At 49.3% G+C, this 136,074-nt stretch overlaps 2 protein-coding genes across 20 annotated transcripts; both read right to left on the minus strand.

Moving 5' to 3' along the window:
* Window positions 1-3,919: 3,919 nt before the first annotated feature.
* Window positions 3,920-90,290, minus strand: TNFRSF8 (TNF receptor superfamily member 8). Of its 3 annotated transcripts, none has more exons than XM_019976947.2 (15): window positions 89,874-90,290; window positions 71,120-71,207; window positions 63,328-63,444; window positions 54,300-54,449; window positions 50,882-50,975; window positions 50,356-50,513; window positions 48,487-48,603; window positions 45,570-45,722; window positions 36,018-36,111; window positions 35,603-35,748; window positions 33,667-33,768; window positions 33,480-33,533; window positions 26,126-26,151; window positions 21,846-22,029; window positions 3,920-17,918 (listed from the first exon to the last, which is right to left on the minus strand). In XM_019976947.2, the coding sequence occupies exons 1-15, from the start codon at window positions 89,934-89,936 to the stop codon at window positions 17,674-17,676; spliced, it is 1,791 nt and encodes a 596-aa protein (XP_019832506.1). In that variant the 5' UTR covers window positions 89,937-90,290; the 3' UTR covers window positions 3,920-17,673. The 3 variants fall into 3 exon arrangements, with proteins under 3 accessions (XP_019832506.1, XP_070624300.1, XP_070624301.1); XM_070768199.1 differs by lacking the exon at window positions 89,874-90,290 and adding an exon at window positions 72,413-73,272; XM_070768200.1 differs by lacking the exon at window positions 89,874-90,290 and adding an exon at window positions 71,901-71,929.
* Window positions 90,291-108,427: 18,137 nt separating this feature from the next.
* On the minus strand, window positions 108,428-125,554 carry MIIP (migration and invasion inhibitory protein). Of its 17 annotated transcripts, XR_011560802.1 has the most exons (13): window positions 125,413-125,554; window positions 123,189-123,372; window positions 122,640-122,975; window positions 122,300-122,464; window positions 122,120-122,201; window positions 118,780-118,888; window positions 118,640-118,692; window positions 117,804-117,933; window positions 117,556-117,652; window positions 116,318-116,452; window positions 115,914-116,020; window positions 115,201-115,312; window positions 108,428-109,714 (listed from the first exon to the last, which is right to left on the minus strand). XR_011560802.1 is itself a non-coding variant. In XM_070768203.1 (12 exons), exons 2-11 carry the CDS (start codon window positions 123,300-123,302, stop codon window positions 115,931-115,933), a joined length of 1,311 nt encoding a protein of 436 aa, XP_070624304.1. In that variant the 5' UTR covers window positions 123,303-123,372; window positions 125,413-125,554; the 3' UTR covers window positions 108,428-109,714; window positions 115,914-115,930. The 17 variants fall into 17 exon arrangements, 15 of the variants coding, with proteins under 15 accessions (XP_070624304.1, XP_070624305.1, XP_019832271.2 ...); XR_011560803.1 differs by lacking the exon at window positions 117,556-117,652; XM_070768203.1 differs by lacking the exon at window positions 115,201-115,312.
* Window positions 125,555-136,074: the final 10,520 nt, after the last annotated feature.

Genomic DNA, 136,074 nt, shown 5'->3' on the forward strand with positions numbered 1-136,074 from the left:
ACTGGAGTGGGGTGCCACATGCCACAACAAAGATCAGAGACCCTGTGTGCTTCAACTAAGACCCAGCACAGCCAAATAAACAAATAAACACTTTTAAAAATATGATGCCTTCCTGCTCCTGATATAAGCCATCCTTCCTGGCTTCACTTCAACTCTATCTCCTTCTTGAACCCCTCCAGGATCTCTCCAGTTCACAGAGATCTCTTGCCTTCTCCACATGGAGTCTGACATTGAAGAAAAAGCACTGGAATGGGCTAAACCAGAGGTTCTCAAAGATTTTTTTGGTCATAAAACTCTGTTCAGATGGAATCTTAGAAGAAAAGACAACTTAGCAATCTCAGAATGCTTGGCCATTCCAACTCTGCCGCTCACTGGCTGTGTGACCTTGGACAGATAACTACACCTCTCTGAGCCCTTTGTTTCTTGATCTGTAATATGACAATAATAACTATAGCTGCCTCCCAAGGTTGATATTGAAAAGTAAATGCTATGATACATGATGGTTAGATAGCATCACTGACTCAATGGACATGGATTTGAGCAAACTCTGGGAGATAGTGAAGGGCAGGGGAGCCTGGTGTGCTGCAGCCCATGGGGTCACAAAGAGTCGGACACGACTTAGCAACTGAACAACAACAACCATAGTAAGCTCTCAATAATGATGACCATTAGGATGGAAATCCAGTTTATAAAACAAATCAAAGAGTTGCTTCTTTGACTGAAGGTGGCTGGGGCAAGATTGCTCTCCACTGGCTTGACTAAGTTGGGCTTCCCAAGTGGCTCAGTGGTAAAGAATCCACCCGCCAATGCAGGAGACACAGGTTCGATCTCTGGGTTAGGAAGATCCCCTGGAAAAGGAAATGGCAACCCACTCCATATTCTTGCCTGGAGAATTCCATGGACAGAGGAACCTAGTGGGCTATAGTCCATGGGGTCACAAAGACTTTTTAGTGATTAAACAACAACAATAAGCACAGATGCTGAGAAAGAGCAGGTCTTGTAGATCAAATAAGAGGACAAGAACCAAAAGCAGGAGGCCTCTAGGCATTTCATTCATAACCACCAGAAGCAAATCCCCTCAGTGGGGCCTCCAGGGAGATGGGGTTCAGGCTGACAGTCTAAGCTATGGATTTCTTGTAATTGTAGGGTGAAAATGGTTTTACCAATGTGAGTTAAGCTATGAACTAACATCCATTACAATTATAACCATAAGTTGGGAGGTTTTATTTTAATAATAATTAGCTGAAGATGATTTTTAAAAATTATTTAGGAGAAGGCAAGAAGCAAAAATATTTGAAGTGGTTATAATGGGTGTTGGGATCATGCATAATTTTTGTTACTTTCCTTATACTTTTTTATATTTTTATAAGCTTTATTTTTCAAAAATTGCAGTTACCTCTCTATTTATAAGGAGCTTTCTCCTTATTTCTCAGTGTCTCAGTGGTAAAGAATCTGCCTGCAATGCAGGAGATGCGGGTTCAATCTCTGGGTCAGGAGGATCTCCTGGAGAAGAAAATGGCAACCCAGGGCTCTTGCCTGGAAAATCCCATGGACAGAGGAGCCTGGTGAGTTTTAGTCCATGGGGTCTCAAAAGAGTCAGGTACAACTTAGTGACTCAACAGCAACAACAACTCTGAGAGGGAGGGAATAAGATCTGGGGGTCACAAATTCCTCCTGCACATCAGCGCATCACATCAGCCATCTGCACATCCCACCTGGACCTGCCCACCCAGATGCCGTCAGACACATGAATGAGAACATTTTTTTCTCATTAGGGAGAACTTGGCTGAAAACAGGAATGGCCAAGAGCCAGGAGGGAGTGACAGGGCTGGGGGCCTGCCAGGCTGGACATAGGATGGTTCTGGGTCCATTTCCCTGACCCGATACCCAGCCCTCCCTTTGGGAGATGCAGTGCAGGAGACCCTGCTCATCAGCAATGCCCAAGTCACTGACCTCATTTCCCCGGCAAGTTTTCCCTTGCTCAATTCAAAAAGAGGAAGAAATAAGTAATTTTTCCCCTGCTACAATTTCTCAATCTTCACTCACTTGGATATTTACGAGTATATGTCTACTGACCAGAGCCAAGCAGGGCTGGGCATGGGTGACTCAGTGTGGGCTCCACCCCTGCAGGAACTTGGGAGGGTGGAGGCCAAGCACTTGGAGAAAGATGGAGGGGCCTGAGGGGCTTCTTGAAGTAAGTGGCCCCCTCTAATTCATCTCTGATGTGAAATATGTCTGTAAGACCTCACTCCTGGGGAACCAGAGCCCCACATTCCCCTGCCCCAGGCCAGTCCTCCCTGTCCTGCAGACACCACATGTAAGCATTGAGCACCTACTGTGTTCCAGGCAGCATTCTCCTGCCCCTGAACCCACAGGTCATGGTGACCCTGCTCCAGCTGTGCACCCAAAGGAGGATCCTAGGACCCTTTACTTCCTAGGGATGAATGGTGGCATTTCAAGCACCAAGAGGGCATCACCTTTGCCACTCCCTAGACCTGGGTTCCAGTCCTAGCTCAGACCACTTACAGCATGTGATTTTGTCCTTGGACAAATCACTTCATGTCCTTGAGCCTCCATTTCTTCTATTAGAATGGGGGCTTCCCCTATGGCTCAGCAGGTAAAGAATCCATCTGCAGTGCAGGAGATGTAAGAGACACGGGTTCGATCCCTGGCTTGGGAAGACCGCCTGGAGGAGGAATTGGTAACCCACTCTGGTATTCTTGCCTGGGAAATCCCGGACAGCTGACAAAGGAGCCTGGTGGGTTATAGTCCAAAGGATTGCAAAGAGTTGGACACGACTGAGTGACTAGGGACACACATACAATGATGGGGGGAGTAAGTCCCCTGTAGGGATCTTGTAAGGACCCAGGTGTGGGAGTCCACCACATAGTTGGTGCTCAGTAAATGTAGACTCAGAACTTAATGCCTCCCCAGATTGGAGTCCTGGGTCTCCCGCACTGTGCAGGGGAAGGTGTCCCTGTGAAGTTCCCAAAGTACTCACCCTCCCTCTTCCCTTTGACACCCAAAGGAAACCTCTGGGGGCCCCCAGTTCCACCACAGTTTCCAAACCCTCTCGAGGCTTTTGCAACTTCCCACTGACCACCCAGTCCAGCCCTTCAACTTTCCCATCCAGCTCTTGCATAATAATTTCTGCCTATGAAAGCATCTTCATCACTTCACCTCTTTCTTCCTCAGAGACCTAGTAATCCGGATGCAGGGGTAGAGCAGTCTCCCTCGCAGACTCACAAACACCCTCGTTTCTGACACCCCAGTCACACCTACTCACTTGCATGCCCCTAATTTCTCCAACCTTCTAGACTTTTGTCCGACTTCTACCAAGCCCCCCAGCTCTGACTGCACACTTGGCCCACAGGGATCCCACGTATCACTGAGCTTTTGGTCTTTCTAGCGGTTACCACTGACTAACGTATCTTATACACTTTTTAAATTTAAATATATTTATTTTTGGATGCACTGGGTCTTTGTCGCTCTGCACAGGCTTTCTCAAGGTGCGGGAGTGGGGGCTACTTTCTAGTTGGCAGTGTGCAGGCTTCTCACCGCAGTGGCTTCTCTTGAATCTGCTAGCAATTCAGGGATTGGATTTGATCCCTGGGTTGAGAAGATCCCCTGGAGAAGGGAATGGCAACCCACTCCACTATTCTGGCCTGGAGAATTCCATGGACAGAGAAGCCTGGCAGGCTACAGTCCATGGGGTCGCAGAGAGCTGGACACAACTGAGTGACTTTCACTATGGGCTTAGTTGCCCGGTGGCATGTGGAGTCTTCTCAGACCAGGGATCGAACCCGTGACCCTGGTGGATTCTTAACCATGAACCACCAGGGAAGTCCTCTCATATGCTTTTTATTGTCCTTCTCCATGAGGGCAGGGTTTGGTCCCCACGTAACAGCAGCGCATACAGTTTGAGCTCAATAAATATTTATTTAACAAACTAATGAATAAATTTAATCCTTGCAACTTCTCTTTGGGATAGGTGCTTATCCAATCCAATTTACAGAGGAGGAAGTGGAGACCCACCATCTGGGTTAGAGGCCACAGCAGGTACTAGAGCCCTGGGTTTACCTCCGTCACAGCAAGGACCACACCCACAGCCATCACCTGACCTCAGACCTGTCTCCCCAGTCAGGTTTTGACTCCTTGAGAGCAGTTCCCTGGATCCCCATCCCCTCCCAGCCGCACTGTATTCCTCAGCACGGCTCCTGATGCCCAGTAGGTGCCCTGCACAGATCTGTTGCTTGAGTGAGTAAATGAGGGGCTGAGTGAACGAATCCACGAACAAACTCATCTTTTCATACAGAAATTTCTTAAAATTTTCAGTACTTTGAAAAACTTTTATTTATCTATTTATTCATTTTTGGCTACAAGCAGGCTTTCTCTAGTTGCACCGAGTGCAGGCAACTCTGGTTGCAGCGCATGGGCTTCTTATCGTAGTGGCTTCTCTTTCTGCAGAGCACAGGCTCTAGGGTGGGTGGGCATCAGTAGCTGTGGTTCGCGGGCTTAGTTGCCCCAAGGCATGTGGAATCTTCCCGGATCAGAGACGGAACCCTTGCTCCCCATATTGGCAGGTGGTCCCTCATCACTGGACCACCAGGGAAGTCCTGGAAATATTTCGTGTGTGCCCTCTGGAACTAGCCCTCCAACCCTCTTCATAGTCAGTGCTGGGGGAACGTGAGGGACACAGACGTCCCTGTCCTGGGTGGTCTTGGAAGGCTTTCTGAAGGAAGAAGAGAAAGTTGAGGATGGAGGTTTGGGAGTTGGGACACTGAGAAGAGACTGCTTGGTGGGGATGTGACCTCCATATTTGGTGACTTGGGAGGAACACAGTTGGGTTTCAGAGGAGTTTTGGATACAGGAGTTGTGACAGGCAGCAGGACATGCCTTGGAGGGCCAGACTGGCAGACGTTGGCCTGTAGGTACTGGGGAATTATCGAAGGCTCTGTGAGAGAATGACCTGGTTGGAGCTGGGCTTTGAAAAGGAAAGGTGGACAGAAGCCAGGAGGCAAACTCCATTCTCTGTACGTTTACTGAGCCCTAAAGATACTATGACAAATGTAGACAGCATATTAAAAAGCAAAAACATAACTTAGCTGACAAAGATTCATCTAGTCAAAGCTATGGTTTTTCCAGTAGTTATGTACAGATGTGGGAGTTGGACCATAAAAAAGACTGAGCACTGAAGAATTGATGCTTTTGAACTGTGGTGCTGGAGAAGAAGATTGTTGAGAGTCCCTCAGACTGCAAGGAGATCCAACCAGTCAACTGTAAAGGAATTCAACCCTGAATATTCATTGAAAGGACTGATGCTGAAGCTGAAGCTCCAATACTTTGGCCAGCTGATGTGAAGAGCTGACTCATTGGAAAAGACCCTGATGCTGGGAAAGATTGAGGGCAGGAGGAGAAGGGGGTGGCAGAGGATGAGCTGTTTACATAGCATCACCGACTCAATGGACATGAATTTGAGCAAACTCCGGGAGACAGTGAAGGACAGGGAAGCCTGGCGGGCTGCAGTCCATGGGGTCACAAAGAGTCAGACACGACTTAGTGACTGAACAACAAAGATGTCTAAACAGAGTTCTGTAGTGCCTGGGACTCGGGGTTGGGGCCCCAGCACAGTGGTGACGCTAGTCTGAGCTACAATGGAACAGCATGGCCCAGTGGTTGAAAACTCAGACTCTAACCATAGCCCTTGTTTGACCTTGGGCAAGTGACTTAAGTACTCTATGCCTTGGTTTTCTCACCTGTAAAATAGGGATAATAATAGTTACCACTTCCTAGAGTATTGTGAGGTTTAAATGAGATAGCCCCAGAAACCTCAATAATTAAGTTATCTAACAAATGTGCAACTTCCTGGATGGCAAGGATGGGGCATCTTAAATCTCTTTTGTCTGAGCCCAGCTCACAGGGACTCAGAGCAGCTCTCAGGGAACTTCTGATGAATGCAACTGGCCCAGGGGACCCGGTCCACCTAGAGAGTCCCCGCACCCGCCGTGTTCGTTCACTGGGGGTCTTCCACCACGAGTGAGGAACCCTCCCTCGACACCTGCCAAGGCTGTGGGTATTTCCTGAGTGAAGTGTCATCTCAGTGAAAAACAATGTCCCTGCGACAGCCTGTTATTGCATAATCTGCCCACAGCCCTCTGTGACTTCCTGACCAGGCTCTGTGCAGCCCCAGGAGGCCCCTTCCTGCCCTAGAAGGTGCCATACCCCACACCCACCCTGAGGGCGAGGCCCAGTAAGACCTCTTGCAGCCTTGGCTTTCCCATCTGGGGAACCATTATTTCAAAAGCCTTAAATGTTCTGGAGTCAGACAGTTTCTGGCCCTGATACATTCTGATTGCATGGATCCTGAATGCACAGGTCAGCCCCACAGTCCAGACAAACTTGGATTTGGTTATTTAGCTTCCTTGAGGCAATGCTGGGAACAGTAATGATCAAATTTAGCCCAGTACCTAGCACATGGGGCTTCCCTGGTTGCTCTGTGGTAAAGAATTTGCCCCGCCAATGCAGAAGATGCAGGTTCGATCCCTGGTTCTGGAAGATCCCCTGGAGGAGGAAATGGCAACCCACTCCAGTATTCTTGCCTGCAGAATCCCACAGACAGAGGAGCCTGGCAGGCTACAGTCCATGGGTCACAAAGAGTCAGACATAACTGAGTGACTAAATAGCAGCAGCAACAGCCTGGCACATAGTAAGATCCCTGAACTCCTATCAGGGTGTAGGAGTTGACATTCCCTCCCTTTGAATCTGGTCTCTGTGACTGCTTGACCAATAGTATGTGATGTGAATTCCCTGGTGGTCCAGTGGTTAAGACTTCATGTTCCAGTGCAGGGGATGTGGGTTTGATCCCTGGTCTGGGAACTAAGATAGCACATGCCTCCTTGCAAAAAAAAACAGAAAAAAATATAGAAACAACAGAAGCAACATTGTAACAAGTTTGATAAAGGCTTTTAAAAAAATATTATGTGGCAAAAGTGATGCTATACCCATTTCTGGACCCAGATTTTATGAACATGTCAGTTTTCCACTTGCTACTGGCAGTTGTTTGCTGTAGGAACCCAGCCACCATGCTGTGAGGAAGTTCAAGCAGCTCCAGGTGAGGCCCATGGAGAAAAAACCCCAGGCAGCACCAGCCTCCAGCCGTCTCAGAAGTGTGTTCCCCGTGCCAGCTAGTGTTGTCGTGAGTAGGGCTGAGCTGCCCCTGCCAAGCCCAGGTCAAACTGCAGACTTATGAGCAAGATAAACAACAGGTGGTATTTTAAGCCACTAAGTTTCAAAGTGGTTCATGATGTAGTAAGAGATAACCAGGACAATTAAGGTCAGTTACTAGCCTGTCAACACTTTTGAGAAATGGGGATCAGCCAGCTCATCTATAAGAACAGTCACTGTGAGGTTAAGTGGTAATGTATATAAAACGTTTTGGCATAGAGTCAATTCCTAACAGACAGTTTCCCTGCCCCTTAGGTAGGATCAGCTATGGAATTTGGGGGACCCAGAGAAAAGTGAAAACACTGGGCCCCTTTTCAAAAATTATTAATTTTTCAGACAGGGATAGCAGAGCATTAAAGCAAGCGTAGGGTTGTGCACAGTCCAGATACCCTCAAAGCTGCAAAGCCCTTTGCCTATAATATTCTTGTCTGATTATGAGGAATATTTTGGCTCCTGCAAACCTGTCTTATAAATAAGAACCTAAGTCATTTACCACAGTTACTTTCATTTTAACACTAATTTTTTAAAAAAAGAAAGAAAGAAAGGGAGGGAGGGAAGGAGGGACTGATGGATGGAGAAAGGAAAAGAAAGAAAGAAATAAAAAGAATGAAAATCATCAAATGATCTTTACTGTTCATTTGGATTAAGATCCTGCACCAAGTCCCAATGAACAGCTAAAGTTGTCTCCACCAAAAAGTACCAAGCTGGGCCGTAGGTAGGTTGTTTACCTCTATGGGGCTCAGTTTTCCCATCTGTAAAATGGGAAGGCTTGCTCTTGATCTGCCTCCCTTCCAGGGATCCTGAGATGGGGCAGAGTGTGGATACAAGGGGTTACTGTTCAAGTACACAGCTCTCCAGCACAGGTTCTCTGTTCTGCCTGTCCTCCCAGCCTTCTGTCCCAACCTTAGGTCAACCCTGACCTCAGAATCAGACCACCCTTAAAGACAGCATCTTCAAGAAACAAGACTCCAACTAGGTCAGCTCTGTTTCCCTTCTGCCTGGTCAGAAGCATCAGAAAGCCACTTAATCTCAGGAAGGTTTACCCAGTCTTTTGCAACTGTCCCTGTGTGTGTCAGTCGCTCAGTCATGTCCAACTCTTTGCAATCCCATGGACTGTAGCCCTCCAGGCTCCTCTGTCCATGGGATTTCCCAAGCAAGAATACTGGAGTGAGTTGCCATTTCCTCCTTCAAGGGCTCTTTCCAACCCAGGGATTGAACCCGGGTCTCTGGCATTGCAGGCAGATTCTTTACTGTCTGAGCCACCAGGGAAGTGCAATTGTTTCTGCCTCCCCATAAAAGAGGAATAAAATTGACCTTTCTAAAGGAAACTCGTCCAGAGGACGTATTGCCAGATGGTAACTGTAATGTGAACATAGCCCCAACCATAGAGGCAGCCAGAGTTGAAGTGTTGAATTCCAGCTCTGGCACTTCCCAGCTGTGACAGTGGGTTGGTGGCTTAACCTCTCTGAGCCTCAATTCATAAAACAGAGTGCTGATACTCAGCCAATTTTTATCTTTCAGTCATCACTACAAAGCCCATATGTAAAGAATGTAGAGTCTTGGGTAATCTCTAAAGCTCATACAATGCTGCATATGATGAATATCATTTGTTGAACAGGAAGTATGCCCAGCACCACACCAAGCTCTTTACCTGTGTTACTGGTGAAGCTCACAACCATCTTGAGGGTGTGTGTTAGTCACTCAGTCACGTCTGACTCTTTGCAACCTCATGGATTATAGCCCACCAAGCTCCTCTGTCCATGGAATTCTCCAGGCAAAAATACTGGAGTGGGTAGCCATTCCTTCCCTAGGGGAATCTTCCCAATCCAGGGACTGAAGCTGGGTCTCCCACATTGCAAGCAGATTCTTTACCATCTAAGCCACTTGGAAAATAATTATTATGCCCATTTTGCAGGTTAGGAAACTGAAGCTGAAAGCCCTTGAGAGATTTCCCAGAGGCCAAGGAGCTGGGAACTGCTTTGGGCTGGAGGCTGAAGGCTGATGGGCCCCTCCCCTCTGCCGCATCAGCAGCCAGGGTAATGAAATGAGACAGAGGCAAGTGCTGAAGGGCTAGGGAGGAAAGGGTGGGCCTCATGCTAAGATGACCATGCCCCACACCAAAACACAAATGCCTCTAGCCTCCCCAGGGTCTTTTGGTTTGGTTTTTCCTCTCCTGGAAGACACCCAGAGAAAGGGGAACCTGGACAGACTCCTTACCTCCCCCTCACCCTCCCCCCGCGGTGACATCAGCCGAGGGTGCACGGCTGCTGTGAAGTTAACCGGGAATGTGGTCTCAGCTCTCTGCTCCTTCTGAGAAAACACATCCAATTGCTTCCTGGCTACCAGCTACTGCTGCCTCCTTCCCCGACTTCCCTCTGAAGTAGGTCAAAACAACCTTTGAGGCCCCTCGTTTGCCTTTCATGCCTGTGGCTGAGATAATACCAGGATGTTTATTGTTCTAATAGGAGGAAAACAGAAAGAAATGCAGACTGTGTTCTTAACCATATTGGTGATAAAATCTAAGGGCTTTACAATGGCCCACCAGACCCTCCAGGATCTGGCCCAGTTGGCTGCCCTGTTACCTCCCTTTCCTCTCTGCCCTGATCACTAAGCTTCTACCAGGGAGTGTGCTTCCTGAACCCTGGGGCCAGGATTCCCACCTCAGGACCTTGGCATTTGCCATCCCCCGTCTGCCTCTTTGGGATATTTGCAGGTCACATTCAGGGAGAACTTAAAAGGCACTTCCTCCAAGAAGCCCTCCCAGACCACCTGGCTTGAGGTGGCCATGCCCTCCGGACTTTCTACCAGTCCCCAGATTAGGGGTTAGGGTTAGGTAGCACAGAGCATGATCTGACTCAAGAATGACTTTGTTCACTGACCTGGTTATGGGATTCCCAGAGGGGTGGGGTGCAGGAACCCAAGGTGGGCTCGGCCAGCTTCTCCCTAGGGTCCAAGAAGCTTCCCTTGGAGCTTTCAATATGCTCACTTCGGCTTCCAGTCAAGGGTGCATGTTCAGTCATGTCCGACTCTTTGTGACCCCATGGACTGCAGCCCGACATGCTCCTCTGTCCATGGGATTCTCCAGGCAAGAATACTGCAGTGGGTTGTCATTTCCTACTCCAGGGGATCTTCCTGACCCAGGGATCAAACCTGCATCTCTTTCATCTCCTGCATTGGCAGGCAGGTTCCTTACCACTGAGTCACTTGGGAAGCCCAGTCGAGGGTACTGACACATTATAGCTTTTCTCTCAGGCCCTGACTGTGAATCCCTTCCCCCACTCATCCTGGCCCCAGCACCTCCTACCTTGCACTTCCCCCACTGCTATATGTTAGAGGACAGGGAGGGTCAAGGAAGGGGTGGAAGAGAGAAGGCACCCAAGGAACTCTGGTCGGAGCCTCCACTCATCTCTGCATAGATTATTATTCAAAATCAGGTAGTAGTGACCACGGACAGAGAGGACGCCTAAGACACCTCCTTTAGGCTCTTGTGGCTGGAGCGATGCTCTAGAGATTCAGTCCCTTATTCTCTCTTAGGGACTGACCCTGGCCCTAGAGATTCTAAGAACCTTATAGTAGCTTGCAGCCTATAGGACCGCCTTGGGAAACAACGGATCTTCTTTGATGCAACAGTTTCCGCAATACACATCACTTACTGTCACTCCCTGACTACAACTGTTCAGGAAGAGGGGTGAGCACGTGTGGGCTGACTCCTCAGAGCCTGGGAATTGCAACTCTAGGCAGCAGGGGCCTTGTCCATCTGCCCACCTGGACATCAGAATGACCAGAAGTGAAGGCGGGGTCCCTCATCGCTGGGCAATCAGGGCAGGGAAATGCTCTCTGGCTCTCGGATGGACCACGTGACAGGCAGTGGCTGGTTCAGTGGCCAGGCTGATTGTGAGAGCTGGGTGTGGGCTGGAGTCCTGGAGGTGGGGTGGGCGAGGTCGCCTTCCTCCAGCCCCCAGGGAAAACATGGTCAGACGGGGGCTTCTGGCTGGCTGCCTGTGGTGGAGAGGAGGCCCCAGACTGCCCCTGAGTGTGACAAGCTGTGAAATAAAATTCATCTTTTATGGCAAGGCAAGAGAAATTTAAACATAAGAATTCTTCTCTGCCATTTGGCTTCCTCTCTCCTCCCCCAGTTTCAGCCAGGTTAAATCTGAGTCACCACACCATAGATGTCAGCCACCACCATTTTGGACTCCTTTTCCCTATTCTAACTACCTAATACCCCATGCCCGAGGAGTGGTGGCTGCGCGGGTCAGGAGGGGCGGCAGTGAGGAGATACCCCTCGTCCAAGGTAAGGAGCAGCGGCTGCACTTTGCTGGAGCAGCCATGAAGAGATACCCCACGTCCAAGGTAAGAGAAACCCAAGTAAGATGGTAGGTGTTACTAGAGGGCATTAGAGGGCAGACACTGAAGCCATAATCACAGAAAACTAGTCAATCTAATCACACTAGGACCACAGCCTTGTCTGACTCAATGAAACTAAGCCATGCTCTGTGGGGCCACCCAAGATGGGCAGGTCATGGTGGAGAGGTCTGACAGAATGTGGTCCACTGGAGAAGGGAATGGCAAACCACTTCAGTATTCTTGCCTTGAGAACCCCACGAACAGTATGAAAAGGCAAAATGATAGGATACTGAAAGAGGATCTCCCCAGGTCGGTAGATGCCCAATATGCTACTGGAGATCAGTGGGGAAATAACTCCAGAAAGAATGAAGGGATGGAGCCAAAGCAAAAACAATACCCAGTTGTGGATGTGACTGGTGATAGAAGCAAGGTCCGGTGCTGTAAAGAGCAATATTACAGAGGAACCTGGAATGTCAGGTCCATGAATCAAGGCAAATTGGAAGTGGTTAAACAAGAGATGGCAAGAGTGAATGTCGACATTCTAGGAATCAGCGAACTAAAATGGACTGGAATGGGTGAATTTAACTCAGATGACCATTATATCTACTACTGCAGGCAGGAATCCCTCAGAATAAATGGAGTAGCCATCATGGTCAACAAAAGAGTCCGAAATGCAGTACTTGGATGCAATCTCAAAAATGACAGAATGATCTCTGTTCGTTTCCAAGGCAAACCATTCAATATCACAGTAATCCAAGTCTATGCCCCAACCAGTAACACTGAAGAAGCTGAAGTTGAATGGTTCTATGAAGACCTACAAGACCTTTTAGAACTAACACCCAAAAAAGATGTCCTTTTCATTATAGGGGACTGGAATGCAAAAGTAGGAAGTCAAGAAATACCTGGAGTAACAGGCAAATTTGGCCTTGGAATACGGAATGAAGCAGGGCAAAGACTAATAGAGTTTTGCCAAGAGAACGCACTGGTCATAGCAAACACCCTCTTCCAGCAACACAAGAGAAGATTCTACACATGGACATCACCAGATGGTCAACATCAAAATCAGATTGATTATATTCTTTGCAGCCAAAGATGGAGAAGCTCTATACAGTCAGCAAAAACAAGACGGGGAGCTGACTGTGGCTCAGATCATGAACTCCTTATTGCCAAATTCAGACTTAAATTTAAGAAAGTAGGGAAAACCACTAGACCATTCAGGTATGACCTAAATCAAATCCCTTATGATTATACAGTGGAAGTAAGAAATAGATTTAAGGGACTAGATCTGATAGATAGAGTGCCTGATGAACTATGGACTGAGGTTAGTGACACTGTACAGGAGACAGGGATCAAGACCATCCCCATGGAAAAGAAATGCAAAAAAGCAAAATGGCTGTCTGGGGAGGCCTTACAAATAGCTGTGAAAAGAAGAGAAGTGAAAGGCAAAGGAGAAAAGGAAAGATAGAAGCATCTGAATGCAGAGTTCCAAAGAATAGCAAGAAGAGATAAAAAAGCGTTCTTCAGCGATCAATGCAAAGAAATAGAAGAAAACAACAGAATGGGAAAGACTAGAGATCTCTTCAAGAAAATTAGAGATACCAAGGGAACATTTCATGCAAAGATGGGCTCGATAAAGGACAGAAATGGTATGGACCTAACAGAAGCAGAAGATATTAAGAAGAGATGGCAAGAATACACAGAAGAACTGTACAAAGAAGATCTTCACGACCCAGATAATCACGATGGTGTGATCACTCACCTTGAGTCAGACATCCTGGAATGTGAAGTCAAGTGGGCCTTAGAAAGCATCACTACGAACAAAGCTAGTGGAGGTGATGGAATTCCAGTTGAGCTATTTCAAATCCTGAAAGATGATGCTGTGAAAGTGCTGCGCTCAATATGCCAGCAAATTTGGAAAACTCAGCAGTGCCCACAGGACTGGAAAAGGTCAGTTTTCATTCTAATCTCAAAGAAAGGCAATGCCAAGAATGCTCAAACTACCACACAATTGCATTCATCTCACACGCTAGTAAAGTAATGCTCAAAATTCTCCAAGCCAGGCTTCAGCAATGCGTGAACTGTGAACTTCCAGATGTTCAAGCTGGTTTTAGAAAAGGCAGAGGAACCAGAGATCAAATTGCCAACATCTGCTGGATCGTGGAAAAAGCAAGAGAGTTCCAGAAAAACATCTATTTCTGCTTTATTGACTATGCCAAAGCCTTTGACTGTATGGATCACAATAAACTGTGGAAAATTCTGAAAGAGATGGGAATACCAGACCACCTGACCTGCCTCTTGAGAAACCTATGTACAGGTCAGGAAGCAACAGTTAGAACTGAACATGGAACAACAGACTGGTTCCAAATAGGGAAAGGAGTATGTCAAAGCTGTATATTGTCACCGTGCTTATTTAACTTATATGCAGAGTACATCATGAGAAATGCTGGGCTGGAAGAAGCACAAGCTGGAATCAAGATTGCCAGGAGAAATATCAATAACCTCAGATATGCAGATAACACCACCCTTATGGCAGAAAGTGAAGAGGAACTAAAAAGCCTCTTGATGAAACTGAAAGAGGAGAGTGAAAAAGTTGGCTTAAAACTCAACATTCAGAAAACTAAGATCATGGCATCTGGTCCTATCATTTCATGGGAAATAGATGGGGAAACAGTGTCAGACTTTATTTTGGGGGGCTCCAAAATCACCGCAGATGGTGATTGCAGCCATGAAATTAAAAGACGCTTACTCCTTGGAAGGAAAGTTATGACCAACCTAGATAGCATATTGAAAAGCAGAGACATTACTTTGCCAACAAAGGTCCATCTAGTCAAGGCTATGGTTTTTCCAGTAGTCATGTATGGATGTGAGAGTTGGACTGTGAAGAAAGCTGAGCGCCGAAGAATTGATGCTTTTGAACTGTGGTGTTGGAGAAGACTCTTGAGAGTCCCTTGGACTGCAAGGAGATCCAACCAGTCCATCCTAAAGGAGATCAGTCCTGGGTGTTCTTGCAAGATCCAACCAGTCCATTCTAAAGGAGATCAGTCCTGGGTGTTCTTTGGAAGGAATGATGCTAAAGCCGAAACTCCAGTACTTTGGCCACCTCATGCGAAGAGTTGACTCATTGGAAAAGACTCTGATGCTGGGAGGGACTGGTGGCAGGAGGAAAAGGGGATGACAGAGGATGAGGTGGCTGGATGGCATACCGACTCGATGGATGTGAATTTGAGTGAACTCCGGGAGTTGGTGATGGACAGGGAGGTCTGGCGTGCTGCAGTTTATGGCGTTGCAAAGAGTCGAACACAACTGAGCAACTGAACTGAACTGAACAAACTCCTCCCCCTGCACTGTGTATCTGTTATTATGCATCAAACCAGACTTCTATCAGCAGGAACACCGGCTCAACCAGTCACGTACTCATAGCATCAACAAGACAATTCATTAAAACACGGCATTTCTTCTTGGTCTTATAAGGGGTCACATGACCCACCACGATGGCACTTAGATCTGGATGATGTAAACCGGTCAATAATATGTCATTTAATGTACAGCCCTCTGTCTCAAAAAAAACTTAAACTGTGTCTTGACTTCTAATGGGTGGAATAGTCCTCAGAGCTTTCTGAGACGCTCTTTCCAGGTTATAATCCTAACATTTGGCTCAAATGAAGTCTTCCAATTCTTTCTTAGATGAATTTTTGTTGACACCAGGGAGGCAGACTGACTTCCTAGCTCTGACTCTAAGCCCAAGGCTTACATTCACTCCTGGTCCTCTCTGGGTTCCCCAAGGCTGGGGCATTCATGCTGCTACTAAGTGACTCCCTTTCCCAAGCTGGAGTGCTGCTGGGTTCAGCCCAGAGGGAAGAAGGATCGTGGGGAAACCATGCATCTCTCCTACCCAAAGGGAACCTTAGGACTTGAGGGCTTTATTCTGAGTATCCTCAAAGGCTGGGCCTTGGACTGACCAGGGAGTGGGTGTTACACAAGGAATAGTCTGCCTCCATCCACAGGGAAAAACCTCCAGCAGTGGGAATGGCTGTCCCAGCAGACAGGGGGCTCCTTGTCCCCAGAGGCTGACAGCCTAGGTGTCTGGGGGCAGAGAGAAAGGGGGAACCCCTGTCCTGACTGGAGAGAGATCGCTCAGACCCTTCTACTCAGACATACTCAAATCTCAGGGAGAATTTCCTGAGCCTTGTGATTGCTTTCTAAGGGAACTTATGAATTTTTAAAGGATCAAAGTTTTGTGACAGGCCCTCCAGCGAGGGAGCCTGTCATTCCATGAAGCATATGTCAATATCCTCAAGTCATAGCTACAGAGCCCTTCGGGGTTGGGGGGTGGGGAGAGTGGCAGGAGGTTGCAGAGCACCCATACTGTCCTTGCAAAGGGCATTTTGGCAGCTGTCCAGCCCATATAAACATCAGGTTCTGATGTAAACTGTCTCTCACAGCGTCCAGCGTCTCTCCAACTTTCCCCAAAACATCTGAGTGGTTTCAGAAACTACCCTTGTGATGCCTGACCCAGCCTCAACTTCCTCCAGAGACTGAGTGGGCTGGTGAGTAAACAGCAGCTTTCCCCGGCCTGCCTTCCAGCGGGTAATTCCAACAGCCTCCAGGCTGCCTGGACTGTGTGTCCTGGGGCCACAGCAGACTTAGCATCTGCCCATACTCCTTTTCCAAGGCCGCTTGTTTGCTGACTTGAGTCTGAGAGCCCCAAGGACAGCAGGACACCGCAGGCCCAAATCAGGCCACTTGATCTTTACTGTGAAATGCAAAACTCCTGAAGTCCAGACTGAACCACAAAATGTTCTTTGTTTTCCAGCAGAATGGGAGACCAGGGAGCTTTTTGACACCCACAGGAGCACAAACATCCAAATCGCCTTCTGGGCTTCCCAGGTGGCTCAGTGGTAAAGAATCCACCTGCTAAGGCCGGAGCTGTAGGAAATGAGGGTTCAGTCCCTGGGTGGGGAAGATCCCCTGGGGGAGGAAATGGCAACCCACTCCAGTAGTCTTGCCCGGAGAATCCCATAGACAGAGGAGCCTGGTGGGGTCGCACCTTGTGGGGTCCATGGGATGGCAAAGACTCGGACACGACTGAGCACAATCACCCAGTCTCATGGGCGCTGAGCAGCTGGAGCCAGAGGCTGGGCCTGGGACCATCAGGATCTATGTACGTGGCAGATCTGGGAAGGATGCATCTTCGTGACCCAGGACAGAGACCATGGTGTCCACAGAGCAGGCGAGAACCCAAGAAGGGCCCACAGTTCCCCTTCTCCATTTAGCAAGGAAGCCGCCTGGGTGAAGCAGAGCAGGCTCTTCTCCAGGCAGCAGCTGGTGGGCAGAGCCTCCATCTGGGCAAGGGCACCATGGCTGCTGAGAATCTTCAGGTGGCTGGGTCCCGGAGGCCTCTTGCTTCGGGAACGGTGACATGCGCTGGGCCCTGGGCCCACTGTGGAGCAGGCTACAGGACACTGACAGACTGGCAAGGCTAGGAGGGCCCCAGTGGCCCAGGCAGGGCTGGAGGCCAGACTGGGGACTCACGTCCGCAGAGTGCAGTGCTGTGGCTGCGGCCAAAACGGGGCAGGCAGACAACACCCCATTTCTTGACTTCCCTTCTGATTCAGGAGAAACAAACAGAGGCATTGGCTCCATGCCCACAGGGCCACTCACAGTAACTAGGGGTGGCTCGCACAGCAGTGAGGCCTGGAGGGCATCACTCCTGAGGCCAGGGTGATGGAGAAAGCGGGGTCTGCGGGGATGCGCCTCGTGGCCTCAGCCTCTGCTTGGGGTGTGTGTTTGACACCCAGGACTCTGGGCATCTTCTTGGCAGCAGCAGAAGGCAAGGGGCCCAGGCCCTCCTGGTCATTCAGATCCAGCCCCTTGTCTGTCTCTGCCGCACAGGCCTGGGCTCCCCAAGGTCCGGATTGGGAGGCGCTGAGTGGGGATACGAGTATAGAACAGCGGGACCTCCCATATTGACAGGCTGGGCCCACCGCTGGATGCTGGAACCTCAGTTCAAGCCAGACGGGCCTCTGCCACCGGTGTGGTGCCACCAGGGCCACCATGGCCTTCCAGAGGCACCCAGCTGCCCTCTCAGCCCCAGTCCAGCCCTCATTTATCAGAGACAGTCGTGGGCAAGGGGTCCTCCTTCCCTTCCTCCTCCACCGAGAACATAACGTCCCCACAGCTGCCCAGCGGTGGCTCCGTCTCCTGCTCCGGGTAGTGGGAGGCATAGTCCGTCTCCAGCTCCTCCTCGAGCTCGGGCCCGGCTGGCCCCACTGGGCCTTGGCCCTCAGGCACCTCGGCTTTCACGGTCCCCACAATCACGGTGTCGGCTTTCATGATGTAGATGTTCTCTGCAAGGCAAAAGGGTGGGGGAGGTGAGGAGACCAGGGCCCCAGCTGTACAGAAGCCAGGAGGCAGAGGAGGGTCCCTATACCAGCTCTGCCACTCCTGCTGTGTGGCCTCAGGGAGAACGCACAGCCACTCTGATCCACAATAAACCCTGCTGACTTCACAGGTGTCTTGGGGCTTCAAAGGAGATAAAACAGCTAGCAGTTGCCTGCAGAGGGGTTAAGGACTGGAGGTGCTCCTGATTTTCTCGACATTTCTGCAGGGATGGGGCAGGAAAGGAGAGGACAGGGTTAGGAGAGAAAGCAAGAAGTGGGGGGAAATCAGGGAACAACGATGTTGATATCAAGAGCACCACTGAACACTGGCAGAGCTTAGCCTGCCGCCTTGGATGTTTTCCACACATTAGCTTCCGAATCTTTGCATCACTTCCACAAGATAGATGGCCGATTATTATACGATCCCCATTTACAGATGGAGCTCAGGGATGTTAAATGACCTGCCCAAGGTCACCAGGTAGTCAGTAGAAATCCCCAAAGAAACTCCACCATGCCCAGCTTCCCTTTCAGCACCTATTCACGTGCCTAAAGCAGAAATCTGGGGACTGCGCGGGCGGGAGGAGGGGAAGCGGGCGGCGGCAACATGTCCTGGTTTTCCTGAGATGCCACCAGTTTTCAAAGTTCTGCGTCCCAGGAACCTCTTCAGTCCAGCCTAACCCAGACCACATCCTACAGAAACCTCAACCCTGTTAATAATTGCCAAGAGCCTGAGATCTGGACAGCTTTGCAGGGGCCCGTATATCTTGGTGTTTATTTCTTATTGCTGTGTGCCTGCCTTGCAAACAGGAGGGCTGCCTGTGTGAATTGTATGGATGAATAACCAGCCCAGCCTGTTAGCTGCATTACCCGCGCCCCACCGCCCCCCCAACTGACCTCCTGCTTCCAGGGCTTTGGAGTCTCAGGGGAGCTAAGTAAGCTGCCAGAGAAGCTGGGAAGTAGGGAGCCTGGCTTTCACCCAGATCAGCTAACTGCAAACTCCAGTAGCCCAGCTTCTGATGGCCTTGAGCTCAGGGCAGGGTGCCAGCTCCCAGCCCCTCGGCCCTAGAACTCTCTCTCTGGAGTCTGAATGGGGAAGCTATCAAGAGGGAACTTGAGAGCTAGGGTGGGGTTCAGGATGCCTGCCTTGCTGGGAAACCCAGTTACACCCCTCTGATTCAGGAGCCCCCCAAAGATTCTTGGGGCCCCTGCACCCTCAACCCATTGCATAATCCAGTTTTTCTGTTTTGGTCTTTGATACCTCTAGGAGAGAGAGAAGGTTACAAGAATGAAATAAGCTGTAGGCTGGGAGCCCCCTACCCCCCAAAAGAGAGAGCATGGCCTCAAGTCACACACCGTCCACTAAAGCCTGCAGAACCTGACCAGAAGGGCTGGCAAAAGATAGAAGCCAGTGATAGTGAGGTGAGGGAGAACACAGAAGAAACTAGGCAGGGCCAGAGATGAGAGAGACAGACAGACAGACATAGAGGAGGAGGGGTGTGAATGAAGCGGGGTATGTTTGTCCAGGTAGAAGCAGCCAAAGCTGGGGGGCCAGGCTGTCACCCCCTCACGTTCCCCGGGTCCTGATTCCCTGGGCTCTGTCTACCGACCACCACAGGGCTGCCTGCGGGAGAGGGTCTTCCAGAAGCTGCTTGGATTTCCTGCCCCATTCAGGGCTCCAGCATCCAAAGTTGTGTTGGTTGGGGGTGAGTGGGTGGTGGTGGTGAAGGTGAAAGGACAGGGTTCCCTGTGCCTGGTGCCCAGGGGTAGAGGGGTAACCAGAGTGTGGTCCCCTTGGGACTGGACCAGGGGTTACTCCTCTCAGGAGATGTCAGAAGAACAGAGGGCTCACCATCTCTTGAATGTTCCAGGAAGACCTCCTCCAAGCTTACAGACCAGGCTTATAGACCAGGCTGCCCATGGCCCAGCCCTGCTGGGAGCCTGGTACCTCCCTCTACCCACCCCTGCCAAACACTCCCAGAGCCCCAGCCCTGTGGCTCCAGGCACTGTGCTCAGCAAGGACTCAAACATTCAAACTAGGACTTCTTAGGAAATTTGCAAAAAATGTCTTCAGCAGTATTTCCCAAAATACATCCTTTTCCAATAAAACTTGCTACTGCTGCTGCTAAATCGCTTCAATCTTGTCCAACTCTGTATGACACCATAGATGGCAGCCCACCAGGCTCCCCTGGGATTCTCCAGGCAAGAACACTGGAGTGGGTTGCCATTTCCTTCTCCAATGCATGAAAGTGAAAAGTGAAAGTGAAGTTGCTCAGTTGTGTCCGACCCTCAGCGACCCCATGGACTGCAGCCTTCCAGGCTCCTCCATCCATGGGATTTCCCAGGCAAGAGTACTGGAGTGGGGTGCCATTGCCTTCTCCGAATAAAATTTGCTGAAAGCTGCAATTCCAAAAGTTTCAGTTTGGCGCTAACGGTTCTGCCCTCAGAGTTCCATCCACCAACCCCTGCTACAGAAATATGTAGGATGATCACAAATGCCTCTTCGGAATGATCTCAGTGATGGTTAACTCTCCAGAGAAGACAGAGATGGAGCCCATTAAGACCCTGCCTCTTGGGGAGCTTAAAGCCAGGTGGGGCGGGGAGGAAGCTGCAATCACAGTCATACTGCTGGGAGCTGAGGACACAAGGTGGAGAGGCCTGGGTTCTGGGGGTACCCAGAGGGTGTCTCCTAGACAGGAGAGTAGAGAGGGCGGGGAAGGCTTCCTGGAGAGGAGGCAAATACGCAAGGTCCTGGGACATCAGGAATTTATTCAAGACTTCCCCTGGTGGTCCAACGGTTAAGACTCCTCACTTACCCTGCAAAGGGCATGAGTTCGATCCCTGGTGCCCCAAACTGCAGCCTAAGATCTCACAGGCTATGTGGTGCAGCCAAAGAAGAAAAGAATTGACTAGATTCAAGGAGGTGGAGCTGACTATTGCAGGTGAGGAAGAAGCTCCCACGGAGAAGCTCAGATGTGAGAGAGGGCTCCAAAAACTAGAACACTGCCACTGAGAAGGGGGAGCAGACCTGCAGGGTTGGGAGGCAGGCGAGCCTGGTGGGAAGGAGAAGCAGCAGCCTGGAATTCACACTGCAGGGAGCAGGGACTCCCTGGAGGCCTTCAAGCAGGGGTATAAGATGGGCAAGTATGCGTTTTGGTAGAAGCGCTCTTGATGTACCGGGGTGAGGGGAGGAGGAGGAAGAAGACTGGAGAGTGGAAGGTTCGCCTTGGCTGGAGGGAGGCTGCAGTTTGGGGCACCAGGGAAATCACTTCATCCTGAACCGATGTTTCTCCAATTGTAAAACGGAGGGACTGACTCGAGCCTCAGAAGGAGAGGTGACCAGCGCACAGTGCCCAAATGTGAGCGCATCAGCCAAGAGGCAGCTCTTGGCTGATGTCTCTCCTGACATCTCCCTCCACCCGTCTTAGAGGCCCTGTGCTGGGGGCTGGATGGTGTTTACTTCCCCTCTAATAAGAGCAGGCACCAGGCAGAGGGAGCCCCGCAGCCACCAGGGCAACTTTGCGAGCATCATTTCACAAGTTCCCACAATGACCCCGGGAAGTCAGAAGTATTGACTACTCTTAGTTTGGTGGTGGTGGTTTAGTCGCTAAGTCATATCTGAATGTTGCAACCCCATGGGCTGTATCCCGCCAGGCTCCTCTAGTTTACAGAAATTTAAATTGGGATGAAGAGGCGGAGCAAGCTGTAGATACCCCTGAGAATGGCTTAACTCCTTCATGAAAAGCATCTCCTACTTATAAAAGCCGGTTGGGGAGCCCCTGTCTCTTCCTTGCTGAGCTTTCCATCCCCAGGGTCTCTGGTCCCTCGTTAGGGGCTCAGGGTCCATCTCCCACTGTCCCCTAAGCACTCCAGGACCCCCCAAACAGGCCGACTCACCAATCCTGTTGTTGGTATGCTCCATGGTCCCTCGGGGCTCAGGTAGGTCTGTGGGGGACGGGGGGCTGCTGACTGGGCTGGCCTCCAGCAGCCGCAGGCTCTCCAGGCAGGTCTCCATGGCCGGGCGGCTCAGTAAGCCCTGCTCCTCATTGCCTGGGTCTGCCACTGATACACTCTTGGTCAGCTGCAGTGGGCAGAGGAAATGGTGCTGAGGCAGGGTACCCCAACCTCCCCCAGTCTCTGCGCTGGGGAATGCATTTCTTCATCTCCATAGACCCCCAGCAAGTCTCCTTCTCTGCTTTAAAGCCACCATGCGCTCACCCTGGGCTTCTCAGCATGGATGACCTGATGTTCCTGCATATGGGACCCTGTGAAGGCACATCGTTTTTAACTGGCACTAAATAAGGATAGTGGAGCATCGCATACAATGCTTACTGTGTATGTGGCCCTCAACACGTGCTAATCATTAACAACCACTCTGCGTGAGTGCATGCTAAGTCGCTTCAGTCATGTCTGACTCTGCGACCCTAAGGACTGTAGCCCGCCAGGCTCTTCTATCCATAGGATTCTCCAGGCAAGAATACTGGAATGAGTTGCCAAGCCCTCCTCCAGGGGATCTTCCTGACCTAGGGATGGAACCCGAGTCTCTTATTGTCTCCTGCATTGACAGGTGGTTCTTTACCACTAGTGCCCCCTGGGAAGCCCAACTAGTCTACAAGGCGGTTAATATCTCCCCATTTTACAGATCAGGAAACTGAGGCACAGAAGAGTCAAGTAACTTGCTCAGGGTTAGTTAGTAAGTGTCCGGCCAATACTAGAACCCAGTGTCTCCCTTTGGAATCCATACATGTTTGCTCAGTCTACAAGTGTCAGCTCTAGGCCCACCCCAACTCCCCTGCTCCTGGGACAGCAGTCTTTTATGATCACAGTAATGTACTAAAAACAGATATGTTTCAGGAAAATGTTGGTTTCAGTTTTGACCTTTCCATAAGTGCCAAGGAGAAGTGGTCTCATGAAATGTTCTAATGTAAATACCATTTACCTTCAAGCTTCAAAAGGGAATGAGTTTGAAAAATTCCAAAAATACAGTTACATAATCCTTCCTATTCTTTTAAAATAATTTGAAGTTTAAAAGATGGTAGTCTTAAAGAAGTTACTATTTATGCACTGGTCCATGTGGTCAAAATATATTTGATTATCTTTGCTGTTGTTATTGTTCAGTTGCTCAGTTGTATGTGACTCTTTGCGACCCCATGGACTGCAGCACGCCAGGCTTCCCTCTCCTTCATCATGTCCCAGAGCTTGCTCAAACTCATGTCTATTGAATCGGTGATGTCATCCAATCATCTCACCCTCTGTTGTCCCCTTCTCCTCCTGCCTTCAATCTTTCCCAGCATCAGGATCTTTGCTAATGAGTCGGCTCTTTGCATTAGGTGGCCAAAGTATTGCAGCTTCAGCATCAGTCCTTCCAATGAATATTCAAGATTGATTTTCTTTAGGATGGACTGGTTTGATCTCCTTGCAGTCCAAGGGACTCTCAAGAGTCTTCTCCAACACCACAGCTCAAAAGCATCAATTCTTTAGTGATTAGCCTTCTTTATGGCCCAACTCTCCCATTCATACATGACTACTGGAAAAACCATAGCTTTGAGTAGAGGGACCTTTGTCAGCAAAGTAATGTCTCTGCTTTTTAATATGCTATCTAGGTTTGTCATAGGCTTCCAAGAAGCAAGCGTCTTTTAATTTCATGGCTGCAGCCACCATCTACAGTGATTCTGGAGCCTAAGAAAATAAAAGTCTGTCACTGTTTCCATTGTTTCCCCATCTATTTGCCATGAAGTGATGGGACCGTATGCCATGATCTTAGTTTTCTGAATGTTGAGTTTTAAGTCAACTTTTTCACTCTCCTCTTTCATCTTCATCAAGAGGCTCTTCAGTTTTTCTTCACTTTCTGCCATAAGGGTGGTATCATCTGCATATCTGGGGTTATTGATATTTCTTCCGGCAATCTTCATTCCTGCTTGTGCTTCATCTAGCCCGGCATTTCACATGATGTACTCTGCACATTAAGTTAAATAAGCAGGGTGACAATATACAGCCTTGGTGTACTCCTTTCCCAATTTGGAACCAGTCCGTTGTTCCATGTCTGGTTCTAATTGTTGCTTCTTGACCTGCATAACGTTTCTCAAGAGACAAGTAAGGTGGTCTGGTATTCCCATCTTTAAGAATTTTCCAGTTTGTTGTGATCCTCACAGTCAAAGGCTTTGGCATAGTCAATAAAGCAGAAGTAGATGGTTTTCAGGAATTGTCTTGCTTTTTCTATGATCCAATGGATGTTGGCAATTTGATCTCTGGTTTCTCTGCCTTTTCTAAATCCAATGGAAGTTCTTGGTTCACGTACTGTTGAAATCTAGCTTGGAGAATTTTGAGCATTACTTTGTTACCGTGTGAGATGAGTACAATTGTGTGGTAGTTTGAACATTCTTTGGGATTGGAATGAAAATTGACCTTTTCCAATCCTGTGGCCACTGCTGAGTTTTCCAAATTTGCTGGAATATTAAATGGAGCACTTTGACAGCATCATCTTTTAGGATTTGAAACAGCTCAACTGGAATCCCATCACCTCCACTAGCTTTGTTCGTATCTTACAAATCATTAAATACTTTTTTCATGAAACTTCTTGATATCGTAACAGCAGCTTATCTGACTCAAGCATGTTTGACTGTGATCTCTCATGATTTGAAATTGAACCTGTATTGTGGTTCCATCTATTATGTTTGAAAATAGAGAATGGAGGCTTCCCTGGTGATATGGTAAAAAATCCACCTGCCAACGCAGGGGACACAGGTTCAATCCCTGGTCCGGGAATATTCCCCATGCCACAGAGCAACTAAGTCCAGGCACCACAACTACTTAAGCCTGCGTGCTCTAGAGCCTGTACTCGGAAACAAGAGAAGCCACTGCAATGAGAAGCCTGTGCACCACAGCTAGAGAGGAGCCCTTGCTCACCACAACTCGAAAAAGCCCATAATAGCAACAAAGACCCAGGGCAGCCAAATAAATAAAACTTAAAAATACTATTTAAAAAAAAGAAAGGAATGGAAGAACTGATAAGTGTGGGGGGAAGTGGGCAAACCATACACATCTGAGACCTGGTCATATGGTATGTTTCGTCCTGCCCCTCTCAGCTGTGGAAAGCAGGGCCGCTCCTCTCCCCACGCCCCCTCACTGGTCCCTGCGCTGCCCCTGAGAGGCCGGCACAGAGCAGGGCCCAAGCGAAGCCTGGAGAGGACCTGGCGCGCACGGCCCACGCAGGATGCCCGCAGGCTCGGCGGTAACATGTGCAAAGCCCCCAGCCCAGCGCCTGGCACAGCGAGAGCGTCATAAAAGGCGGGTGAAGATAGCCTTGCTAGGAGGCAGCTCAGGGTAACAGCCCAGAGCACTGGCTTTGGAGTCACGCACACCAGCCCTCAAATCCCAGCTGATCTATTTTCCAACTGCGGAATCACCTTTCCTGTCTGGGCCTCTGTTTCCTCTCCTATACAACAGGACAACAGTACCAACCTCAGTGTGTTGCCAGGACAAACGGGAACAACTTGGAGAAAGCCAGAAGCCTAGCTCGCGGGAAGTGCTCCCTGCATGCACATGTGCTCAGTCACGTCTGACTCTTTACGACCCCATGTAGCCCGCCAGGCTCCTCTGTCCATGGGATTCTCCAGGCATGAGTACTAGAGTAGGTTGCCATTTCCTCCTCCAGGGGATCTTCTCGACCCAGGGATCAAACCTGCATCTCTTGCATTGCAGGCGAATTCTTTACCACTCCGCCACCTGGGAGCACCAGGTGCTCCATATATGCTAGCTAAAGTTTCAAAAGTTTGTGCTACTGACTTGACATCCCAGCTTTGAGACTCACAGAGGATTGAAGGACAAAGGGGAAAATGAACCCAGCCTTCTCTCAGACCACACCTGGCACCCAAATGGTCAAAATCAGACCTGCTGTCTGGCAGGCCCTTCTGGAAGTCCCCAGTGGGATAAGCCAGGAGCCGAGGCTGCCGTGGGGGTGGAGCTGCGCATCCCTGGCCAGGGCCTGGCTGAGGCCCCACCGCGCTCAGAGCTCCCTGCGTGGGGCAGCCCCAGCCTGAACTTGCAGGGGAACCTGCATCTGGGCCGTGGGAGGGAAAGGACCCACCCAGTCACTGTCAGAACCAGCAGCTCTGATGGAGGAGGAGTCACATGTAGGGGCACAAAGCTGGGGTGGGGGCAAGGGAGAGGCTACTTACTATCGGGTTCCTCCCCGGCTTGGAATCTGCAAGGAGACAAAGAGCAGTTACTTCACCAAGGGGCATCTGGCAGCTGCCTGGCCCTGCCCCACCCCACTGCAGGCAAGTGCCTCCTCCACTGCCCCCAGGGTGGAAGTTGGTCCTTCCTCAGACCTCACTCTGGAGAACAGTGGATGGGTTTCAGGCCCGGGGCACAGGGCCTCACTTCCCAGGGGCAGCCAGAGAACAGGGCAGTCATCTCTCTCCCAGCCACCAAGCCCCTCAGCACACCGGACCCCTCCCCATCCACCCACTCCTACACACGCACAGGAGTGGTTCAAGACCAGTGTGCACCCAGCTGGAGCTGAAGAGGCTCTGGCAGGGTCAGAAGCTGGAGCCGAAGAGGCTCTGGCAGGGTCAGAAGCTGGTCTGTGGCTGTTGCCATCGCCTGGTGGCCTCCAGGGGCAGAAGAGGCCAGAGCCCCCCGGAGCAACATGTGAAACTCAACCCACACAGGAGGACCTCATGGTGATAGAGAGAGGGTGGCAGGTCCTGAGGATCCTTTCTGAGCCCCTGAGTCAGGCATGCCTAAAGCCAGATGGCCACAGAGCCCTTTAGGCTCCGGCCAGCATGAATTCAGCCTTCTATCACGTGTGCCCGAAACAGTCCACGTGACCAGTCTCACTGGTCATCACACTTCCGATAGTGTGGGCTCAGGCCACAGTGATCCTCAGGGGACAACCTTCAACTTCTCACCCTAAACTCCACCCTCCTCTCCAACTTTTCTCTCGATTTAAACAGGGCATCAGGTCACGGCCAAGTATATGTTGACCCTTAACCACAACCAGATGTCCAACTGGAAAAGCTAGAGATGGTACCGAGACGTGTCTACACTGGGGTGAGTCAGCTCCCAGGCGCTGAGTCCTCTGGGAGCGCACGGCCCCTTATACTCCCAAGGGGACCACCTACAGGGTCTTAACTTTTGTTGCCTTTAGGTGTGGACATCTGACCAGAGAACTCGCATATAAGGAGGCCAGCCAGCTGAGTCACCTCGGGAACTCTGTCTGACCTCAGCTGCTCTGGGGAACCAGCCTTCTGAAATCCTAGCGGAAATGCACACTGGGGGCCAACCAGCCATGATAAAACAACATGATGGGCAATTTGAACCTGCTGTGTAGACACCAGGTCACTTTGGGGGACAATCTTCCATGTCCATTTTAAATGACCGTCCGCAGGTAAAGTGTCTAAAGGGGAAATGGATCAGAATCATGGTCAAAAGAACACATGTGTAAAATGACACAATGGTTGATTACTGAGTTAACAAACAAATCTGGGAACTGCTATTCCCAGCAAAGCAGTCACCTTAGGAGGCTCGTGGCTCTCTCCCACAAGGTAGCCACTGTCCAGAGCCCGAGCCAGCATTTTGAGAAATGTTGTCCGGCCTGAGGCACATTCTTTTAAATGAAGTCAGAGAAGCCAAATCTTTATCCTTTGAGAGTGATGTCTGAGTTCTGCAAACAGCCAACTGTCATTTGGCAGAGAGTCATTGAGGGGAGAAAATATGTGACAAAGTAAAAAGACAGAATAAACAAAATTGGTAAGACACAGTCCTGGAGAGGATGTGGGTAAACAGGAACACAGCTGCTCATGCCCTGTGAACTGGTTCCCTCTTTCTCATTTCTCAAGAACCATCTGGCAGTGAAAACTTCACACACTTTGACTTAGTAATCCCTCTTTGGGGACACACCCTCAGGAAATAACTTGAAGGAAAGTAACCAGGCTGTGCACAGCAGTGGAGCCTATAATAAGCAAAAAAACTGAAAACAAGCCAGATGCCAAACAAAGAAGCAGCTTAGTGGTCCTGCATCGGAGGCCTGCCTAGCCGCGCATCCCCAGCACAGTCCTTCACCTCTCCCGGTCTTAGTTCTCTCGTTTGGAAAAGGGGCAAGATCATGCCCCTTCAGAGGGTTTTTATGAAGATTAAATGAGACCTCAGAAGAGAAGGTGCCCAGGAAGCAATCATGTTGAGAGCATATTCTCTCTTTCTTATGTTTTTGAGTTTCTGTAGGCTTTATTGGGATAAGTTAACAAAAATCAAGATTCCATCAACCATCATTTCTTAATGTATAAACTCAGCAGAGACTCTGGTCCATATATGAAAGCGTGAAAATATCAGTCGCTCAGTCATGTCCGACTCTTTGTGACTATACAGCCCAGTCCACCAGGCTCCTCTGTCCATGGAATTCTGCAGGCAAGAATATGGAGTGGGTAGACATTCCCTTCTCCAGGGGATCTTCCCGACCCAGGGGTGGAACCCAGGTCTCCCGCATTGCAGGCAGGTTCTTTACCATCTTAGCCCCCTGGTCCGTATATGTGCACATACAAAACATAACACATTTTAACATAAACAGAGTCCCACTAGAACATTTTGCCAGTTAACAGAAAGCCAATTTTCCCTTTCCCCAAATGTCTTCAAAATTGAGGCCCCACTGTTTACTTCACAGTGGAACTAGTCCCTTGTGGCTAGGGACACTGGAGTTCTATCCTGTCTACTAAACCAAAAAATAATTGTTTTCAAATTTTAATTTGAGAGCACATACTCTTGATACGTTGTGATGAAAATGGCACTGAACTCATATGGTCTTCCTCCTCCAAATCCTTGACTTCAATCTAATCAGGACAAAAACACTAGACCAATTCCAACAGAGGATCATCCTATAACTTAACTGACCAGCACTCCTCAAAACTGCCACGGTCACCAAAAGCTAGGGAGGCCAGAAACTGTCAGAGGCCAAGGGAGCCTAAGGCACAAAGGCAAAGCAGTGTCCTGGGCGGGATCCTGGAGCAGCAGAAGCATGCTAGCAGAGTCAAGCAGATCTGAGCAGAGTATGGGCTGCAGAGAACAGCAGTGTATCGGTATTGCTTTTATTGTGACAAACGTACTGCAGTAGAATAAGATGTTTATAATAGAGGAAATTGGGTGTGGGCTATATTTCCACTAACTTCTCAAATTTTCTGTAAGTCTAAAACTTTTCTTTAAAATGAAGTCTGTTTAGATTTTTTAAATTACAACATTAAAAAGGGAAGGAGACAAACAAAAAGGAAGGTGGCTAAAATGCTCCCTAGCACCAGGGGAGCCCCGGGATATTCCCGTGGCTTGACACTCCATCACACCGAAAAGAAAACCAGATTTCAATACTGTCTCTCAGAAACCAGCATAAAATAATGTCAAGGTGAAAAGGCAGAATCCAGATGGTATCAACCTCGGCCTATAGCCGTGTTACAACCTGCCTGTGTTCTTTAATAAAGACCTAGAACGAACGGTGCCAAGTGCAGAGGTCAGATTTCGTAAGGGCTTTTTCCCTCAAAAATTTTGCTTCAGTTCCCTGTCTTCATTCACTGGTAATCTTGCTTTTTTGGAATAAGCGCAATCTTCTCACAAATGTGTCCAGCGTCCCAGGACACAAATCCAAGAACAAACTGGGCATCAGCGGCCCCCTTCATCCCCATAGATAAGTGCTTGGCTTCCCAGAGCTGCTCTGAGGGCTGCTCAAGCCAAGCACATGGGTTCTGACAAGTTATCCATCCTTTCCATCCCTGTTGCTCTCTGCTGTCAGTTCCATCCCCTGTCTGGCCTGGGGTTCTGGCTGCTATGGGAAGTGGAACAGACTCAAGGAAGGAGTTTGGCAACAGGCAGCCTTAGATTCCAGTCCAGGAAGGGGCAGGGAATTATTACAAGCTAAGCTGGGAACATGGTAATGGAGTGCTCCAGGGAACTCCCTGGCGGTCCAGTGGTTGGGACTCAGCACTCTGACTGCCAAGGGCTGGGGTTTGATCTTTGGTCAGAGAACTAAGATCCCACAGACCGCATGGCCCAGCCAAAAAAAAAAAAGGAAAAGAAAAATTTTTTTTCCTTCAATTGAAAAATAAATTAAAAAAAAAACACACACAGATTTTAAAAAGAGATGAGCCCCAAACACAGAAAGATGGAATCAAAAAGACACAGGAGCCAGCTTGAAGGGGCCCTCACTGGCCTCACCCGGGACAATTTGAACATCAAATTAAGTAACAACGACAGCAGACTAAGAAAGGAATCACACATCCAGACAGACAAACATACAGAAACAGAGGAAAGGCTGATGATGCACTGGTTATTCACAGAGCCTCAAAGTACCTCCCCTCCCCTTAGCGATGACCACAGAGGAAATAGGACTGCATGGTGGAGAAGGCTGGCAGACACCCGCTCATCCAGGGCTTGTGGTGAACATGCAGGGGAAGGGACAAAGGGAAACCTGGCGGGAGTGAGGATGGGGCAGATACCTCACTCCAGAGTCAGGCAAACCCGGGCTGAGGGGCAGCCACAGAATCACTGGTACAGTCTTCCAAAATGGCAAGGTCATGACCAGGAGGGAGAAACTCAGACTAGAGGGGACAAAGACACCGTGGCCAAATGCAACAGGAGAGGCTGGACTGCATTCAAGGTATTATTATCAATGTTCGAAGAAACCAGACTGGGGTCTGAGACCTAGCTGGTGGAGATACAGCAAAGCGAATTCTCTGATGTTGATTTCCCTGCGGCTGTATGAAATACACACTCAGGTATTCAGGGGTAAAAACGCATGAAGTCAGTAACTTACTCTCAAATAGTTCAGGAAAAATACGTTCACCGTACCTTTCTGTATGTTTGAAGTTGTTTCAAAACAAAGCAATGTTTCCAACTTAAAACTGCCTGAAGTAACAGATAAAGTAATGATGACAGTGTTTTTTTAAATGAAGGGTTAAGAGACTTTCAGCCAGTGTTTTTCAACCAGTAGAGACGTTTCCCCTCCAGGGCACATGTGGCAGTACCTGGAGACACTGCTGGCTGTCACAGATGGAGGTGCTGCTAGTATCTGGTGGGTCTACAGACCAGGACTGCCTGGCATCCTGTAACACACAAGACAATCCCCACAGCAAAGGAAGATCCCGGGCAGGTGTCAACAGTGCCAGGGTACCCTTTAAGCAAAAATCTAGCCAGCACCACCAACAAAATCCTGGTCGGTCGTACTGCTCATTAACCAAGTGGCCTTAGACAAGCTTCTTCATCTTCCCGTGCCTCAGCTTTCTCATCTGAGAAATGGGTATAACAGGCCTCTGGGAGGAATAAGATGAGAACACACGTGTACTTATGGAGATGCCTGCCCCCGAGGACACACGCCACCAAGTCAGATCCACCTGCTAAATCCACAAGTCCGGATCACTGCTAACCACACCTGGGCTCCCTGAGCCCTGGAGTTCTGAGACCAGGGGGACTGAGGCCAGATTATTCCCACTCTGCTTGAGCTGGTCAGAAAGCTTGGGAGGGCCACTTGCCGGACCCAGCACAGGGCCACTAGGAAGTGCAGGGCGGATACACAAAGGAACGGACAAGTGCAGAAAGACTCCTGCACCCCTCCAGCTCCCACTGCACCCACCCTGCTCAGTCCACCCACATTTTGCATCCTTCGTCACCTCCTTCCCTGGGAACCAGACCCCCAAGGACCCATCGGAAGCCAGCGCGCCAGAAATGGCACCAAACAGGGTGGACACCACTGAGCCCCAGGCTCAGTTCCTGGTAAGTCTGACTTTTTAAGAGAAGGTGCTTTTTGTCTTTTCTCTCTTTCTCTCTCTCTCTCTTTTTTTTTTTTTTTTTGTATGTGTGTGACAAAACTGCTATCATGGAGGTTTGAAGAAAAAAATAAACTGACAGCAATGGAAACTCTAATACTAGAAAAATGTCAAGAAAGCAAACGCAGGTTTCAATGAGACACTGAGCCTGACAGCTCATGGAAAAAGGCTTGAAACTGTCAAAACACAAAAAGCCCCCTTGCGAAGAGAACACAAGCACCTGCTTGTGAAACTCACCAAACCCAAAACACGCCTCACACACTGTGTTCAGGGGCCCAAGTCAGAAGCCAGGCTAGGGCAAAGGTTTCCGTGGGGTCTGGGGACGTGGGGGGCGAGGAGGTCTGAGTTGACCGCTGGGTGTCAGGCTGGGCACTGGGTGGTGGACAGCCCATGGCGGGGGGTGGGGTGGGGAGGAAGAGGGTAAAGGACTGAGACCTCTGCCAATGAGGCCTGCCGGCTCCAGGACCAGTTCCTGAGTCTGGCTATGGCAACTACAGACAGCGTGGCCCTGGGTCTCATCTCTTCATTACGAAATGAAGAGCATCACCCATTTACCGTGGGGCTTCTGGGTCTGTGAGACCGTCATAGGACACTGCCTTGAAACCAGAAAGGAAGCTCAAACCGTTTGTGTTTGCTCCTTCCCCTGTGGTCAGGGCCCATACACAGCAGGTGCTCAATCAATGCTTGTGGCATGTTGAGGAGGACCTTGTCCTGCCTTGAAAGATGTAACCCAGGGGAGAAGAGATACTTGGCACACGATGGCTGGCGTCGCCCCTCCAGCCCCCTGCCAGGTGAGAGCTGAGTCTGCTGCCTGGAATGGGTGGGGCATGGAAGGCTGCCTAGAAGAGGTGGTCTGGAGGCTGGCCAGGGATCAGAGAGAAGAGTTCAGATCAACCGAGAACTCAGGAAGGCCTGGACTCCTGGTGAGAAAAAAGGCCCCAGACACAGGGGAGCTGTCAGCAAACAGCAGCCACAGTCTGTGAATGCTGACTGCGCGCAGGCTCTGCACACAGCGCTCAACAGGCCCCGCCACAATGGACCCACACACCCACTCTCTGAATTAGACCCCACCTCCCAGGCAGCGCTAAAGAACCCAGCTGCCAATGCAGGAGATAGAAGAGACATGGGTTCAATCCCTGGGTCAGGAAGACCTCCTGGAGGGAGGGTATGGCAATCCACTCCAGCATTCTTTTCTGGAGAAGCCCATGGACAGAGGAGCCTGGCAGTTCATAGGATCACAAAGAGTCGGACACGACGGAGTGACTTGGTACAGATGAGGAAACTGAGACACAGAGGAATTAAGTAATTCACCCAGTCATGTAGCTCATAGTGCAGAATCAGACTCTAGCCCTGTTAGCCTGCTCCCTCTACCCCAACCCCTACACCCTGGGCACCAGCAGGAGGGAAAGGGCAGGGGAAATGACAAGGAGGCTGGGAAGGAGGGACAGAGAGAAGAGAGGAAGGGAAGGCCTCTCCTGAGGGCACGGCCAAGGAGAGAACGAAGGACAAGGTGAGTTTTTGAAGCTTTGGGCCCAGACCACATCCGACGCTGAAGGGAACATGTCACAGTTTCCACCCACATTATATTCCCATCACATACGAGGTTGCACAGAAAGGAGGAACAGCTTGTGGGAACCCCCACACAGAGGGAGCCCCAAGGGAGTTCTGGCCCACCGTGCAGAGCTGCGGTGTAGCCACGCACAGCCCTTTTGGACCCCTGGACACTCACCCACAGGCTCCAGCGTGGGCCGGAAGGTCTGGACTGGGTAGCACAGATGCAGCTCTGAAATGACAGCAGCGGGAGGACTGGGGTGCCAGCCTCAGAGGGTATCAGCGGGCAGGACGGGAAAAGGACCCAGGCCAGGCTAGCACAGGGCCCCCTGCCCTCCCAGGGCCCCAAGGATACAGGCACTTACTCTGTCCAATCCACTTCCTGCAGGCCCTCCGGTGGCACAGGACGAAGGAGCTGAAGCTGACGACTACCACCAGCATCAGAATCACCCAGAAGAGCACAGGTCCTGGAACACAGAGGTGCCCTGCGTTCACACCCTGACATCCTGGCAGGGAGCCAGGGGCCCTACAGCAACCACACAGCACAGCCCTCACCCCGGCCTGCTTCCTCCTTCTGGACACAGACTCCACTGTTGCTGACAGGACCTGGTCCTTTCCCAAGCCAGAAGAGAAACCCAGATCCTATCTGTAGCTATCTGGTCCAGCCCTCACCCACCTGTCCTTTCTTGTCTGGCTCTGGGAAGCCCATGGGGGAGCTAAAGAGTTGAAGAATGCACAAACCCTTGCTAGTGGGGGAGAAATGGAGAGTCAAGGAGGCAGAATGAAGAGGGAATTGAGGTCCAGTAGGATGACATCAGGGGACTGGGGAGGAAGGCGTGTGTGAGGCCCAGTCCCGGGCGGCTGGCAGGCAGAGCAACCGAGAGGGTGAAGTTAGGAGTCTGGCACAACTCCCAGCCGCTCCTCTAGACTGGAAACTCCACAAGGGTAGGCACATCTACTCTGCACATAAGCACGCTCAGCAAGTGCTCCTTGAATGAGGAGTCAACAGCCCTATGCCATGGGCACCATGACCATCTCCATTTTACAATGGAGGGAAGCTGATGTTTGCAAAGATTAACAGGCCCAAGGTCACCCAGAGGGTAGGAATCATAGCTCAGGCCAGGCCAGCGCAACTCCAGAGCCCACGCTGTTAACCACTATCTGGATGTATTTCATTATCTCTTAGTACTTGCCTCTTTTTTTTTTTTGTCCCTTTGTCACTTATGAAAAGCAACATATAGTTATTATTTTTTAAAATCCATGTTTAGGTGCTAAAAAAGTAGCATGTACCCAATAGCTTCCCTGGTGGCTCGATGGTAAAGAATCCACCTGCCAATGCAGGAGACACTGATTCTGTCCCTGGGTCAGGGAAGATCCTTTGGAGAAGGAAATGGCTACCCACTCCAGGATCCTTGCCTGCTAAGAATGATTTAGCGAACGAACAGTAACAACACGTACGAGATAAGTGCTTCTCAGACATTCCTGTGCCTATGAATCTCCGGGGGACCATGTTAAAATGCAGAGTCTGATTCAGTTGGCTGGGGGAGACATGTAATTTATTTTTCTAACAAGTTGCTAAACTGCCAAATCCAGGACCTCGCGGAGGGCTGCTGGCTGAGAACTACCGCCGCCTAGTGTCCAACACTAGAACTGCAAGTCCTTAAAATCGCATGCCGGGAGCCGGTAATGCCCCTGTATATCACTCTCTGCTTACTGCCCTTTGCGGTATACGCTGTTACAACGTTAAAAGGTGAGTAAGCTGAAGCTCAAAGGAAGTAAGAAACTAGTCAAGATCATGAGGTAGTGGTGGTTTAGTCACTCAGTCGTGTCCGACTCTTGTGGCCCCATGGACTGTATGTAGCCCGCCAGGCTCTTCTGTCCATGGAATTTTCCAGGCAAGAATACTGGAGTGGGTTGCCATTTCCTTTTCCAGGGCATCTTCCTGACCCAAGGATTGAACCTGCATCTCCTGCACTGCAGGCGGATTCTTTACCACTGAGCCACCAGGGAAGCCCAGTCAAGGTCATGAGATTAGTCGCCAAATATTTCGTGAGTAGCAATTACGGGCCGTGGAGAAGAAGCTGAGAATAAAATCCCTGCTCAGAAGAATCAAGGAATAATCTGTAGCAAGTGACAGAGCCACAGCTCCAGATCAAGAAGCCAAAGACCTGGGGTCAACTTTGTTCCCAGGACTTCCCAAGCCCCACCTTCCCCCACCAAGTGACGCTGTTGCCCAGTGAGAAGCCTCCCTCTTTGTGGTCCCCAGGGAGGAAGGCCCTGCTTCATGGGGGTGATCATTACCTGAAACCAGAGCCGGCTTTCCCGTGGAGGAGAAGGAGATGGGAGCGCTGGTTGAGCCTGGGGTGTCCTCCCAGGCGTGGGTGACACCCCCTCCATGCTCCTTTCCAGTCAAGGAGTCAGCCAGGGAGACCAAGGAGGGGGTGGGGCTGCAGAGAGAGAGGCCAGAGGTAAGATGGATGGCTGAGATGGAAACAGAGGTCTGAGACCCCAGCTCCTCTGCCAACAGTGTCCGCCAGGCACTTCGAGGGCAGGGCCTGGGTTTCTAGGCCTTCTGGCCTTCCACGGTGCCAGCACAGACATAGACTCACATTCTCCAAAATGACCTGCGGGCATGGCCTAAAGGTCCAGCCCAAGCCCCACTGCCATCCCTAGCCGGCTGCCCCCACCCCCAGGCCCAAGGGGCCCAAGGAGTCACCTGGCAGGCGCCTCACGGTCCTCCGGGCTGGTGCTGCAGTCAGGAGGGCTCCCTGGTGGAAGTGGCTCATAGGTGGTGCCTGTCTCAGCCATACCTGCAGGGAGTGGGTTAGAAACAGTGGCAAGGATGGTTACCAAAGGGAAAAGCGGGGAGGGAGGGATAAACTGGGAAATGGGATTAACAGATATACACACTATTATATATAAAAGAGATAAATAACAGGGACCTACTGTATAGCAAGGAGCTATATTTAATATCTTGTAAATCAACCATACTTCAAATTTTTAAATTAAATTAAAAAAAAAAAAAAAATCAGTGCCAAAGAGCCTGACGCATCAGGACTGGTGACTTCCAGGGAGGCAGCACCGTGGGGCCGGAAGGACACGGCAGCTGGGCAGACCCAAGTCTGTGTCCTGGCTGTCTCCTTGCTTCCTCCCTCTCTGCTCCCTTCCCTCCATGCAACAACTCTTTACTGAGCACCTGCTGCGTGCTGGGAATTGGGACAGAGCTGTGAGAAAAACAGAAAAGATTTGCACCCTTGGGGGCCAATCGGCTGGTGGGGTTCATAGACTCGGTGTCACATGAAGGCAGGTGGGGTCCCTGTAATGGCAGGCTCGATCTCGTCTCACTAGGGAGGCTTCCCTGAGGAGGGAGGTGCTAGGATGTGAGTGGGATCGGGAGTTTCTAAGCAGAGGAAACAAAAGGTGGGGAAGCCCCGGAGATGGGAGGGAGGAGATGGAGTCATCAAAGAAGCAGAAATGACCCCAGTGCCCATCGGATGGTGAAATGTAGTATCTCTGAATGCTGGAATACTGTATGGCAATAAAAGAAATGAAGTACTAACACAGCTGGGAGCTTCCCTGGTAGCTCAGACGATGAAGAATCTGCCTGCAATGCAGGAGACCCAGGTTCGATCTCTGGGTCGGGAAGATCCCCTGGAGAAGAGAGTGACTACCCACTCCAGTATTCTTCCCTAGAGAATCCCATGGACAGAGGAGTCTGGCAAGCTACAGTCCATGGGGTGGCAAAGAGTCGGACACCACGGAGTGCCTAAGCGTGTTAATACAGCTAGAACATGGATGAACTTCAAAAGCTCAGTGAAAGAAGCCAGACACAGAAGAATACATTTTACGGAAATATCCCCAAAAACTTAATCTAGAGTAACAGAAAGTAATTTCCAGGCCAGAATACTGGAGTGGGTTGCCATTCCTTTCTACAAGGGATCTTCCTGACCCAGGGATCGAACCCGCATCTCTCAAGCTTCCTGCATTGGCAGGCGGGTTTTTTTTTACCACTAGCACCACCTGGGTAGCTATGAGTATTTGTGTACAAGCCTTTGCAAAAACATAATTTCACTTCACTTGAGTACATAGGAAGGGGAAGGCTGTGTCACTGTGCTGACAGAATGCATCTGAGGAGCAGTTCAAGCACAGTCATTTCTGATGTGACCCAGCCACCCCTTCTCACAGACGGAGAGAACCACAGAGCCCGAACTCAAACCAGAAATCAGGGCTCCCGAGTCCCAGCCTTGAGCACTTTTCATGGGACCACATTGCTTCCTACTGGGGACTGAGCATTTTCTTACAAGTTTATGATTAACTACTTTACTAGGGCAGAAGGAAATGGCCCATATTTGAAGTAGGTCCAGCCCGGCTACTAGCCCCCTCCACGCCTACGTTCCTGACGGGGGGGTGGGGGGCACCCCTTCCCTTAAGTGATACAAAGCAAACCCCCCACCTACCCATGCTTCTCTTATAAAAAGCTCTCATTATGCCTCTCAGGTTTTTTCTGATTTTAACATTTTGAAGAGAAAGTAAGGCCAGGATTAATTTTCTTCTTGGATTAGTAGGGTCCTGAGGACCTGCCTCTTAAGAAACCTATATGCAGGTCAGGAAGCAACAGTTAGAACTGGACATGGAACAACAGACTGGTTCCAAATAGGAAAAGGAGTACGTCAAGGCTGCATATTGTCACCCTGCTTATTTAACTTCTATGCAGAGTACATCATGAGAAACGCTGGACTGGAAGAAGCACAAACTGGAATCAAGATTGCCTGGAGAAATATCAATAACCTCAGATATGCAGATGACACCACCTTTATGGCAGAAAGTGAAGAACTAAAGAGCTTCTTGATGAGAGTGAAAGAGGAGAGTGAAAAAGTTGGCTTAAAACTCAACATTCAGAAAACTAAGATCATGGCATATGGTCCTATCATTTCATGGGAAATAGATGGGGAAACAGTGGAAACAGTGGCAGACTTTATTTTTTGGGGCTCCAAAATCACTGCAGATGGTGACTGCAGCCATGAAATTAAAAGACGCTTACTCCTTGGAAGGAAAGTTATGACCAACCTAGATAGCGTATTGAAAAGCAGAGACGTTACTTTGCCAACAAAGGTCCATCTAGTCAAGGCTATGGTTTTTCCAGTGGTCATATATGGATGTGAGAGTTGGACTGTGAAGAAAGTTGAGCACTGAAGAATTGATGCTTTTTAACTGTGGTGTTGGAGAAGGCTCTTGAGAGTCCCTTGGACTGCAAGGAAATCCAACCAATCCATCCTAAAGGAGATCAGTCCTGGGTGTTCATTGGAAGGACAGATGTTGAAGCTGGAGCTCCAGTACTTTGGCCACCTCATGCAAAGAGTTGACTCATTGGAAAAGACCCTGATGCTGGGAGGGATTGGGGGCAGGAGGAGAAGGGGACGACAGAGGATGAGATAGCTGGATGGCATCACCGATTCGATGGACATAGTTTGGGTAAACTCCGGGAGTTGGTGATGGACATGGAGGCCTGGCGTGCTGCGATTCATGGGGTCACAAAGAGTCGGACACGACTGAGCGACTGAACTGAACTGAGGAACCCTCCGCTTTTTGGAGGTTTTCACATAGACAGTAGGAGGTGGCAGGGAGGTTCAAGAGGGAGGGGGCGTACCTATATGACCAATTCATGTTGATACAGGGCAGAAACTTCCCTGGTAGCTCAGACGGAAAAGCATCCACCTGCAATGCAGGAGACCCAGGTTCGATCCCTGGGTCAGGAACATCCACTGGAGAAGGAAATGGCAACCCACTCCAGTATCCTTGCCTGGAAAATCCCATGGACAGAGAAGCCTGGCGGGCCACAGTCTGTGGGGCTGCAAAGAGTCGGACACGACTGAGTGACTGACACACGCACACACATACACACACACGGCAGAAACCAACACAATATTGTAAAGCGATTAAAAATCAGCAAATTGGGACTTGCCTAGTAGCTCAGTGGTAAAGAATCTGCCTGCCAATGCGGAGACACGGGTTGGATCCCTGATCCGGGAGGATTCCACATGCTGCGAAGCAAATAAGCCCATGCACCATAACTATTGAGCCTGTGCTATACAGCCCACGAGTCACAACTACTGAAGCCCACGCACCATAGTGCCGGTGCTCTGCAACAAGAGAAGCCACTGCAGTAAGCCCACATGCCGCAACTAGAGAGTAGCCCCCACTCACCGCAGCTAGAGGAAAAGCCCTTGCAGCGACAAAGACCCAGCACAGCCAAAAATAAATAAACAGAATTATTTCTTTTTAAAAAAGTAAATTAAAAAACATTGGAAAAAAAAAAGACACTGTGTCTTTCCATGCGGTCACCAGACTATTTCCTGAATTAGTTGAAGCCCGGAGACCTTGGGCTATGAGGCAAATAATGCAATTGTTATGATAATTTCTACTTGTATCTGAGATGTCCTGGGGATTCAGTGAGAGTTGACTTGGAGAGGACTGGAGGAGCTCTTTTGCTCAAGAACACTAACTGTAGCTACACCCAGGAAACAATGGAAACAGCGACAGCCTTTATTTTCTTGGGTTTCAAAATCACTGCAACTGGTGACTGCAGCCATGAAATTAAAAGACGCTTGCTACTTGGAAGAAAAGCTACAACAAACCTAGACAGCATGTTAAAAAGCAGAGATATCACTTTGCCAATAAAGCTCCATCTAGTCAAAGCTATGGTTTCTCCAGTAGCAGTCATGTATGGATGGGAGAGTTGGACCATAAAGAAGCCTGAGTGCTGAAGAATTGATGCTTTTGAACTGTGCTGTTGGAGAAGACTCTTGAGAGTCCCTTGGACTTCAAGGAGATCCAACCAGTCAACCCTTAAGGAAGTCAGTCCTGAATATTCATTGTAAGGACTGATGCTAAAGCTGAAGCTCCAATACTTTGGCCACCTGATGCAAAGAGTTGACTCATTGGAAAAGACCCTGATGCTGGGAAAGATTGAAGGCAGGAGGAGAAGGGAGAGACAGAGGCTGAGATGGTTGGATGGCATCACCAACTCAAAGGACATGAGTTTGAGCAAACTCTGGGAGATGGTGATGGAAAGCCTGGTGTGCTGCAGTCCATGGGGTTGCATAGACTTGGACACGACTTGAGTGACTGACTGAACAACACCACCACCCAGTTAGCACCCTCTGACCTCCCTTCAAGGCAGCCTCCCTTCTAAGGCAACCTGCAACAGAACCCAGAAATAGAAATGCTGTCCTTCCTCTAAGCAGAGAAATTGGGCCCAGCACTCCTGGGTGCCTCTCATCCCTTCTCTGTATGTATTTACCATAACCTCGCCGTAACCTTCCTCCTTCCTCCATGAGTTAGTTACTGATTCTCCCCTTTTTTCCTCCTTTGGATCTGAAGGTCAACAGAAGACATCATTTAGCCCCTACTTAATCTGCCTGTGTTCTCTGGAAAAGGCTCACTGGAAAGTGGGGCTGGGGCTAGGGAGAAGGAGCAGGAAGGAACATGCCTGCTCTTAGACCCATTTAGAAACTTAAAAAAAAGATATTGTTGGGGTACTCTTTCTGCCCCCTTCTGATGCCTATGTCAGAAGCTTTCTCTATCTCCTTTATACTTTAATAAAACTTTATTACACAAAAGCTCTGAGCGATCAAGCCTTGGCTCTGGCCCCGGGTTGAATTCTTCTCCTCCGGGGGCCAAGAATCCCGGTGTATTCATGTGATTGAACAACAACCTTTCATCCTGGGGGCTCGTCCAGGATCCTTCAGGACAAGATGAGAGCTAACAATTCCAACCTCACTCCTTTGAACTGTATCCTGAAAAACTGGGATAGATTTGATCCCCAGGGCTTAAAGAAGACACACCTGGTCCTCCTATGTGATACTGCATGGCCACGCTCGGGAGGATCTAAAGGATAAACTGCTGGGTCTGCGGAGTGCTCCCCTCTTCATCAGTGGAAGGCTTCCCGTGGTGGACATCCCCATTTCAAGGAAAAGACTTTCTCCAAGTCTGTGAATACCTTCGACAACAATCACATGCAATGCCTCTTCTTCATCTGATGACATCTACCAACCCTAAAATGGACTGGTGCAACACTTTGTACTTTAACTATGGACATAATGTGACTTTTAATTTTGATTCTGATTGTTTTGTTCTTGCTGTTTGCTCCCTGCATCTGTAACTATATAACTGGATTTGTTTCTAGCCGCATGAAAGCTTTTAAGTTACAAATGGTTGCTCAAACTCCTGCTACTGCTGTAGCTTCCTCCAGCTACTATTTGGGGCCCCTGGATCAGATATCCTCAATATGAGGATTAGGAGAATATGTTGCCTCACCAATTTAGGGACAACGCCCCTTGTCAGCTCGGAAGTAGTTATGGACTGAGAACGACGCCTCTTTTCCCTAGGCAACATAATTCTCCTAAAAGAAAAGGGGGGAATGAGAGAGTCCGTTCCTAGGTAGGTTGATAGGGAGTCTAGGGGTCCCCAAGGAGAGAGGGGTCTGGAATTCTCAAGGAGGAAGAAAGGACAAACTTTTTTTCTTTCTCCACATTCCTTAGGATTATATAACAATAATGTATCCTGCCTAAGGACAGTCTTTGGATTCAACCTTCTGTTATTTTAAAATGTTAATTATGGGAGTAGACCTGGTCTTTACAAGGATGTATCTTGCCTGAGGACAGTGTTATCTTAAAACGTAAATTATGGGAGTAGGTCTGATGAGGCCTTTACAACCTCCAGACATTCTTTGGATTATATAACCTCATTGTTAACACTAGCAAGCGGGTACTCTTTCTGCCCCCTTCTGATGCCTATGTCAGAAGCTTTCTCTATCTCCTTTATACTTTAATAAAACTTTATTACACAAACACACACAAAAAAAGATATTGTTTATCAGACTTAAATACTTCTCTTTAAATCCAAACCTGATCCTTGGGCCATTTAAAGGAGAACAGTCTTAGCATCAAGGTCAAATGGAATCTGTCCCCATACACCCAGAAACGGCTTAAAATTAGATGAAATTTTCATCTTCATACTTGAGCTGCACATTTTTTGTCAGCTTTTTACTTTCCCTAGAGTTTTCAATTGCCTTTTTTCTTTTCTGTTGATGAAAGAATAATGTGCCTTTACCATATCCTCAAGTTGTTCAACTACTCATGAAATTGACCGCCATTCTAACTTCTATTCCTGCAGACGATTCACTGCCACCCCTCACTTTCCTGCTCTGATGAGGCTCAATCAGATGCTGTCATGTCTTTAGCACCGGTGTTATTCTGGGACTTCCCTTCTTTGCTCTCCTGGGATGCAGCCACTGTTTTCTAGATTTCATGGCTTTTCTTTTTGCCCCTCATTTAACCGGATTACATCTTTAAGTAGCTTTCTAAGAAAGGATACATGGGGTTGTGGGGAAGCAGACTGCCCTTTTCTGTCTGAAAATGCCTCTCTTGTTTTTGCCATGCTGTGTGGCTTGCAGAATCTTAATTCCCTGACCAGGGATTGAACTTGGGCTCCTTCAGTGAAAGCTTTGAGTCCAAAGCACTGAACCACCAGGGAATTCCATGAAAATATTTTTAATCTGCTTTCAAACATAATTGCATTTAAGCTAAAAAATTCTCTGGTCAACTAGGAAGGAGCTGGTGTGGTCCAGTGGAGAGTACTTGGGGGTAACTCAGGATCTCTGTGTCCCAGCTCTACCTCTGGCTCTACCCATGGTTCCCTCCACCCGTAAAAAGAGGTGGCTGGGTCAGATCACAGGTGGCCAGCTTTGATCTGACCCGCAAAAACATTCTGTGTAAGCCAGCACAATGACCCAGGCATCCCTCTCCTAGGTATTTACCCATGAAATGAAAATGCATGTCCACACAAAAACCCATACATGAACATTTGTAGCTGCTTTATTCATAGTAGCCCTAAACTGGAAACAAGCAAAATGTCCATCAGCTGGTGGATGGATAAATAAATGGTGGTACATCTTTAGGTCAGGCTTCCCAGGTGGTGCTGGTGGTAAAGCATCTGCCTGCCAATGCAGGAAGACACAAGAGACACAGCTTTTATCTCTGAGTTGGGAAGATCCCCTGGAGAAGGAAATGACAACCCACTCCAGTATTCTTGCCTATAAAATCTCATGGATAAAGGAGTCTGGCAGGCTACAGTCCATGGACTCGCAGAGTCGGATGTAACTAGGCATGCACATGTGTGTATCCATTATGTCTAGGTGTGGTACTCTTCATTCATCCTGCTTTGCTCTTGGTAGGTCATTTCAATCTAAGTCCCATCGTGAGGTTGCCAAGAGACTGCCTACTCTGGAAGGATGACCGGGTCAGGGCACCACCACATGTCCCCATCCACAGGCCCTGGAAATAGACTCTCTAGCAAGAACAAGAGAAAGCAAAGGCAGTCAAGAAACACCTCGTTTCTTCTGCAGTGGTCCTCTTGTGCCCTCTACTGTCGTATACTAGAATCACATGCACAAGGAGAAAATGTGTGAAGAGACTAATCTCTTATTGCATAGCAAGGTTCATAGGTGAATTGGGGCCTGAGAGGCAAGATTGGTAACACTTTCTAAAAGTCATTTCTTGTCTTCTACTTTCTTACTGTTCCTTCTTCATTGCCTTCTGTTTCTGTGGACACTAATTATTTTCTCTTCCATTCCTGGGTTCATCATTGCTTCATTGGTAGTAAGTTTTTCTGTTTGTGTATCCTGTTATTTTCCTTCACACTGCTGTTTTTCCTTATAAGTCGGAAGATCTATACTTCTCATTCATATTATAAAAAGAATAGCGCTGAACATTCCAGCAGCAGGTGGGGTTTCTTCTACTCTGCTATTAGTATGTCCTTTTCACCACGGGTCTCTTCTCTCAGCAGGAGGCCTGCCTGGGAACTCTGGGATCATGGGTGGGGAGTGTGAGTTGCAAGGCTTTCACTCAGGGTGACTGGGCAGGAATAGCCTACTGACAGGGTGTACTTCCAAAGACACAAGCAGAGAGGGCTTAGCACCAGAGTGGCCAATACCCAGTTATCGCCAGATAGTCCTTCAGTGTTGTTAGACAAAAATTTGACCATTTTCACCAGGATATAAAGACTCAGGCACCATCTCTCAGACCGGTCAGAGCCCATGGTATATCATTGCTGCGTGTTTTGTCACTGTTGTTACATTCATTTATTTTTTAGATTGCACTTTGGCTGGTTGGTTTTGCATTGTTGGTGGTTTAGTTGCTGCTGCTGCTAAGTCGCTTCAGTCGTGTCCGACTCTGTGCGATCCCATAGACAGCAGCCCACCAGGCTCCGCCATCCCTGGGATTCTCCAGGCAAGAACACCGGAGTGGGTTGCCATTTCCTTCTCCAATGCATGAAAGTGAAAAGTGAAAGTGAAGTCGCTCAGTCGTGTCCGACTCTTAGTGACCCCATGGACTGCAGCCCCACCAGGCTCCTCCATCCATGGGATTTTCTTATCCAACTCTTGTCACCCCATGGGCTTAGCCTGCCAGGGTCCTCTGTCCATGGAATTCTCCAGGCAAGAACACTGGAGTTGGTTGCCAGTTTATTCTCCAGGGGATCTTCCCGACCCAAGAATCATAGCTGGGTCTCCTGCTTTGCAGGCAGATTGTTACACATTTTTAATTTTTATGTTGGAGATGAAGTTGCAGCTTACTGCACTTTCTAATTCTCCGCTCCACCCCTATCCTTCATTTTACTTACCTGGTCTGAGCCCAGAGCCTCCCTGGGGGGTCTTATGAGCAGGTTACCCTCACTTTTCTGCCAGCCTCAAGGAGTGAATTCTGGGGTGGGTTTTCCTCTACTTGGGTTACATTTGTTACCACCCTGCCATCTGTTTTCCACCTTCTAAAAAGTCCTTGAACTCTCTCATCTGCTGATGAACTCTTTTTTGTTTGTTATTTTGTCTGCTGTCGAGGGTTTATACTTTTTCTCACTTTGGCAAATGTCCACCATTTGAATTGGAAGCTTCCTCATAAGCTTTATATTGATCTATCTTGAGTCAATAAAACAACCTTGCAAGCAAGTCAAGATTTTACCAGCCCAATAATTTCAAGGAGAAGAATAACAAAATTTTTAAATAATTTAAAACAATGATTAGAAACTCTTGCCAAAATGCCAAGTTTGGATTCTTTACCATTTCCTGGATCTAACTATTCAAAGAGAAACCATAGCCCAAATCTGACCTAGTTAATAGCTAGAAATGAAGGTCCTTTGTTGGTTGGAGGAGGGGAGAGGCACAGCTGTAGGGAAACAGAGCTCAGCCCCTTGGTTGGGGATGTGAACCGCTTACCCTGGAGCTTGGTGACCATCCCTGGTGGGCAGTTGGGGCGGGTGACGCAGCGGGCACAGGAATTGGTGACTGGTGTGGCGCAGAACATGCCAGGTTGACACTCACAGACTCGGGAAGAGTTCCATGTGCAAGGTGTCTTCTCCACGAGGCCATCTGGGGGACAGAGAAGGGTCCTGAGGAAGAACTGGAATGAAGAGGGCAGGAATCCAGAGAACCCCCGGAGGGCAGAGACGGATTTGCCCAGGAACACATGCTTATTCGATTATTCTGTTGAGCAGATCTTTTGGTGCAGAAAGTAACTATGCTGAATGAAAGAAGTTGGACCAAAAAAAGGTGTATATAAGGACTCCCCTGGCAGTCTAATGGTTAGGACTCCGTGCTTCCACTGCAGGGGGCACAGGTTCGATCCCTGCTCAGAGAACTGAGATCCTGCATGCCGTTCAGTGCAGCCAAAAAAAAAAAAAAAAAAAAAGAGTCTATGCTCTATAATTCTGTTTCTAGAAAAAGCCAGAAAATGCAAACTCTTTCATAGTGACAGCATACCAAATGCCTGGGAATGGGAGTAGGGGCAGGGAATGGGGGGAGGGATGGTAAGGAGCTTAAGGAACCTTTTGGGAGGTGGACAGACAGTTCATTATCTTGATTGTGGTGATGGTTTCACAGCCACACACATCTCAAGATTTATCAAACTGCACACTTTAAACATGTGACTGTTATTGTATGTCAACTGTATCTATCTATCTGTATCTAGTATGTCAACTGTATTTATTGTATGTATCTGTATCTAGCAATTTACTACAAAGGTGAATCAAGACTGGCCATGACTTGATAATTCTTTAAAATTGGGTGATAGTTCATAACCACTTCTGATTCTCTCTACTTCTGAGGATGTTTGAAAATTCTAATGATGAAAAGTGGGGTTTTCTCCAAAATAAAAAGAAATCATTAGTGGTTTTATAAAATACAAATGTTATAATGCATTTATACATGTTTAGGGATATTCTGCATGCTTTATTAACGGGTGAAAATAGAATTACTGTATCAGTGGATTAGATAAGTGCAATTTGCTCAATAAAGACACTGGTGGGATACTTAGAGGTTTAGAAGCCCTGCATGATAAAGACAAGGGACTGCACTGTTGATTATAACATTGTATTAACACAACCAAGCCTGTTCGAGGCAGTGTTTCTAGCACTTTATCCAGATTAACTCAGTTAACCTATTTAACTCTCAGAACACCTCTCTGAAAGAGGTCTCTTATAATGCCCATTTTACCGATGAGGAAAGAGGCCCAGAGAGGTTAAGAAACTTGCTTGAGTTTATAAGCTCCCAAGCACTAGAGCCAAGATTTGACCCCAGGCACTTGGGCTCTACTCCACGGCCTCGCAGGGCTTCATTTACGCAATTTGAAGGAATTCTGGGGCCCAGAGTCATCTCTTTATTTCCTCATCTGACACAGCAGCTGTGATAGATTATATTTTTTCCAGGAATGGCCACAGCAATAGCTCGCAGTCTGTCTGCTCTTCCAGAGCTTGGCCACTTACTCATCCAAAAACTCGACTTTTTTCCCCTTCCATGACTCCAGGGGGAACCTGTCCCCCTGCCTTCAGAGGCAGAATGCAGTGGAAGTTACGCCATGTAATTTCTGAAAGTCTGTTAATTGCTCAGTTGTGTCTGACTCTCTGCAACTCCATGGACTCTAGCTTGCCAGGCTTCTTTGTCCATGGGATACTCCAGGCAAGAATACTGGAGTGGGTTGCCATTCCTTCTCTGGGGGATCTTCCCAACCCAGAGAGGAACCCGGGTCTCCTGCATTGCAGGTAGATTCTCTACCTTCTGAGTAACTTCTGAAGCTGGGTCATAAAAATGAGTATGGTATCTATTCTACTACCAACTCATCTTTGGGTTCAGCACCCAAAGGAAGCCCAAATAGCAGCCAACATGGAAAGAATCTGAGGGCGTCGACCCCAGACCCATGAACGAAGAAGGTGCAGATGATTCCAGCTCTCAAGCTTCAGCTTTTCCAACTGAAACCTCAGACCTCATGGAGCAGACACCAGCTGGCCCTCTGGTGTCACATCTGAATTCTGACCCACAGACTCCACGACTACAATGAATGGTTTGCTTTTTGCCACTCAGTTTGAGAAAATTTGCTCTGTGGCCTTAGTAAACAGAACAGTGACCTCCAATGACCACAAACAGAATGTCCTTTCCCCCACATGGCCTCCCCTGACTCCAGTCCATGTTGCTGCAGAGACAGAATCACACCTCCCCCTGGTGGTGGAGGCTGTCTTGGGCTGGGGCTACAGCCATGGCAGTCTGGGACCTGGGCAGCTGCATGGACTTCACAGGGCGGCTGGAGGTGCTGCAGGCAGCTGGCCGCAGGGAGAACACCAGCAGTCAGTCTCTAAGGGCTTGTACAGTGGTGCTCTGAGAGGCAGTGGAGAGGCAGTGGAGTGAGTGATGAGCCCAGAACCTGGTAGCAGGTGCCCTAGGTTCAAATCCTGGCCCTGCCATTTGTGAGGGCTTGTGGCCCTGGAAGTCCCCTGACTTCCCCAAGCCCCAGTTTCCTCTTCTGTAAAATGGGGGCAATCTCAATCCGGGCGTCATAGGATAGGTACAAAAAATAATGAGACAAGCTTGAAACAGGTAGCTGATTAACAAATGCTTCCTTGCAAGACAGAGTGAGTGAATGGAAACTCTCTGAAAGGGGGTCACGGCTATCAAAACCCACAATCATCAGTGGGAGTCACTAGAAGCCAATTGCTCAAAAAATGCCAGTGAAGTGAACCAGGCTCCCGAGGACGGAGCATCCAAGATCCAACTCAGGGCTCCCACCCCCTGATTCTTGGCCTCTCCTTCCAAGACCATCCCTGCTCTCTGGAAGAGGCCCCAGGAGGAGAGACACGGCCCTTACCTCCTGAACACGTCACACAGGCCTTGCAGCGACCGTCCCTGTCCAGGTAGTAGTCGTGGTTACACTGCTTCCTGCAGTCAGCAGACCCCCGAGGGCACGGGGGCTGCAGGGTCAGCCCTGGGAAAAGAAGCAAAGAAGCTCCAGGCCAAGTCTTGTTGGCAGAGGCCTCACCCTCACCCTATCCCACCCTCCATCACTGAAGCCCCCCAACTCCATGACCAGCTCCCAAACTCTGCACATGTCAAGTAGTCCTCCAGAGGGAGTCCTCAGGCTCAGAGAGGGAAGGGATGTGTCTAACGCCACACAGGAAAAGAGCACTAACTGCCCCCAAAGTGACCCTTCTACTTCTGGCCCCTCCCCTTTGCCAGAGTCCTCTCCCCAGTCTCATTGCTCTGTCACTGTCCAGCTCAAAACTTTGGTAGCCACTCTCTCTTTGAGTTCAACAAGGATACAAGGACGCCTACCATCACAACTTCTATTCAGTTTGGTCGCATAGATCATAGGCAGTGCAATGAGGCAAGAAAAAGAATCAAAAGGAGCAAGGTTAGAAAGGAAGACATCAAGCACTTACGGACAGATGATACCACGGACTGCACAGAGCATCCGAAGAGTTTGTAGATGCATTATTAGAAGGAATAAGTGATTTTAGCAAGATAGTTGGATATAACGTCACTATATCAAAATCAATGGAATGTTTATATATTTGCACTGAACCACAGAAATTGCTGTTTAGATAGGACAGAAATAATCAAATATTGGCATTTCACACAATTCAAACTAGTACTAACAATAAAAAAGTTAGCGCATGAAGTATTGAAAAAAGATATCATTTGTATTATCAACAAAAATACCAAAGATGTAGAAATCTAACAAAAAGATGTAAATATCTCTACACAAATCATAATAAAACATTATTGGGAGAATTTAAAGAAGACCCAAATGGGTAGAGGGATAAATTAGGCTATTGGGATTAACGTACACACATGACTACATATAAAACAGATAATCCTACCCATACAAATATGGACCCTTGATTTACAACAAAGATGGCATGTAAAACAGTGAGGAAAGGACAACTGATTTGATAAATGGTGTGGATTCAACTGGATATTCATAGGGACACTTTAAACAAAGTCAAAACAGTAATGACCTTAGGAAATAAATGTAGGATGATGTTGAGACCTCAGTGGAGGAAAAGCCTTGCGGAGCAGAACATGAGAAGCACTAGTCATAAAGGAAAAGATGGATCAATTTGACTACACTGAAATTAAAAACACCTCTTCATCAAAAGACACCATAAAGAGGATGAGAAGGCAAGCCCCAGCGTGGGAGAAGAGATTTCAAACACAACTATAAGACAAAGGGCTCAAACCCAGAATTATAAGAAGTCCTAGAGATCAATTCAAAAAAGCAAAGAGAAATGAAAACATATTCATCAAAGACTTGTTTTTCATTATTCACTACAGCCAAAAAGGAGAAACCACCCAAATATCCAAAAACTGTTAAACAAAGTGTAATATTCTTATACATTCACGTACAATGGAAGACTATTGGGTAATAAGCAGGAGTGAATGGGGACCCTAATCTGTTGCCATGGGAACTAGAGGCGGGCATCATATTGATACCTGCAGAGACGGGCCTGCTCTGCTGCCCCAGCATGCCTCAGTGTCTGGTACCCAAACCAGGAAACAAGTGAGTCCTTCCATTCTCTACTCTGGCCCCTGAAGGTCTCAGTCCCAGAAGGCCTTGAGATCTTCTTCTCCCCATACTGGCTCAGTGACTGTTTGCCCCGACCACCCCACACACCGTACTCCACCCATTGGACACCACTGCTCTGGAGACTGCCCCTGGCTCCTCTGGAGAGCTTACCTGGATCTGGATTGAGTTTCACCACGAAGGAGCTGGAGTTGGGAGTCATTTTAGAAGCATCTTCTGGGGCGAGGGGGATGTCCCCTCCAAGAAGCATGGTCCTGGCACCAGGGCTTGCTGGGGAGGTCAGGGTGGGCTTGGCCTGGGGGATGGTGCCACTGGGAAGGAAGCCAGAGATGGGACTGGCAATTCTTCTGATGGTGCAGGGGGAATCTGTGCTTAGGGATGGCCGTTTCTATAGAGAAGGGGCCCCCAGACTCTGCCCACAGCCTCTGGCAGGCCCTCTGTCAGATCCTGGGAGCAAGAGCTGTGTTTTCTTGTCCTTCTGGGTCTCCTGTGTGCTCAGGGCAGGCTGGGCACACAATAGGGCCTCAATGACCTTTCTGCTCAGCAAAGAGGCCCCTTGGATTCCTGACACCCTGGACTGACCCCCACCCACATCCCCAGCCCACAATGCCCTGGGTCTCCTATCAGGTGGGACAGCCCCACACAAGGGTCAGCTGGATAGCGCGGGGCTGAGAGTCACCTGGTGGGGCCCTTGCAGTCCTGCGGGCTGGCGCTGCAGTTGGGGCTGGCCCCTGGGGGAGCCGGCTCACAGACGGTGTCCCTCTGTGCTGTGCCTGCAGGGAGGACAGCGATGCCTTCAGCTTTGGTGCTGAGGAGCCAGAGACTCCAGGAGCAGACCTCTTGCCACCACAACCCAGGGAAACACAGCGGCCATCTGATCTTTGTGCCTGCCCAGCATCCATTCACCTTTGGGGTAAAGTAGCCCAGTTTTCCCGGGAGAATTACACTTCCCAATTTCAGTGTCTGTGGTAAGGAGCTGGGACAGACTGACCACGCCACTCCCACTTCCAGGAACAGCCATGGGACAGGCTGCACCAATCAATCCATCCCACTCCTGTGGCCATGATGGGCTGGGTCAGGGGTGGGCACATGACCCAAGCCATGTCTATGAGAAGCAACATCAAGGTTTTGTTTCTGTTGCTGAGAATATGGGAAGGAGAAGCAGATTTTCCACTGGAGTTGAGTAGAGAGCAAATTTGGAGCTGCTGCTAGATATTTTACAGGAAAAACAACACACAGAGGGGTAGAGATAAGAGACGGAGAAAAGACAGAGCTCCTGGATCCAGCCATACCTGAAGTTCCGCAAAGAAAAATTTCAATTACATGAACCAAATAATTTGTGACTTGCAAACCGAAGAGTTCTGAAGAATACTGGGTGGAAGCACAGCGGAGAAGAAAACAGAGTGCTTTCAATCAAGTGGACCTGAGTTTGAGCGTTTTGGTGGCAGTGGCTATGAGCGAGGCTGACTCATCTCATCTACCTGCACTGTGGTGGGGTGACAAGACTTGAGCGTTCAACGTTGAACTAGATATTCCCTGCTCTGTGATCGTAAGCAATTACCGGCCATCTCTGAACCTCAATTTCCTCACTTGTAAAATGGGGCTAATACAGCCTTATGGAGTCTGGAGAATTTCAGAGGAGAAAGTCAGTATAAGGTCTTAGGGTAAGACTGAGCTATAAGCTCCACCTGAGGCAGAAATTACTTTCCATTCTATAGCTGGAGAGACTGAGGCCCTGAGAGTTACTCGGTGGGAACTCTCACAGAGGAATCGAGCCAGGGTTTGGCAGCCAAAGGATGGAGTGCTTTACAAGCAGTGCTATTCAATAAAATATGTGGATCACAAGTCACCATTTTAAATTTTCCAGTAGCCACATTTTGGATAGTAAAGAACAAACAAGTGAAATTAAGCAATACATTTAACCCAATATATCTAAAATATGAACTTTCCCAATGGCTTGGCAGATAAAGAATCTGCCTGCCAATACAGGAGATGCAGGTTTGATCCCTGGCTCAGGAAGATCCCCTGGAGGAGGAAATGGCAACCTGTTGCAGTATTCTTGCTTGAAAAATCCCATGGATGGAGGAGCCTGGAGGGCTGCGGTCCAAAGGGTCACAAAGAGTCGGACACAAATTATGCCAATAGATAATCAACATAAATTGCTTCTGCTGCTAAGTCACTTCAGTCGTGTCCGACTCTGTGTGACCCCATAGACGGCAGCCCACCAGGCTCCCCCGTCCCTGGGATTCTCCAGGCAAGAACACTGGAGTGGGTTGCCATTTCCTTCTCCAATGCATGAAAGTGGAAAGTGAAAGTGAAGTCGCTCAGTCGTGTCCGACCCTCAGCGACCCCATGGACTGCAGCCTTCCAGGTTCCTCCAGCCATGGGATTTTCCAGGCAAGAGTACGTTAATCCTAAAGGAAATCAACCCTGAATATTCATTGGAAGGACTGATGCTGAAGCTGAAGCTCTAATACTTTGGCCACCCGATGTGAGGAGCCAACTCATTGGAAAAGACCTTGATGCTGGGAAAGACTGAGGGCAGGAGAAGAGGGCAGATGATATGGTTGGATGGCATCATCGACACAATGGACATGTGTTTGAGCAGACTCCGGAAGATAGTGAAGGACAGGGAAGCCTGGCGTGCTGCAGTTTATGGGGTTGCAGAGTCGGACACGACTGAGAGACTGAACAAAAATCAACATAAGAAATAACGAAATGTATACTTTCTGTGTACTAAGTATTTGAAATCCAGCGCATATTCTATACTGACAGCCAATCTCAAGTGACTGGCCACATTTTAAGTGCTCAGTGACCACAGATGGCCAGTGGTACGGCTTTGGGCAGCGGTCTGCGGGGGCAGGAAAGAGAGGCCTCTGGCGCCACCGTGTGGCAGATGTAGGAATGCCGTCGAGAGAGCCAGAGCTGGTCCACAGGCAGCTGCAACAGAACTCACAGCAGCTTTTCTTAGGGAAGAGCTCTAAGCAACAAAAGCCTCCATGCGAGGCCTTCCAGTTACACTTCCTCATTTACAGAAGGTGAGACCGAGGCCCAGAGAGGGCTGGGAATACACCCCACAGATGCAAAGCTGTACAAAATCCCAGGTATCTGATGCCCAGTTCAGAACCCTTTCCCAGGTGGCACTAGTTGCCATTGCAGAAGACACAGGAGATGCGGGTTCGATCCCTGGGTTGGGAAGATCCCCTGGAGAAGGGAACAGCTCCCCACTCTAGTATTCTTGCCTGAAGAATCCCATGGACAGAGGAGCCTGGGAGGCTACGGTCCATAGGGTCGCACAGAGTCAGACAGGACTGAAGTGACTTGGCATGCATACCTGCACCTCTCCTACCTGCACGTGGCAGGCTTCTGAGGATCTGTCTACTGAGGGTTCTGCATGAGCAGGGTGAATCCAACCAGATTTGAACTCCACCCACCCCCAGCTCTGATCTCCCCGTCACATCAGTCGACAGACATCTCTGAAGAGCAGATGCCGCGCCTCATGGGGAGATGACTGTGAATGTGCTGGGCATGGTCCTGGCCCTCACGAAGCTACTGGGAGAGAGGGAGAAGAGCACTGACCACACTGAGACAGAGGCCAGTGTTCGCATCTGTGTTGGGAAGGAGACGTGATCTGTGAGAGGTCAGGAGGTGATGTCTGGACGGACACCTGAAGGCAGAGTTGAGTTCACTGGGTGAACAGGGAAGGAAGGGTGTCCCACCCTTCGCATGTGCGAAGGCCTGGTAGAGGAAGAAGCATGGCACATCCATGGACCAAAACGGGGAAACCAGCTCTGATCTTCTGGGAAACGCCAGGACAGAAACTTCAGGTTTCTTTCTTGCTTATCAAGCATCAGAGAATTTCTGCCCCGAGCCTCAAGCCAACCCAAGACCTCCTCCAGCCAGGGCAGTGCCTGGAACTCTTTCTGAGCCTGGCACCTGAGGTGCAGGGAAAGGACCACATGGGCCTCTGGGTGCATCCTCGGCATCATAATGATAGGAGATGTCTTCTGTCCCTCAGGAAGGAGGAGGTGGGAGGTCGGGGTGGAGAGGGTGTGGCATCAGCACAGATAGTGGTCCTGGGAGGTGGGGATACTCACCCTGCAACTTGACAACCATCCCTTCTGGGCAGACAGAGTGGCGGATGCAGCGGGCACAGGAGTTGACCACTGATGTGCCACAGAACATGCCAGCCCGGCACTCACAGACACGGGAGGAGTTTCTTGAGCATGGCTTCTTCTCCACGAGGTCTAAGGGACACAGAGAAAAGTCACTGGGGACTCAAAGAGGGTGAGGGAAGGGACCCAGAAAGCACCATGGACAGTCCAGCACATGAGGGAAGACACTGCTGTGGTCTTTCGTTGGGCAGGGCAGCTGGCATGCCCCGCTCTTCCTTCCAGACTGTTCCTGAGATGAGGGCAAGAAGGCTGCATGAGGTAGCCTCCACCTCCTAGCCCACATCCCTGGAGATCACAAAAATGATATTAAAAATAAATGAATATCCCAATATTAAAATAGGTAAAAAAGACAGGGCGGGATATTACATGCATATTTCAAAGTGAAAGCAGCCAATTGGAAAGGCTACCTACTGTGACTCTAACTACATGACATTTGGGAAAAGACAAAACTAGGGAGACAGTAAAAAGATCAGTGGTTGTCAGTGTTTGGTCGGGGTGGGAGAGGGGAAGATGAATGGGCAGAGCACCAAGGATTTTTAGGGCAGTGAAACTATTTTGTATGCTACTGCAACCATGGATAGATGACATTATAAGTTTGTCAAAAATTAGAATCTACAATGCAAAGAGTGAACCTCAATGTAAGCTATGAACTTCAGTTAATAATGCACCAACATTGGTGCATCAGTTGTAACGATGTACCACACTAATGCAAGGTGTTAATAACACTGGGGAGTAGTGGGAAATCTCTGTACTTCTTGTTCAGTTTTTCTATAAATTGAAAACTAAAAAAAAAAAACAAACAAGTCTATTAAATTTTTTTCAATGGGCAAAGGAATGGAGAATACCCTTCCCCTAGAAGATACACAAGTGGCCAGAAAGCGCATGAGAAGATGCTCAACATCACGAGTCATCAGATCCATCCATTAGTCATCAAACCAAAACCACAAGGACAGACCACACTGTATCCACCAGGACAACAGAATATACATGTCAGACAGTGACACTAGTGGGTAAGGATATGGAGAAATTGGAATCCTTTTAGAATACTAGTGGGAATATAAAGTAGGACAGAGCTGTGGAAAGGAGTCTGGCAATTCCTCAAGAAGTTAAATATAGATTTATCATATGATCCAGCAATTCTACTCCTAGATACATACCAAAGACAACTGAAAACATATGTCCATTCAAAAACTTGTCTGTGGATGTTCATACTAACATTATTCATACTAGCCAAGAAGTAGAAACAACTCGATATTCATCAACTGATACACAGATAAAGAAAATGTGCTATAGCCATATAATAAAATATTATTCAGTCATAAAAAAGGAATGGTGTACTGATACACACTACAAATGGATAAACCTTGAAAACACTACATAAAGTGAAAGAAGCTAGACACTAAAAGCCACAAACCGCATGATTCCAGTTACATGGAATGTCTAGAGTAGGCAAATCCATCGAGACAGACAGTTGATTAGTGATTGCCAGGAGATGGAAGGAGGGGAGAATTAGGAGCTAAGGGGTTTCTTTTTTTATTTAAATAAAGCTGATATACAATATTATATGTTTTAGGGATACAACATAGTGATTCACAATTTTGAAAAGATATAATCCATTTATGGTTATCACAAAGGAATTCTCTGGGGGGAGGGAATGTTCTGGAAATAGTGGTAGTGGTTGCACATTGTGAATATAAAACCACAGCACCATACACTTTAAATAATGAGTTTTATCTTTTAAAAAAAAATCACTGGTAAAAATAATAATAAATGCAAATATCCCTGAGAAAACAAGAAGGGGCATCCCCGGTCAACCAGAAATGATGAGGACTTCCTGGAACAAGGAAGGCAGATGGGGTTGGATGGAAAAAGGAGACCACAGCCCAAAATATACCCAAGAGGATTATGCTGGAAAAGGCTCTGGTGCTTGTCTCCAAGTGGGTGCATGGCCGGGGCAATAGGGAAGGAATCTGACAAGCAATGCGACAGCATTACCCAGCTAGGTCCCTCACCCCACACTCCTCATCCATTCATGCCACAGAGCTAAGAAGCCAAGCATCTCCCCAAGGAGACTCAGGTGAGGTGAGCTGATCAGCCCTGGTGGGAGGAAAGGACCCTGCAGACCCAGAGGAGCAGCCTCTGGCAGACCCTGCCCAGCACCTCGCTCACCTTCACTGCCTTTGGAGGCAGGTTTCACCCTCCACCACCACCCCACCTTCTCCACCTCCCATCCCTATCCAGGTCATCAGATAACAGGTGCAGAGTTTGAAGTCAACAAAAATCAAAGAAAACCAGCACCAAGAAAAAAGAGCCCCACTCAAACAGAACTAACACTCAAGAAAACAGATAAAAGAGAAAACAGAACACGCCTTTGGAATAGATACACTTAATATCCTCTGAGAGACAAAAGGAAATTATAGCTATGACAAGGAATCCTCTTAGGGCACAATGACTGTGTTCCCAATTTCTGTTTCAAATGGGCTTGGAGAAAGACTACATTTCTCAGCTTCCCTTGAGGCTGGATGGGTGGTCATGTGACTTCATTCTGGCCAATTGGATGTGGGCAACAATGACAAAAAAATCCCCTCCCCTACACCTGGCCCCTAAAACCATTTCAGGACACTTTCCTTTCTCTTCCTTGTTGCAATGATGCGGGTATAGCCCCTCATTCTCACTTGAACCCCAGAAGCTTTACTGAGGAGAGAATAAAATCCTGACAATTTTCAAAAATCTGGAGAAGCCAACTAAAGGCAGTGAGTAGACATCCATGGAAAACTAAAGAAAAAACAAAACTATTTGAGTAGCTGCCTGCCCGTTAATGTCACAGGTCTGGGCAGAGGCGGAAAAGACTGCCTAGACTTGCCAATTCCAGGAACCAGGCCAAGTGGGAAGAATGAGCAGAAGCCCTAGGAGTGGATACACCCCTTTCTATGCAGCAGGAGCCTGATAAAGACTCTGACAAAAGAGAAGGCAGACCCCCTGCCTGTCTAGCAGACAATACCTATCTCTGGCTGCTCTCTGACCCCCCACCAAGGTCCTTGGAGCTCCTAAAATGAGTTTCAAAAGTAACACTCAAGATTCCTCAAGAAATTAAACATACAATTCCCACATGATTCAGCAATTTCACTGCTGAATGTAGACCCCAAAGAACTGAGAGCAGGGACTTGAACAGATATTTGTACAAATCATAGCAACAATATTCACAATAGCTAAAAGGCAGAAACAGCCCAAATGTCCGTGGACATCAACAGTTAAACAAAATGTGGTAGATATGTCCAATGGAATATCATTCAGCCTTAGGAAGGAAGGGAACTCTGACATATCATAATGTGGATGCACCTTGAAGACATTACGCTAAGTGAAATAAGTCACAAAGGATAAATATTGTATGATTCCACATCTATGAGCAGCCTAGAGTAGTCAAATTCATAGAGACAGGGAATAGGATGGTAGTTGCCAAAGGCTTGTGGTTGGGGGGTGATGTGGTATTTAATGGGGACAGAGTTTCAGTTGCAGAAGATGAAACATTTTTGGAGCTAGGTGATGATGATGGCCACCCAAAAATATAAATGTACTTCATGCTGCTGAAGAGTACACTTTTCTTTTCCTTTTAAACTTTTTTTTTTGTATTGGGGTATAGCGGATTAACAATGTTATGATAGCTTCAGGTGAACAGCTAAGGGATTCAGCCATACATATACATGTATCCATTCTCCCCAAAACCCCCCTCCCATTCAGACTGCCATATAACATTGAGCAGAGTTCCAGGTGCTATACAATAGGTCCTTGTTAGTTATCCATTTTAAATACAGCAGTGTTCAACAGTATACTTTTAAATGGTTAAACTAAGAAGTTTTATGTATATTTTACCATGATTATTTTTAGGTAACCCTCAGGAATTCCCTAGTGGTCAGTGGTTAGGACTCAGTGCTTTCACTGCAATGGCCTGGGTTCAATCCCTGGTTGGGGAGCTAAGATCCTGCAAGTCACAGAGTGCAGCCAAAAAAAGCCAGAATTAACTCCCAGTCTTCCCCGATAGCTCAGAGGGTAAAGAATCCACCTGTGATGCAGGAGATGCGGGTTTGATCCCAGGGTCAGGAAGATCCCCTGAGAAGGAAATGGTAACCTACTCCAACACTCTTGCCTATAAAACTCCATGGACAGAGGAGCCTGGCAAGCTACAGTCCATGGGGTCGTAAAGAGTCAGAGAAGACTGAGCAACTAAGCACACACAGCTCAGCTGAAGCTCTGAGCTGGGAGGACACACGAGCCCAGTGAGGTGGGGCAGGTGTGCAGGAGAGATCCCTCACACTGTGTCAGGGACAGAGTTGCTGCCATGGCTAAGCTTGAGCAAGAAGGAAAAATATAACATGGCAACTATGTGAATGTGCTATAGCAGGAAAGACGACAGAAGGGAGGGAGGAGAGAAGACAAGAAAGAGAGGAAGTGCTAAAAAAGATAGGAATATAGTTTGCAAGGACAAAGAACCCAGTTACAACAAATAAGCAATCCCAGGAGTGCGTCACACTATCAAGGAACTTGATAAGAATATAGCTTCTCTGGTGGCTCAGACAGTAAGAATCTTCCTGCAATGCAGGAGACCCGGGTTTGACCCCTGGGTCAGGAAGATCCCCTGGAGAAGGAAATAGCAACCCACGCCAGTATTCTTTTCTGGCAAATTCCACGGACAGAGGAGCCTGGTAGGCTATAGTCCTTGGGGTCACAAACAGTCGGACATGACTGAGCAACTAACACACAATAAGAATATAAATTCAAGAAAGGAAGAGCTTTTAAAAAAAAAAAAAAGATGATTTTTTTAAAAGGATGAGATAAGAAGGAAGACTGCAGTGCAAAAGAAAATAAACTGAGGTGCACAGCACCATCATTAGAAATTCAGTAAGTGGACTACCAGTATCCTGGGGGCCCTATGATACCTGGGCAGCAAGAAATAAAAAAGATCAGGTGGATAATTGAGTTAATGGCATAGAGAAAAGATGGAAAAAACACCAATGAATGCAAGGTAAAAAGGCAGACATTAATGCAATGGATGAAGATGATGGACAAGGAGGAATAGCAAAACAATCAAACATAAGAACAACTGGCATCCGTCAAGTTAACATTGAGATGTATCTCTTGAGCAGAAATAAAAAATCTATGTAAATTCCCCTGAAATGAAGAACTAAATCTGCAGATAGAAAAGACATACCAGATACCAGGAAGAATTGTTTGCAAACAATTAATATCACGGCATATTCTGGCTAAGTTTTTGATCCTTAAGAGTAAAGAAAGAATGATTCTCGGAGTCACCTACAAAGGTGGGAGGAAAAAGCTGACTGCAGAATCTTTCACCGGCAATATTTTTTTTACATTGTGTTTCAAAGAGTCTTTGTCTTTTATATAGTTCCACTATATATTATAAATACTTTTTAAGTAGATTTTAATTAAGATTTTTAGGAGTTTCAATATCAAACTCTCAAAAATTAATAGAATGACTATACAGAGAAATAGAAGGATATAGTAGACCTGAAAAGCACCATGAACCACTTCAAACATAATTAAGATTTATACAATTTTCACACAACAGTAGGATATAAATTCTATTCGAGCTCCCATAGACTATAAACTAGGAGGCACTGAAATATATCCAGAGACATAAAACAAGGTGCAAAAATTTCATGGTCTAAAGGTGTCTGTTCTCTTATCTCTATGGAATTATATCAGAAATCAATATCAAAAGATAATTGAAAATAGCTCACATATTTTTAAGGGCAGTGCCTCCATAGCACTATTTACCACAAGAAGACACCTATCCTACCTATCCTACCAAGTTCTAGAGAAAATATATCCCAGGATAATATTATACCTGTCCAGGTGGTCATTCCAGTTTAGAGACAGATATTTTCAAACATGAAAGAAGTCAAGGAAGGTGCAAAAGAATCCCTGAAAAGTCCACATGCCAGTGAAACCTAACCGATCAAGTGATACATCAAAATGAAAAATTCAGGAATGAGAAGCTGTGATAAATGGACTCATCGTGCACAATGGATAAATTTAAATAACAAAGTAAAGCTAGCGTGGACTTAGGGCTACAGAAAAGAAGATCAACATCATAGACTATGCAGAGCAAAAATAATGTGAGCTATAAAAGTCAGGAAGAGGATGCGGAGGCCAACAAGTCATTCATTTTCACTACAGGGAGTCAAGCAACTCTCTGCTACCCCAAAATTGAAACAAGTAGAATATGACTTTACCACAAGAGACAGTCATTCCTTCAATGATTCCTAACCGCTTATTGATTTTCATAACCTCTTCTGTTAATTTCAGAGGGTTTTTTTTTAAACCCTTGTAATATCTCTTGTGATAGTCTAGTTTCTTCCCTTTCCTTCCTCCTCTGAAATATTTGAATAAAGTTAAAGGTAATCATTTTCATTCCATAAGCAGTAAGATCTCATCCTCTTGAAGATTCCTTCTTTCTGTGTTTGTATAATTTGGCTACGAACCAACCCATTCTCTCTATAGAGAGGGAGAGAGGTGTCAGTCACCCGCTGACTGGCTTTCTTCCTTGCTCTTGTGTACTGCTTGAATTTTTATGTTGTTTCCTGTTTTGGGGGGAGTTTTTGTTTGTTTATTGGTCACACCCATGGCATGAAGGATATTAGTTTCCTAACCAAGGATGGAAACCATGACCTTGTACTGGAAGTGCAGTCATAACTCCTGACCGCCAGGGAAGTTCCTGCTTGAATTTTTATGGTGGATGCATATAACTGTTGTTTAATAAAATGAGGTCAATAATTTTAAAAACTGTAAAGCTATATCAGAGAAATGGTAACATAAACGAAGAATGGCAATCTTAATATCAAACAGAGATTAAGGCAAACACATTATAAGAAACAGAGAGGTGTATTTCATGTTGATAAAGGGTCCAACCCACGAGGATAATATGATACTCATGCACACTGTACCTAATAACATAGCTTTGACACTTATGAAGCAAAAACAGACAGAGCACTATGAAAATCTGATGAAAAACAAGCATTTTGGGAGGCAGATTGTAACACATCTGTCTCAGAAACCAACCTTTGTGAAAGTGACAAAATAAATGAGGACGCGTCTTATTAAAAGAACATAAGTATTAAGAAGCTTGATCAGACAGGTACACGTGGACTTCTGTACACAACAAACAGAATACGCGTTTCTCCCCAAACACACTAAACGTACTAAACAGTATGAAAACTTATTTGTTGTTGTTCAGTTGCTCAGTCGTGTCCTACTCTTTACGACCCCAAGGACTGTAGCCCACCAGGCTCCTCTGTCCATGGGATTTCCCAGGCAAGAATACTGGAATGGGTTGCCATTTCCTTCTCCAGGGGATCTTTCTGACGCAGAGACTGAACCCGCGTCTTCTGCATTGGCAGATGGATTCTTTACTGCTGAGCCACGAGGGAAGCCCACAAAAATGTATTAGGCCAGAAGAAATCTCAACAAATTTCCCCATCCTCCCCCCCCCAAAAAAAAAACCCAACAAACAAATATGAGATAGCACACAAACCACACTCACTACCCTTAATAAGAAACTAACAACAAAAGCACTTATTGAAAATGTTCTCCTGGAAGCGCTGTCGTCTTGGGAAAGAACACAGCCCTTGGTGTCAAACCAGTAGCTGAAACTCTAGCGCTCCCATTAACCAGAGCATTGTAATTTTGGAAAGGCCCTTAACCTCCTTAAACTTTGGTTTCCTCACTGTAAAGCTGAGATAAGAAAAGAATATTCCCCTGGGGTTTAGCAGAGTCAACACAATATGTAACTGTACATCCCTCCATTGAGGAAACATGGTATCAATAATTAAGTCTCTAAAAAGCATGGATGCAGGAGGGCAGGAGGGAGGCTCTAGAGGGAGGGGATATGTATAGACTTATGGCTGATTTGCACTGCTGTCTGGCAGAAACCACCCTAATGGCAGAAAATGAAGAGGAACTAAAGAGCCTCTTGATGAGGGAGCAAAAAAGCTGGCTTGAAACCCAACATTCAAAAAACTAAGATCATGGCATCTGGTCCTATCACTTCATGGCAAATAGAAGGGGAAAAAGTGGAAGCAGTGAAGATTTTCCCTTCTTATGCTCCAAATTCATTGTAGATGGTGACTGAGGCCATGAAATTCAAAGACCTTTGCTCCTTAGAAGGAAAGCTATGATAAACCTAGGTGGCGTATTAAAAAGCAGAGAGATCACTTTGCCAACAAAGGTCCATAGAGTCAAAGATATGATCTTTCCAGTAGTCATGTATGGATTTGAGAGTTAGACATTAAGAAGACTGAGCACTGAAGAACTGATGCTTTTGAATTGTGGCCGTAGAGAACTCTTGAGAGTCCCTTAGACTGCAAGGAGATCAAACCAGTCAATCCTAAAGGAAATCAACCCTGAACATTCATTGGAAGGACCGATGCTGAAGCTTAAGCTCCAATACTTTGGCCACCCATGCAAAGAACTGACTCGTTGGAAAAGACCCTGATGCTTGGAAAGATTGAAGGCAGGAGGAGAAGGGGACGACAGAGGATGAGATGGTAGGATGGCATCACCGACTCGATGGACATGAGTTTGAGCAAACTCCAGGAGATGGTGAAAGCCAGATCTGCCTGGCATGCTACAGTCTGTGGGGTCAAGAAGAGTGAATGACTGAAGAACAGCAATGGCAGAAAACAACACAACATTGTAAAGCAATTATCCTCCAATTAAAAAAAAAGTATGGATGCAAAATATCACAGCTGATATCAATTCATAGATGCAGAGAGGTAAACTGAAGCACCAGGGGGCTGATTCAAAGGACAAGCACCAAATCTTGTTTCTTGCCACCTCCCACCTTCCAGGTCCTCCGCCTCCCCTGCCTCCCTCCCACCCCCAAGGCCCCCCAGCCTCCCTGGAAGGAGCCAGGGAGGAGAGGTGCAGCCCTTACCTCCAGAACAGCTCACACAAGCCGTGCAGCGGTCATTGCTGTCCAAGTAGTAATCGTGCAGACACTGCCTCTCGCAGTGGTGGGACCCCTCTGGGCACAGCTGCTTTGGGGAATACCCTGGGGAAGAGAAGCAGAGATGCTCCTGGTCAGGTCACCTTGGAGGGTCATTGCTGCTGGGGTACGGGCAGGGCCTGCCTCAGAAGGAGGTGAGTAAGAGGTGACATCGACAGAGAGAAAAGGACTCCTGAGGTCATCATTCAGACCTGAATTATGGCACCACAGACCCCTCTGTTATTGAATCAATTATTTCTCTTTTCTCTTGTTTGGGCTTAAGTGAGTTAGGCTGCTGTTTGTTACAACCAAAAGAGTCTAGACTAGGGACTTCCCTGGTGGTCCAGTGGCTAAGAATCTGCCTTGTAATGCAGGGGATATGGGTTTGATCCCTGGTCTGGGAATATCCCACATGCCATGGGGCAACTGAGGCCGTGTGCCACAACTACTGAAGCCCAAGCACCTAGAGGCCTTGCATCACAAGAGAAGCCACCGCAATAAGAAGCCCCCGCACCGCAACGAGAGAGTAGCCCTTCCTCCCTGCAACTAGAGAAAGCCCGAGTGTAGCAACGAAAACCTAGGGCAGCCAAAAAATAATAAAAAAATTTTTTAATTAAAGAAAGTGGGTTTCCAATGTGGAGACAGCCTTGGAAGAACATAGAACAGGAGCTCCAAGAGAGGAAGGCAGTGGGGAAGGAGTGATAGCATGAGACAGCAGGAGGGGCCCCACTGAGTCCCAGAGGACTGAAGGAGGCGGGGGTGGGGGTGGGGGGGTGCGCAGCATTCCAGGCAGAGGGAGCCGCCAGGGCAGAGGCCCTACGGGGGGCACAGACGCGGCTGGTACAGAGATCAGAAAGGCCGCGGGGGCTGAAGAAATGATGCTGGAGCTTCTGGAGCTCAGGCAGCAGAAGGATGATGCGTGTTTATTCACTTTGTTTCTTCTTCTCCCATATTCCACTTAGATCTTCTCCCCTGAGCACCACTTTTAGAATACAAAATCAAACGGTTAAGAAAGCAGCACTGATATAGATACCCTGCGTGTGTGTGCACACTCAGTCGCTCAGTCGTGTCCGACTCTTTGCGACCTTCTGGACTGTAGCCTGCCAGGCTTCTCTGTCCATGGAATTTTCCAGATAGGAATACTGGAGCAGTTTGCCATTTACTACTCGAGGGGATCTTCCTGACTCAGGGATCGAACCTGTGTCTCTTGCGTCTCCTGCACTGGCAGGTGGATTCTTTATCACTGAGCCACCAGGGAAGCTATCATGTGTAAAACAGCTAGTGGGATGCTGCTGTGTACCTCAGGAAGATCAGCCTGTGCTCTGAGGATCTAGAGGGGCGGGATGGGGCTAGGCGGCAGGGAGGTTCAAGAGGGAGGGGACATATATATATATGCTGATGGCTGATTTACACTGCTGTATGGCAGAAACCTACTCTTGCCTGGGAAATCCCATGGACAGAGGAGCCTGGTGGGCTGCAGTCCATGGGGTCGCTAAGAGTCGGACACAACTGAGCGACTTCACTTTGACTTTTCACTTTCATGCATTGGACAAGGAAATGGCAACCCACTCCAGTGTTCTTGCCTGGAGAATCCCAGGGACAGGGGAGCCTGGTGGGCTGCCGTCTTTGGGGTCGCACAGAGTCGGACACGACTGAAGCAACTTAGCAGCAGCAGCAGCATGGCAGAAACCAACATAAGGCTTCCGAGGTGGTGCTGTGGTAAAGAACACGCCTGCCAATGCAGGAAACGTAAGAGATGTGGGTTTGATCCCTGGGTCAGGAAGATCCCCTGGAGGAGAAAATGCCAACTCACTCCAGTATTCTTGCCTGGAGAACCCCATGGACAGAGGAGCCTGGCCGGCTACAGTCCAGGAGGCTGCAAACAGTCGGACACGACTGAGTGACCGAGCAGGCACACGCACGGTGTATGTATGCCAGGGCTATTTTCTCAACCATTTGGTTTCTAATGGTGTCACAAAGAGTCAGACATGACCGAAGCGACTTAGCACGCATGCACACAGCACAGCATTGCAAAGCAATTTTCCTCCGACTAAAAAATAAGTTGAAAAAAAGAAACCAAATGGTTAAGAAAGCGTCTGGCGTTGTTCTGGCTCTTAGAACTGGTTCCCAAGTGTCCCTCTGTGCTGACGCTCCCAGTCTCTGAACGGCGCTTTTCTGACTCCAGATGTTCTCAGTGTTTGTCCTCCCTTTCCCGTCACCGCCTCTCACTTCTGGCTCAGCGTCAGGCAACCCCGGCCGCAGCTGCTTTGGCCCCAGAAACTCCCACACAGAGAACCGCTTTTCGCTGAGTCTGGGCTGCCAGTCCCTCCGCCCTCCCCTCCCCCAGCCCCCTTCACACTCTTGTTGTTTAGTCACTAAGTCACGTCAGGCTCCGTGACCCCATGGACTGTGGCCCACCAGCCTCCTCTGTCCATGAGATTTCCCAGGCAAGAATACTGGAGTGGGGTGCCATTTCCTACTCCAGGGTAATCTTCTCAACCCAGGGATCGAATGCACGTCTCCCACATTGCAGGTGAATTCTTTACCACTGAGCTACTACACCCTTGACAAGCTAAATGGAGCCCCTCCCAGATCTTGAATGCCCATCCCTGCCCACTCCAGGCCTTGGCATATTCTCTGTCCTTTAATCAGAGCATACCCACTCCCCACCTTGGTCGACTCCTGCTCATCCTCAGGACCCCTCCTCCAGGAAGTACCCCCTGCATGTTCCAACCAAGTCAGGTCCCCTGGAATGTGTTCTCAGGGCTCCCAGATGCTAACTGCCTGGTGCAGCAGAGACACATTTCGGATGACTTTTCAGCCCACAGATTGCCTTTCTTGGAGAACCGCCCCCATTCCCCCACTCCCTGCCCTGCTAGCAGTGGTCCAAGGCAGTTCTGTCGCTGGGGAACCAGAGCAGAGGTGGACTCTGGCCTTATCTGAGCCATCAGATGCTTTTTTCTTGTGCTTTGGAACTGGAGCAGGAAGATGTTTGTCGGGCATCCCCCCATTGCCCTGAAGGAGAAGCCCAAATGGGGAGGGGACTGAGGGCCAGCCAAGCTCAGCCAGAGCAGGGAGGGCAGGCTGCCTCCTCCTTGAAGAGATCCTCAGCTCCCCCAGGACAAGACGGGGTTCACCCACCCAGCCCCAAACAAACCTTGCTCTGTGCCTAACACCAGGCCTGGCTTCACATCGTCCCCGCTCCCCCAAGCCTAGGGAGGCGCCTCCTATGAAGAGGTTAGCCTGGGCACAAAAGGGGAGAGATCCAGAAAGCAAGATGCAGAATAGGAAGCGGGTAGCCCCCACGTGGGCTCTTCAGTTTTTCAGCCCCTCCAAGTTGTTTTTTTAATGATTTTATTTATTTATTTTCGTGCTGTGTTGGTTCTTGTTGCTGCTCAGGCTTTTCTCTAGTTGCAGCAAGCGGGAACTAGGCTCGAGTTGCGGTGCATGGGCCTCTCATTGCAGTGGCTTCTCTTGTGGAGCATGGGCTTTAGAGCATTCAGGCTTCAGTTGCTGCAGCTCCCGGGCTCTAGAGCACAAGCTCAGTATTTGTGGTGCAGGGGTTTAGTTGCTCCATGGCCTGTGGGATCTTCCTGGATCAGGGATGGAACCTGTGTCTCCTGCACTGGCAGGTGGATTCTTTACAACTGAGCCACCAGGGAAGCCCCCCTCCCAGTTCCTGAATGCCCATTCTCGCTCACTCCAGGATTTGGCATATTCTCTGTCCTCTAACCAGAGCACACCCTCTCCCCACCTTGGCCTTGGCCTTGGCCAACTCCTACGCTGCCTCCTCCCCTCAGTGAATGCCTCAGGGTCAGTGCCAAATAGGAGGGAAGAGCTCAGGGTTCTAGTTAGTCAGCTATATGACCCCGCCTGAGCCAGTTACCAGCATGTGACCATGGGCAAATCCCTGAACCCTGCCTCCCCCGCCACGTGCAAGTTTCCTCTTTGGGTTTCCTATCGGGGCTCAGTGAGCTCAGATGGTTACCGGGCTCAGCACTGGCACAGAACATGCTTCACCAGTGATAACTGTGGCTGTTATTATGAATCAAGTGAATAACCTCCCTGCCACTGGGGAGTGTGTAAGCAGAGGGCTGGGGATCAACTGTCGAGGATGCTAAAAAGAGCATAACAGGCCTGGGTGGGAGGAGAGACCTGACAACATCGTTTCTCAGTCTCAAAGGTCTCCCTGCTTCCTTCCTCCACCAAGCTGCCCCCATACACAGCTGAGTGCAGACTGCAGGCGGCGGGCAAAATGTCAGAAATTTCCCCGAGAGACAGAGGAAGGGGTTTTTGTGGGTTTTTCATTTTTCCTCTCTTGCATGCCCGGAAGCACAAGGTCAATAAAACTCCAGCAAAATGCCCCGCCCACCACACCAGCATCAGGTGCTCAGTCACCCCAGTCACTGGGCCTCAGAGAGGGAATATGTGGGGAGAGGGAGCACCCCTCTTCCCTCCACAGCATCTAAGTAGAGGGAGCCAGGGACTGGGATATCACCCGCTCTTTCCACTCACTCCTCATCAAAGCCCAGCCAGGCTGGTGCCAAAGGGAATGAAGGGCATGGAAAGGAAGTGTCTGTCTTTCTCCCTGCAGCTGGGATTGTGGGTCTTATGGAAAATCAGAGCCCTGTGGGCCACACCACCCTGGAACGTTGACCTCTGCTCCCCTGGGAAGATGTGGTGTACAGCCAGCCACATAACCTGGGCTGGTGGGGAAGGCTTTGTGGAGGGAAGGGTGCCAGGAGGGCAGACTAGAGGTAGCGGGGAGGGCGTCCTGGGTGCAGACAGGCATGTACAATGGCCCAGAACTTGAAAGCATACAGTAGGTTCAGAGGACACCAAGCAGAGCAGTTCCTGTAGAAAGGCCAAGAGAGAAAAAGCTGGAAAGGTGATAAGTGACATCAGTGTAAGAACGAACAATAAATAACTGTTGGATGGATGTGGGTGCAAGAGTGGATAAAAGGGGGATGGGAGAAGGTGGGGAGATAGATCAGGGATGGATGCAGAGGGGGTCCAGTGCTATGGACTGAACTGTGTACTCCCCCAATCCATATCTGAATCTCTAACCCCCCAATCCATATCTGAATCTCTAACCCCCCAATCCATATCTGAGTCTCTAACCCCCCAATCCATATCTGAATCTCTAACCCCCCAATCCATATCTGAGTCTCTAACCCCCCAATCCATATCTGAATCTCTAACCCCCCAATCCATATCTGAGTCTCTAACCCCCCAATCCATATCTGAGTCTCTAACCCCCCAATTCATATCTGAGTCTCTAACCCCCCAATCCATATCTGAATCTCTAACCCCCCAATCCATATCTGAGTCTCTAACCCCCCAATCCATATCTGAATCTCTAACCCCCCAATCCATATCTGAGTCTCTAACCCCCCAATCCATATCTGAGTCTCTAACCCCCCAATCCATATCTGAATCTCTAACCCCCCAATCCATATCTGAATCTCTAACCCCCCAATCCATATCTGAATCTCTAACCCCCCAATCCATATCTGAATCTCTAACCCCCCAATGTACTGAGTTGGCCAAAAAGGTCATTTGGGTTTTTCTGACAATGTTGTGGAAAAACCCAAATGAACTTTTTGGCCAACTCAATATTTAGAGATTGGGTTTTTAGGAGGTAATGAAGGTTAAATGAGGTCAACACGGTGGGGCCCTGATCAGATAGGATTGGTGGCCTTGTAAGAAGGGGAAGAGATCTCCCTCCCTCCCTCTCTGCCATGAGATAGTATCTGTCTGCAAGCAAAGAAGAGATTTCTCACCAGAAACAAAACCGAACCCTGCTGGAACCTTGATCTTGGACTTAAGAACCTCCAGAACTATGAGAAAATATGTCTGTTGTTAAGTCCCCAGTCTGCAGTATTTTGTTATGGCAGCCTGAGCAGACTGAGACAGATGGGTAGATGTATGTGGGATAGGTGGCAGCAAAAATAGGAAGGGGGAGGATAGGAGGAAGGAGACAAGAAGAGGAAGGGATGGACAGGTTAGTGAGTGGGTGAAAGGATAGCATGTACATGGGTGGGTGGCTGTGTGGCTGACCGGCCATATGCGACCCCTCATCTGTGGCTATGTGGATGAAGTTCCAAGTACTAAAAAGCAAGGGGCCCCACTTGTTATGTATGTTCCAAAACAACACTGAACCATAAAATAAAGGCAAGAAAGTCCAATTGAGTTCTACTTTTCTGCTACAATGATTTCTTACAATCATTTTTTAGAAATAAAAAATATCAGATTCTTTCCCACAACGTTTCTCTCTGTCCTTGGGTGGCCTGAGCACAGGTTGAGTCTGCCCTCTTGGTGCGGCAAAGAGCCCACAGGGAACAGACTGAGCATGGTTACTGCCAGCTCAGGGCACACAGCCTTGGTGATCTTGGGCACCATGGCCTGTCACCATCCTCCAGACAGCAATGCTGGCCCCTCTACCTGTCCCGCAGACCCCTGCCCACTTCCTGTCCTGCACTGGGTGGAGTGTAAGCCTGCTGTCCTCAGAGTGTAGGTGCAGTTGCCCCTCATGCCCTCTGCTGACATAACAATGAATATCTTTCCTCCCCCATGAGTCCCTGTTCCCAGATATCAGAGACCATGGCTGAACTTCATCTCATGACTCCACCTAGCTCAGGCCACTGGATATGCTTTGGGACTTGTGATAACCACAGAGGATGGGAATGTTTTATGACCTTGTGACCTTTAGACTTATCTGCAGAGTGGGGCAAACAGGCTCATCTCTGTTCCAGAAGGATTTCCTGATGGTGCCTGTCATCTACCTTTTATGCCCATCACTGTGCTGGGGATAGGGTGTTGAGGGGGGGGCATGGTGCAAGCCTTCCAGGAAGTGAGCTCTGGGCAGGGAGATTTGCCCCCAAGACAGCTGTAGTCCTGGCAGCCCTGGACAAACGTGCTCCCAGAGCAGGAAAGATGAGGCCTGCAAAGGGCTTGTAGGCCTGGAAATGAGGGGTGGTCAGGGGGTGTTGATGGCCCAGGCTTTGGGGTTCACGAAACCCTGGGATCTGGCCGCAGTCAGCTCCCTTGTTTTCTATCTCTGTGACCTTGGGCAACTTGCTTAACCTTCCAGCATCCCCACCCTCATTTGCAAAATGGCAACAGTAAAGGATAACCATGAGGAGCTGATAAGATGATGCAACACACCTGAGGCCCCAGACCAGTACACGTGCAGCGAGCGTCTAAGTGTTGTTGTTTAGTTGCGCAGTCATGTCTGACTCTTTGCCACCCCCTGGACTGTAAGCTGCCAGGCTCCTCTGTCCGTGGGATTTCCCAGGCAAGAATACTGGAGTGGGTAGGAGATTCTCCAGGGAATCTTCTTGACCCAGGAACAGAACCCACGTCTCTTGCATTGGCAGGTGGATTCTTTACCACTGAGACACCAGGGAAGCCAGAATGTTCAATAAAGAGTAGTAATTAAGAGACCTCCTGGAGGAAGGCATGGCAACCTACTCCAGTATTCTTTCCTGGAGAATCCCATGGACAGAGGAAGTTGGTGGGCGATAGTCCATGGGGTCCCCAGGAGTCGGACAACACTGAAGTGACTTAGCATGCACACAGTCATTAAAAACAAAAACTTACAAAGGGACGGCCTTCAGAAACCCACAGTCAATGACAATGACGATGTTGACTCTGGTAGTTCCCACTTACCAGTCTCCCCAGAGAGTTGTAACTTGAGGACAAAATTCCCCTCGTCCCCACCAAAGCAACCCCCACTCACCCTCACGACAGCGGTGACAGCACTTCCTGGCAGCCTTGTCATAGTAGCGGCTGAGGTCTCCAAGACAGTCATCCTCAGGGGCTCGCCTCTGGAGCATGAAACACATTGGTAAGTCCAGGAGGGTCCCAGACCCCCACCCTCCCTCCTGCCCCTCAGGTCCCAGGAGGCCTGGTATCCAGTTGCTGTCAAGACGAGGCCTGAAATGGAACCTCATGTTATAGTAGTCAGGACAGAAACTCCCTCGAAACTGCTCCACCTTTGGTCTTCCCTAGAGCGATGGGGGCATCCCCAGCCTTCTGTAACTCAGACCCCAAACCTTGACTTCTCCCTTGACCCTCTACTCTAGTGCTCACACCCAACCCATCAGCAAGTTTTCTCGGCCTCTTTGGACCAGTATCCCTACCTCCTCCACCAGGTCCCAGTCCCTATCCCCTCTCCCAGAGAATAATTCACTCGCCTCCTTCCTGGGCTCCAGCATGGGCCCAGCAATAAGAATCTCTGGTAAGAGCTCCTCTGGTGGCTCCCTGGTAAAGAATCCTGCCTGCCAATGCAGCAGACATGGGTTCGATCCCTGATCTGGGAAGATCCCACATGCCTCAGGGCAACCAAGTCCATGTGCCACAACTATTGAGCCTGTGCTCTAGAGCCCGGGATCCCCAACTACTGAGCCACACGCTGCAACTATTGAAACCCATGTGCCCCAGAGCCCATTCTCCGCAACAAGAAATGCCACTGCAATGAGAAACCCACAGACTGCAACTAGAGAGTTACCCCTACTCACCACAGCTAGAGGAAAGCCTGAGTAGCAACGAACACCCAGCACAGCCAAAAATAAATTTTAAAATAAACATTTAAAAAAAAAAAACAAAAACATGTGTATGCATGCACGCTAAGTCGCTCCAGTCATGTCTGGCTCTGTGAGACCCTATGGACTGTAGCCTGCCAGTCCTCTGTCCATGGGATTCTCCAGGCAACAATACTAGAGTGGTTTGCCATGCTCTCCTCCAGGGAAATAAAAACATATATCCTTTCAAAAAATAATCTTTGGTAAACTTGCTTGTTGACGTCTAACTCTCATTCAGACAATCACACAGGTCTCAAGTACATATGCACTGAATTTCTACAGCATAGACACATTCTGCCACCAGCTCCCAGATCCAGAAACAAGACACTAGTACCCAGAACCCCTTCCTGCCCCTTCCCACCACAGAAGGCCCCCCGCTACCTTGACTTCTACACCCAGAGACACATGATGTCTGCTTTTATACTTCACCTGTATAGAAACACACACACCCTGACAACTGGCTTCTTTAATTCAAAATTCTAATGTGGGAATCACTCGCATTATTGCAAATAGTAACCATTCATTCAAGTTCACTGCCTTGCGTCGGGAGCCGCGTTAGGCATTACTGACAAAATGGAGGCACGGCTCCCAGCCCCCTCTACTCATTCCGCAGGCACGGATCCCGGGATGAAGGAGTTAGGCCTTGTAATTCTGACTTGTCCTTTCCTCTCCACGGCTGAGTTGACTGAAAAGGAATATTAAGGTGCTTATTGTTCTTGAGAGGAGCATGAGAAGGCACAAAGCCTTCTGCAGCTGTGCTCAGAAAATAATTCATAAAGTTAATCATTGACATTTGTTCAAGGACTTTTACAAAAGAGTGTTCCAGGATGAGCACATAGGCCGTAAGCTTGAGGCCATGGGAGGGATTGATATCTGAAGCCTATTTGTGAGGAGAATGTTTATGGCAAAGGAGTTTACTGAATTTAGGGCTTAGAAATAATTAAAATAGTTAGAAGTTAAAGATTTAAGGAATGTTGTAAAGTTAGCATATTTTACTATAGCTTATAGAAGTTAGGAATTTTTAGAGACACTATAGCTAGAAGCCTTTTTTAAGAGATAGTGAGCTCAGGATGTTAGGGGCAAACAGGACTTAGGAAGATAAGTAGTAAACTGAGGAATGTAGCATGAGTTACAGTGTAATCACAAGTTAACTATATGACACATTAGAAGAGGTAGATAATAGATGACAAGGCTGATTCTGAGAGAATCACTGAAGCAGGAAATCTGAAGAGCAACAAGATTTATGGAGATAATAAATCTGGGAGAGGGGGAACTGAAAATGTCAAACCTCTGGCCTAATGTTTTTGTAAAAGTATAAAAGAGAATCTTAAACTTGAAATAAACAGGTAGTCCAAAAGAAAACTGAGAGGCTGCCTCATTTCTCTCGCTGACACCGTTCATCTTTTCAGGTTGAATCCCTGGCTGCTGGAGTTGGACTCCAGCAGCCTTGCACTATTGCAACCTATGGATATGCACACTTTATCTATTCTACTCTTGATGGACCTTTGGGTTGTCTCCACTTTTTGATCATTATGCATAACCCTGCTAGGAACTTTCTTATACCGATATTTTTGGTGCACATATGTACACAATGTTGTGTTGCTGGTTTTTAGTTTCTAAGTACTGTGCAACACTTTTGCAATCATATGGATTACAGCCCGCCAGGCTCTTCTGTTGGTGGGAGTTCCCAGGCAAGAATACTGGAGTGGGTTGCCATTTTCTTCTCCAGGTTATCTTCCTGACTCAGGGATCAAACCCACATCTCCTACATTGCAGGCAGATTCTTTACCCCTGAGCCACAGGGGAAGCCCTGTGTACACATTACTGCTGAAGACATACCTAGGTATGGAATTGCTGGGTCACTCAGCATTGATTGGTTCTCCATACAGTTTTCTAAGTTGTACTGACATCTCATGGCAGTGTGTGTGTTCCAATTGCGCCACATCCCTGTCAACACTTGGTATTGTCAGTTTGTAAAGTTTTAGCCATTTGGGTGAGCCTATAGTAGCATTTCATTGATCTTTTATTTGCATTTCTCTGATGAGTGATGATGTTGGGTACTTTGCCACATGTTTATCAGCCATTTGAATATTCTCTCCTGTAAGATGCCTATTCGGGTCTTTTGGCCATTTTTTTTTTTAATTGGATTATCTGACTTTTCTTCCTGATGTGTAGGAGTTCTTTATATATTCTGGATGCAAGTCTTTTCTGAATACATGTGCTGCAAAGATCTTCTCCTACCTTCTGTTTTGCCTTTCCACTTTCTTAAAGGAGTCTTGTGATGAATAGAGTCCTCAGTTTCAATGAAGTACAATTTATCAATCTTTTCTTTTATTGTTAATGTCCTATGGAGAAGCATTTGCCTGCCCAATGTATTTAAATATTCTTTTTTTTTTTTAAAGGGTTGGAGTGGGTATTTTCTTAGCATTTGTTTGTTGGCTGTGTTGGGTCTTAGTTGCAGCATGTAGAGTCTTCAATCTTCTCTGTAGCACGTGAGATCTTTAGTTGCTTCATGGGAATCTAGTTCCCAGACCACGGATCGAACCTGGGCCCATTGCATTGGAAGCTCAGAGATTTCAGCTACTGGACCACCAGGGAAGTCCCCAGTTAGATATTCTTTTACGTTGTCTTCTGGATGGTATTACTTAACCTTTTCTATTTGGGTTTCATTTTGGTGCATGGTGTGAAGTAGGGACCAAGATTTACTTTTTTCAGGAATAGGCTTTTTTCCTTTTTTTGGCCATACCACACGGCTTGCAGGATCTTAGTTCCCCAACCAGGAATCAAACCCTGGCCAACGGCAATGAAAGCCCTGAGTCCTAACCACCAGACCACCAAGGAATTCTTAGGAATAGGCATTTTTCACGATGCTCTTCCACATGTTTCCAGGGCTCCTTGAAAGCTAAGCCCCTTCATTAGGCAGTGTTCATGAAAGTTTGGAGGAATGACCATCGTCCTTCCTGGTGAACGAGAGGGGAGCATGAAGCAGGTTTCTGGGAAATGAGGAGCTCCAGGAAGGGAGCGTGGGAGGGAGGTGGGGGAGACAGGGAAGGAGGGAGCTGTGTCCCACCTCTTTATCTTCAACATTCGAGGAGATGGAGGCTGGCAGACAGGAGGTGGCCACTCATGGGATGGATTAAGCAGGGGCTTTCTTGGTTTGGGGGAAGAAAGCAGAAACCACTGACCTGCCAGGAGAGGCCTGGCTGGCCCAAGGGGATTCCCTACTCTTCTCTCCACCTGAGGGAACAATGAAATAATATGTGAACACTCTGCTATGGGCACGGAGCAGCAAGGAGGCAGTGTGGCTGGAAGGCGGACACAGGGAACGTCAATTATGTTCTTCTCTTCTTTATTTGCACATCTGAAGTGTTGCCACATAAATTTGAAATAATAAACATAACCTACATTTGCAAACACCAGTCACACAGCACTTGTCTGTCTCATGTTACCCAAAGCCCAGGGCCTTGGGGACATTCTGTGTGCCCACCTGTGCCCAGCCCTCTGCTCCAGCAGAATCTCATTCTTCTCAAGTAAACTGGGGGCACCAGGCACTCTCTAGGGGCCGAAACCTGCCAGGACAGCCCAAGCTTCTCCCTGACCCGCAGCATCTCACCGTGCGCACTTGGAAGCCTATGGCTGTGGGGAGCTGCGGGCAGTGGGGAGCTGAGGGTTCAGCCCTGCCAAGTCTGCTGAGTGTGAGGGAAATTCTGGGGCCCTGGTCTGGGTTTTCCCCTCCTGGCCTGCCTGCTCCTCTCACGGATAGCTATGGACTCAGGGGGACGTGGCCCTGCTCACTCTCCCCAGGGCCCAGGGGCACAGCGGAGGGGAGCACAAACGCTTATCCTTCATCTCCCGCCACCTCACCTTGGTCAGTGGAGAGGGCATCCATGGCATTACAAGTCACTCTTCCCCAACTGTGAGCCACACATCACCTCCTTTAGGCCACCCCTAGCACTCTGGGGGGCTTCCCTGGTGAATCAGATGGGAAAGAATCCACCTGCAGTGCAGGAGATCTGGGTTGGGAAGATCCCTTGGAGGAGGGCATGGCAATCCACTCCAGTATCCTTGCCTGGAGAATCCCATGGACAGAGGAGCCTGGCAGGCTACAGTCCATGGGGTCACAAAGAGTTGAACACAACTGGAGCGACTTAGCATTAGCACACACATGTGAATGTTGGCCCTAGTGGTAAAGAACCCGTCTGTCAGTGTAGGAAATGTAAGAGACATGAGTCGGTCCCTGGGTTGGGAAGATCCCCTAGAGGAGGGCATGGCAACCCACTCCAGTTATTCTTGCCTGGGAAATCCCACAGACAGAGGAGCCTGGTGGGTTACGGTCCGTGGGGTCACTAAGAGTCAGACATGACTGAGGGACTAAGCACACACAGCCCTTTGGGGCCATATCACTACCCCACATTACAGATGAGGAAACTTCAGCTCAGAGAAGTGCAGTTACTTGCCCAAAGTCACACAGCAACTAATCACAGAAGATTTTGAGCTTCACTGTGTCCCCACTTCTCTCCCAGTATCTGGTCCTCAGGCTGCCCATTTTGAAAACAAAAAAGGTCCAGGAACTTCCCTGGTGGTCCAGTGCTTAAGAATCTGCCTTGTGATGCAGGGGACTCAGGTTTGATCCCTGGTCAGGGAACTAAGATCCCACATGCCTTGGGATAGCTATGGCCAGGCCACAACTAAAGAGAAGCCTATGGGCTGAACTAAGACACAACATAGCCAAAAATTAATTAATTTTTTAAGAGCAGTAAATCTTAAAAATGAAAAAAAAGGTCCAATGTGCTGAGAAGGACATCACATCACATCTGTGGTCTTTCTACCAAAAGTCCATAGTCTGAATCATATCATGAGACAAACCCAGATATCCATTAGACAAACCCAAACTGAGGGACATTCTACAAACCTGCTGGCCTTAACTCTTTAAAATGCCAGTGTATGAAAGATGAGGAAGAACTGTGGAATGTTTCAGAAAAAAAAAGAAGAACATTAAAGAGATAAGAGAACTGAATGCAATGTCTGAATTGGATCCTGAATCAGGCTGGGAAGGGGGACATTGCTGTAAAGAAGATTGAGATAGCTGGTGAAATTTGAATACAGGCTTTTTATCTGATTATGTTCTATCGATGTTGAATTCCCAAAAGCTTGTTTCTGTAACAGTGTCCTTGTTATAGAAGAAACATGCTGAAATATTTAGGAGTGAAGGATCAACATGTCTGCAATTAACTAGCAAACAGTAAAAAATGATGACCATCATCGTCATCATAATACATATATACATAAAGAGAGACAAAACTAAAGCAATTGTACAAAACAGCATGTGTAAATAATAGCGCCTCCAGGGTTCTAAGTGCTCAGGAAGGAACGTGCGTGCATGGGTGCTCAGTTACTCAGTCGAGTCTGGCTCTTCATGACCCCATGGGCTGTAGCCCTCCAGGCTTCTCTGTCCACAGGATTTTTCAGGCAAGAATACTGAAGTGGGTTGCCACAGGGGATCTTCCCAACCCAGGGATCGAACCCAGGTCTTCTGCATCGGCAGGCAGATTCGTTACCACTGAGCCATCTAGGAGGGCCCTCTTTTCAACAAGGAAATCTGTGTAAATACACAGCTTGCCACCAGGGGGTGCTATCTTCTCGCCATCCCCAGGGGTGGTGGGATTTCAGCCAGGATTTCCAGCTGGAGCGATCAGAGTCCCTTCAAGACAGCAGAGGACTTGGGGGCCTCTGTTCCCCATGTGGGGCTTATGCGGGAAGGCGCTGATCCCCTTAACCCCATGTAGGGGTGATCCCCACTCCCCTCACCCCTTGCCAGAGACAGGTGGAGTCCAGGCTGCGGCATAGCTCAACCCTGTCCCCTAGCCTTCACCCTAAACGTCCCCAGGCCCCTGTGGCTGGCCTTCTCTGGAAAAGATACTGGGGACTTTTTGTGCCTATGATGTAATGGTTTTACAAGCACCGAGAAAATGGGTCAGTGCAAGGTACACATGCTGTTGCAGAACAAACAACAGCACTGGCAACCCAAAGGCCCTGTGAAACCCTATTACCACAGAAATCCATCTGTGAGAAGTGAAAAGCCTGCCCAGGCTCTGAGTCTAGTCAGCTGATTTGGCAACTCCAGGGCTACCCCAGAAACCCACCTTGTGCTGGAGGGCTGACGGGCGCCAGGACGCCCTCCAGGGCTGGTGCTTCTGTGCAAGAGGCAACCCCATCTTCCCAGGGTGTTCCCAGCCCAGAAACTAGAAAGGGGTGGAATCAAAGCCCTGAGCTTTGCCTTTGCAGAGCTGTCCTTGAGCCCCCCGACCCCCGCCCCGCCAAAGTTGGCCCTGTCTCACACCCTAGTCTCAGTCCTCACCCTCTGGCCCCATTCATTGCCCCCTCTGCCATCTCCTCATTGCCACACTGCCCCCCACCCCAGTCATTTCCCACCACCTGCTCACTTGGGCCCTCCACCCATACCAGCTCCTGGCGTAGAACACAGAACACAGCAGCCTTGTCATCTATGTCAGTCTCTGAATTCTGAGAGGCTGCCAGTTTCGGCTGGCCACAGGCCCAGACCCTGGATGGCCCATCGGCTCCTGCTGCCCCCCGGGGAAGGGGGGAGCGACAGCCAGGCCGTGCTCTGGGAGGGAAGGGGTTGTCAGAAAGGGGAGAGTGGGAGGGGGAAGCCCAAGGCCTGGGAGGGGGGCTTTTGGGTGGGGTTCCCCGGCAGGTTTGAGGCAGGGCAAGATGTCCACAGAGTGATGAGCTGTGTAACCAGAGTCGTGTGGCTCAGGCTTAGTGGCATCAAGATAAAGAGTGGCATGAAACCTTCCCATTTCTAGATCTATTTTCAGGTTGGTTTGGTTTTCCCTACAAAACCTGGTAAATTTCACTTTCAGAAAGCCCCACCTGGTCACAGCTGCAGAAACAAGAGGCAGGCCACACCTGTAGGAGCCGAGAGTCCACAGCTGGGTGGCAGGCGGGAGGGATGGGAGGTGGAGGAGTCAGATAAGATGCAAAATACCCACAGGGCCGGAGCAGGGCAGAGCTGGGAGATGTGCCCCACCCCCACCCCGGAGCTCTCCACCTCTGTTACTCAAAGTGAGGTGCCTGACCCCAGCAGCATGGGCACCACTTGGGAATTTGCTTGAAATGCAGAATCCCAGGCCTCACCTAGACCTACCATCTATCCCATTTTACAGATGGGGAAACTGAGGCACAGAGTGGTTAAGAACCTTGCCTCAAGTCACACAGCTAGGCAGTATTAGAGCCAGAATTTGGCCATCTGGCACAGGCTCTTATCCACCAGGCTCTGCATCCCGAGTCCTGTTTGTTTAACCTCCAGCTCTACCCTCAGTACCCCAGCTCTTCCTCACCTCTTCCCCATCTGGACTTGTGAATGGCAGGCCAGGGTCTCCTTACATCCCCCCCATCCCTCATCCCCCACTCATAGTTCAGAGGCCAGAGCGATGTTTTCCAAACACAGATCTGGTCTTCTCCCTTACACCCTGTTGAAGATGAGTAGAAAGCTTCCAACTGAACTATGGATAAAGCCCAGAGTCCTGACAGGGGCCCAAGGGACACTGCTGGACCAGCCCTGGCCATCTGGCCTGTGTACACTCATACTCCCTCCGTCTTTCCAGCAGCCTTGTACATGCTGTTCCCCTGGGTCCAGCACACCTCAACTCTTCCTTCAGATTTCACGCATGCATGCCTCTTCCCAGAGGACCCCCTCCCTGATCACCCCCATCCAGGCCAGGTCTCTGCAGGCTAGAACAAGATGTGGGCAAGTCTGTGTCCTTGCTGGAGGCTTTAGGGGAGAATCCATTTCCCTGTGTTAATAGTTAAGACTGAGGGCCCAAGATTTCTCTGGTGGTTCAGTGGTTGAGAATCTGCCTTGCAATGCAGGGGAAGTGGGTTTGATCCCTGGTTGGGAAACTAAGATCCCATACGCCATTGAGCTATTGAGCCCATGTGCCACAACTAGAGAGTCCGTGCACCACAGCTAAAGGTCCTGCATGATGCAACAAAGATCCAGAATGCTAAAACTAAGACCTGACTCAGCCAAAATTAAAAAAATTTGTTTAAAGACCGAGGACTTGTCTCTTTGCACACTTTCAACTAAGGTCGTTCCCAGCCTCTAAAGGCTGCTGGATTCCTTGGTTCATGGCCCCCTTCCTACATCTGCAAAGTGCACAATGCTAGGTCAAGTCCTTCTCCTGTAACATACGCCTCTCCTTCTGTGTCATCTACCTCTAACGCAGCCAGGAAAGTTCCTCTGCGTTTAAGGACGCATGTGAGGACACTGGGCCCACCTGGAAAATCCCCATCTCAAGGTCTGTCCCCTTAATCACATCTCCAAAGTTCTCTTTGCCATCTGTTAGTCTCTCAGTCGTGTCTGACTCTTTGTGACCCCACGGACTGTAGCCTGCCAGGCTCCTCTGTCCATGGAATTCTCCAGGCAAAAATACTGGAGTGGGTTGCCATGCCCTCCTTTAGGGGATCTTCCTGACCCAGGGGTTGAACACAGGTATCTTTTGCTATATAAGGTTCCAGGGATTAGGCTACAGGTGTTCTGACCACAGCCCTGCTCCTAAGTAACCACTAGGCTATTCTGCCAACAGGTTGAGCTTTGTAAGTCTGCTAGTCCTGGGGGCGAAGAGCCGACTCCTCATTGAGAAAGACTCTGATAATAGGAAATATTGAAGGCAAAAGGAGAAGGGGACGACCGAGGATGAGATGGTTAGATAGCATCACCAACTCAATGGACATGAGTTTGAGCAAACTCCAGGAGATCATGAAGGACAGGGGAGCCTGGCGTGCTGCAGTCCATAGGGTCACAAAGAGTCGGACACAACTTAGTGACTGAAAAACAACAATCCTGGGTGCCCTAAACCCTTCCCTCGACCCTGAAGGTTCATGTGAGGTCCAGACCAAGAGACCACGTGAAACTGCAGTCATCCTCCTCCCGGACCTCAAACACACCCACAGTCTGGCCCTGCCCTGGCCCTGGCACTATTCCTCCCAGCTGTCACATCTAAGAACAAGATCCGGTTCCTACCTCTGGTCTCCAGGGAGCTGAGGGGGAGTGTGTATGGCTCCATGCATCCTGGCCCCATAGCTGCACTGGGAGTGTGGTGTTGTGGTCACTGGACAATCAAGGAAGTCCCCATGATGACTTTTTGGAAGAGGAGAACTTCCATTTTTAGTTTTGGGTTTTACTTTTTTTTTAAGGATTCTTGACAGGCGGCCATCCTAAGTAAAAGGCTTCACAGAAGCAAAAGTACCAAGGCTGGAAGGAGCAGAGCTGTGGGGCACTCAGTGATTCGATGGGCTCGACAGTGGGAGCAGAAGGACGGGAGGCCCGGAACTCAGGGCCAGATATCTGCACTGAACTCTTCCTTTTCCACATTGCGTTCCAGCAAACACTGTTTCCACGGGATGTCAGCAGGGTACAAGAAAAATCAAAACCAAAATGCAGAGAATCACTGCACTCCATTTGAGATGTTTCTCCAAGCCTTTTATCTCCTGACTTGCTCTCGGATTCTCCAAGGAAAGGTTGGGAACGGGAGTGGGGAGAGATGGGTGCAGAGAGACAAACTGTTTCCCAAACTCAGTTGGCTATAGAACCCTGGCCTCATGGGACGACTATTCTCTGGAAGTGACTTAGGGAAATGTGGCCTTGGGGCAATAGGGAGCCACTGAAGGTTGCAGAGCAGCTAATGCGCAAGGTGATGGACAGGGCAGAGGTGAGTAACATAACCAAGATCTGGCCTGGAGTCCCAATTCTGCAACGTCTTACTCTTCACTTCCTATTGATGCTCCTCCTGCCCAAGTGAAGCCCCAGGCCAGCCAGGTGAGCCTGTTGCTCAGATGAGAGCCTTCCTGAAAGTTCTGGGGCTGCAGCAAGTGTCTGAGATGCACACTCGGCTGTACCTAAGACATGATAAGATCCACCTCAGCCCTGGAATAACAGTCCTCAGAAGCACCAGCCACCAAGTGACACCGGCAGTGCCAAGGAAACTTCGATGGTGTTAATGAGGAAGGATGTGATGGTGGTGAGGGTCAAAGATGGGGTACTTTGGCTTTCTTCCCCTTCTTGGAGGTGCCCTACCCTGGCATCAGCCTACCTGCCTAGAAGAGGCCAGCAGGTTTCCTTGCCCTTCTGCTTCCTACCAGCTTACATGTGGGGGAGGCCAGTGCCAGCCCCCACTGACTGTTGGGATAGAGAGAACCCTTGGTGCCCCTGACCTGACTCAGCAGTAGAGAGAGCACATGTCCTGGGTGGGAAGTGAAGGTTTGGTTTATGGGTTTCATGGAGCTGCAGGATTGGAACCATCTCAGGGGACCATGCCCTCCCCTGAACCACATGGGGTTTGCAGCAGGTAGTGAAACGAGGCCGTGGATGATGCCTTTGGGAGTCCTCAGCCCCCAGGGGTTCAAAGGCCCCCACATGAAACCTGCTGATGGAGCTTTAAGAGCAAGTCCACCCTGAACACCCATGCGGCCATGCCATCTGACCCGGATGTTTGTGAGGACATTGACATCATCCATGGGGCAGAACCTGTTGTCCCAGGCTCTGCGGCCTGGCCACCTCCTCCCTTCCTCCAAAACCTTTTCCCCATCAATCCAGGTGGAGGTGAGGACGGGCCCCTGTGGGCTCTCGCAGACCTGGACAGTTCTTCACACAGTACTGATGGCATTCCCCGCCCCCCATGTCCCACTTCTCACGCTGCCGCCCTGGAGGGCAGGGACTGGAACTGGTTCACCTTCATCCTGCACCCATGATGCCTAGCATACAACAGGCACTTAATAACGGCTTACCTCTCACAAGGCCTCACCACATTCCAGGAGTTGCTCTCAGCACCTCTCCTCTACCATCCCGTATAATCTTCCAACAGTCTTACAAGATAGCTACTATGATCATCCCAATTCTACGGATAGGGAAGTTGAGGCCCAGATGAGTGACTTACCCTGCCCAAGAGCATCATGTGGTAAGTGTCAGAAGCAGAATATAAACTTGGCAGGCTGACCCTTAGCCATGATGCTCTGTGTGTGTGTGTGTGTGTAGTCACTCAGTCATGTCTGACTCTTTGTGACCCCATGGACTGTAGCCCGCCAGGTTCTTCTGTCCATGGGATTTTCCAGGCAAGAACACTGGAGTGGGTTGCCATTTCCTTTTCCAGGGAATCTTCCTGACCCAGGGATCGAACCTGCGTCTCCTCGGTCTCCTGCATTGCAGGTGGATTCTCTACCCACTGAGCCATCAGGGAAGCTCAAACATGATGCTCTATTGCCTCCCAAAAAAGACTTGACAGATTAGGAGTTTGAGTAAAATAGGTGAAGGGGATTAAAAAGTACAAACTTCCAGTTATAAAATTAATAAGCCATGTGGATGTAATGTACAGCATAGGGACTATATTGTCAATATTTGTCAATAATATTGTAATATTGGTAACAGATGGTTACTAGATATTGTGATGCTTGATTCATTAAGTATATAAATGTCAAATCACTATGTTGTATGAAGTAAAGTGAAAGTCACTCAGTCATGTCCGACTCTTTGTGACCCCATGGACTATGTAGTCCATGGAATTCTTCAGGCCTGAATACTGGAGTGGGTAGCTTTCCCTTCTCCAGAAGATCTTTCCAACCCAGAGATTGAACCAAGGTCTCCCGCATTGCAGACGGATTGTTTACCAGCTGAGCCACAAGCGAAGCCCAAGAATACTGGAATGGGTAGCCTATCCCTTCTCCAATGGATCTTCCTGAGCCAGGAATCGAACCAGGGTCTCTCCTGCATTGCAGGTGGACTCTTTACCAACTGAGTTATCAGGGAAGTCCTCACTATGTTGTATACCTGGAACTAATAAAATATAGTATGCCAACTATACTTCAATTTTTAAAAAGACGACATGAAGGATGAGGTAGGTGAAATAATGATCTTCAAAAATGTCCATGTCCTGCACAAACAACTTAAATGTCCATCGCTTCCACTGCAGGAGGTGCCAAGTTTGATCCGTGGTAGGGGAACTAAGATTCCAGATGCCACACAGAGCAGTCAAAAAAATAAAGTGTAACCAAGATGAATGGGCTTCCCTGGTAGCTCAGAAAGTAAAGAATCTGCCTGCCCTACAAGAGACCCGGGTTGAATCCCTTGGTGGGAAAGATCCCCTGGAGGAGGAAATGGCAATCCACTCCAGTATTCTTGCCTGGAGAATCCCATGGACAGAGTAGCCTGGCAGGCTACAGTCCACAGGGGTCACAAAAGAGACTGACTGAGCAGCTAACAAGACAAATGGAAGACCCTACCTTTGGGTTGGGATGAATCAACAGGGTAACATAGTGGCCCCCAAAAGATGTGGGGTCTTAGCCCACATCAGTAGAGAAGCAGGGCAGCTCCACAGAAGGAGGGTTGATGCTCCCAGGTCCCCCTGAGCCCAGGCAACAGCGGGAACTGTGAAGTCATCTCTGGTGCCAGAGCCCCAGATCAGGGGCCTGAGCTCTGCAGAGCTCCTGATTCCAACCCTCAACTCCCATTTGACGCTCGGCTGTGGGCAAAACAGAACTCTTGCTTCTCTCCAAAACGCTCTTCTCTATCCATGTCCAGTTTTCCCAACTCCATAAACGATACCACCACTCAACCAGGGATGGAGCCTGCAAATCTGGACAGAACTCCCCATTCCCATCTTGCCCTCTGCACTCACCCCCAGTCCATCTGTGGTTCCTATGGATTCTAGCTCCAAAGTACATTTTTGTTTGCACATCTCCCCTGGACCACAGCAACAGCCTGGCTCCTGTTCCACCCCCAGCAGCCAGAAGGAACTTTAAAATGTACGCAATGTCATTCCTCCACCCCGCAAAACCCTCCAGCCACAGAGGTGTGTGTTATCCTCTACTTCCCCACCACCCTCCCATGCCATCCCCTGCCACACACGTGGCCTCCTTCCTGTTCCTCCAACTTTCCCTCCTCTATGTGACCCCACCTCCTAGGGAGAGACCGTCCTGCTTTCCCCACTGGGGTAGCTGCCCTTCTCACTCTAAGGTTAGAATTCTCTCCACTGCAAGGGGCACCGTCTGGTCACTGTCTGTCAGTCTGGTGGAATGTTAGTTTCAGGAGGCAGAGACCTGCGGAGCTGACCCGGAGGTGCCTGCAGCATCCAGAACACTCGCTGGCGTACAGTTGTTCAGTCGCTAAGCCGTGTCCGACTCTTTGTGACCCCACGGGCTGCAGCACACTGTGCTTCCCTGTCCTTCACTGTCTCCTGGAGTTTGCTCAGATTCATGTCCGTTGAGTTGGTGATGCTATCTAACCATTCTACCCTCTGCTGCCCCCTTCTCCTTTTGCCTTCAGTCTTTCCCAGCATCAGGGTCTCTTCCAGTGAATCGGCTCTTCGCATCAGGTGACCAAATTATTGGAGCTTCAGCATCAGTCCTTTCAATGAATATTCAGGGTCGATTTCTTTTAGGATTGACTATAAATATTAGTGGGATGGATGAATTGCTAAAAGCGGGCTTGGGGCCCATACCATGTGAGAAATACACGTTGGAGGCCCTGGGTGGAGTGACTGACCAGGAGACCTCAGAGGCCAGGGTCGCAGTCTTCATCTCACTGGAAGAAATTTCTGAGAAAAGTGGACACATCTTGGTTACATAGCCCCAGCTTCCAGAACCAGGATCGATGGGCAAACACTTTGAAGAGATAGACTTCAGCTTATCCTAGAGAACTTCTCGATGCCAGAGTGACCCGGGGTGGCATAAGGTGCCTGGGGAGGAAGGAAGGGAGCACCCTGTCCCCAGAGGCCTATGAGAAGCTGAGTGATTACTGGGAACAGCCTGGGACAAAAGCCCTGGAGCCAGGCCTGGCACCAAGCAGCTGCTCCTTTAAGATTTTTCTGAATGAGTGAATACTTGGATGGGCCTGAACAGTTAGGCACTTATTGGGTAGTTGGACTGATTGGCATATTAAAGACCCTCTCCACCAGCAAGGCCACTGAGAATGCCTAGGTTCTCGACCCTAGGCAGCGAAGACTCTAGAACGAAGCTCCTCCCCTCATCCCAACAGCCCCTGGCAGGAAGGGGAAGAGAGAGCGAAGTTGGAGGACCAGCTTTGCCTGGAGCTGCCTTTTTGGACCGTCTGTCCATAGCGTCTGGGGCTCTGGTCCTACTTTGACTTGACCAGTCCTGAAACTGTGGGCAAGACCCTCCCCTGCCTCTGAGCCTCCACATCCTTGTTTGGAAAATGGGGACCGTGGTCCCAGACAAGCCACCAGCAGGGTCAGGGCACCCAGGACCAAAGAAGACCACATGTGGTCCAAGCTGGACTTAACTAACCAACCGTGCCAAGGACCCTCAAGCCTCCTGGGGCTCCCCTAAGACATCCCTTGGCTTCATTTTCCTTCTAATAATGTTCCTGGAGGTGAAGGGAGGGTTGAGGAAGATGTGTATAAGTCTAAGCATGAATCACAACTCAAGAAACGAGACGAGGTCAGATATGAGTGGGAGCAGAAGCAGAAACTTACAGTAAACGCTCTCTTTCTCCCAGCACTGACGGCTCTCGAGCTGAGTAAAGCTCCCCCACCATCTCCTGTCAGCCCAGGCCTCCTTCTGAGGAAGACCAGCTGGCATCTCCTTCCACTTTTTCACATCAGGGGCCCCCTCTCCGGCTCCCCTCCTCCTGGTAGAGAGTGGATTTCTGCCCCCCAGGCAGAACTGGTACAGCCCTTGCCAAGACAAAACCAGAAAGTGTGTCCTGCACCCACCTCCTGCTGGTACACCTGGGTCAGCACCCCCTCTATGGGGTCCGAACTGAACTCTGGAAACCCCAATGGGAGGCGTGAGAACCTGCCTCAGCAGGATGGCTAAGTCAGCGCAGAGGTCCGAAGGAGCTGGAATGGTGAAGTACGGGTCTGGGAGGGAGGCTGGCTGTAGCCTCAGCGCTGGCCTGGAGGAGGATGGGGGAGGCAGAGCTCCTGAAAAGGCCTTGGACCTCCCTGCCCCTGGCCCCCCTCCCCTGACACCTCGATGAAAGGATAGAGAAGTTGGGGAGGCTTTCCGGGTAATGAATTGTACTCTCACCAGAATAATCCTGGATCACATTACAAACTCGCATGTGGGGAGGCCTTAGGGTGAAGCATCAGAGGCTAAATCTTTTTCTCAGAAGGTAACACACAGCAAGAAAGCCTTCTTGCCTCAGAGATCCAACCACAAAATGATGGGGTCTCATAAAACCAGAGGGCAAAGAAAAAAAGGACTTTAATGTTTGAGCCCTGATTCAAGCCCTTTTAAATAATGAACTTTCCAAGTTTTTATTGGGGCAACAGAGGTGGAAGAAGGCTAGAAGGTGGGGGGAGTACTGAGATGGGCAGGCAGCCCTGCCCCCACTGGCACCCCAAATCCTGCCCAGAAATGACCCATGTCTGAGTGCCCGACAGACCAGGGACACTCAGCCTCCTGGGTCGGCGGGAAATGCAAATAAACACAGCAAGGATATGGCCCTCTCCACCGGTCACAGTGACAGAAATAAAAACTCTGATAAGATCAAAAGTCGGTTGGGATGTGGGGAAGTCACTAATCTACTCTCAAACCCTGCTGGTGGGAGACCAAAGTGTCTAGTCACCCTGGGAGGCAATTCTGTGGCATCTTTTCATTTGAATGCATTTTCACCCTGCGCCTCAATACACTCTTCTCAGCTTCTTCTCTGAGTAAGAAGCACGCACGTTCCCCAAAGCATCCACATGGGGCTGTATGTTGCAACAGCAAGCAAACAAAAAAAAAACAATGATGGAAACCTTACTATCCATCCATCAGGGACAGACGTTAATAAACTATGGAGCCCCCTACCCTTTTGGTAGAATACTAGATGGCATTTTGAAAGATAAGTGGAGGATCTGTAAGTATTCACGTGGAAAGCTCTCCAAGACATATACTGCAGACATGGTAAAAGCCAAATGAAGAAAGAGCTAAATGTTCCATATGGTATAATATATGGGAAACCTGATATTTTTTATAAAATAGATATAATGGGGACATGCATTTATAAAGCTCTGGTGGCACTAGTGGTAAAGAACCCACCTGGCAATGCAGGAGACCTAAGAGACTTGAGTTTAATCCCTGGGTCGGGAAGACCCCCTGGAGGAGGACATGGCAACCCATTCCAGCCTTGAGTAGATTCTCTTGCCTAGAGAATCCCATCGACAGAGGAGCCTGGCCAGCTACAGTCCATGGAGTCACAAAGAGTTGGACATGACCGAAGTGACTTAGCATGCATACACAGCTCGCAGAGGAAACACCAAAGCCATAATGGTGGCTACATCTTCAAAGGAATCAGGATAAAGAGATGCCCAGTAATTTAGCTTTATCTGTAAGATTTTCCCTTCATGGATCACAGCCTTGTCATGGCAAAGGGGCTTGTGCAACTCAATGAAACTATGAGCCATGCCTTGCAGGGCTACCCAAGATGGACGGGTCATAGTGAAGAGTTTTGACAAAACACAGTCCGCTGCAGGAGAAAATGGCAAACCACTCCAGTATTCTTGCCAAGGGTACCCCATGAACAGTATGCTTTTTTTTTTTGCGTTGAGGATATATTCATTTATCCCTTGTGTAATTAAATACCTATTATTTTTTAATTTAAAGGGTGATTTCACTTTATAGAAAGGGAAGACATGAGTGCCAGCCACAAATGGCTAGCAACCTCCCCCAGCCCTTCTCACAGTCCTTCCTTCCTTTTAACCTCGCCAAGACCTTAACGCCCCAGACTTTCACCCTCCCCCAGGTTATCAGCAGAGGACTTGGAGGGCTGGGACGGGGTTCTCTAGCCAGGGCCTCTGGCTAGCATAACGTATAATGCTGTCAGCTGCATGCTTCTGCCCTCTGATGTGTGTGTGTGTGTGTGGCGGAGGGGAAATGTTTCACATTGCCCTATTGAAGATCTAAGGGGGCAGCTGCTTGTGCACTTTCCCACCTACACGTTCCCTCCTTCAGCCTGATGCCCACTCCACATCCCTCCTCCTGTAGGATTAACGTGGGGGCTCGCCCCTCCCTCAACACACTGTTGTTGCTTCTGCCTCTGCCCTGTGTACCAATATACAGCATGCACTCACCAACACCTACTGTGTTCTATGCAGAAGTCCACTAGGACCTCTGTCTCATCTTCAAACCCTGCACTCAGTGCTTAGGCGGCAGACCACGTCTGATTAATCTGAGTTCTCCCCCACCTCGTGCCTCTCTGGGTGCTGGCCACTGGTAAGTGCTCAATTTTCCTAAAGCAGCCCCCAAATTCAGTACTGGGGCTTCCCACAACAGACGGTTGCTCCACTTCTGACCTTTTTCCAGGGATGGACACCCACCACATGCTCCAGAGTGAGAAATCCACGGGAGTTGGTTGGCTGGACAAGTGCAGGAAAAGCTGATCTGGCTGGTCTGACCCCCTCCGCCTGCTTCTCACTCACACCCAACTCTCCCTCCCTTTCTAGACCCATAAAGAGACTGAATACCAACCTCTTCTGGTCAAAGGAGACCCCTACCTGTCCTGCCCAGACCCGCACAGGCCTCACTTGATCTACCCAGGACCCCCACTCACAAACAACCCATCTCCTGCAGGCAGTCTCCTCTGCTCATTTATATTAAATGAATGAATGAATGAACCATCCTAGCACCCTGGAAGGGTAGGAGAAAACGCCCCCACTAGCCTGTCAGCCAACCACTCACCTATGAATACTTGCAGATTCCGGACCCCCCGCCGCCCCCCCATTATCACCTGTGGCCCCTCACCCCGCCTGGTCAGGGAATGAGGTGTGGCGCGCCCCTGTTCTCCCCCTTCGTCCCACCAGCCCTACACTGTCCGGACTCAGGGCAGCGATGGCAAGAAAGGGGCTCCGGGTCGCTCATTGGCGCCTCTCCAGGATCCTGTCACCCTCTTACCTGCGGGAAGGCTCGGAGCGCCCCCAGGAGCAACAGACCAAGCACAGCGCGGAGGGCGCGCATCCCGGGGCCGGGGCGGAGGACTGGGCTCGCAGCCTGCGCCCACCAGCTCAGCCTGGGTGGCGCGCTGCGCCCACGTGTGGTGCCAGAGACCAGGAGCCGCGCAAGCGCGGGCGGACCTCGCAGACCCTCGGCGCACCTCGCAGGCCCCAACCGCACGCTGCGAAGTCACTTCAAAAGAGGACGCTCCTTCTCCGAAGTTTCAGCCTTAACCTTTCCCTTCCACCACCACCCGAGGCGCACTAGGTACCCAGTTCCTGTTTCCAGGAACGCAGCTACTTAGCGGTCAAGACAAATGGGAGAACACACGTGCAGAGATGACTCAAGAAAGCCACACTCGCCTTTTGCTGTTTGAATGGCCCGCCCCGGATTTGACAGACCCTGGGCATCCTGCTGCTTCAGGGTAGGGGGTGTTGCCCAGCCCAGCTGGGCTGAGGGGCGGGGAGAGCGGCTCCCGCCCCTGGCTGGGGGGTGGGGGTAGGGACTCAGGAGATTGGGAGGCTCCAGTGGGTCTCAAGCGTCCCAGAGAAGGGCGAAACCGAGTAGGCTCCTGCTCTGGACACTCTAATCAACCCAGACCTTCTCTCCTGACCTGGGAATTCTTTGGAAAGGAGCCCTGGAAGCTGCACAGAAAGCCACCGTTAACCGTTCACCACCATTCATAAATGTTCGCTGGGAAATGAATCAGTAAAAGGATGGATGGGCGGATGCGTGGGTGGGAGGATGGGTGGATGCGTGGCTGAGTGGGAGGGTGGGTTATGGGTGTATAGATGGCTATTTAGACGGACTGATGGTTGGAGGGGCTGATGGAGAAAAGAATAGACATTCAGTTATCAAACCGCAGGTGTTTCCCTGCCCCCTGAGAGTTTTCTGCCTAGAGGAGGACCCTAGCACTCTTCCCTAAAAGAAAGACAATGTGCAAACCTCATTCCAATAAGTTCTCATTTGCGGCAGTTGATTTTCCCTTCCAGGGCTTCTGTGTTGCAAGGCACAAGGCCCTGTCTTCCAGAAATACCTCCATCTCCTTGGCCCACCAACGGTCATGTCCCATCAGGACTCTCCCAACAAAGTCCCCACAACCCTCCCTGAACTCCTGGATTCCCCTTCAAAAAGGGGATAGGAATGCCTATACTGTGCCCCTCCCTGGAGACCCACTTCTGGGCTCTCCCCAGATACACTGGGCCCAGTGTCCTGGGATGTTTGAGTTGGGATTGTGTTAAACGATTAAGTAAAAAATTATGAAAGTGACCCCCTGACATTCACAGAACCAGGCAAGTGCAAGAGCAACCCAGGACGCCTACTCCCCAGTCCAGAACTCACTATGTAGAAGAGCTGGTGCTCCGAATAAATAAATACTTGTTAAACACACATGCACAAATAATAACATCAGAACAGCTGACATTCAGGGAAACACAAATGAACGTTAATTACAAGCTTGAAAATTCCACCTTTCTAGCAATCGGAGAGATGCAAATCAAAGCAAATTTGGATACTTTTTTAGACTTATTAAGTCATCCGGGTTTTCTTTTCTCCTTTATAAAAACAACTTTGGTAAAGTCCAACCCCAAAGTTGTGGTGAAACCAGAATACACATTCATATTCTGCTAGTACATGCTACAACCTCTTTCAGAAAGCAATATGACAATGCTTTAACAAAAGCCACCCTCCCCCCAAAAAGTTTACAACTTCTGGCTCAGTAATTTAATTCTAGTAAAGAAAGACTAAGAAAATAGTTGAACTATAAAAATAAAAAAACTATAAAGACGGTCACTTTTCTTAAACCATTATTTGTAAATCTTGGAAATACCCTAGTAATCACAACAGGGAATGGTTAAGGAAACTGTGGTCTACACATTTAATGGAATACTACACACCCATCAAAAAAACTGTAAGCCTGAGCAAAAAGACAAGTCCATCAAAAATGATAATTATAGTGACGCTGTGGAAGCATGTCTTTCCCTCCTGTCCTTCCCCTCCTTGGAGAGAAAGGGACCCTTAATCAAGTCTCCTCCTCAGAGTGGAAGGGGTGCTTCTCAAATTGCGTCATTTACTTATTGTAATAATAATAGCTGTCTTTGAGCACTACTTTTTGCTAAGAGTTTTCAGACTGTTCCTTGAATCCTCAGGGAAACTTCATGAAGATTCAGTGTTTGTGCCCATTCTGCGGGTGAGAAACTGAGACAAGAGCAGTGAATCCATGAAGCCAGGGCTCCCTGGAGCCAACAGTGCTCACGGCCCTGCCCCAACTGACTTGGTCCTAAGGTTTGGGACACACCTCCGTGCAACTCATGTCTGTCTTCAGAACCTGCTCCAGTGCCACCACCCTTTCTTTGTAGCTTTCCTGGCACTGATCCCTCCCCTCCCCCAGCCATCTTCCCAGTCACAAAGGCGGTTTCTGTCGTTTTTTTGGTATCTCAATTCTAGAACTGATCTCACTGTGTCATGACTGTAATGACTGATTCGAGTATCCATCTGACCCAGGACACTGGGGGCTCCCAGAGCACCAGGATGTCCTGGGAAACCTAATACAGAGCCAAGCCCAGGGCTGCCAGCCAATGACCAGCCAGCCCAGGGAACAGCACAATCTGTGGCCAGGTAATAGGCTGGGTCCCAGGAGGGGGTGGAGTTGGGGGTCAGGGGAGAAATTGCAGCCCCCTAGGAAAATGGCAACTTGGGGGACTCTGGTGAGCAGGCATTGGCCAGACCTGAGTCCCTGTCCTCTGTAGGTTTTAGACGGTTCGCGAACCCATGAACGCGTGTGAAAGTGCTTTGAAGAGCAGGAGGGGAAGTCCCGAGGGCCCAGGCGAGGCATAACAGCGGGTCCTGTTGTGGGATCTCGGGGAGGGCTGGGGGGCGGCCCCACCAGATCGAGCTGTGGAAGCCAGGCCCCTAGGCCTGCAGGAGGCAGGAAGGTGCACAGCGCTGCCAGGACCATCTCATCTCAGAGGAAGGGGGCGGGAGGCAGGTGCAGCAGGAAGCTCTCTGCAAGGGACCGGGAACCTGTGTCACCAAAGGGATGCTGAGCAAGACACAAGGTTCCGACTCGGTTCAGGAAAGTCAGGGACTTCCCCAACAGCTGGGAACCCCAGCCCCAAATGGCCCCAAAATACCCTCAGCAGATGAAGGGATTCTTTCTGTCGCAGGCAGCAGCAGGCAGGTAGAAGGCTGAAAGCTGGGGCCAAGGGAGGGGTAGAAAGTCTGGGCCTTTCTTTGACTGGCACAGGTACTTCTCTGAGTCCCTTTCTTGAGAGCAGTGGTGAAGGTGGGGCTTCACTTGGGGGCTTCTCTGGCGGGACCTTCATGTCAAGCTGCCTTGCTTGAACTCAAGCCCCCAGAGCTCTGTCCTCCTAAAGGCTCAGAACTAGCTAGACCCTGGGGGCTCAGCTCCAGCCCCTTAGAGGGTGGTAAGAAGTGGTGGAGTTCAGGCCTCAGTGTTGGGAGAAAATAGTAGGGGCTCCCAGCTGGCTAGGGGAACCCCAGCAACCCATACCACAGGCAGGATACCCAGGCCCTTGGCCAGACATTTAAGCCTGGCAGCAAGGTTTTATTCAAGTCAATATTGCTATCTCCACTTCACAGATGAACAAACACAGAGTCGTTCAGTAACTTGCCTGAGATCACACAGCTTGAGATTGGCAGGGCTGAAAGTTGGCTCCAGTCCTCTAACTTTCAAGGCTCCGCTGCCCTCTGTTCTCTCTCTAGGCCCCTGTTTCTCCAGCAGAAAGAGCACTGGTAACGGGAGTCCTAACCTGCCCATGTGACTGTGGGCATGCTGTTCTTTTCTCTATAGTTATCTATCTCAGTGTACCACAGACCTTAGGAGCTGAAAATAACAAACGTTGCATCCCACTATTTCTGGGGGGCAGCAATTTGGGAAAGACCGGACAGGGTGACTTTCTAACATCAAATGTCAGCTGGGACTGTAGTCATCTGAAAAGCTTGACTGAGGCTTCCAAGATGAGCCACTCACATGGCTGTGGGCAGGAGCCTCAGCCGCACAGGGCTGCTTGGGTGTCTTCCCAACATGGCGGCCAGCCTCCTCCAGAGCAAGTGGTTCCAAGGGAGCAAGATGGAAGCCACATTGTCTTTTATGATGGAGCCTCAGAAATCACACTTCACCATCCCCATGGCGTTTTGCTGACTGCAAGCCTGGCTCTCCTCAAGGTGTGCAGGGTCTGCACAGGGGCGGGAGGACCTGTAGGCAGGCGGGGATCATCTGGGCAAGTTTCCTTCTCTGCCAGATGTGGATTTGAGTGCTACCAGGCAACCTTCTAAGGGTTGCAAGGAGCCCTGAAAAAAAAAAATGGACATTGAAAGCGCTTTGAATTAGAGGGGAGAAATGTAAGGTTTCACTGTCCTTTCACTACACCCACCAGGTACCTAGGGCCCTGCTGAGGCCCCAGACCTCTCCATTCTGGATCACAGCTGAAAGGCCCATGGCCTGGGGTTCCCCTTCCCTAGGGGGTGAGTTAATTGTGGCATTCACCATTCCAGCCAAGAGGTGACTCAGGCAGAGGCCCACAGCAAGGACCTTAGGGGTCAGAGGTCTTTCCCACCTCTCAGGTGATGCCAAGTGGCTGCCTCAGAACAGGCCAGCCAGCTAGTCACACAGGCACTGTGGGGATACTTCCCTAGGCCCCTGGGACCCAGGGATGGCCTCAGTTATGGCTCCAGTTTGATAGGTATCAGCTCTGCTGTGAGAAGACTACATGGAGAGTCAAGAGCCAAGGCCTGACTCCAGCCTCAAGACGTCTCCTCACTGGGCTTCTGCACTGTGATCTGTGAAGTGAGGGGCTGGGATATGATGACCGGTTTTAAAGGCCCCTTGTTCTAAGGCTTCAGGGAGAGTGAGAGAAATAGGAGGTCTGGATCCCCCTCTGGGCCTGAGGGCTCCTGGAGGATGTTTCCAGCTCTGTTCTTCTAGGCTGGCCTCAAGCCTTGGAACCAGACAGCCCGGCCAAATTCCACCTCTGCCACTTACTAACTGTGTATATTTGGCCAAGTTTTTCATCCTCTCTGAACCTCAGATTCTTCATCAGTAATATGAGAATGACAATGTCTACTGTAAAGTGCTGTTTCACCTGTTTAGTCACTAAGTTGTGTCTGACTCTTCTGTGACCCCATGCATTGTAGCCCACCAGTCTCCTCTGTCCATGGAATTTTCCAGGCAAGAATACTGGAGTGGGTTGCCATTTCCTCCTCCAGGGGATCTTTGTGATGTAGGGATCGAACCCATATCTCCTGCATTGGTAGCTGGATTCTCTACCACTGAGCCACCAGGGAAGCCCAGAAGTGCTGAAGTGAGGATTAAACAGGTTAAGGCGAATGGCACCAAGAGGAATCTCTGCTCTCCCAGCCCAGGAGGGGCATCTGTCCTCAGTCACAGTCTAGCCTGTAGGCTCAGGCACCTCTCATTCATCCGCAGCCTCGTGGCCATTACTTCTCAGGAACTCCTGGGACTGGTAGATGGGGAGGACTTCCTGTTTTGTACCATCATTTCCTTCTAACTTCCAAAGAGATGGAGAAGGAAGCTAAGACCAGAGAGGGAAAGAGATTTGGCCAAGAGCCACAGCATGTCGGGGATGACCTGGGCGGAGACTGTCCATCACAGAGTCCCCGTCTTCCCCAGACCTTCCTGCTCAGGGAGGCCGTTGTGAATGGGGGTGAGTCATTTAGACTCAGGAAACCAAACCCAGTCCAATATTAATCACGGAATCAGAGACATCGGGTACAAGAAGGAAACAGAAGCAACGGATGGTAGTGGCGACTCAGGGGAAGGTGCAGGTGAAGAGTGTGTACTCATGAGCGCATACCCACATGGAGGTCCCCAGACCCGTGTGCCCCGACCAGAAGGCCCAAGGAGGAGAGGACCACACCTCACAGGGCCATTCTTATCCCAATAAGCCATACTCCCTTCAGAAGCACCATCCCCACCGTACAGGAGGAAACATTGAGGCCAGGGTCTGTTGGCTTCTTGGGAGGAAAAGAATCTCCTGGGGCAGGGATTTTTGTCATAAAATTCAGTGCCTGTCATCAGCACACAAGGCAGACTGAATGAATCAAAGGTGATTACCAGATACTCAGCACGGCAGCCCTGCAAAATGACAATTAAAAAAAAAATTCCATGGGAAAAAAGATGCTCAGAGAAGTTGTTTACTCAAGTCAGTCAGTTAGTAAGTTCTAGAGCCATGATTCAAACCCCAGTCCGTGAGTCCCCTCTCTAGGGTGGTGGTTTTCCTTGCTGTAACTTGTACTTCTACATCTTGTTGTCCTGGAGGCCAATGGTCAGCTTGCTCCCCTTCATCACCCTGGATCTGCTCTTGGCTTCCAGGGATGTATATTGTAAAGGAATTTGCTCCACAGGAATTGGCCTTCGGTTTCCTGTCACCCGTCTCCTTCCCCAAAGGGGCCAGGTCTCTGGCAGTCAGGCTGAGGAAGACTCTCCAGGGCCTGGACCTGAGGGGGCCAAAGGCACCCCATCCTCCAACTGGGACTTACAACACAGAAGGTTCCAGAAGCCAGCTTCACTTTCCTGAAGGCTGAGAACTTAGAGACCCGAGGAGGGACTGACCAAGGCTCTATCCACTGCTTGCCCCTCAGCCTGAAGTTCTACCATTACTCACTCCTTTGGGCTAAGGTATGCTAAAGCTGAAACTCCAGTACTTTGGCCACCTCAAGTGAAGAGTTGACTCATTGGAAAAGACTCTGATGCTGGGAGGGATTGGGGGCAGGAGGAGAAGGGGACGACAGAGGATGAGATGGCTGGATGGCATCACCGACTCAATGGACGTGAGTTTGAGTGAACTCTGGGAGTTGGTGATGGACAAGGAGGCCTGGCGTGCTGCAATTCATGGGGTCGCAAAGAGTCGGACACGACTGAGCGACTGATCTGATCTGATCTGATCGAAGTCCCTAGTAAAAATGTAAATCATTCTTGGGGAAGCCACTCGGTAAGTCATTAACGGTGTCACCACCCAACATGGGCTGGTTGCTCAGAAGATCCTGGGAGGAGAACAGGGCCAGAGGGTCTGATGGCCAAGTATAATGTGCTGCTCACTCAGCAGTCTGAGGAAGCTCTGATTCAGACTCCAGCTTAGCATGGCCAAAAAGGGACCCCAAAAGGGCTCCTGCCCCCTTGATCTTATCCTCTGTCACATTCCCTACTGGCCTCCCTTCTGTTCCTGGGGCCACCAGGCTTATCCCTGCCATAGGACCTTTATACTTGCCAGTTCCTCTGCCTGAATCCCTCTTCCCCTAGCTCTTTGACCTGTCAAGGAAACTTTCAGGGTGATGGATATGTTCCTATCTTGGTTGTAGTGATAGATGAATACAGATGCCAAAATTTATCAAGGCTTCCCCAGTGGCTCAGTGGTAAAGAATCCACCTGCAATTCAGGAGATGCGGGTTCAGTCCCTGGATCAGGAAGATCCTCTGCAGAAGGAAATGGGAATCCACTGCAGTATTCTTGCCTGGGAAATCCTATGGACAGAGGAGCCTGGCAGGACCACAGTTCATGGGGTCACAAAGCACTGGACGTGACTGGGCGACTAAACACCACCACCACCTTAAACAGGTAAAGTTTATCATGTGTCAGTTACACTTTAATAAAGCTGTCAATAATTTTTTTATGCTGCCCCTTCTCACCCTTCAGGTCTTGGCTGAGACAAAGACTCTACAAAGAAGACTTCCCTGACCACACAAGCTGATACTGCCGCTCTGTGTCCCCTCACACTGTTTATTCCCTTCCAGGGACGGATCATACCACCATCTGAAATGGCGTATTTGCCAGTGGCCTGACTTTCCGCCTAGGATGAGTGCTCATAGGCTCAGAGACTATCTGATGTGAAAGAAGGACTTGGTTTAATGAGTATTTTCCGGAGGACTCAATGGCCAAGGCCCGGGGCCCTGGGAAGATGGCGGGCATCTGCTCTGCCTCCCCGGGCTCCTGCGGCATGGAAGCTGAGAAAGACAGACTCTGCTCTGAAAGTGAAACCCGGAACAGAGCCTCTGCTCTTGAGTCCGCATCATCATCCATGCAGTCACTGCAGGCGGGCGGTGGGCCACACTCCCTGAAAGGAGGGACCCTGTTCCCAGCAGGAGCGGCCCATGGGTGTGCAGAGTTCATTCAGAAAACCCTCTGGGGTTTTCCTCATCAGTCCGTCCACGCCACTGGGGGAGGGTTGGCCCCCCCAGGCCCTTCCCTCTCTCCAAATAGGAGCTATGAGGCCTTAAGGCCTGGTGGGGCCTGGGGCTCACCAGCTACGAAATCCCAGAGATCTGGGGAAACTAAGGCCTGGCCCTGACTCAGGCCTGTTAGGTCTGGAACTCATGGGGTTCCTGCTGGAGACTGGGACGTGTTCTGTGTTACGGAAAACCAACAGTTGTCATCCACACCCCCAGCTACTCATCATGAACTAGTTTCTAGTTTGCATAAGAAGCTGGTCCAAGGTGTGAGAAACAGGCGATCTGGAGAGTAAGAGTCCCTCCCCTAACTGATTTACACTGACCTTGAGGCCAAAATCATGCAGCAAGTCAGTGCAGGGACAGCCCCTAGACCCAGCCTTCTAATCTCCCACCTTCACCATCACCTGCCTTGTCGTGTTTCTTTGCTGCTTTGTGTCATCTGCCTTCTCCAGGCCTGCCATCTGGGAGCAATGTCTTGACCCCAGCGTTTCAACCCTGGCAAAGGAGGCAGGCAGGGAGTCTGATGCCTGCAGAAATTGCTGGAGTATCAGGGGTTGGGGGACTGTCGGCCTGTTAGAATGCTGCAGCCACTAATGCACACCCAACACACCCGTGCTGGCACACCCACCATCCCAGACATCTTAGAAGCTGAGCCATCTGCTGTCCGGAAGTGGTCCTGGTGTCTGTCCAAATTGGTGCTGGGGAAATAAGCCCTATGCCAAGGATAAGAAGGGGGAATGTTGCCTGCCCCATGCCCACTGCCCAGGGGCCTGTGTGTTGGTGAGCTGACACTGCATTTCAAATGCCCACTGCTTGGCTGTGGTAGCCCAAAGGAGGCAGCCTGTCCTGTGTTCCTTGAGGCCTAAAGTCCAGCCACTTGCCAGCACCCACCCTCGTGCTTAGAAGCAGTGAGAGCAGCTACTGCCCTTACCAGGAGGGACCCTGCTAGATGGTCGGAGGACTTTCCTGAGCCATGGCCTTCCAGCTCTGTAGGAGCCACTGAACTGAGCCATGTGAAGAAACTGTCAGCACCTACAGGTACCAATGGCCATCACTGTGTTCCCAGTACCCTGAGGCCCCTTCCACGCTGTGCTCTAGGGGTCAGAGCTTGGCCATCCAGGCCTGTGGGGCATGTCAAGGAGAGCTGGATGCCCACCGAGACCTGGAACTGCCCCAGGCCCACCTCCCATGGGACCGACCAGCACCGCAGACCTAACGCCTGCAGGAACAGAAATGTTTGGATGAAAGCAACACATTTCTGCTTGTTTGAGGGAGTGAGTGATGGGAACTGTCATTCATTCATTCAACAAACGCTACAGGCGCGTGGGTAGTATACCTCTAGGCTAGGTGCTGGGGATACAGCAGCGAACACAGTCAAAACGTCCTGCCTTTGAAGAGTTTCCATTCTAGTGAGGGGAAGGCAGACAACGCATAAAATAAATCAGTAAAGCACATGGGATTTTTGAAGGGGAGACGTGCTATAGAGAAAAGTAAGGGGAAAGGACGAAAAGCGAGTATGCTGGGGTGGAGAAGTACACATTTAAATCAAGTGATCAAGAAAGGCCTCACAGAGAAATTGACTTTTGAGCAAAGGCATGAAGAAAGATTGAGAGGGAGGGAGCCAGGCAGATGGGGTGGGGGTAGGGGGTGGTTGGCACAGAGAAGCCAGTGCAAAGGCCCTGAGGTAAGGGTGAGATAGCCCCAGCGGCTGGTGGGGTGTGGTCAGAGGCACAATACAAGGTTTGCAGGGCCTGTGGTCACTGTAAGGACTTTGGTTTGCACCCTTACTCAGACGGGGGCTACTCAGGAACTTTGACCAGGGGAGAAGTATGACTTTGACTTGGGTTCTTCTGGGGTCTCTCTCTGACTGCCATTGTTGGAAATAGGGTCAGGGGGTGGGTGGAGGAATGGAAGCAGGAAGACCATGGAAGAGGCCAACCACAGCCTTCAGGGGAGAGGTGGTAGAGGCTTAGACCAGGAGAGAGCAGTGGGAGAGCTGAAAGGGGGCCAGTTTCGGAAGGGAGAATGGACAGGATTTGCTGAAGGAGGCACTGAAGACAACGCATGGGAATCTGGGAAACCTGAAGGATGGAATTGTCTTTCGCTAAGATGGGAGAATGGGAAAATTAGTCACCCACCGGTGACTTAGGAGGGAAGGCGAGTGCTGCAGGAGCACATGGCAAGGGCCACGTAACCAGACTGTGATGTGGTGGGCATGGTGGTCAGAGAGGGCTTCCTGGGGGAAGTGACATTTAAGCTATGACCTGAAGGAAGAACGAATAGGCTGGGGTGGACCGGCAGAGAGTGGTGCTGCTGGGAAGGCCTTGATGAGGGCAGTTAGGGGGAACTTTCAGCAGCCCCAAGGGGCCCGAGTGTTGCCAAGGGTGAGGAGAGCGAGCTCCAGACGAGGCCAGAGGTGGGCAGGACTGGCCAGGCTGCTTACTCAGCACCCAGAAGAAAGGAGGCTTGGCCTTCGAGCAGCCCAATCAGACCGAGAAATGGAAATGGGTAATAAATAGCCACAGATGAGTCATCTCAAGCCCCAATTCTAAACCCGCTTTGCAGCTCTCCCCAGCCTGCATCCTTCCCGGGAGGGGCCCCTGATTTCAGAATGACCAGGTCAGGCAGAGCTGAGCCCCTAGGGCCCCCTTTGCCGGGAGCTCACCCCTGCAAAACCCCAGGCGGTGAGGCAGCTCTTCTTGCAAGAACTGGGCCCCTATCACCATCCTTGGGACTCAGATCAAAATGGAGAGCACACAGAAAACCCTTCTCAGACCACCAGTGGTTCACATTAAAAAAAAAAAGGATAGAAAGAAAATCCTTGTACAAATAAAATACAATTGGAAGTACTCAGATGTTTGTTTGTTTGTTTTGTTTTTAAGTATTTCGAAAAGTCAGACAAGGCCCGAGTTCCCATCCCACCTCTGTTACAGCCACAGCTGGGCGGCCTGGAACAAGTTGGTTAACCTCCTGAGGCCTCTGTTTCACCCACTTCATAGGGTTGTGCAAAGATTAAAGGAGACGATAAATCTTAGCACAGAGCTGGGCACACAGGAAGCTCTTGAATACTCATTGCCCAACTACTACAAAGACAGGGATCTCTTCTAAATATGTGGCCACCTAGTCAGGCCCCAACCACATGAACTGATGGGGCCATTGTTCTCTCCAAAGGCCCCCCAGTCCCCTGGGCCTCAACACCGGAGCACTGGCCCTGGCATCTCAGGACCTCGGCTAGAAGACACCATCTCTGTGCAAATGTCCTTAAGAAGATTGTCCAGGTCAGAAGCTGACATGAAACGTGCAGAAACGCCAGAGAGAACTGTTAATATCTCCCAACAATAATACTGACTACCATCTACTGAGCAATCACTATGTGTATGTCAGAGCTCACCAGACTGGCCCTTGGATTCACTCCCTATTGCTGCTGTAACAAAATGGCACAGACTGGGTGACTTAAACAACAGGAATTTGTTCCTCACAGTTCTGGAAGACCTAGATCAAAGTGACGGCAACTTTGGCTGCTCCTGAGGCCTCTCTCCTTGGCTTGCAGTCAGCCACCTTATCACTATGTCCTCATATGACCTTTTCTGTATGTGTGCACGTCCCTGGAGTCCATTCCTGTTTTTTTGCCATGCAATAAGGCTGAGTGGCATCACTGACTCAATGGACATGAGTTTGAGCAAACTCTGGGGGATGGTGAAGGACAGGGCAACCTGTCATGCTGCACTTCATGGTGTCACAAAGAGTCGGACAGACCTGAGCAACTGAACAACAACAAAGGCTTGCAGGATCTTAGTTCCCTGACCAGGGACTGAACCTGAGTCTTGGCAGTAAGAGCCGAAATCCTAACCAGTAGGCCACCAGGAAACCGCCTGTCTCCTCTTCTTTTCAGGACACCAGTCCTACTGAATATGGGCCTCACCCTATGACCTCATTTAACCTTAATTGACCTCTTTAAAAGGCCTGTCTCCAAATAGAGTAACACTGGGGGTTAGGACTTCAATATATGGATTTGAGGGGAACACAACTCAATCATGTTTACCTGCATGAGCTCATTTATTCTCTCTTGTATCCACAAGATAGGCATTATAATAGCAAATTTATAGATAGGAAATTGAGTTGAGGACTTCGCTCATGATACAGTGGATAGGAATTCTACCTGCCAATGCAGGGGACACAGGTTTGAGCCCTAGTCCAAGAAGATTCCTGGACTAGGAATGGATGCCATATGGATGCCACAGAGCAACTATAGCCCATGCGCCATGACTACTGAAGCCCACATGCCTAGAGTCTGTGCTCTGCAACAAAAGAAGCCACCACAATGAGAAGTGCACATATCACAACACCCCTCTCACCACAACTAGAGAAAACCCAAGCACAGCAGTGAAGACCCATCACGGCCAAAAATACATAATTAAAAAAAATAGAACAGAAATTTATGTTAAAAAAAAGAAAGAAATTGAGTTAAGAAGTGAGTGTCCAACAACACGTCAGGAAAACACAATTTCCTGTTGGTGGAGTGAATAACACTTCTCCGTGCTCCTCCCTCCCCTCAGATTCAAATAACTCTGAAGAAAGAGTCAGGGAATTTGGGGTCTGAAAATCTCAAAGCAGGAAGAGGCTGACTTCTCCCAGAGACTGTTCTAGACTTCCTGTACTTGCCAGGTCCGAGGCAGTGGGGGCATGAGTGCCTGGCCCAGACTTCCTCTGCCAGCATTGGCAAAGGAGACTGGAATGCAGGAAGTGTGCGAGGCCAGCTCAGGGACCCCCAAGTGTGACGGCTGGGAGATGGGCAGCACACGTGCGGCAGGCAGGTGTCAGCAACCCCAGGAGAGCTCTACGATCAGCTGGTGACCCCAGCCACATCAGCGATAACCTCGGAACTCCCTTTCCCCGAGAACTTCTCACAGAAACTCACAGCTGAGGAGGTGGGATGACGGGCCTGAGCTCTTGGGGTCCGTCTGCATCCCAGGAATCCCATGACATCACTTCTCTCTTCCCCAGCCGGCCCCCCCACTACCACCCACCACTCCCCCAATGGCCGGGCAGTGGTGGGGTCATGACACGGCAGTCCAGGGCCTGACCCCAGAGTGGACACGTTGGAGAGGCCCAATGCCTCTGAGGAGTTATGGGGCATGAGCCACAGGCACTGGCTGTCAAAACCACAAGAGAGATTGAAAAAAAAACTCCTTCCCAGTCAGAATGAAAAGTGAGACTGAGAGAAACTGAGTGAGATCTCTGCAAACGGAAAGCCAAACGTCGGCTTCCATGAAAGGAACTCGGCGCAGTGGGTTGTTAAATGACTAAGTGCTGGGCCCACAGTGACATGGATGGGGCCTCCTGCAGCACGTGTGTGTGTGTGTGTGTGTGTGTGTGTGTGAGGGTGTGTGAGGGTGTGTGTGAGGGTGTGTGCGTGAGGCTGTGCGCCCAGAAGATTATGTGTGTGCATAGGCACAGAGAACAAATTAGTGATTACCAGTGGGGGGAGGGACGCTATCTGGGGGAGTTTAAGATAGGCTTTTGTTGTTCAGTCACTCAGTCATGTCCGACTCTTTGCAACCCCATGGACTGCAGCATGCCAAGCTTCCCTGTCCATCACCAACTCCCGGAAATTGCTCAAATTCATGTCCATCGAGTCGCTGATGCCATCCAACCATCTCATCCTTTGTCTCCCTCTTCTCCTCCTGCCTTCAATCTTTCCCAGCATAAGGGTCTTTTTCAATGAGTTGGCTCTTCCCATCAGGTGGCCAGAATATTGGTGCTTCAGCTTCAGCATCACAGGGATATGTTATTGTACAGCACAAGGAATAGAGCCAATAGTGCAAAGTAACTACAAATGGAAAGTAAAATTGTATAAGAATGAAAAATTTTAATTAAAAAAAAGACAAGAGGTAACAAGTGTGGGGAGGATGTGGAGTCAAGTAAAGGAAATCCGTGTGCATTATTGGTGGGAGTGTGAATTACTGCAGCCACTACAGAAACCAGTATGAAGGCTCCTCAAAACAAATAAAAATAGTAATATCATATGATCAAAAAAAAAAAAGATTATGTGTATGTACAGGGATGTGTGAGGTATGTGGACACTGTGTGGCGGGGCATGAGAGTGTGTGTTCAAGGCTGGGTGAGTAAAGGTGTGTGAGGGGCATGCAGTCAGCAGAACATTAAGGATCCTCTCCAGCTGCACAGCAGCCCCGGCAGAGACGCCCCCATCACCCAGGGAGGAAAGTGAAACTCAGGGCAAGGAGGTCACTTGCGCATGTTCCCCAGCCTGGGGACCACACTCATAACCCAAGCTTAGACACTGCTCCCTACTGAGCTGCCTCTCAAGGAAAACTAGAGTCCATCCCAAAGCCAGCCCCCTGGAGGCAAGATACACAGGATGTTTGTCCCTGTGGGAGGCATGGTACAGGTTAGATGCATGGACTCTGGAGTTCATGATGGTCTGAGTTCAAATCTCGACTTGGTCATGTGCTAGCTGTGTGGCCTTAGGAATGTCACTTATCCTCTCTGTACCTCAACGTCTCCACCCATAAATGGGAACAATAACCTTACCTCATAAGGTGGTAAGAACTCAAAGGGTTAAGAGATGCAGAGCTCTTAGAATAGCATCTGGTATATAACAAATGCTACAGAAATCTTTCTTTTCATATCATAGCAATCAATTCAGTTCAGTTGCTCAGTCGTGTTCGACTCTTTGCTACCCCATGGACTGCAGCACACCAGGTCTCCTTGTCCATCACCAACTCCCGAAGCTTACTCAAACTTATGTCCATCAAGTCAATGATGCCATCCGATTATCTCATCTTCTGTCTCTCTCTTCTCCTTCTCCCCTCAATCTTTCTCAGCATCAGGGTCTTTTCCAGTGAGTCGGCTCTTCGCATCAGGAGTGGCCAAAGTATTGGAGCTTCAGCTTCAGCATCAGTCCTTCCAATGAATATTCAGGACTGATTTCCTTTAAGATTGACTGGTTTGATCTCCTTGCAGTCCAAGGGACTCTCAAGAGTCTTCTCCAACACCACAATTCAAAAGCTTCAATTCTTCAGTGCTCAGCTTTCTTTATGGTCCAACTCTCACACCCATACATGACTACTGGAAAAAACCATAGCTTTGACCAGACAGACCGTTGTTGGCAAAGTGATGTCTCTGCTTTTTAATATGCTGTCTAGGTTGGTCATAGCTTTTCTTCCAAGAAGCAAGCGTCTTTTAATTTCATGGCTGCAGTCACCATCTACAGTAATTTTGGAGCCTAAGAAAATAAAGTCTGCCACTGTTTCCATTGTTTCCCCATCTATTTGCCATGAAGTGACGGGACCAGATGCCATGATCTTCATTTTTTCAATGTTGAGTTTTAAGCCAACTTTTTCACTCTCCTCTTTCACTTTCATCAAGAGGCTCTTTAGTTCTTCACTTTCTGCCATAAGGGTGGTGTCATCTGCATATCTGAGGTTACTGATATTTCTCCCAACAATCTTGATTCCAGCTTGTATCATAGCAACGAGCTCCTGCATTTAATAAGCTCTGCAGACAGGTGACTCTCAGAATTATAAAATCCACAGATGTATCAGGGGCTGGAATGACTGGAAACTAAGAGTGGGCCAGGCTGGGTCTCAGTGTGGTGGTGACTGAGGCAGAGGTATGTGGGGAGCCTTGTCTCCAGGGCTCTCTGCTTGCTCACTCCCCAAGTCCCCATCTTTCCTCCTCTCCTCCACACATCGCCCGAGAGAGGCCCTTTTGTCTGGGAAGGTGACCTGAATTTCCAGGCAGAAAAATGAGGTCACGGTTGCAAAGAGTGGGACACGACTGAGCGACTGAACAATAGACCTCCCTGGTGGTACAGTGGATAAGAATCCATCTGCCAATGTAGAGGACACGGGTTGATCCCTGGTTCAAGAAGATTCCATATGTCTTGGGCCAACTAAGCCTATGTGCCATGACTACTGAGCCTAAGTTCTAGAGCCCAGGAGACACAACTACTGAAGCCCTCTCGCCCTAGAGCCCGTGCTCATCAACAAGAGCAGCCACCGCAATAAGCCAACATACCACAACAAAGAGTAGCCCCCACTCTCCGCAGCTAGAGAAAACCCATGCAGCCATGAAGACCCGGCATAGCCAAAAATAAATAAATAAAATTTATTTTTAAAAAACGAAGCCCAAGCAAGAACAGCTCTGGGATGCAGAGCTCACAGGTTGGGGCTAGACAGGTACCCCAGCTCCTTTCCACCTCCCCAAGCCCAGCAAGGAGTTTCCTGGCACAAAGTGTGTCTTGGTCTCCTTGGACCGTCATAACAAAGGCTTACAGACTGAGCAGCCTAAACAACAGAAACATATTGTCTCACAGTCCAGGGGGCTGGAAGTCTGAGGTGTGTGAGTCAGGCTGGGTCCTTATCAGGCCTTTCTCCTGGGCTTGCAGATGGAGGATCCCTGCCCTTCATCAGGCCCCCAGCCCAGCAAGGCGAGAAGATCCAATGAGCCCAGCAGGGCCTCATTGAGAGGCACAGGAAGGTGCAGGCCGAAGCTGGCTCCCTGAAAGCTGGTTTCCAGGGGTGGTGAGGGTCAGGGAGAGCCCATGGCCAGGCAGGAAGGCCAAGGACAAGCCAAGTTTGGGCAATAATCCCTGAAGGAGGAGGCAGATGGAGGCTTGTGTAAACCCCACGCCCACAGACACTATCTTCCAGGCTGTGTCCCATACCATCCCACGCCCCTAGACTTTGAACCCAAGGATTCCTGGAAGCCTTAATGGTTTCTAGGCCTCTGAGTCTTCTGCAGAAGCATTCTCACCCACCACCCACCCAACTCTCCCGGACCTGCAGGCCTACAGGAGCCCACGCCAGCAGGGACACTCGGGCAGAGATCTTTATCAGTCATTCACTGGAGGAAGTCCCTAGAATTTCCCCTCTCACCCTCTCTCAATTCTGTGTTTCAGGCCAGGTGAAGCAGACTGCCCCCAAACAGGACTTCTATTTCACAGTATACAATGAGCCCTTGTTTTCATATAATACTATCTCATATTTATGAAGCACTTACTAAGTGCCAGTTACTATGCTGAGCATTTCATTACCCCACTGTCTCATTTACTCCTCTACACACCCCTGTAATGTAGGTAGCATTACAACCATATATATATATATTTTTTTATTTATTTATTTTTGGCTGTGCTGGGTATTCATTGCTGCGTGGGCATCTCTCCAGTTGCAGCAAGTAGGGGCTGCTCTTTGCTGCGGGGCATGGGCTTCCCGTTGCAGTTGCATCTCTTGCTGTGGAACACGGGCTCTAGGGCGCCCAGGCCTCAGTCGTTGAGGCATGTGGGCTCAGTAGTTGCTGTTTGTGGGCTCTAGAGCACAGGTTCAGTGGTTGCGGTGTACTGGCTTAGTTGCTCTGAGGCATGTGGGATCTTCCTGGACCAGGAATCGAATCCATGTCTCCTGCATCACCCAGCAGATTCTTTATCACTGAGCCACCAGGGAAACCCTACAACTTCCATTGTACAGACGAGGCTCAGAGAGGCTCACTGGCTTGCCCTGAACTCCAGGCCTCAGCTTCAAGTCCAGTGCTCTGTCCATGCAGCCGGCACTGATTCCACACAGACCCAGGAGAGTGCTCCTCCGCGCTGCAGGTAGACTTTAGCGACAGGAGCCAGGGAAGTTTATCTGAGTTCGTTGGGAGTGGGAAGGATGGGCAGCTGGGTCTCCCAGGAAGGATTCCCACTGCTCTGCACCAGATCTGGGACCTGGAAAATTCTCAAAGCTCCCTGCTTCCCCTTCCCTCCCGCTGAGATGTCACAGCTCCTAGAACAGTCTTGTCACCTCGAGAGCTGGGTCCTTCCAGCGTCTTACCACACAGTGGGGCCTGGGGATCTCTTGAGTTTCAGGAGCTGTGTGAGGGGGCATTTCTAGGGAGGGAGGGAGAAGCCTCGTGGCCTCTGGCCACAGACAATGAGGACCTGAGGGAGAACACCTTGTGGTAAGGGCTCAGCCTGGTGCCACAACAGGGGGATGTCCCCAAAGACCACCTAAGCCACTGGCAGGCACCTATATTCATCACTGGGACCAACCTCATGCCACCCCCACCAGCCACAACATGGTCCCTTGGGGCCCAGGCTTCCCCTCCTGACTTCCTGCACAGTCACAGCCCACCACCGTCACACCCTGAGGCGTCAGCCATGGGCAGGGCGCTGGTCGCCACAGCCCCGTGGCTGACTTAAGCCCTCCGCCTCCCGGTGGGCAAAACCCTCAACCTGGAGAGCTGACCACCGGCACATTCGCTGCACGTGCTCTGAGCCCAGAAGGAAGAAGCAGAGGGAAGAGCCAGTCTTTCAATCAACCAACTTGCTATTTTATTCCTGGTTCCTTCTAACCTCCCAGGGGAAGGGGTGAGCCCAACAGAGTGAATTCAGAGAGGGCAGGCCCCTGTACCCGTTAGAATGATGTTGGTCTCATGACAGGGTGGGGTGGGGGACAGGAAGAGCTGATGACAATCATGAGTCTTATCAACCTCTTCTCGGGCCAGCCCATGGGCAGCCCTCCGCCTGTCTAATCTTCTGTCCCTCTCTCTCCCTGGGACTATCACCCTGTACACATGCCAAAATGAGCCAGAGGTGTGGTGAAGTGCCCAAAGTCACACGCTTGTTGTTCAGTCACTCAGTCACGTCTGACTCTTGGCGACACCATGGACTGCAGCATGCCAGGCTTCCCTGTCCATCCCCAAGTCCCAGAGCTTGCTCAAACTCATGTCCATTGAGTTGGTGATGCCATCCAATCATCTCATCCTCTGTCATCCCCTTCTCCTGCCTTCGATCTTTCCCAGCATCAGGGTCTTTTCCAATGAGTCAGCTCTTCGCATCAGGTGGCCAAAGTATTAGAGTTTCAGCTTCAACATCAGTCCTTCCAATGAACACCCAGGACTGATCTCCTTTAGGATGGACTGGTTGGATCTCCTTGCAGTCCAAGGGACTCTCAAGAGCCTTCTCCAACACCACAGTTCAAAAGCATCAATTCTTCGGCACTCAGCTTTCTTTATGGTCCAGCTCTCACATGTGCACATGACTACTGGAAAAACCATAGCAGTGACTAGATGGACCTTTGTTGGCAAAGTGACGTCTCTGCTTTGTAATATGCTGTCTAGGTTTTTCACACAGTTTGGAAGCAGGATTTTCTATCCTGCAGCTTTACTGAATTTGTTCATAGTTCAAACAGCCTTTTTGTAGAGGCTTAAGGGTTTTCTATATATATTCTATAAATCTGCAAATAGAGACGGTTTTACTTTTTCCGTTCCAACTCAGATGCCCCAAATGGGAGTTGGAGGGGCTGTCTGAAGCCGTCTCTTTGAAGCCACGCTCTGTGCCCCTCTCCAGGTCAGTCTTTCAATGCAGCTCCCCAGTTGGACCAGGTCTGACCCACAAGACTGGGGCAAGCCAAGTAGGAACTTTGGTTGCAATAAAATGTACATCCTCAGAACGTCAGGATGCTATGCTCAAAAGGCACCTGGAGAAATGATCCTGGAAAATCCTGTGCTTTGTGTTTCTTGGGCCATGAAAGGTCCACCTCCACGAGGCTGGAGAAGCAGAAGTGGTCTCTCATCCCATCAAGGAGAACCATCTCCTACAAGGCAACCAGGAGATGTTTCTGTTCTTTGGGAAGTTGGAAGGGTCCCTTGGGGAACCAGCTGGGGCTCGTTTGTCTCCACACACTCCCTAATCTTCTCACCAAGGGCCTGGGACTCACGGCTGCTGGTGGTTGAGGAATATGTCACAGCTGTTCCCAGTCACTCCCTACTTCCCATTCAGGAAGCCAGATACCCGACGGGGGTGAGGGGGCAGTTGCTAAGCAAGACCTATGACAGTCTGCCTGGGACATAGGACAACATGGTGTACAGAAAACCAGGAGTAGTTACAGAAGCTACCGAGCACCTCTGGTGCCACATTCTTAGGACACTTTCCACATCCCTGTGCTGCATGGTCTCCATTTTCCTAAGACCTGGGGACTCATTCACTCATTCATCAAATACCTATTTATTGCATGCCCATCATATGCCACATACCAAGCTAGGAGAGAGCTGAAAACAAGGCAGGCCTTGCTCCTGCCCTCGAGGAACTTTACAGTTGAGTGTAATGGGATAGGTATGGGGACACAGAGGTGGGACCTGACTCAGGTGCCTCGGCCAATCCTGTGGGCTCAGGGAAGGGCTCTGAGGAGCGGACCTGGAAGTTGAGGCCTGAGTAGGAGTTTGGAGGATAGAGAGAACTCTGAGCAGAGGGAACAGAACAGGGTGGATGAAGGCCCAGGAGAAGCCAACAGGTTTAAGAGCCAGAAAAAAAGCTTCAGCAGGGCTGGAGCCTCACATGGGAGGGATGTGAGCCAGAGAAGAGGGAAGCAGAGGTCAGGCCTGGCTCCAGCATTCTTCCCAGCACTTCTTCCATGTGCGGGCTCTTCGCAGTCCCAGCACAGGGAGGGGGGCTCCGTGGGAAGTGACCTGTTGTCTGGTTCACCACTGCATCCTCAGAGCCTGGCATAGCGCCTAGCACAGGAGCTCAATGTATGTGTGATGAGTGAATTAATGAGAGAACGAATGAACCAATGGCCAGTGAGAATCTGTGTCTCTGCTGTGACACAGCCAGATTCCCTTGTTCCTATTTCTAAATGATTGACATCAATTTTGGAAGATGCCAGTGATCTTCAGACTTCCCAACCTGGAGACCCAGCGAAGGGACTGGGACTCACCAGGGAGTGTGACTTTGAAATCTGATGTGGGGCCTAGAACCTTCACAACAGCATTATCGACTCAATGGTCTGAGCAAAGTCCAAGAGACGGTGAAGGACAGGGAAGCCTGGAGTGCTGCAGTCCATGGGGTCGCAAAGAGTTGGACACCACTGAGCAACTAAACAACAACAAAAAAGATGATCTTGCTTTTTTCTTTTGGGATTTATGCCAACAAACAATGACACTATTATTAAGCATGTAAGGTGTCCAACCACAAGAGTCCTTTGGTTTGGAGAAATGAAAGCACCCTTCCCATTGCCTTTAGGGACTTTCCATGTGGCTCAGTGGTAAAGAATCCGCCTGCCAGTCCAGGACACCTGGGTTTGATCCCTGGGTGTCCTGGAAGATCCCTTGGAGAAGGAAATGGCAACCCACTGCAGTATTCCTGCCTGGGAAATCCCATGGACAGATGATTCTGGCAGCTACAGTTCATGGGGTCACAAAGAATCAGACACAACTGAGTACACAACTCCTCTCCTCTCCCATCACCTTCATGATGCAAGTGGGAGCTCAGGCTAGAGGGAAAAGCCAAATCCTGAAATACAGTTTAGTCACTATTTTTGAGAAAACAGGAGGAAAAAAAAAAAGTTCCAACTAAGAGAAAAATACCACCTCTGCTTAAATTCTAGCAGGGGAGAGGGAGACACTAAAGCAATGAACCTCATGGGTAGTAATTTAATAACATATAAAGGGGACTTCCTTGGCAGTCCAGGAGTTCATGCTTCCATGGCAGGGGGCATGAGTTCGATCCCTAGTTGGGGAACTAAAATCCTGCATGCTGTACAGCACAGCATGGCCAAAAAAATTTTTTTAAAGGAAAACACACACGGGCTGGGATGGAGGAATTCAGGGAAGTGCAGTGTGTGATGGGGCGGATGCATCTGAGGGGTCCAGGGATTCAGGGAAGGCCCTCGTGAAAGAAGAGACTCTCCAGCTGAGATGCACACCTGGAAGGGGTGGAGGAAGCGGGGCAAGAAGAGATCTGGACATCCCCTAGGGAGGGAGGGACAGCCTGGGAGAATCAGGAATGGCTTGCCTGTTCGTGGGAGGGCAGAAGTGACCATGATGGGGTGCAGGTGAGTGAGGCAGAGCTGGAGACGTGATGCTCTGTGCAGGGCCTCTCTCCCTGTGATCTTCATCCTTGGGGTCCCTCAGGTTTGAAAAAGCCTGTTCCCCAGCCTGCTCATTCAGAGTGGATCTGGAGCGGATGCGTGGGCAAGACAGAAGCCAGAAACCTTCTAAATGTTCAAAGGAACGGTCCTTCCAGAGAAACCACTGGCCTTGGTGACTTAACGGCCTAGCACTACAGTCTGGACTTTTATGCGAGAGAAATATTTCTATCTCATTCAAGCTGTTGCTCTTCTGGGTTGGCTAAACTTAGAAGGTGATCTCAGCTGTCTATGTTGTCATTTTGTTTGACAGAAGGTTTCCAGATTCTCTTCTGCCTCCTGCCAAAGAATTTCTAACAAAATCGCTGACTCCCACAGGCTCTCTATTCTTTTTAAATGATTAGTTCGATTACTGAATTTCTTAACTTTTGCACCAGATGAGTACCTTACTTGCCTCACTCTAATGTCTAACTCTGGGTTTCACCAGGTGGCATAATGTCCAAGCTGGTGCTTAATTTTTTAAAATTATGATTTGCTTATTTACTTGGCTGTGTTGGGTCTTAGTCGTGGCACCCAGGATCTTTATTGCATCATGCAGAATCTTTTCATTGCACCCTTCTGGCTCAGGAGGTGCAGCTGTCGGGCTTGGTTAGCCCTCGGCATGTGGGATCTTAGTTCCCTGACCAAAGCAGATTCTCCACCACCACGGAAATCCCACAGGCTTTCTTGAATTAAAATCACATGTGTGAAAACAAGAACCAAAAAAAAACCAGTCCAACTCAAAACTGGGCAAAGGACTTGAATAGACATTTCTCCAAATAAGATAGACAAATGGCCTCTAAGCCCACCATCACTAACATCATCAGGGAAATGCAATCAAAACTACAATAAACAAGATACATCACACCCATTGGGATGGCTATTATAAGAAAAAAAAAGGCAGAAAATAACTGTTAGTGAGGATGTGGAGAAATTGGAACCCTTATGCACCGCCAGTGGAAACATAAAATGGTGTAGCGGCTCCTCTGAAAACAGTATCACAGGTCCTCAAAAGATTAAACACAGAATGACCCTACGATCCAGCAATTCCTCTCCTAGGTTTATACCCCAAAGAATTGAAAGCAGGGATTCAAAGAGACATTTGTACACTCATGTTCACAACAGCATTATATACAATAACAAATGGTGGAAGGGACTCAAAGGTACATCAGCAGATGGATGGATAAACAAGATGTGGTCCATCCATACAACTAAATACTTTGCAGTCTTAAAAAAGGTAGGAAATTCTGACACTTTACAACATAAACCTCGAGGACATCACGCTAAAAGAAAGACGCCAAAAAAAGGAACAAAAAGACAAATACTGCACAATTGCACTCAGATGAGGTAACCTAGTCAAATTCATAGAGATGCAAAAGAATGATGGTTGCCAGAAGCTGGGAGGTAGGATGGAGAAAGAGTGTTTAATTGGAGCTCTGCTCAGATGGTAGAGAAATCTTCCTGCAGTGCAGGAGACCTGGGTTCGATCCCTGGGTCAGGAAAATCCCCTGGAGAAGGGAATGTCACCCCACTCCAGTATTCTTGCCTGGAGAATTCCATGTACAGAGGAGCCTGGCAGGCTACAGTCCATGGGGTCGCAAAGAGTCAGACACAACTGAGCCACTAACACTTTCACTTTCCAGTTTCGCAAGAAAAAAATAATTCTGGGGATGGTTGGTGGTGAAAGTTGCAAAAAGTATAAATGGACTTTAGGGCCACTGAATTGCATGTATAAAAGTGGGAAACTTGTGTTTTTGGTTTTTTGGGCTGCAGTAGATTTTTGTTGCTGCACGCAGGCTTTCCCTAGATGTGGCGAGCGGGGGCTACTCTTCGCTGCGGTGCTCAGGCTCCTCCTCGCAGCGGCTTCTCCTGTTGCAGGGCGTGGGCTCTATGGTGCACCAGGCTCTAGAGTATAGGCTCAGTAGTTGTGGTGCATGGATTTAGTTGCTCCAGGGCATGTGGAATCTTCCAGGAGCAGGGATCGAACAATGACCCCTGTATTTGCAGGCAGATTCTTATCCACTAGACCACCAGAGGGGCTTCCCAGGTGGCGCTAGTGGTAAAGAACCTGTCTGCCAATGCAAGAGACGTTAAGAGATGTGGGTTTGACCCCCAGGTCCAGAGGATCCCCTGGAGGAGGGCATGGCAACCCACTCCAGTATTCTTGCCTGGAGAATCCCATGGACAGAGGAGCCTGGCGGGCTACAGTCCATGGGGTTGCAAAGTCAGACACAACTGAAGCAACTTAGCACACACACACGGACCACCAGGGAAGTTCCTATTATGTTACATTTTATACAACTGAAAATAAATTTTTAAAAAATTAATTTTAAAAAATTACATGTAGAAGAGACTTCGTTTCTTCAGATACTGGAATCAAGTGGCAAACCATGGCCTGCTGCTCAAAGTGCCCACAGACACGTATGCATGATCACAGACACATTTGGACTTGAGAGTCTCTGGAAAGGATATGTGCTGGCCAGGTAGCCCTGTGCCTACCACTCCCAGTCACCTTACCTGCCTGTCTATGGAAGCACTGGAGGTTAGAACTCCAGACGGAGTGAGGGAAGACTCAGGCCAGAGTTTGTATTGCCTGTTATTGTTGCCAATGGCCTGGGAGGTCTGTGTGTCCATCTTGCAGGGATAGAGCTGGTGAAGTCATGACGTGGAGGACAGTAACACTCACCCAGTATACCATGCGCCCCTTCACGTCTCGACTCCACGTGACTAGTTCTGTCCAATGTACCACAAGCAGAAGTGACCTGTGTCATTTGTGGGCTGAAGCCACTGGTGGAGCCACCATTGGTCTGGGTCCCCGAAAGACAATGTCAAAATAGAGGTCCCACTGTGACCCATGATGAACAGGTAGTGTGAGCAAGTCAGCAAGAAATAAGTCTTTATGTCAGACCACCATAATCTGGGAGTTAATTTGTCGCTGCGGCATAACCTCACTTATCCTAATACATGTGCTGTGACTGGCGGGGAAAGGTTTTCTCAGCTTCACAAGCTCCAGGTGGGAGCCACAGGCCACAGCCCTAGTTCCACCCCTCTAAGCTAGAAACCTCAGAAAAAACACATGCCTTCCCTGGCCTTAGGTTCCCCAGGTATTCCATTTTTATCCTACAAATTAGAAAGTTCATATTATTCAACATATAGGGGGAAAGACAGGTGCCACTTACTAATTCAGGAGGGCAGAGGTGAGCGCTTGCCTCTGACTTGAACCCTCCTGGCCTTTGGTTTCCCAGGTGTCCCTGCTGGGGCTCTGAATCATCCATGGTTTCTAGGGTTGGGCTTGAGATGGAAATAAAGGAGCCAGGGGACCCAAGAACTTTAAGAGCATTCCTTTATCACTGAATCCCGGTGTCAGGGGTCAAGAGGGGAAGGGCTCATTCACTCCCCACTGTCACAGCTTCAGCCTCATCTACAGGGGCCAGCCTGAGACCCCAAGCCCCTTGCTGAGGGGGCCTTTTAATGCTGACCTTGACCCCAGCCTGCTTGGGGGACCCTCACCCCCAAAACAGCCACACTCAGTGCTGGATCCACCCCACCCGGCACACGCTGTCAGAGGTGTCCTTCCTCAGATGAGGAGGGCCAAGCTGAGGCCAGGGCACCTCCGAGGTTCTAAGGGCATCGGCAGGACAGACCCGGCACATGTGGGAATCTAGGGCTGCAGGGAGCACTGAGCTTTACTCACAAACGTGTCACAGAATCCCCTCACCCCAACCCCAGAGTCCCCTTCTGTGTCCCCAGGAAGGAGACAGGCCAGGGCCCCCAGCCTAGGAAGGAAGGTGGGGCCTGAGTCCACCTCCAACCAAGACTGGGCAAGGCTCCCCTCTCGTGGGCACCCCTGCCTGAGGGGAGAAGCTGAAATGATGGCAGGAGCACCGTTCACCTCCAAGTGGCCAGTCCTCAGGGCTTCGGCTTAGGGGAGCGGGGCCGAGGCATGGAGGAGGGTTCTGACCAGATTGGGGTCGGGGGTGGGACCCGCGTTGGCACAGCCTAGGGAATGAAGAGAAAGGTGTCAGAGGGGGCCTCTTTGGGATGGGTTCCCCCCATATGCAGCCTCATCCCCTTCTGGATCTCAGAGTTGGGGTCAGCTTCCAGGGCACGGTGGGGTAGCCAGTGGGGAGCAGTGGAGACTGGAGAGGTGCTGGGGGTCAGGGCCAGGGAGACGGGAGCCCACAGAGAGAGGTTTCCAGGTTCTGCTCTCCCCCACCCCCAATCCCTCCCCCAGAGACTCTGCAGTCCCCAGGCTGCTCCAAGGTGTCTGCCCCTCCCAGGGCACCTTGGACTTACCAGGTGAGGACAGCTGGTGGCTGACAGCTTCTGATGGTGGGCCTCAGGGGAGACACTGGACCAGAGGTCCAGGGTTTTGGGGGCTGAGCTTTTCTCAGACTTCGGAGGGATAATGTCCCAGCCCAGCAGGCAGTGCTGTGGAGAGCAAGGGATTAAGGTGCCTGGCTGGGGGCGGCGCTCCTCACTGACCAGGCAAGCCCAGGGAAGGGCTGCACCTCTCCTCCGGGACTGGCAGCCTTCTCTAGGACAGGGCTGTGTCCCCCATGAGGGTGGAGGGACCCCCCCGCCCCCGCAAATAATCACAGTGTCCCTCATGACTGAGGCTCCCCCAGGGCAGAGGTCTGTGTCCACCACTGTCCCCCCGGGCCTCCCTTTCCTATCCTGCGGACCCAGACCACAGATGGGTGGAGGGAAGGCCGTGGATGCTGATGGAGCACATCCTGTATGCCAGGCTCTGCTCCAGGCCCCTAACAAGTACTGACTCACTGACCTGGCCCCCGCCCACCCCATAAGCCTGAGGACAGTACACTGGACCCATTTTACAGATAAGCAAACTGACTTTCCTCAGTACTCCTTCTCCTCGCTTCCATTCCAGCATCCCTGGCCTCAACTGGGAGTGAGTGGGATCCCCACTGACCCCTGTCCTACCCAGGAGACACAAAGGGTGGCTCTATGGGGGAGGCATCATGGAAGTATAAGACCCCAAGTTCCACCTGGCTGACCATGGAAAAGGCACCTCCCCTCTGCCTCAGTCTCCTCATCTGTAAACTTGAATAACAGCAGGACCTGCACTCTCTGGAGAAGGAAATGGCAACCCACTCCAGTATTCTTGCCTGGAGAATCCCATGGACAGAGGAGCCCGGCGGGCTACAGTCCATGGGGTCACAAGTGTCGGACACGACTTAGTGACTATACCACCACCACTGCACTCTCTGTTGCTTGACCCCACAAGATAAACCCCCTGAGGACTGTGCACACAGCACACAAAAGCATGAGAAATCAGACCCTTCTGCATTATGCCAGCTCATGGGCAGACAGCGGGTGGGTGGGGAGCCTGGCCTCCATCAGGGAACAGGTGCAGCACAGGTGACGTGAGTGGCCCAGTCTCAACTCCAGAGACTGGGGTCCTTGAGCCCAGTGTCGCTGTGTGGCTCTGGGACAGTCCCTGGCCCTCTCTGGGCCTCAGGACACATCTGAGGACTGGGCCAGACAGGGGGCAGCCCTACCCCCATCCTCACCCGGGGCAGCGCCAGCGTGTCGGAGGCGTCGAAGCTCTTCCGCCGGTGGATGCGGTGCCGGTGTGGGGGATCCAGGACGGACAGTGGGATGCTCACCCTGGGGGGTGGCGACAGTGGGGGCACTCCTGCAGGTCTCTCCAGGCTTCAATAGCCTGACCTGCCCCCTCAAGACCACGGGTCCCAGGCTGCTCCCCTCTGCTGCTGCCCCTGCGACTCCCCTGGGTGTCCTGCCCACTCAGGCCACTCACCTGACCTGCGCTGGCTCTGCCAGGGTCCCCGCACCCCGCTGGTCCCGTGGCTTCCTGCACAGGCGGCAAGGGGTGCCAGGATCCGCAGGCACCAGAAATAAGCGCCGGTTGACACGGTAACAGTACACACCTGTGAGACCAGAGAGGAGCAGAAGTCCCTCCTCAGCTGGGGAACCTAGACCCCCCGGACCCCAACCAACAGGCCCACCAACCCCTGCACAGCCCCGGTGGCCACATTCACAGGCCCGCCCACATGTACATGCAGCGTGCACACATACACGTGCTCACACACGACACTGAGCACTGCTTTCTACTCAAGCATGACACACATGTGCACACGTGCTGGCATCTTCATACATTCAAATGTTATCTATGCACACGCAGAGCGCTGCTTCATGGAGTCACATTTGTGGACATGTACGGTGTGTTTATACTTGTAATTACGCACACACACATATGTCTGCATGAATACGCCTCACACACACATACACATACATGGATACAAACACTACGTTGTACGTACAAACCCACAACATAGACTCAGATGCTCACGTGACTGAGCCGGACTCCCCACCTCAGATGACCCACATGCAGAGAGGAGAGGAAGGGGGTGGGGGGCATGTGGGAAGCAAGGCAGGGGAGAGGCTGGCAGTGAGTGCACAGGGCTGGCCCTACTCCCCATGAGGCCAGGCCTCAGCTCACCCCCACCCCCTACCCAGGGCTCACCATCCCCTGTCGGGACACCAGGCTCCCTCCCTGAGTCCTCAACATTCAGCTGCCTCCCCAGGCCCCCAGGCCTTGGCTGGGCTCTGGGGTAACCAAGTGTTTACACTCACATTCGTGGTCCCCCTCCACAGCATCACTCTCCTGCAGGCCTAGGAACTGGGGTCTGTGAGGGCGAGAGGGTGAGCAGGCCAGAGCATGAGGGCGAGCAGGCCTGAGCCTCCCTGCCCACCCTGTGCCTGCCCCTGCTCACTCAGGGCCACTGCAAATACACTCCTCCTTGTTGGCTTCCCGGAACTTCTGTAGCTTCGAGAAGAAGGCCTCAGGCTTGCTGGTGACGGGAAAGGTGTTGTCCAGGGACCCTGGGGGGACAACGCACAAAGGAGCTGCTGTGTGGCCAAGACTCAGGGGGTGCTCGGCACTGGCGATCCAGGCCACTGAGTCGCGTACAGACCTGGAGGGGTCCCTCAACTCACGTGACACATGCATACCCAATCATCTATGCAAAAAGTATTTATAGAGCGCCTGCTACAAGCCAGACACTGTTTCACGTGCTAGGGAAAGAACAGCAACCTAGACAAAGCCCCCACCCTTTTGAGGCTTACATTCTAATGTGGCCACAAGCCAGTCGCTAAAGAAACCTGAGATACAAAGTGGAAAGGTGACACCTATCAGGAAGTAAGAGAGAAAGAGAGTCAGGAAACTGAGCTTGGAGGGCAGAGGGGCCAGAGGGAGCTTCGCTGAGGATGTGACACCTGAGTAGAGACCTGATGAGGGAGGGAGGGAGCCATGGGGACATCCCAGGCAGACAGAAGAGCAAATGCAAAGGCCGTGGGGCAGGTGTGTGCTGGTACACTGGAGTTACACTCAGGAGGTGGAATGGGCAGAGCGGTGAGAGTAGAGGAGTTGTGACTGGGAAACTGCTGATGGGTTTGGGGACAAGGAGTGATATGATCACATCAGCCATGTGCTTTTAGAGTACTCCTCTTCTGGCTGCAGCAAGGTGAGAAGAAGCAGGCATACCAGTTAGGGGACTACTGCGGGCATCCTGGGGGAGACAAGATGGTGAATTCTAGAAATATGTTGAAGGCAGGGCTACCAGGATGTATGTATGAAAAGGAGAGGAAAAATCAAGGCTGATCTCCAGATTATGGCCATTAGCACCATGAACAGAGCTGGGGCCAATAGAGATAGGAAAGACTGCAGGAAGGTGGACCAAGAGCCGTGGAAGTCAGGACCTTGATTTTGGACCCGAGATTAGTCTAGGACACCTAGTGAGCCAGGCAGAGAAGAAAGTCAGATACACAAGTCTGGAATTCGGAGGAGCAGCATGGGTTAAGTGGGTGAGAAGAGGGCAAGGAGAATCTTAACACTGACGGGGTCTAGGGGGTTTGGAGGTTGGAACAAGGAAGTAGATCCGGCAGAGGAAACTGGATGGAGCTACCAGGGAAGTGGGGAAGAGCCAGGGGGGTGCCCAGGTTTGGAAGCCAAGGGAAGAAAGAGCTTCGGGAAGGGAAGAGGGAGTGGCCGCTGTGTCCATGCTACTCAGGGGCCAAAAAGTGTGTGGACTGAGAACTCAGCTGGGAGCTGGTAACACAGTGGTCACAGCTAACCTGGGGTGGTGTCAGGGACTAAAGCCTGATTTTAAGAAAAAGTCAGGGAGAGAAACTGGAGATGGTGAATCAAGATGGCTTTAGAGTTTCATGATAAAGAAAAGCAGAGAACATGGGTATTAACTAGAAAGAGGAGGGGAAGTCACAGACTTAACCAGTTCTCATTAATACTCCCAGATTTACCCCAGCCAGATGTGAGACTTTGCTACGCTTTTCAGTCTCTTGGCCCTCAGCCTTCTCATCTGTCAATGGGGACAGTAATAGTATCCACCTGATCAGATGATTGTGAAGAGTCAAGAAGTTAATGGTAGGAAAGCTCTTGGGACAGGGCCCAGCACAGGACAAGCACTCCGTGAAATCAGTTCTCATTAATACTTCCCAGTGTTCATATGCTGATGGAGCAGAATGATGGTGGAGGGAGGACAGGAGAGAATTACAGGAAGCAAGAGCTTTGGGAATCAAGAAGGAATGGGGCCAAGCACACAAATGCACAGACAGGCTGGAGACAGGAGCTCAGAAAGGAGAGAGGTGCACACAGACACAGGGCAGGAACAGGGCAGGCGCCTCTGCTTTCTCAGAGACAGGAAGCAAGGCAGTGAGCTGGCAGACAGGGACTATGTCCCCTCTGCAGGGGCCCAGCAGCCCCACAGAGCCCCTGCCTTGTGGCAGGAACTCAACCTCTCTGAGCATCAGTTTCCTCCTTCATGAAAGTGAGGATCCAACAGCCCGAGCTCTGAAGGCTGTCCACTCACTCCTTCAACCACTGTTGGTGTGCTGGCCCTGTTCTAGGCTCAAGGAACACAGCAACAAAAAGACAGCCAGGCCCCTGCTCCAACAGAGCTCATGAGCCAGACCAGAAACAGCAAACAAGACGATTTCTGAGAATGAATGAAGGAAGAACACAAAAGTAGCTGATGCTTACAGGCAAGGATGCAGGGGCGGCGGTCCTCCGACCTTGTGCTCGTGCAAGGCGCCTACCATTTGAGCTGAGTGCTCAGTGATGAAAAGGAACCAGCAGGTGTGAATCTGGGGAAGTGCATTCAAAGCAAAGGGAAGAGGGACTTGCATAGCAGTCCGGTGATTAAGGCTCCATGCTTCCAATGCAGGGGGCATGGGTTCAATCTCTGGTCGGGGAACTAAGATCCCATGTGCTGCACAACACCACCAAAGCAAAGCCAACAGCAAGTGCAAAGGCAGGTGGCCATGAGCACACAGCTGGTTCAAGGACCAGCAAGGAGGCCCATGAGGCTGGAACAAAGAGTCAGACGGTAGATGGTTAGAGGTTATGTCACCGGGCCAGTAGAGGCCAGATCATACCTCAGAAGTCTAGATAACAATTTTGGATTTACTCTAAGTGCTAGCTTCCTAGGTGGTGCTAGTGGTAAAGAATCCGTCTGCCCAATGCAGGAGATGTAAGACACCTGGATTTGATCACTGGGTTGGGAAGATCCCCTGGAGGACGGCATGGCAACCCATTCCAGTATTCTTGCCTGGCGAATCCCATGCACAGAGGAGCCTGGCGGGCTACATGGGGTCGTGAAGAGCGAGGCACAACTGAAGTGACTTAGCGCACACACTAAGTGCTAAGTATTCTGAATGACATGATCTGATTCCCAGGTTTCAAAATTCATTCTGGCTGTTGAGTCAAAAATGGATGATAATGGGGTTGGAAAGAGGCCAGAGGCCAGAGGGTGTTCAGCCAGGAAGCAACTGAGGCTGCTGGGGGAGTGGGGGGAAACGTAAAGAGATGATACCAATACAGTTTCCCAGGGCCTGGCACACAATAAATGCCAAAAAAATAAGGCAGCTCTCATTCATGCAACAAACACTCGGTGAACACCGTCTCTGCTTTTCACTGTGCCAAGGGCTGAGGCACGAGACGTGGTACTGAAGATGCTCCCACCTGGTGGGGGCTCAGGCAGGTGCATGAGCAAGCTAGGGCCCCCACCCCCAATCTCCAGGCCCTGGGGAGGGCCACACCTGCAATCCAGTCGTAGCCCAGGTAGGGTCTCAGGCGCCAGCTCTTCTCAGGCACTGGAGACTCCTTGTTGGTCACTCTTGGCTGAGGAGGGAGGCAAAGAGGGGCAAGGTTGTGCCAGCAGGCCCAGCCCAAAGGAGGCCCCACCTTGAGGGGAGGAAAGGGGCTATGTCTTAACTTACACTCTGACGTAGGCCCCAGGGTTCAGCTGAGGGCTTGGGGGCTGGAGGATAAGAGTTTGACCCCCCACTCCCCCCACCATGTGGGACTATGAACAAGTCTGTCCTCTGAACCTCGGTCTTTCCATCTGCACAATGGGGCTGGTCACCTTCTTCCCAAAGTGCTCTCTGAAAAAGTAATGGCCACAACTTATCAAGCACTCAGGCTGAGCAGGACATGACTCACAGCACCTCCCAGGAGCCTCTCACCCTGGAAGGGAGGCTGCCTGTGAGTGCATCTGTCAAAGGGGAAACTGAGGTTCAAGGAAGCCCCATCAATGGCTGCCCCACTCTCCCACATTACCTTGGACAACTTGCCCTGTCGAGCCAAGATGGACCTCAGGGCCTGGGCCTCCTGGGTTCCTGGACTGTCCAGCTCTGCTGAAAGCTCTGGGTCACTTGAGTCTGAGATGGCCAGTAAGGGAACTGAGTGGGGCCTCGGTGGGCCCAGGGACTCCCGGTATAGGCATGTGGCAGGTAGGAGAGAGTTCATCCCAGAGCTGGCGTCGCCAGGCCAGTACCTACCACAGGGGTCACCAGGGTGGGCATCTTGTGGGCAGGAGGCTCTCGAGGCAACTGAGGACATCTCTTGGGATGATGGCATCTCTGAGTCGTAGCTGCTGCTCGAGTCCAGGCTCGACTGGAACAGAGAGGCTTGGTCACCAAGAGGCTGAACACAGAGGCTCAGCCTCTGCAGTGTCCCAGGCCGTACCTTCCCATGCTGGAACTCACTCAAGTTTTCTCATCATCAGTAAAATGGGTGCACTGCATAAGAGGACCTGGAAGGCCTGGATTCTGGCTTAAGGGTTAGGCAGCCCCTCTCTCACCCCTGGGACTTGGTCAAGGTGCTTACTTCTGAGGCTGCCTTGGCCACGGACCGCCGCACGGCATCCTGCCTGACCCACAGTTGCCGCAGGAGCTCCAGGTTGAGCTGCCGCAGCTGCACTAGGTCCCTGGTCTCCACCATCCTGGGCTTTCCACGACAGATGTCACCGACTCCCGGACCACAGACTGCCCTCAGGGCTGGGTTCTCCTACCTGAAGCCAAGACAGAGAGCATGACAGCACTGAGGAGGCTGCCCTTCGGAGCCAGAGTCAAATCCCCACTCTGATATTCCCTAACTGGGAAACCTCAGGCAAGTTAATTAACCTCTCTGTGCCTCAGTTTCCTCATCTGCCAAACAGATGATAACAGCATGAACCTCATAAATATGTTGTAAGGACTAAAGGAGGTAATGCATATTATATCTGATGGTCCAGTGGTTAAGACTCCACAATTCCAATGCAAGGGGCATGGACAGATTCGATCCCTGGTCAGAAAACTAAGATGCCACACTCAGACCTGCCAAAATATTTTTTAATTAAAAGAAAATCTTAGCCCAATACCTGGCACACACAATGAGCGCTCAATAAATGCTTATTATTGTTAAACTAGCCAGAGCATGTTTCCTGACATGTCAGAAGAGATTAATCTCTCTCCTCTAACAACCTTAACTATGAAATTATGACTAGTTTAATTTGTAGACATCAACCCTGAATATCGGAGAAGGTGATGGCACCCCACTCCAGTACTCTTGCCTGGAAAATCCCATGGACGGAGGAGCCTGGTAGGCTGCAGTCCGTGGGGTCACTAAGAGTCGGACACGACTGAGCTACTTCACTTTCACTTTCATGCATTGGAGAAGGAAATGGCAACCCATTCCAGTGTTCTTGCCTGGAGAATCCCAGGGATGGGGGAGCCTGGTGGACTGCCATCTATGGGGTCGCACAGAGTCGGACACGACTGAAGCGACTTAGCAGCAGCAGCAGCAGCAACCCTGAATATTCGTTGGAAGGACTGATGCTGAAGCTCCAATATTTTGGCCACCTGATGCGAAGAGCCAACTCACTGGAAAAGACCCTCATGCTTGGAAAGATTGAAGGCAGGAGAAGGATGAGATGGATGGATGGCATTACCAACTCAATGGACATGAGTTTGAGCAAACTCTGGGAGATGGTGAAGGACAGGAAAACCTGCCGTGCTGCTATCCATGGGGTCACAAAGAGTCGGACACGAATGAACGACTGAACACCACCACCTTAATTTGTAGTGGACAATTAGGGCAAGTCTACAAATGTAAAACATTATAACTTTCAAATTCACACAAATCAGATTTCTGAAGGGACTCGTCCTTCTCTCCTGCCCTCCCTTCTTCTTTTTTAACAAATGAAGAAGTTCAGAGAAATTAAAATACTAGCCCCAAGTCACACTGTTTGTAGTGGCATAGCCAGGATTTGAACCCAAATCTGGCTCCAGAGTCCATGGTTATGACAACCTTTCCCCAAAGTGTGGAGGGGGGCCTAGGAAGCCACCTCCTCATTCTCCAGCCTTTGGCCTCCCAGGGATCTGGGCTCAAGGACACACTGATGCCTCTGGAAGAGACTTCAGCCGATTAGGGGAAGAAGCTTCTTCTCTCTTGAGCTCCAAGCCGATTCCTCCAACTACAAATTCAGTCTCCCCCAGTACACACGATCCCTTTCTAACACTGGGTCCAGTCAGACACCCTGCTGTCAGAAATCCTGCCCTGACCCCAGCCCTTCCACCCACACTCCTCACCTGTGGACCACCCACATTGGGGCCCCCTCCTCAAGGCCCGGTTGCAAGTGCTAAAGCAGAGAGACCCGCCCCCCACATACACCCACCCAGGGAAGGGAGGACAATGGAGATGCGAGTACAGGGGTGGGTGGTGCAGACAAGTGGGGGAGACAGCCTGATTCCGGTCCCCGCCCTCATCTAACTGAACGACTTTGGGCCTCCATTTTCGCACGGCGTTAAAGAGAGAAAACCTCCGGCTCTGGAGGCTCTCTGGAAAGCTATAGCTGCGCCAAGGCGACAGGAAGGCAACGTTCTGAAGAGACACACATTGGGGCAGCGGCAGTGCAGCTGAACGCAGGGGCGGAAGGTCCCCTCCCAGGAATGGGAGATTCGGCCTCCCTCTTCTTTCCCATCACGGGACCAGGACGTTCCGTGGAAGTGCACGTGGAGCACTCCGTCGAACCACTGCTCTCCAACCCCGGGCCTGCCACTTCCGCACTCACCGCTGGGAAGTCGGGGAATCAAGCTGCCTGCGACAGCCAGCGCTGCCGAGAGTTCCGCCAGGCCCACCCAACGCGTCACCAACTGGGGGCGGAGCCTGATCCGGGCGCCCTGATTGGCCAGACGTGGAGCGGAGCCGAGACGCTCCTGGGAGCCGTTACTTCGCCTCAGAAGCTGCAGTTTCAACATTGGGGCGGGGCTCAATGCTGATTGGTCAATTCCGAGACCTGGTACGGTTGTCGGAATGGGGCGGGTCCCCAGAAGACGGGCTCCGATTGGTCCGGACAGTTCAGTTCAGTTCAGCTCAGTCGCTCAGTCGTGTCCGACTCTTTGTGACCCCATAAATTGCAGCACGCCAGGCCTCCCTGTCCAACACCATCTCCCGGAGTTCACTCAAACTCACGTCTATCGAGTCGGTGATGCCATCCAGCCATCTCATCCTCTGTCGTCCCCTCTTCCTCCTGCCCCCAATCCCTCCCAGCATCAGAGTCTTTTCCAATGAGTCAGCTCTTCACATGAGGTGGCCAAAGTATCGGAGTTTCAGCCTCAGCATCAGTCCTTCCAACGAACACCCAGGACTGATCTCCATTAGGATGGACTGGTTGGATCTCCTTGCAGTCCAAGGGACTCTCAAGAGCATTCTCCAACACCACAGTTCAAAAGCATCAATTCTTCGGTGCTCAGCCTTCTTCACAGTCCAACTCTCACATCCATACGTGACTACTGGAAAACCCATAGCTTTGACTAGACGGACCTTTGTTGGTATAGTAATGTCTCTACTTTTTAATATGCTGTCTAGGTTGGTCATAGCTTTTCTTCCAAAGAGCAAGCATCTTTTAATTTCATGGCTGCAGTCACCATCTGAAGTGATTTTGGAACCCAAGAAAATAAAGTCTCTCACTGCTTCCATTGTTTCCCCATCTATGTGCCATGAAGTGATGGGACTGGATGCCATGGTCTTAGCTTTCTGAATGTTGAGTTTTAAGCAAGCTTTTTCACTCTCCTCTTTCACTTTCATCAAGAGGTTCTTTAGTTCCTGTTTGCTTTCTACCATAAGGGTGGTATCATCTGCATATCTGAGGTTTTTGATATTTCTCCTTGCAATCTTGATTCCAGCTTGTGTTTCATTCAGTTCAGCATTTTGCATGATGTACTCTGCATATAAGTTAAATAAGCAGGGTGACAATATACACCCTTTTGGTACTCCTTTCCCAATTTGGAACCAGTCTGTTGTTCCATGTCCAGTTCTAACTGTTGCTTCTTGACCTGCATACAGATTTCTCAGGAGGCAGGTAATGTGGTCTGGTATTCCCATCTCTTGAAGAATTTTCCACAGTTTGTTGTGATCCACACAGTCAAAGGCGTTACAGCAATCAATGAAGCAGAAGTAGATATTCTTCTGGAATTCTGTTGCTTTTTCTATGATACAACAGATTTGGCAATTTGATCTCTGGTTTCTCTGCCTTTTCTAAATCCAGCTTGAATAGCTGGAAGTTCTCAGGTCACATACTGTTGAAGCCTCGCTTGGAGAATTTTGAGCATTACTTTGCTAGCATGTGAAATGAGTGCAATTGTGCAGTAGTTTGAACATTCTTTGGCATTGCCTTTCTTTGGGATTGGAATGAAAACTGACCTTCTCCAGTCCTGTGGTCACTGCTGAGTTATCCAAATTTGCTGACATATTGAGTGTGGCACTTTCACAGCATCATCTTTTAGGATTTGAAATAGCTCATCTGGAAGTAGGAAAGAATTATGAGATGTCTCTGCTTGGAGGAGGGAGAGATAGCCTGTGGGTAAGATATGAACACAGATAGCTATGATCTAGTCTGTAAAATATGGGCAAGTTTATATGGCGTGTCTACTTTATGACAGGTATTTTCCATATACCAATGCGTGCCAACCAACCTCATAAATGTGCTTTAAGATGAGTATTATTGTCCCATTTTACAGGCAAAAAGAAAAAAAAACAAGGCCATGAAAGATGAAGTGACTTGCCCAGAACTTTTTAAAAACAATCAGTGTGCTATATTCAAAATGGATAACCAATAAGGACCTACCATATAGCAGAGGACCCTGGTGGGCTATGGTCCATGGGATCACAAAGAGTCAGACACTACTGAGTGACTACCACCTTCGCCTCAGTTCATATAGCACAGGAACTCTGCTCAATGTTATGTGGCAGCCTGGATGAGAGGAGAGTTTGGGGGAGAATGGATACACGTATATGTATGGCTGAGTCCCTTTGCTATTCACTTAAAACTATCAAAACATTGTTAATCGGCTATATCCTAATACAATATAAAAAGTTAAAAAAAAAAAAGCAATCGGTGTAATTCCCCAATTAACATAGGAAAGGAAAGGAAAGAAAGAAGAGCCATCTCATTAGATTCAGAAAAATCCACCAAGTGCTGTCCCTTTTTCTTAGTAGTTGGAAGTGGAGTGCTATGACATTGTAACTTAAAGCAGTGTTCCAGCATTTGACAAAATCTAACATTCATGTCTGACTTTTTAAAAAAAAATCTTCCAAATAATTTTAAAAAGGGCAGAGGATCTGAATAGACATTTTCCCAAAGACATACAGATGGCCAACAGGTACATGTGAGGATGCTCAATATCAATAATCATCAGGAAAATGCAAATCAAAAGCACAGTGAGTTACTGCCTCACATGTGTTAGATTGGCTATTATCAACAAGACAAGAAATAATAAGTGTTTGCAAGGATGTGGAGACAAGGGAACCCTTATGCACTGTTGGTGGAAAATCAATGCAACCACTGTGGAAAATAGTATGGAGGCTCCTCAAAAAAATTAAAAATAGAAACTTCCCTGGCATTCCAGTGGTTAGAACTCCACCCTTCAAATGGAGGGGCCACAGGTTCGATCCCTGGTCAGGGAACTAGGATCCCACATGGCATGTGGCCAAAAAAAATTTTTTTATTAAAAAAAATAAAATTACCAATTTTCCAGCAATTCCGCTTCTGGGTTTTTATCTGAGGAAAACAAGAACACTGATTTATGCACCTCCATATTCACTGAAGCATTCTTTACAGTAGCCAAGATATGGAAACAATCTAAGTGTCCAGTAGTGGATGAATGGATACAGAAAGTGTGTTATATATGTTACTAAATGCAAATCATGTGCCTGACATACAATCAGGCCAAACATTACCAAAACATTGGAGTTTAGAGTTATCACCACTTCAATTCAATATTACACTAGAGTTCTAGCCAGTCCAATAAGAAAAATAAATAAAAGACATCTAGAATGGGAAGGAAAAAGAAAAACTCTTTATTCACAGACAGCATGATAATAGAAAATCTCATGGTGTCTACAAAAAAACCTACTAGAATTCTTAGCTTTGCAAAGTGTCAAAAATATAAGATGAATATACACAAATCAGTTCTATTTCTATAAGAAATCAGAAATTAAAAAATTTTTAAATATCATTTAAAATAGCATCTATAAAAATAAAATATTTAAGAATAAATATGACCCAAAAAGTGCACGTATACTTTAAAAGTTATAAAACAGTGTTGAGAAAAACTAAAGACTAAACAATTAGAGAAACTGTGTTCATGGCTTGAAAGATTCATGCAATCCCAATCAAAATCCCGATAAATTTCTTTGTTGAAATTGATAATTTCTAAAGTTCATGCAGAAATGCGAAAGACCAACATATCCAGAGAAGAAAGTCAGATGACTTACACTATCTGCATCAAGACTTACGATAAAAGTTACAGAAAACAAGAAAGAGCAGTATCGGCCATCAAAGTAGACAAATAGATCAATGGAACAGAATAGAAAGTCAAGAAATTGTCCCACACATAAATGATGAATTAATTTTTGATAATGATGCAAAGGCAATTCAGTGGAGAAATGACAGGTGTTACAGCAAATGGTACAAGAACAACTGGATACTCAGACGCCCAAGACACACACACCACAAAACAAAACAAATTTCTGAAAACCCTCTTTGTACCATATTTGTACCATATGTAAAAATTAACAACTCAAATGAATCATAGATCTATTTGTAAAACCTGTAAAACTTCTAGAAGAAACCCTCAGAGAAAATCTTTGTGATACTGGATTAAGCAGAAATTTCTTAGATATGACACCAAAAGTATAACCCCTAAAAGAAAGAATGGATAAATTGGACTTTGTCAAAATTAATAACTTCTGTACTTTGAAAGACACTGTTAAGAAGATGGAAATGCAAGCCATAAGACTGGAGAAAATATTTGCAGATCACATGTCTAATAAAGATTTGTATCCAGATTATATAAAGAATTCTCAGGATTTCCCTGGTGGTCCAGTGGTTAAGAATCCACCTTGGAATGCAGGAGAGTTGCTGGGGAGGAGAGTTAGACCCCTAGTTGGGCAAATAAGACCCGACATGCCATGGTGCAGTTAAGCCCGCACAGCACGGTTGCTGAACCTGTACACCACAGCAAGACTGTCTGTGTGCCACGACAAAAGATCCAGCATGTGGCAACTAAGACCTGATACCGCCAAATAAATATTTTTTAAAACTCTTACAACTCATAGGAAAACAACCCAGTAATTTGAAGTATATTTTATTTACCATACGGTGTTACTTTTGTACAGTGATTCAGTTATACATGTATAATTTTTCAGATTCTTTTCCATTATACATTAATATAAGATATTGAATACAGTTCCCTGTGCTATACAGTAAATCCTTGTTGTTTATCTACTTGATATATAGTCATGTGTATCTATTAATCCCATACTCCTAATTTATCCCTCCCCCATCCCAACATTTCCCTTTGGTAACCGTAAGTTTGTTTTCTGTCTATGAATCTGTTTCTGTCTTATAAATAAATTCATTTGTATTAGTTTTCATTTTTAAATATTTATTAATTTATTTATTTGGCTGCACTGGGTCTTAGTGTGGCATGTGGGATCTAGTTCCCTGACCAGGGATCAAACCCAGGCCCCATGTATTGGTAGCATGGAGTCTTAGCCACTGGATCACCAGGGAAGTCCATTTGTATTGTTTTTGAGATCACACATATAAATGATATCACTTCACTTAGTGTGATATTTTTTAGGTCCATCCATATTGCTGCAAATGGCAATATCTCATTCTTTTTATGGCTGAGTAGTATTGCTATATATATAGGAGCCTGGTGGTTGCAAAGACTCAGACACAACTGAGTGACTCATTTTTCCATATATATATGAAATGGACTTCTTTGTCCATTCATCTGTTGATGGATTCTTAGTTTGCTTCCATTTCAGGGCCAAAAAACAACCCAATTTTTAAAACGAGTAAAAGAACTGAATAGACATTTCACTAAAGAAGAAATGCATACAGATGGCAACTAAGCACATAAAATATGCTCCACGTCACAGAACTCTGCTATTGAGGCTAGTCAAAGACTCCACACAGCATCCTTACCCACCATGAATACCTGTAGCACCAGCTTTCATCCCAGTCTGGCTTTCTAGAGTCTTCTATTGTTCTAGGCTCCATTCACCAGATAGATGTATTGGGTTGGCCCAAAAGTTTATTCAAGTTTTTCTGTTATATCTTATGGAAAAACTCAAACAAACTTTTTGACCAACCCAATAAAATAAACCACAATGTGACATCACCGCATAACTCTTTCTGTGTTTAAAATGATGGCATGTAAAATCAAAGACTCTTTATGCCAGTGTTAGCAAAGATGGGGAATAGACCCCACAGGCTCTGCTAGTGGGACTGTAAAATGGTACAACCACTTTAGAAAACAGTTTGGCAGTATCTTTAAAAGTTAAATATAAATTGACTGTAAGACCCAGCAATTCCTGTGCTAAGTATCTATCCAAGAGAAATTAAAACATATGTCCATGCAAAGCCTTGTGTAAGAATGTTCCTAGCAGCATTATTCATCATAGTCACAAAAAAAGGGGAAATAATCCAAATGTCCATCAGCTCACAAATGGACAAACTAAATGTGGTATCCGTACAATGGAAGTACTTCTCCAGGGGCTCAGCGATAAAGAACCCACCTGCCAATGCAGGAGACACAGGAGACACTGATTCAATGCCTGGGTCAGGATGATCCCCTGGAGAAGGGCATGGCAACCCACTCAAGTAATCTTGCCTGGGGAATCCCATGGACAGAGGAGCCTGGCAGGCTACAGTCAGTGGGGTCGCTAAGAGTCAGACACAACTGAGCATGCATACATGTTATGCTGCAAAGAAGATCGACAGTCTCGCATGCTGCAACTGAGATCTGGCACAGCTGAATAAGTAAATTAAAAAAAAAATTTTAATGGAAGATGTGTCAATGATGGCCAGTATGTGGGGGCACAAAGGATTAAATCTTTGTGTGTCACATTTCAGGTCCATCAGAGAATGTCCACTGCTGGCGAGATGGTCCACAACCAGCTGGAAGGGACTAGGTGGCTCATAAATGTCAGCCAGCCTCTCTGCTCAGCCTCCCCAATGAGGATGCAAAAGCCCAGGGACAGAGCAGGCAACATGAAGGTGTGAAGTCACCTGGGCTCCTTTTCCTAAAGGCTGGGTCCTGCTGCTGCTGGACACCTGGTCTGCAGAACCAAAGCTGAGCCTTCAATACTGCATCTCCAAGAGACCAGCCAGCCACTGCTCAGGTGGCAGATCAAGTACATCAGAAACCTTTGACTCTGAAGAAAGTGATCTGTACTTAACTGAAATCGATGCTGTTCCAGATATGGGCTTGCTTGACCTGCCTTTGGGACCATCACCACCACCAACATCTGAGGGCTTCAGGCTGCCTGATACAGTGACATGGTCCCCCACACCACATTGTCTCACCAAGGGACCCATTTCTTGGCAAAACTGGTGGGACAATGGGAATCTGACAAAAAGATCCACTGGTCTTACCAGGTACCCCTACACCCAAGTGGCATGAGATATCATTCAAGGACCATACCCTGCAGCTCTGTTCTTCAGGATGTTGACATATGTCGCTGTGTCCCCTGAAGCTAGATCACATGGGGACGGGAAGCAAACTTACTACTACTCATAGTGACTCCCTGGTAAAATTTGTGTTTCCTATCCCTGCAAACATTAACTCTGACAGGTTGAAGGTCCCAGTGCCCAGGGCTGGGAAACTTCCACCAGGGGATACAGTTGAGTACCTGGGGTTCCAATGAACTTGAAGACATGACCATCACCTGGTCTTCAGGCCTCCCTGCTGGTGGACCAGCAGGCAAAGAGAGTTTCTATACTGCCAGGGGTGATAGATTTCAATCACCATGAGGAGTCAGAGGTCTCCCAGGTGGCGCTAGTGGTAAAGAACCCGCCTGCCTATTCAGGAGACATAAAAGACACAGGTTCGATCCCTGGGTCAGGATTCCCTGGAGGAGGGCATGGCAACCCACTCCAGTGTTCTTACCTGGAGAATCCTATGCACAGAGGAGCCTAGCGGGCTACAGTCCATGGGGTCACAAAGAAATGAGTGAAGCCACGCAGGGTGGCACGGGATGAGGAGTCAGGACCGCATGTACCAAATGAGGCAGAGGGTTTGTTCAGAATCTCCTTGGGTGTCTCTTGGTGTCTCCACACTTACTGATGACAGTAAGTTGCAATTGTGGCATCCACAGCCCTCTCAGGGCAAGACAGTCAAAGGTTCAGACCCCTTCGGGATGAAGGTCTGGATGACCCCACCAGGAAATAACCAGACCAGCTGCAGCTTTGGCCAAGGTAAAGGATGATGGAATTGGGGCAGATGAGGGACTGGCTGTATCATCTTGAAGTGACTCTCTCCGGTGGGACTTAAACCACCCCTCTCAGGGAAGGGTAGGATGGCAAGAGCAGATCTGAGTGGTTGGAGGGGTGACCCATTCAGACCTCTTTGGCCTTGCTTGTCTTTTATTCTGACTCTGCCTGGGCTGAGTGATCTGAAGCAAACACAACTTGCCAGACCATACTCCCTGCCTGAGCCCTGCCCCTCTCACCTTCACCACTCCTGTGGGCCCAGCTTGGTGCCCAGGTGATTTCATACGCAACCCAGAAATGCACAGAGTCAGTCTCCCCTGGGGCAAATCTTCAACCAATTGGAAGAGGGAGATGGCAGATAAATTCTGCCCCTTCCTCCCCACCAAGAAATGGTGCTGAGACTCATCACATGGTTCCTCAGGGTCACATTTGGTGGTGGCCAAGGCCTTCCCTGGTGGCTCAGATTGTAAAGAATCTGCCTGCAGTGCAGGAGCCCAGGTTTCGATCCAGGTATTCTTGCCTGAAGAATTCCATGAACAGAGGAGCCTGGTGGGCTACAGTCCATAGGATCACAAAGAGTTGGACACAACTGAGTACTTCACACACACACACACACACACACACACACACAATCCCACCACGCACACTTCTGCTGGCTCTTCCTCCTTCCAACTCCCCCACAACCCGCATCTCTCTGGGGTCATTCTGTACATTAGGATGAGGGTACACAGGTCCTCTGCATTAGGCTCTGCATCCTGGGGACCCCAGCCAAGGCAACATCACACACCGACTCCCCACTGTGCATCTCCGGGCCAGACTTGCCTTGAATTCTGAGTTCACATATGCAACTATGGGAGAGGGACCCAAATTTCAACAAAATGAAACTCCTGATCTTCTCCCCCAAGCCTGCTCCACTGAAGCTTCCCCATCCTACCACGTACCTAGGACAAAACTTGAGTCAGCCATGACTCATCCAGCACATCTCATCATTTCTGTCTTCAAAAGGTCTCCAGAACTTCCCTTGGGCTGCCGTGGTTAAGAATCAGCCTGCCAGCACAGGGAACGCAGATCCGATCCCTGGTCAGGGAAGATTGCACATGCAGTGGAGCAACTAAGCCCATGCGCCCCAATTACTGAGCCTGTGTTCTAGAGTCCGGGAGCCACAACTGAAGCCCTCGCACCTACAGCTTGTGCTCTGCAGCAAGAGAAGCCACCGCAATGAGAAACCCTCGCACTGCAACGGAGAATAGCTTCTGCTCATCACAAGGAGAGAAAGAGCAGTGAAGACCCAGTACAGCCAAAAAGAAAGAAAGAAAAAAAAAATTTTTTTTTAAAGGTTTTTAAAAAAGGTCTCCAGAAACGACCACTTTCCACAGCCTCCATTACAATGGTCGGGTCCAAGACAGTGTCCTCTCTTCCCTGGAACACTGCAGTTTCCTCCTGACCAGTCCCCCTGCTTCCACCCTCACTCTCTGCCGTCTGCTCTCCCCACAGCTGCCCAGAATCTTGGCTCAGAACACTCCACGGCATCTTCCTTGCTCACAGGTAAGCCAAGGTCCAATGTCTGGCAAGACCCCAAGCTCCCCTGGGTCCTTTTCCCAACCTAACTCTGACTACTCTCCACCTTCCTCACTCTGCTCCAGTCACACTAGTCTCTTTTTGTTCCTTGAAGATACTGAGCATACTTGCACCCCAAGGCCTTTACACATGTGGCTCCATCTGCCTGGAAAGTCCTGTCCCAGGTATCCCCAGGGCTTCATTCCCCACCGAATTCATTCAGGTCTTTCTTCAAATATCATCTTCTCAGAGAGGCCTACCCCAGCCACACTCCTGTTATACCCTCCCGGACCTTCCCTGCTTCCTTTCCCCTGTAACTCTTATCTTCTGATATACTACGTCTTTTACACAACAGTTTTGCCTGCTGTCTGCCTTTCCCTACTGGCATATGAACTCCACCAAGGCAGGGCTTTTTCATCCACCTGTTCACTTGGAGAAGGAAATGCCAATCTACTCCAGTATTCTTGCCTGGGAAATCAATGGACAGAGGAGCCTGGCGGTCTACAGTCCATGGGGCCACAAAAGAGTCGGACTGATTTCGCAACTAAACAACAACAAAATTCACTGCTGTGTCTCCAGTGCCCAGAACCACGCTCACCACACAGCAGGCACTCAAATATTTTGCTGAATAAACTTCATTTGTACAAAGGGGAAAACTGATCACTAGGTTTTTTGAGAGGATTGGATGCTATGCATAAATATGTCTGACATGTCAGGCCCTCCATAAAAGTTGGCTGTTCCTATCTCAAGCTTGAGTCTGACTCAGAGACAGGAAACCCTGTCCTGGAGGTCAGAGTGAACTTGGCTGACATCTGTGAGCAGGGCTCAGTGCTTGGAACAGAGAGGTACATTCCTGGCTACATATACTGTGATTAAATGGGGACATTGTTACTGAAGGGCCAAAAATCTCAGGCTTTTGATTCCCCAGAACTCTCAGTGGGCAGATGAGATAGTCTGAGAAACCACAGGAATGAGTCTGGCTTTTGGGAATAAAGAACTGGGAGGTGCTGACTGAGGCGAAGTGGGCGAACACCTTTTTTTCAAACAACCAGTCTTGACCCAAGAGTGGCTGGTAAGCAATTTAGTGGGTTAGCACTTCTCTGTGAGAAAATACCTGTGTATTGCAAAAAAAAAAAAAGTGTGTTGGGGGAACGACTGACTTTAAGTCTTTTGGTTTCACTTGCACATGTGTACTCAGTTGCAATGGATTTCTGATAGTGCGTCAGGATAAAAAAAATGTTCAAAAGCCATTAGGCTTTGAGGAATCAGGACTTGGGCTCCAACCCAGTCTCTATCACCCTCTAGCTGCTGAGGCCTGAGCTAGTCCCTACCTCTCTGAGACTCAGTTTCCACACTGGAGTTGAAAATGCTCATCGCTAAACACACAACACA

The sequence above is a fragment of the Bos indicus genome, chromosome 16 (assembly GCF_029378745.1).
Source record: "Bos indicus isolate NIAB-ARS_2022 breed Sahiwal x Tharparkar chromosome 16, NIAB-ARS_B.indTharparkar_mat_pri_1.0, whole genome shotgun sequence".
Lineage (NCBI taxonomy): Eukaryota > Metazoa > Chordata > Mammalia > Artiodactyla > Bovidae > Bos > Bos indicus.

Coding starts and splice junctions, on each gene's coding strand:
- TNFRSF8 (XM_019976947.2), bottom strand. CDS start 89,936: ATGCGCGCCCTCCGCGCTGTGCTTGGTCTGTTGCTCCTGGGGGCGCTC. Junction 71,208..89,873: donor CGCTCCGAGCCTTCCCGCAG/GTAAGAGGGTGA, acceptor TTCATGCTCCAG/AGGCGAGCCCCTGAGGATGA. Junction 33,769..35,602: donor AAAGCCGGCTCTGGTTTCAG/GTAATGATCACC, acceptor TCTGTGTTCCAG/GACCTGTGCTCTTCTGGGTG.
- MIIP (XM_019976709.2), bottom strand. CDS start 123,302: ATGGTGGAGACCAGGGACCTAGTGCAGCTGCGGCAGCTCAACCTGGAG. Junction 122,465..122,639: donor GACAGGGCAAGTTGTCCAAG/GTAATGTGGGAG, acceptor TTACTTTTTCAG/AGAGCACTTTGGGAAGAAGG. Junction 116,021..116,317: donor CCACCAGCTGTCCTCACCTG/GTAAGTCCAAGG, acceptor TTCATTCCCTAG/GCTGTGCCAACGCGGGTCCC.